Source organism: Strix aluco, chromosome 4 (genome assembly GCF_031877795.1).
Source record: "Strix aluco isolate bStrAlu1 chromosome 4, bStrAlu1.hap1, whole genome shotgun sequence".
NCBI classification, from domain to species: domain Eukaryota; kingdom Metazoa; phylum Chordata; class Aves; order Strigiformes; family Strigidae; genus Strix; species Strix aluco.
Window position 1 is genome coordinate 120,907,349 of NC_133934.1, and position 144,179 is coordinate 121,051,527.

Consider the following 144,179-nt stretch of genomic DNA (forward strand, 5'->3'; position numbering starts at 1 on the left):
AGGCCAGGGGGCTTTGAGCAACCTGGTCTAGTGGAAGGTGTCCCTGCCCATGGCAGGGGGGTTGGAACTAGATGATCTTTGAGGTCCCTTCCAACCCAAACCATTCTATGATTGTATGATAATAAGGCACTCAGCTTTGGCTGGGGCAGCAAGAAAAATGCACTCAAGATCCAACATAGCGAAGAAAATAAAACAGTAACTCCTCCAGTAAGACAAGACATTGGATGAGCTGAGAGCAGATACAAGAAGAGGCCATACCAAGCTCACTTAAGCACATTTTCTGACTTTGTTCCTTACCATGTAATCTTCATTCTGTAGTGGGGGATGAGGGAGGAGAGGAGGCTGTATTTCCAGGGCTGTGCTTGATATGTTCTCAAGTCAAAAAAGCTGTAAATGCTTCTGCTGTGTGTGGCCAGCGAAACTGATTCTTTCTGCCGCAACTTCTTGGATATTGTCATGTGTGTTGTGATGCTGTTTTACCTTTGATGAAAATATGGTTGTGTAGAACTTGGTATTTGCTTTTTCAAGGAGTCATTTGTCGCAAAGCAGAGTATCCCTGGGAATGCCTCCATGTGTGCCATACTGGGGAGATGGGGGAACTATTTGATGAAGGCTAGAAGCCAGGGCAGGTTTGTTCCCTCGCTGCCCTCCCCCACGCACAAAGTCTCCCCTAGGTCCTGTTTGATGCCCAGGGTGCTTACAGCCCCAGGAGAGGGGCTGCAAGCCCCTCCCATCATCCTGAGTCACTCCGCTAACGTGAGGAGGAGGAAGAGGAGGACACTTGGTTAATGCCAGTTTGTGCACCTGCAACAGAGTGACACTTTGCTCGTGGCGCTTTGTGGACTGCAGCAGCTGTGGGCAGCGTGGGACTGCTGCCTTGTTTAAGGCACAGGTGATTTTTATTGCTTCTCACGCAGTTTGTGTGGGCTCGGTAACACCAACCTGTCGCGGGAGAGAGAACAGTCTCTAGAGCACCTGCTTCTGCGGGAGCATCCGTCACCTTCTAGCCCGTGGGATCCCTCTGCCAAAGCCACAAGAAGACTAAAACACATCCCCCCCAGCCGCTGCCAGAGGCTTTTTTTTTCTTTTTCTTTTTAACGTGTGCCCACACGCCACCGAGGCAGAGTCCTTCGGGCATCTTCTCCCGGGTCCCGTTTCCGCGCAGGAGCAGCGGCCGCGGGGCGGAGGGAGGCGGCGGCTGGGAGGGCCGGGCCGGGGACGCTGTCCGTGGTGCTGAACCGCTGTCCGCGGTGCTGAACCGCCGCCCCCGGGTCCCCGTCTCCGGCAGCACAGAAGGGGGACCAGGCCTTGTGCCCCCCCACACACACAGCCTTGCGAGGGACTCCCCGGGTGCGTGTCCCCGCACCGAGGGAAAAGGTGGTTCTAACCAGGCAGGCAGAGCTTGGAAAAAGTACTCCTCACTCCCACCACCTGATTTCAAAACCATCTAACCAGACATTTAAAAGGATGCAGGGGTTTGTTTCATTGTGTTGGTGGGGGTTTTTTGCTCTTTTTCTACGGGCTGATGCTGCTCAAATCCATCTGGGCAGAGGTCACTGAAATAGTATTAGGACCACAGATCTATAGTGCAAGCAGGACACTGAGGTATCTGGGTAGGCTGTTTCACAGAGGAGATGATAGTAGCTAGGGCTGAGCATAAGAGGCATCTAAGCAAGCGAGTGAGGGTTAAACTGGCATGATTAGGGTGACAAGAAATTAAGCGGGAGACCATGGACTGCATACTGTCTCTCTTTATGACTTGCAAATTAGAATGGAAATTAAAAAGCTTGAACACAGAGATCCCCACGCCTCCTAGACACGGACAACTGAGCAAAAGATTGTCTGCAACTGTCTTTCATTAAGTGGTGTCAGGCTTTCCTTCCCCTGACCTTCACCAGTTGTTTACAGGAGGGCTTTCCATCTCCTCTTGGAGAGCAGGGTCACAAAGGGGCAAGGGACCAAGCCAGAGCAGGCCCGAGACCTGCTCTGACCCACCAAGCCCAGGCAGTGACAGGGGGCCCTTACACCAAGTTGTTTTACCCAGGCCTCCCCTCCAAGCCAGGTCATGACCTGGGGCTTGCTTAAGCCCCTGCTTTGCTTCGGATTTGTGAGATCCACTCTGTGGCCTGAATTGCCCCAAGTGCATGTGGGACATGGTCTTGGTGTGACAGGGAGCCCCATTACTGTGGTGGGAACTGAAAAGGGGTCCTGCAGGCTGGGCTGGACCCCCCAGGACCACAGGGTTGGCAAGGAAGCACTGGTGAAGTGAGCAGAGGGCAGAGCCCCAGTGTTGTGGGGAAGAGGCACCCACGTGCAGAGCTGGAAGGAGAGGTGTCTGGAGGCAGGACATTGTTGGCCAGCCTGGCTCATCTCGGGGACAGAGGGGAAATCTGCCTCGGGGGGTGAATTTGGCCCCTTTTCTCCATGTGTCCCCTCCGGCCCTTCTGGTGCAGACGCATCCTGGCTGCGGAGCCAAGGAGCTGGCGTCTTCCCTCTCACAGCCCTCAGGCTGCAGCTGGTGACCGGGAGAGGGCTGGGGGCTTCTCTGGGCGCTCCCCCGGACCCCAGGGGTGTCCCAGGCAGCCGGTCCGGCCCTGCAGCTTCCCCCGGGCACCCCCAGGTCTCTGGGGTGTCCGCATCCCCATCTTTGTGTGAACATGCGCGGGGGGAGGCGGTGTTTGCTTTTCACGCCAGTTTCGCCGATACGATCGTTATTTTCTCCACAGTCTGCAAGGGCTGAAGTTTCCCTTGATGGTCTCAACTGCCCGCCCCACAAATCAATTAAACCCAGCGCCGGCAACCGGGCCTGATCAAAATAAAGGAGAAGCCACACAGCAAACAAACAAACAAACAAACCCCAAACAAACAGGCGCCCCCGCGGCTCCCAGGGCGCCCCCCCGCTCCCCCCTCCTCTCCCGCGCAGCCCGGGGTGGGGAGTGCCCGGGAACGCCCCGAAACCTTCAGCGCCCCGCGGGGAAACCAGCTCCCCTTTACCCCGCCCCAGGGAGCGGGCCCGGGCCCCCCCGGAGACACCCCCCCCCCGGCTTCCCATCGCCGCTGCGCGCTGCCCCGCGGCCCCCGGGGGCTCCCGGGCAGGTCGGAGACGGGGCCGGAGAAAGCCGCCTCCCGGGGTGGAGGGGCGGGGGGGTGTCTCCGCCGGGTCCTGCCGAGCGGCGCCCGCGGGGCTTTCCCGTCCCCCGCTCCGAGGTTTGGGCTTGGGGCGCCCTCGGGGCCGGCTTTGAAAAGGGACGTGCCCGCCTCCCCTGGCCGCGCTCCCAGCCCGCTCCGCCATCTATCTCTTTAAAGAACCACTAATTTATCGTGTTTTCCTAATTATGTTTTATGTAGCTATTCATGAGCTATTTGGTGTTCCAGTGTCTAGGGCTATCCCTGCTCTGCTTTCCTTTCTCTCCCTCCCCCTATTCCCTCGCTTTGATGTCCTTTTGCATATTACACAAACAAGATCAAAAGCTGCTTTTACCACCTCCGCCCACCTCACGCAATATTTGTTACGGGAGAAAGTGTGTTTCGGGTCGAAACGCTGCCTTGTTAGAGAGAGCTACGACCTAGCTGAAACCTGGGAGGGGGGTGGCGGGGAGGGGGGACACGACACCAAGTACATGAACTTTAAAGTGAGCCCTATTACCGCGTTATTTAAAGGTCTGATTGTGTCAGGTATAATACTGAAGAAAAATGTTATGTCGGACAAAATGCTTATATTTTCCTGCGGTATTAATGAGAAGCTTGCCCTGGGCTATTTCCCCATCTCAGAGGGCAGCAGATGCAGAAAGTCCTTGGGGAGTAGATCTTTGAAATTTCATCAGCATTCATGGGTGACCTAGCCTTTTCAAGCACAATGATAGACATGATAAATCATCTTTACAACGAATTCTAATTATCCTTTATATGGCTGGGCTGCCTCTCGAAAACAGAAATCTAGCACTTTTCCATATTGCTTCCAGATTTCAGTGAGGCTGTCAAAAGTCCTGTACCGTCCTTCTTCCCCGCTGTGGACCGCATTGCGTGACATTAGCCCTAAACCTGTGAGTGTGCAGGAGGCAAACTATGCTATTAAGTTACACGCTTGCCTTGTATTGAACTAAATTTAATTCCTTTCCTCTCTTACCCAATGAAATTATGTGGCGTGGTGTAAGATAGGATTAGAAGTATATCATTATAGCAATTAATACTATAATGCCTCCATGATTAGTGTGCTACATTGAATTTCATGGATTTTTGCTCACTGTTGCCTAGATTTCCCTTGGGTCCTCTAGCCCAAACCATTGTATTCTTAGTAAATTAAATGTGAAATCACAGCAATATACTTAATAAATCCACTATCACCTGTACGCTTTATTAATAAAGGAGTCCAGTGCAACCTGTACGGCATCACCTTGCAGCCTGGGACGCACCCACTGGGAAGGCCTTTTCCCCCGAGGAGGTGGCAGCTGCCTGCTCTGTCCCCACTGTCCTGCCCAACTTTCTCTCTGCTTGCAGAGCAGGCTCAGAGGAGCCAAACTGTGGGAGCCCAGCACCACTTACCCCAGCACAGGGCATGGGGGGAGGGTGGATTTAGGCTTTTGTCTCACAGGGGGAACGTCTTACCCCGTGGTTACTTATGGAAGGGAATGCATTGCGATGCAGTAACCCCCCACTCTGCTTGGGGATTTGGATGAAATCCCCTGCCCCTTGCTGGCTCACCCCCCGTCCAGGGAATTTCAAGTTTTCCTCCCATCTCCCCTCAGGGAGGAGGGGGGATCTTTAAAGAGGAGCCTGTTTGAAGTGGCCCTGATGGAAATGGGGTTATTTCAGAGGTACAGTAATGACTGTCTGGTTATCTGCAGCCAGGGCTCTGTGGTGGGGAGATAAGATATTTATTAAGAGACCCATTTTAATGCTGGGGGATCGCTTTCAGAGGGCCCAAGAAAAATGGACTTTATCTAGTCTATTATTATGTACAGTCACCCCGTTGATGTTTTACTTTAGTTTAGACACCATGAATAAAAGCTAATAACTTTCCCTTCAGCTTGTTTATCGGCAAAACACCTGAGGGCAGTGGGGTGGGGAGATATTTGCTTTAATAGGGGTGATTGAAAAGAGACTTTCCAGGATTGGGGGTGGGGTTGGAGCTGCACAGGGACCCTCAGTGCCTTACATTCAGGGTGTCTTTTGGACTCAGACTTTCCTAGGATCCCTGCCAAGAGCCTGGGAAGAGGGGCAAACTGTGGTGGGGAAGAGAGACCTGGTGGGCTGGAGGTGACCTGGGGACAGGGAAGAGCTGGGCTCTCCTTGGGGCCAGACCAGGACGATGTGAGTGCTTAAACTTGGGTTGGGCTGAAGATGTGAGGGATGGGGACAGATGCCTCAGGCTGTCTCCAAAGTGGGCAGTAGGCCGGCCTGGCCTGGCCATGCCTGTCTCTGCCCTTGGATGTTTCCAAGTCTCTTTCCCCAATGCATGGGAAATAACATTTGATGCTTTGGGTTCTGGTGATGGGCATTGTTCTACCTCATGCTGAGCACCTGGGCTGTGGGCCTGTGTGGGACACTCTTTACCTGGACAGCTGATATCCATATCACCATTTTCCTTCTGCCCTCCCCTTCACCCTCTTCTTCCCACCCCTTTGGTAAAGTGGCACCTTCCAAGCACAGGGAACTTCCAGGTCAGGGGAATGTCCCACATGTAAAGGAGAGGGTGGTGGAAGACTTTGCAGGCATAGTGGTGCACAGCGAGGTGGGAGGCTGGGATAGGGTTGGTGTGGGGTGAGGGAATGAGTCTTTACAAAGCAACACAGGTGCTGAGTCCCTGCAGACTCCATTCCCAGGTGGGTTCAGGGACCAGCTCACACGTTGGCACATCTCTGGTCTGAGATGTCTACATCAGGAAGGGATGCAGTATGGAGCCAAACAAATCCTTTCACCTTTGCTGTAAGCATCTCACCATTCCTGTCCTCCTCCTCTTCCTCTCAGAGACTTAAGACCTCTCCTCTCCTCTCCTCTCCTCTCCTCTCCTCTCCTCTCCTCTCCTCTCCTCTCCTCTCCTCTCCTCTCCTCTCCTCTCCTCTCCTCTCCTCTCCTCTCCTCTCCTCTCCTCTCCTCTCCTCTCCTCTCCTCTCCTCTCCTCTCCTCTCCTCTCCTCTCCTCTCCTCTCCCCTCCTCTCCCCTCCTCTCCCCTTCCTTCCTTCCTTCCTTCCTTCCTTCCTTCCTTCCTTCCTTCCTTCCTTCCTTCCTTCCTTCCTTCCTTCCTTCCTTCCTTCCTTCCTTCCTTCCTTCCTTCCTTCCTTCCTTCCTTCCTTCCTTCCTCCCTTCCTTCCTTCCTCGCTCCCTCTCTTCCTCCCTCCCTCTCTTCCTCCCTCCCTCTCTTCCTTCCCTCTCTCCCTCAGCCCTGCTCAGGGCGCAGTTGCGGGTGGGATGGCCGGAACCGCTGCCCTGTCCCCCCCCGCCCTTTCCAGCAGCGCCCTGTGCCCATGGGGGGCGGCCGGCGCGGAGCCCGCGGGAGGGGCCGCGCTGTCCCGCGGGGCCCGACTAAACAGATTATCCAACTCGCTTTCACTGCAGGCGTTATGAGGCGGGATAATGCTTTTGTCGGGGGGAGAATTATTTGTTTAGCGGGAAAGTACACAGGAAGGGATCAGCGCGCTGCCCAGCGCTCCCTCCCTCGCTTTGCCGAGGAGCCCGATCCAGCCCGCCCGCCCCGACGGGCCGGGCCGCGCCTCGGCGGAGACCCCCGGTCCGAGAGCTCTGCCCCGGCCCCCAGGCTGGGACACGCGTGAGGACACGCGTACGGTGGAGGCAGCAGTGCCGCGGCGGAGGGGGGCGGCCGGGGAGGCAGCCTGCAGGGAGGGCTCCCCTCTCCCCGCCGCAGCCTCCGGGGACCTGTTTCTCGGCTCCCTCGATCAGGAGTAGCTCGCTGCCTCTTGCCGTCCTCACCCACTGCAAATAAAATTAAGCAAGGGGAAAAAAAAAAAAGGGGGAAGCTTTTCAGAGGAGTGAGAGGCCGGATCCCTTCCGGAAAGTGCTTCACTTCTGCTCCCTCAGGCTTTCAATTTTTTTCCCCTTCCCCCCCTTTTTTTTTTTCTTCCTCTTTTCTTTTTTTTTAATTTTTTTTTTTTTTTTTAATTTTTGCCCGTGTCTCTTTCCCCTCCTAAACTGACTTCACTGGCAGCTTTTCCCTCCTTGCGCTCACCCCGGAGGAGGAGGAGAAGGAGGAGGGAAAAAAAAAAAAAAAAACCAACCCAACACCAACCCAGCCACTAAACCCACCCAGCAGTGGATGGGGGGAGGCAGGAGGCTCGCAGGGCGGGCTCCTGGCCAGCGGGCGGTGGGAGCCCCCTCGCTCGGCGAGCTGATGGCCGGCGGCGGGGGAGCAGGGCGCTGCCGGCCCCGCGCACCCAGCGCAGCCGCGGCCCCGGCCGCGGTGCCGGCGGGGCGCTGAGAGGGGCCCGCACCCGCGCTCGCTTGTCAGGCAAGGTGCGCTGGAGGGGGGATAAAACGGGAGGGAGAGCGGCGGAGAGAGGCAGAGAGAGGCAGGGAGGCTGGTGGGTCTGCCCGGCTGCTGGCTACCTTCAGCCCGGCAGCGCGCATCCTGGCAGATGAAGGAGTAACTCACCCGCGCCTGGCTTTTTTCTTTTTTTTCCCTTCTTTTTTTAAGGGGTGGGAGGTGTTTGCTATTTTATCCCTTTTTTTTTTTTTTTTTTTTTTTTTTTTCCCCCCCTCTGTCTGTGTGTGTATACAAATACATCGCCTCCTCTCAGGGAGCCGGATATTTCCAACCCCAAACTATGGCTTTTCAAAAACCGCCCGATGCCTCCAACGCCACGAGGAAAAACCCCAGCCTGCTGGAGATTGGAGCCTTGTGCTTGGACTCTGAGATCATCTTCGGCTTCACCAGCCACCTCCTGCGGAGGAAAGCCAAGGTGAGGGGACCTCGCCCCGGCCCTGGGGGGCTGGGGGCCGGGAGGGGGCCGGGGGGGGCCGCTTGCCCGCCCTGCCCCGGGCCGGCTCATGGGAAGGGGGTGGCCAACTTGGCGGTGCGAAGTTGGCGGCGGCCGTGCCGGGGCGGGTTTCAGCACCACGAACAGTCCTGGCGGCTCCGCGGAGCGGTGCGCAGCCGCGCGCAACGGCGCAGGGGGGGACGGCGCTGCCCGGCCCGCTCCCGGGGCTCCCCCACAGGCACCGCGGGCGCCTTGTGTGCCCCCAGCTTCAAATGGGGAGTGGGGGCACCGCGTCGCGCTATTTCCAGGAGGGTTTCTGTAACTTAATAAGAAAAGGAGGCGGGGGTCAGCCCAGCAGCGCGGCTCAGCCCCACGCTGGCCGGGGAGCACATCCCTTGACCCCCACCCCCCCCGCCCCGTCCAGCCTGAGACTTGGAGCCGCAGGAGGGTTTTGCAGCCGTTATTCGGGCGCATGGAATTTCGGAGCAAGTTCCCGGAGACCTGCAGAGCCCCGAGCAGGCGAGGGAAGGAAGCCGGGGCGCACCGCCAGGGTGCAGGGGTCTGTGCCAGCCCCGCTTCCCCGCCCGCCCCTGAGAGGGGCACACGGCAGCCCCCGCGTCCTGCTTCTTCACCTCCCTACCCAAACTTTTCCCGGGCTCCAGGCGGGAGGTCCGGTCGGGGGGGCGGCGGCTTGTGCCCCCAGGGGCTCTGCCCGCGCTGCGGGGACGCACATGGCCCCAGCTCTCCCCATTATTTTTTTTTTTTGGGGGGGGGGGGGGGGGGGGCGCTTCAGACACGCGCTCGGGAGAACCAGGAAAGTTTAAGCGTCTGGGGCAGGTGCCTCTTGCGGGGGGTGGTTGGGGTTTTTTTGGTCCATATGTATGTTTTTCCCCACGCTTTGTGCTCGGCGCTGCTCCCGCCACCGCAGACCCCAGCCCACGGCTCCGTGCCACCAGCACCCACCCGCCCGGTGGCGGGGGAAGGAGACAAGAGTCCGCCTTCGGCATCGCCGGGGGGAGCCGCCGCCGCCGCTCCGCCGTGGGGTGCCGGGTCGCGCTGCGGCTCCGGCTCCGTCGCGGGTGGGACCGGGGGCTCCCGCGCGCGGCGGCGCCGGCAGGTGGCGCCCTGGTCACAGGGATGGCGGCGGCGGCCGCGCTGAGCCCGCGGGGCCGCTCCGCGGGGCCCGGGCACGTCCCGGCTCGGCCCCTGCCCACCGCCGCCCGCCCGGGCAGCCGCGGGGGGGGGAGTGATAGACAGCGGCGCGTACTCCCCTCTCCGGGGGGAAAAGAAAAAAAACCAACTAAAAAATAAGTGCTAAATATACGAGCCGGAGCAGCAGCCAAGTAGACAATTAGCCGCGAACGTTAATTTCTCCATCTGTCAGGTCAATTTTCGCATGTAGGAACATCCCATCGCGCCCGCCGAGCGGCTGGGGAGTCGGCCCCCGGGGGGGGCTGCGCCCCGCGGCACCGCGCATCTGCCCGCGGACGCCGCCGCCACCCCCCCGCCCCAGTCCCCCGCGCAGGAGAGCACCAGCGGCGGGGGCCGAGGGGGGGCAGCGGGCCCCTTGCCGGTCCCCCGACCCCCAGGCGCAGCTGCCCCGCACCCCCAGCGCCCGCGGCAGGGGCCGACGGCTGCGCGGCTTCTCTGCCCCCGCGCTTTGCCGCGGGACTGGCACCCCCAGCCCGGCCCTTTTATCCGCACTCCCGAGGAACTTGGGTGTGTTGGAGTGTCAAGGAGGCAACCGCGGGAGTGCCCACGCTTTAGTCACACCGTTTCGGAACTATCCCGTAGGGTCACTATGAAATGTCATCTTCCCCCACACCCCTAACCCTAAACCCCAGCCCCCCCTGGCCGAGGCTCCCCCCGCCCCGTTTACCCCACCCCACCCGCCCCCGCCCAGCCCCTCCTCCCCTGCCCTCCGAGCACTTTTCCAGCTTTTTTTTTCCGACGTGTTCCCGTGCTCCGGGTCCTTCCCCGTGCCGCCGTGGGGAGCTCACTCCGCCTCCCACTCCCAGCCCAAAACTTCACTCCCTCCTCAACATGGGAGGCAACATCACCTAGAGCGGCAGCCCGGACGGCGGGGAAGGGGCGAGAGCACTGTTGGCACCCCCCGACCCCCGCCCCGCCATGGGCGCCGCGGGCCGGCCTCGCCGCCGAGCACCGGCCCGTCCGCACTAGCGGAGCGGGGCGCGGGGCAGGGGCGCATCCCCCGCTATCATGATCGCGGCCGCCGGCAGGAAGGGTCCGGGACCGGGACCTGAGCCCCGAGCGCCGGGGGTAAGTTGTTACAACACTCCTCCCCGCGCTTGGGCTTTTTTTTTTTTTTTTTTTTTCCCTGTCTTTTTTTTTTTTTTCCTCTTTTTTTCCCCGCGAGGGGGGTGGGAGCCGCGTTGCCTCCGCGATCCTCCGCGCTGAGCTCTGCTCTCTCCGCAGGTGGCGGAGGGGAGCGCGGCGCGGGAGCTCTCCCCGCGGAAGAGGCCGGCGGCCGAGGAGCGCTGCGCCAGCCGCCCGCCGCCCGAGGGAGCGGGGGCCGCCGCGGGGGCCGAGCCGCGGCCGCTGGAGCGGGCGGCGGCCGGGGGCTGGTGCCGGAGCTGCCAGGCCCAGCTGGCCGAGCTGAGGAGGCAGGCGGCACGGCTGGCCGCCGGCGGCTGCCCGCCCAACGCCCCGCCGGTAAGTGCGCCCGTACAGCGCCGAGCACCTTCGGGCGGTCAGGGGAGACCGGGGAGGGGGGGGGAAGGGGGTTACGGGGGTGCGGGGGCCGCCGGAGCCTGGCCCCCAACCCGGCGGGGTCAGGTGTACATCCCCGCGGCTTTGGGAGGAGAGCAAAGCCGGCGATTTGCAACCGAGGAGGGTTCTTCAAAAGTTCCAAGATTTCCCGTCCTGGGCTTTATCAGAAAGCGAAACCGTGCGGCTGGACGCTCACCCTCTGTTACAGTCGCCGGCTGCGAGAAACAAGTTAAAAGAAATAACAGGGAGTTTGGCCAGCGGAGCGGGCGAGAGGCTGTGCGGTGCCGTCCGGGCCGCGCCCTCGGCGGAGCCGCTCCGAGAGCCCCGGTGCCAGAGCGGCCCCGTCCCGCTCCTCCCAGCCCTGGTGGCCCCGTGCCGGGGATGCCGGCTGGGTGCTGCGGCCGGGCTTTGCAGCACCTTCATCCCTCCTGCGAGAAGCTGCCGGTAGCAGCGGCTCAGCCCCTCCTTCCGAGGAGCCCATCAAATGCAGCTGAGAAGCACACGCTCGCGTTTGTGGCGCTGGAGGAAAGTTTGAGCGGGACGGTGTTGGTGGGCTTTCACCGTCTGGGTGCTGGAGTGACCCTCCTTGGCTGACGGGCTCATTCCTGGCCTCAGTGTCACTGGGGCAAGCCGGGACTGTGTCATTTGCTTCCAGTTTGTGCCTCATGATGTCCCTTCATATCTGGTAGGAATGGAGAAAGTGTGTGAGCGTGGTAGAGGTTTCCTTTAACACGTGTGCCCCTTTATTCCTGTGTATTGTAGTTGCCTGACCGTTTTTTCCTTTCCGTGTGTTTTCTGTATATCAGAGGTCTTGTCCCTTTTCCTTTAGTGAGGGCACGTGACACAAAGCTTTAAAAAGGTGATACAGGTGAAAAAATACATCTTGCCTAGACACCTGAAGAGATCCAGAGGATTAGCTGACGGGGCAAAATGCAACAGAAGACCCTGAGATTCTGTTCCAGGGCACACAAAACGCGTGTTGGGTTTTTGATAACACTTGGAAGTAACGTATTGTTTTCTAAACAATGCTTATCTGGATGTTTGCAAGAATGGGGGGGAGGGTCTGAAGAGGAAGCCAAACCCTACTGACCTTCATTTTCATTCAAAGAGTTCCTGTATGATCTACAGCATTCCCATTGAATCTAAATATAGTTTTGTTTGGAAGTGCATTGTGGAGCAGTGTCCGAATGCGCGGCAAGGTTTGTATTTCCAGGCCGGATCCAAAGCTCTTTGAAATCAACAGGAGTCTCTCTATTGACTTGCTAGGTTTGGAGCGGGCTCTTATTTCTGCAGTGTAAAAGGTCACGTATCTTACTGAATTCAGGACTGCTGGACCTTTTGTTTTCTGTATTGCTGCAAATCATGGAAAGAAGTTTAATTTGCCCTTGTGAAGTGCATGGGATAGGCTGCTTCACCGAGGAGCACATAAACCCCTGATCCATTGTTGGGGTGGGCCTCTGCTCTAAAGAATAGTGTCCTATCTGGGAGCGATCTCTGTCATGGGAAAATAAAAGCTGCCAGTGCAGGAGAATCGGGGGGTTTGGCCAGGTGTTTGGGTGAGGAGACCTGTGAGCAAAGGCCTGTTTGTGTGGTCTCCTTCCTGCAAGTCTCGGGGGACTTCCTTGATAAGCACTCGATGATGGGTAAATTAATCCCCCTTTTCTGCAGGGTTTCAAAGCATGCCTAGGAACGTAATAAAATAGTAGTCATCACAGTGTCAGAACCTCGACAGACCTGATCGCAGAGTAACAGATACCTGGAGTTTGCTTATTGAGTGCAGTAGAGTTAGATGTTTATTTTTTTTTGTTTTTTAAATAAATTTTCTAATGCTTGTGAGACCTCTAGCCTAATTGCAAGCTTCCCCCCCCCGCCCCCCCCCCCCCCCCCCAATCCTGGTGTAGTGAGCAGCTCCTCAGGAAGGAAGATGCAATAAACAGTCCTACTTACTGCCTTCTGAGTGTGAAGTAGGTTAGCGGGAGATAACAGTCAGGGGTTCAGCTACTCAGCTGCTGCGAATTGGCCTTGCAGTGGGAATCTGATGCAATATGCTGGCAGGTTGAGCGCTGTGTAATGTTTGTGCCAGAAAGGCAGCTTGCTTTTTTTTTTTTCCCCCTCCTTTCTTGTTTAATTGTATAACAAGACATCTGAAAAAGCATCTCCTCTCCATAAGAGTTTCATGCCCATACAATAAAAGTCCAAAGAGTTTCTTATAAGCTCTTCTAACGTACTGTCAAACTAAGCAACTACTGGATGAGTAAACACAGGAGGCTACTGCTTGGAGCATGCTGCTCTTAAAGGATTTACCTCCTTTGCCATAATAATTAAGGGATCTTTCAGCACAGATTCAGAAAGATTTCCACACCTGGTTGAAAAGCCTTTGGAAAGGTGGGTGGGTGCCTCAGAGATGAAAGAAGGGCTAGTTTCCTGCTGTTGATATCTTTCCTGATGAAAGAGAGGAGGTGTATTCTCATGCGTGGGGCAGCTGACAAGGGATTGAATTCACATTAGAATAAAAAGCCAACGTACTGTTTGCAGGGATAACAAATCTAATTGCTTGAGAGGGCTATGATTCATACAGTTTATGTGTTGCTGTCCTTTCAATTAGATGTATTTAAAATATATAAATAAAGTTTCGGTGCTCAGATGATGTGCATTGATTACAGAATACTCTCAGTTCTTTGCATCTCTTTAAAGTCCTCCAAATCTCTGTGGACAGATGATAAAAAGATACACCTCTCTGCTTATGTTAAAACTCTTTAACAGTTCTCCCAAGTACAAGATTTACTGCACTCCACACTGTCAATTCCCTTCTTTTTACCGCTGCTGCCTTTACAGTTTGCCACCACAGTGAGGCCTGTGTGTGAATCAAAATGTGATTTTCATCAAGCGTGGATGAAAACGAGCAAAATTTAATCTGAAATTATTCCAGATTATGAGTTTGGTATTGCAGTATCAGCATCAGTTGCTGAACTAGTGTTAAGAGGGGAAAAAAAATAAAAGGTGCCTTGGTTTATTCCTAATTAAAAGTTCTGCGTGTGCCTTGCAGGCCATGTCCCTGGGGAGCTGGTAATGGGATACAGGATCTCCTACAGCCAGGGCTCTGGCTGGGGTGGAGAGCAGGTTGTTGTGCCTGGAAGTTGCGGCTGTTGGCAGCTGTGGGGCAATCCACGGGAAATGGGTTGGTGGTCTCTGTCTCACTCCCAGTTGGCAAATAGCCTTGTCACAAAACCACCACAACAATTACCGCTAATTGGCATCACTGTTGGCAGTTTCACAGGAGAGGCTGAGGACTGAATGGGGATGTAGATTAAATTAGTAATAATAATACTTAGCACCTCAAATCTTCACAGTGCTTCACAAATGCTAATTAATTAATTTGCCTGATGCCTGTGTTCGGTAAACCCAAAGGCACTGTCATTTGTAAAGAGGTGTATGTTGTTTCTAAGGAGGTGTATGTCTCCGAAAGGAAGGGGACAGGCAGGGACTGTCCGACACGAGAGATGTGCTCCTGCAGCTGCGTCGCTGGAAGTAAAGTCTGCGCTCCCTCTAGGAGCCTCAAGGATATACAGCTACTGTAAAATGGTTTTAGCTAATCCCTTATGAGCAGAAGAAGAAAGCTCTCTTGGTATGAGGAACGTGCACACTAGTACAGCCACATCAACAGAAGGGTTTTATACTGGTATAAATATTTTGGTTATAGAAAAGTAGTAACTGTACCCAGTTATACTGTAATAAAAGATTATTTTAATCAGTACTGAAAGGAGGCCAAGACCAGAGGAAGTTCACTTTGGAAGTGATTAACTTTGAGAATTCTGTTTCTCCCAATCCAGGGATTTGTAGACCGTTTCACTTGTCCCCATCCACCGTCACCCCCGATCCCCCTGGTCTGAGTTTATATTGTACATACTGCCAATGCAGGCAAGTGTCAGAGGCAGCATTAAAGGGGGAAGAAACATGCATATTGTATTGTAGCTTAAGTTCAGCCAAGTTCTTGCTGTCCTAGTTTTTAAGAGCTTCTTTTCTTCCCTGTTTTTTTTTTTTTTTCCCCCTGTTGTGTTATCTGCGCTGCATGTTACGTGAGGCACACCACTGAACGGCTTCCAGGGAGTCTGAGGGACAAAGGAGCAAGTGTGGGCTCTTTATTGCTGGTGGGGTGGACAACGCTTTTTCTCTGATACTTAAAAAAAATGAATTCCCACTTGAACAGGTAAGCTGTGGTTGAGTACAAAGAGGCACACTGCCAGCCCTGGTCTGCAGAGAGTCTTGGTGACCAGGACAGGTCATGCCTTTGGTTGATAATGAACCATGAATCATTTGAGGGAGCTAAGCAAGTTCCAGCCCGCCATGTCCTTGGCAAGGCTCTGTGTTACACCAGCTAGAGTTGGAGGAAGCCCGACTTCTCTGGAAAAAAGGGGAGGATAGCAGTGGCTTTAGACACACTGCACTGACATGTCTCAGCTGTGCAGACACCACGCAGTGCTGCTGGATTGAACTCCCACCACACCCACTTCTGATCAAAGCAATGGTCTCTCGGTACACCTGTATGTGCTGCTGATTGCATCATCTGAAGGGGGGATGAGGAACGAAGTTTTGGAAAGGGCATGCTCTTTCCTGTGGGTTTCTCCTGCATGCTAAATAACTCCCCACACGTTGCCATGAGCAGCAAAGCTAAGGAAGGATGGTTCTGTAGGATGGATGCTTTGCTCACCTCCTTTGCTCTCCCCATCCCTCTGCATTAATCCCAGCTGTTCCCTCCTTGTCCTCAATGAGTCGATAAGAGGCAGCACCTTCTCTGCATCTGCAGCTGCTCACGTACAGTTTGGTTGACAGTAAGTTAGTACATGGACATCTGGCTTCTGCCAAATAATTAATAACAGGTAGGTCCTGCCCCACTTCACTCATGGCCAGTTTGTGGAAGTTGTAGGAACTTGCTCTGAGCCTCAATTTCACATCATTTGTCAGGTTCAAAAGCTGTTAAGGAGGGCTGGCAGCAAGGAGGGTGGAAAGAAGGGCAATAGAGCAGTTGTCATTGCTTTGGAAAACCAGGCCAAGAGGACAGGCATGGGATTGAGGACTGTGGTCCTGATGCATGAGGGCCAGGTATGCTTTGTTATTCCCACCTTGGCCACTCTGATGGTATCAGCAGGACTTGTAGAGAGGAGAACTTGTGTGATCCCTGGCTGGGGATACCTGCCCCCTCACTGTTGTGTGCTTTGGGAGCCTGTGCTGCCCACAGAGGAGCCTGGGAGAGGGCTCTGTGTCCTTAGCGTTTGCCTGCAGGCTTGTGCTTTCCTGAAAGCAAGGGTTCAGAGCATGTGGGGACTTCTCACAGCATTTGAGGTGCATGTGGAATAGGTCTGAGCTTTTAGAAGCAACCCCTGACTTTTTGTGGAGTTTTTCTTCTCATCCTGATTGTTTTCTATTGATGTGTCAGCCCTTTCTACTGAGCGGCATGGTCATCTGGAATTTGAGACTTCTGGTGAAGAGGAGGCTGAGTCTTGGATAAGTTTGGGGTTCTCTGTTCCTGAGGGGCTGTTTTTCTTTTTATGGGAGACCTTTCTGCAAGTGGGTTGATGTGGATAAGGGGAATTGAGTGGGAGAACTGTCTTTTACAGATTCCTCTCTAGAGGAATCCAGTTTTCAGGGCTCTTTATAAGCACTAAATGCACCTTAAAACATTCTATATTTAACATTTCAAAAATGCATAAGTGGAAAAGTAATGTCTTAGTTAATAAATATGAAACTACGGGGCATTTTTTTGAGATGCACATTTAATATTTAATTTTGTGAGAGAGACTCTTGCAGAGACTTGGCTGTGGAGTGCTTCAGGCTATGAGCTCAGATGTGGATTTCAGGTACGTGTGCAATCTAATAATGGGGTTAGTGACAACACCGTGTCAAATGTGTTGACATGAGCAGTTTCCTTGTTTCGGTCAGTGCAGTAGTCCGCATGCTATGTGATAGGCTGTGGAAACTGTTTGTAATGAGTTTGCTTTAGACATTTAGGATTTTCAAGCATGCCCTTTTAAAATACAGGTGAGCGGGATTATCTTGCAGTTCAGATGCCGGAGGCAAGAGACCTTCTCACTGGGGGATCTGAAGTGGAGGAGTGGGGATTGCGCAATTAGCTGAAGGTACTGCGATCTCCCGGGTAGATGAGGGTAATTAGTATTGCTCCTGCTCTTTCTCTAGCTAATGCCTTCAGCACCCTGCCCTATTAGGGGAAAACGGAGGACACATATAAACCATTTCAAAATCCCAGGGGGTGGAAAAGAGCATCTGCTCCTAACATCTGAGGTTACTTTGAACCTGTTGAAATATGTAGTAGCTGCTTTATTGTTTTTGCCAAGAGTTTCCACCTACAGTGATCCCAACCTCTGACTTGTTAACAGCAAGGTTGTAGGAGGCAGTAGTCATCCTCCTCTTCCCCGGCCCACAGCAGCTGATAGTGGCTGTTGCTCCGGACCTGGCACCGCAGGGTATTGAAGCAGGATGGCTGAAACCACCAAGAGATTTTTCTTTCCCAAGACCAGGATTGCCCACCATGTACACAGTCGCTGCCTGGGTCTCCTGGTGCTCAGGTACCCCACCATAACTGCACTCTGTGGGTCTGAATCCTTCATCCCACAGTGAGGATGCTGATACAGAGAAGAGCCAGTTAGTCCCTGGGTTTTCAGCTGACAGATGAACATTTTGTCGTGAAAAGTGAGCGGAGATTTTGCTTCACCCTGGCTAGAGGAGGAGAATCTATCTGGAAACATGTGCATGTTTTATGGAAGATTTTTCCATGACGATGCTGTTGCTTTTCTCAAAATTGGATTACCTTCAGGAACTAGATCTATTTGGATATCGCTCACACTGAGTATGGCAGGCAGCTGTCCATTTGGGAGTATTGAATCCTCTTTTTTTATTTTTTTATTTACTGAAGATCTATGGAATTTAATTTGTCTGGATTTGGCTCCCTGTCCTCTGACTTCAGACCTGCAGCACTAGAATAACTATTTTGTATTTATGTGTCCAGCATATCCCCAAATGGAAGGCATCTTTAGGAAGGTGGGAGTCTTGTCTGTCACTGGCTGTGCTCATGATCAGGAGCAGGCTGACTTCTTTTACAACTATCTGCTAATTTGGTATAGTCTTTCAGATGAGTGGCTTATAGGAGAAGACTTGGGCCTTACTTTCCAGAGAATCATGCCTCCTGCTGCCTTTGTTAACAGGAGGAATTGTGTCCCATTGCAGGGATGCAAGACATGAATTTAATCCCTAGACCTGTCACTAACTTTGTGAATTTGGGCAGGCTGCTTAATATCCACATGCTTAATTTCTCTTTTGTTCAGCAGAGAGAAAATGCTTCCATCTTTTGTCCATCCAGTAAAAACTTTTCTGCTTGTATGGCATTGAGCATCATCGACTACTGTTCTTAGCAGAGCTGACTGCTACTGTAATATGCATAATAAGGAAGAATATATAACAGAGGGACACAGAAAACAGCAGACTCTGTGACTTGGAACTGAACTTTCAGGTCAGGTGTCAGGGTGTGGTTTCTGGGGCTGGGGTCTCTGCAACAGCAGAAACAGCAAAGCCAGGGACTGCAGATAAACTGTGAAGACAGTAACAGACAGTCCTGAAAATCTGCCAGCTCACCAGGAGGGGAGTGGTGAGGCTGTGGAAGGGGACTGGAGGTGTTCAGGCAAAGGGGAGCTTGCTTAAGTAGCAGGTATCAGATCAGCTTGTGGAGCATGGATTAGAGCTGTGCTGATGCTATCTAAAAGGAGTTTATCTGCATAGTGCACTGTGCCTCCCTGTGATGAAACTAGAAAGCTGCTTTGTGGAAATGTGGTGTGGTCTTGTAAATTGGGAACTCTTCAGTGGCTTCAGTCCCTCGTACTGCTGTTGAAGTTTATGCCAAAGTGTGTTAATTATTAGTTTTTCATTAAAAATGCTTTATTTTTAAATGGAAAAAAGGCAAATTTTGTAGAAGAACCCAAGAACAAGGCTTCAAATGATTATTCCAAGCAAGGAGGGTGGTGGGGATATGCCACTTTGCAAGAGTAATGTATTCTTCTCTAGGATAAGTTAAACTGAACATGAACTTTTGGTGTGCAGTTCTTTGGACTGACTTCTTTGCTTTGAAGCTGCATGAGCTTTTAAGGCATAGCTGGCAGATGTTCCTTTTCATGTTGGAGAAAGAATGTTTAACTGGTATAAATATATCCACCTATTTTAGGCAGCATAATGCCATTGTTGCATGTTTGTTTTATCACTAGGAGTCTGACTGTTTTATGCATCACCCTAACATACAGTGAATCAGCGAAATCTCAGCACTTGCTCACAAAAAAAGGCTTAGCAGAGCACAATTATCCTTCTTTCTGAGTCAAGCTTTAAAATCAGTCTTTCATCAGCATTCCTGGAGTTTGGCAGGCTGCTCTGAGTTTCGGCTGGGGCCGGGCCGGCATTACCATACATCAATACCTGTGCAGAGTTGATTGGAATGCTGGACAGCTGTGGGAAAATGATCAATTTTCATTTAGCTTGTAGCAAATCTTCCCCTAACGTTTCTGAGGGATTTTACACTGCTCGATGAATGGGATGGGAAGTCTTCTGTACAAAAATGAAATGTGATACTTCTGGCTAGGCTGAGCATTGACTGGCTTTCAGCATTAACTGTGAAAGTAAAGCATTAGTCCTAGTTCTCACAGCATTCTAAAGATTACATTTAAATGTGTTTCCTGTTTTACCACAACATACAATTTGTTATAGCATAGTTTGTGTTGCTTTTGGTCTGTATATATCGATCAGTGCTGATTATACTGTAAATAAGCAGTGTTTGGCTTTGTGTTTTAAGTCATTTGGGAAGTTAGATGTACTCAGTTTGTATTGTACTCTTTTTATTGTGTGTTGTTCTCACTGTATTGTGTGCTGTAGCATGTGTTTACTCCTTCTGGCATTGTTGCTGTTCTCCTGGATTTCAGAGTACAGAAGTATGATTTGTCTGTAGCTTTATCAAGTAAAATTTTTTTGCAGGGGTTGCCTGCTGCTTTTGCATCTTATGTGGTTCCTGAGCAGTTCAGAGGTGGTGGCTGTGCCCAGGGTACATCACGCAGCCCTCAGCAGAGTGGTACTGCTGAGTGTTTTAGAGGAGATGAGCCTGCTGGGGTAGTTGAGGTCAATGGCAACATGCTGGATTGGTGATACACATCTGATTCCCATCACAAAACAGGGCGTCATCCCTGGACTGTGATGGGTCTCCTGGAACTCTCTGGGATGTGGCCATTTCAACAGCTGTTGGAAATATCATGCAAGTGGCTTGTACAATCAAGAAATCTGGATATCCTTTTTTCAGTTGCTTTACTACTTTTGGGTCATCTGCAGGGGCTGTTTGTACTGTTTGGTGTGGAGTGGTGAAAGCAATCCGCTCTTTCCTTGGTAGCTGTTGAGCTTCTTTCGGTGCCTGTGGACAAAACATGCCGGTGTTGTGTCAGACCCTCTCTTTAACAGCAAATTACCTAGTGTGGAGCATAAAACCAGCTGCTTGTATCTACTGCCCAACTGCAGCCAGGCTCTAGTGACCAATGGCACAGTTCCCAGAAGGGTTAAGAGACCAAGAGCCAAACCTTAAAATGTGCTCTGTGCTTCATCTGTGGAGTGCTTAGTAGGTGTTGGTGTGGGGGCAGCTCCAGAAGCCAAGACCACTGCCAGGCCTGTGTGACCAGTCACCAGCCCAAACTGGGAGCATCCTGCATGGCCTGTTCAGGCAAGTAAATGATTTCCAGCTGCACTAAATAGTCAGCAAAAGTTGGACAGATCTGGCCTCTGTTCAGCAGATGGAGCTTGGCTAATGATGCCAGAACACCTGATGTCCAAATGATGGAAGGAAGGGTAGGGAGATAGTTGAGTGAGCTAATCTCTTGTAAGTAGGGCAAGGAGGGTTTTGCTTTCCATGTGGTGAGTATGCTTAGGATAAGTGTGAAGACCATGCCAACTTCTGCCAGTATTGGACTATGTGCTGTGTTGACAGCAGCAGATGTGTTAGAGTTTTGGCCCAGATTTAGTAAAAGTGGTTGTTGAACTTAGGAAAAGGGAAGTTTGGCTGACTTGGGTATTATTTGAGAAACGTTAGCCATGTTGTGATAGCATGTCAGTTTTGTGTTGAATATGTGTACCTGTGCTTGTTTGTATAGGGACCCGGCTTCTCCCCTTGTGAGAATGAGTGCTCCAGTGACAGAGAGGAAACAGAGTTCAATCTTTGATGAAAACATCACATAATCCCCACGTGCATGCCCTAATGCTGGGTGTGTCATGAGGAAGAGAGGTGTTCCCATACCGCTGCCTGGCCCTGGGCCATCTGGTCTCAAGGAAACAGTCATTAGTGATGAGAAACAAATTTGCTCTACAAAATTTGGCCTTTGAAGGATGGAGGCGAGGTACAAGTGTCTTTGCCACTGTCATTACTGGGCAATGCTGGTGCTCCTTTTTGCTGGTGGGCGGAAGATGGAAGGGCTGGTTTGTCCTAGATACCAGCTTTAAAAGAAATTCTTTAGACTTAATATGAACTACAGGTGCTGCAGAGCTTTTGTAAGCTATCTTGAAAACTGTGCTGTGGGTGAAACACAGGCCAGGATTTGGCCTGTAACTATTTTGCCTGTAGCTTGTAATTAAATATAAAGTTAAACCCAGAATCTCTAGTTAAAATGTTCAGGTGTTAGTGTAGCTTGTATATCTGTGAATGCAAAACTGAGCTCTTTTGCTGTCTTTCTCTGAAGATTTTCTTGCGAAGAAAGGCAAGTACATTTGACATTCCTCCAACAAGCTCTCACAAGGGTAATTTTGTGTGGATGATTGAGTGGCATGGAAACACTGTAAGATATTGTCCTTCTGTGGGTTTTGTAAAGAGGAGATACAGCTGAAGTAATTTATAATATGCAGAGTCTCAGCAGTCTGCTGAGAGAGCTTCTTTCGGCAATTACCTGTAAGAATAAAGTAAAAAGCATTTATTATTGATATTCACATTCCACATATTGAGAAATATTTCTTCTGATATTGTTAATTTTTTATTTGTAGGCTCCAAAGGAGTGTAGAGTAAGACAAATGTGGTCAAGGAAGAAAAATATATGAGTTAATGTATTACGTTTACATATTTTTCGTTTGACGGATTTATGGTTTTTAATTACACCTTCATGTCTTGCATTGGGATCCCTGGGGGCCCTTTCTGAATTTCATGCTTATACTCTTAGAATTATGAGATGCTTTAACCTGCCACCTTGTGCAGTCTTACTGCTGCTTGACTGACCTCTGGTAAAGTTACTTTTTTTTTTGAGTTTAAAATTTGAGACCTCCACAAAGAGCTAAATGATTACAAAAATATTTGTGTGATTTGGAGAGTTTCTCAGCCTGCCATCTTGTTCCTGTGAAACACAGGTTGTGAATTGTTTTCTCTGAAGTTTGTATGGAAGGGCGGACTTTGTGCTCAGCATTTGCCAGTTGATCATGAGTAGCAACACCCTGGCCTCAGTTTATGGCCTTGCTGGCTCCCAGTGGGGTGTTTGGCAGTGGAAAGTAGTCGTGTCTTTGGTAATAACCCTTTGGGGAGCTATGACTGAGTTTAGGAAAGAGTATTTTCAGCAATATGGTGTCCTGAATCTGGCTGTACATCTCTCTACTTCTGTCTACAGTTACATATGGCACTGGATTTTCATTTCATAACATTTTGCATCGTGGTTCTTTTATTGACAGTGGAATCAAAAACCTGTGTTAACAGGTGGAAAATGAAGCCTGTTGGCACTGTGTAATTTCAATTGATTTACACCGGTGAAACAGAAGAGGAAGCCAGACTGAAGAACTGGGTCAATGTCTGTATTCCAAATCTGTCTCTCTGTGTAGGTATCATTACTTCTGCTTTTTTCCAGCACATCCGCTTCATTTTTCTGTTCAGTGGAAACAGAATTACCTGTATGTGGGGGTGGGGTGGGGGGGAAATAGTGCCAGGATCTGTTTGGTATAACTGAGATATAGCTTATTCAAGAGCCAAACAACCCAGGCTGATAATACTCAGAATTGCCAAAATAAATTTGCCTTGGGACTGACACTAAGCATGAATATTCAGCCACAACTTGAGCCCCTTTTCTCAGATTTGTGCTGTACATCCTTTTATTATTCTGGTCATGGCTGCTCCTGAGCACACGCAGTTCAAGAGCAAAATAGCTCTGATTTGTGCAGTTAGAATTTAGTTGGGTTTCAGCTTCTTGTTGTCAAGTCTTTTGATGACATGAAAGATATGTTATATGCAGGGCTGGCTTTTCTGACCCACTCTGAGTTCTTCTCCCCTGAGCTTTTTATTGCTGTGGGAGGGCTTGACTCTTGTAGGATTGGGTGCAATGAAAAGCGTGGAGTATATAGCTAAAGAACTGCAATGCAGAATAAACACTTGACCCTGGGAAGTGAGCACAAGTGAGAACACAAAGGCATTGTTCTTTGAGGTGATGCGTTGGAAGGTCTCTACTGTGTTTTCTTTTTTGTAGTTTCCATTTTAATTCCTCTTGCTAGCCCAGGTTCAATCTGATTTTTCTTTCTTCTTGCCACTGGAGCAACAGTCCCATTTGTCGGTGTTGGAAAGTAGTCCAGGGCATCCACTCTTACTAAAAGTGTAGAGCTTTCAAAGCTCTGCTTTCTTTGGAAGCGATGAAAGGTCTGGTACAGAAGTTTGTCTCACTAAGGATAATGGTACAGAAGCAGTTCACCTGCATCTAGAGGAGTGAGCTGAAAAATGGCTATGATTGTTCAACAAGAAAAAAATGTAGATCCACTGTGTGCAGAATCTGCTTCTTTCTGTACCTCGACAGGATTCCTTAAATCTGTGCAAGAGCAAAGAGTTAAGATAATCCTGATTTTACAGAGGAGTTAGCTAACCCAGGAGTCTTGTAGCTCAGTTAAGTACAATACAGGAGTGACATCAGTGAGAGATTAGAATAAGCTTTGTTATCTTCAAAGACTGTTTACTTAATGGTTGGGGAATCGCTGTGTTTGTAGGTAGAGGTAGGAAATGTCCTCAGGCAGGCAGGAGCTGATAGCATTAAACAGAGGAGTAGTGTTTCTACTCAACCATCCTTACATTGCTTGTGTGCTTCTCCCAGCCTGCTGGCTGTCTCTGCTTTTGTGTACACCACCAGTACCGAGGTCTTTAAGAGATTGCCAAGGTAATTTCAGATGTTAAGCACTTGAACCCAAGCAGTATCCTTATAGCTTTTGGGTTATTTCTTCCACGTCCTACTGACTTTGTCCCTATATAGGGTAATTATATGGACAGTTTGTAGCGTCTGGCTTGTTTTTTTGTTGTTTGCCTATAATTTTTTTCCAAATTCCTGTTAATTTTCAGGAGAGATGTGCTTACAGGGTAGCTTCTGAAAGCATAGCCTGAGTTAGCATGTCTATCTGTGGAGTGGTGGGGAGGGAAGGGAGAAGGGAACAGGGTCTGCTGCTTTTCAGTGCTGGGCTATCCATGGCCTGTCCTGTGGTGTGATGTGATGGGTATGGGGCACATGTCACCGTGCAGCATTGGCTGTGCTGGGAAGCACATTCTGTCAGGGGAACGAATCCTTCTAATAAATGTCCCTGTCTGACAGCCAAATGGTGTAACGACCTGAGGAATCAACTGCTATAAATCCTGGGGCAGTACTGCTTGTAGTCTTCTTACACGTATACAAGTTTTCTTTAAAAGATTGGTTCAAGGTGTTTTAAAAATCGCAGAGTTGAGTAGTGTTACCTACCCTTGGATATTTCAGCTATCGCTTGTAATCACATGGAAGACAGCATGTAGTTGGTTTGGGTTTTTAGAGGACTCTTGTGCAGTACTTGGATCTTTCCTGCAGAGTTCTTTTTGACAGCAGTGAAGTTACTTCTGATCTCCAGTAAAAAGGACAATTTGATTTGCAGATTGCTGTGTAAAAGCTGCTATAAACTTAATTTGGAGCCCACTGGGATACATGTCCTGCATGCAAGCATTTAGCTCTTTCTTCCTCGTTGGCATTTTTCTTTAAAAGACAAAGCAGAGATGCAGTGTTCCAGGCAGATACATTTTTGTTCCCAGCTGTTTTGAATGCTGATTTGATGTTAAGTCTTTGTTCAATCCAGACCTATGTCATTAATGACTCTGGAGTAAGTAGGTGTGCAGAACTGGAGGAAATCCTGTTTTATATGTTCCTATTCTAGGAGACTCTCAGAAAGACTAACAATAATGCTGCTTGGTGAGGTAATGGGTAAACATAGTAAGAAATAAAAACGTGCTTACTCCTTACTGAAGCAGAAAAATAGCTTATGAAGCATAATGTTGTCTTTGATACGTGTAGATAATCTGACCTGCTTCAGTCTGTGGATTAAGGCATTAACTGGGGCAGCTGAAACGGCTTCTCATAAAGAACCTGTCCCTCTGGTTGTAAAGGAGTTGTCAGCAAATGCTAATGAGAATTAAAAAGAAGTAGGAGCCCAGTCATAACCCAGCGAAGTCACTTGAAAGGCTTGCCTTGACTTCAGCAGTCAGTTAATTCCCACCTGAGGTGGAGGGTTGCTTTGTGCAGCTCAGCATTATCACAAGTCTGATGTGGGCACCAGTTCCAGTCAAGGGGGTGGGTGGTGCACAAGAAAGCTCTGGTGAAGCCTTGGGTTTGTACCTATCCTCTTCATGGTCCTTTCACTGTGGGAAAGACAAAATGGGTGCATTCCCCCAGCTTTTCCTTCCCTTTGTTGAATGAGTGAAGTTTAGGAGAAGTATTTTTTTTTCAAGAAGAACCAGTATTCTCATAGGTCAAATTACTTCATCAAGTTCTTGAGGAAATCAAGGCTGGGTTTAAGCTTTTGATCTTGGCCAGTAGATGGAGAGCAGGTAGAAAAATAGGATGAAATTTTGGGAAACTGTTTCTGGGGTTTTTTGGGTTGGTTTTTTGGTTTGTTTTTTTTTGAGAAGCAAATGTGAAATTGTGTGTTGGGTTTTTTTTTTGTTTTGTTTTTTCTTTTTCTTTTTTTTGTCCATCAGCCAGCTTCCATAGCAGCATGTGTGAATACAGTGAAACATCTCCACTGCAGTCTATTCGCACTGTCTGTGCTACAGGCTTCCCTGAGGACCTAGGGCAAGTCAGCTAGCATTACATTTTTAGATATACTTACCCCATTTAGCATATGCATTTTGCTTAGCATGCACTTACAGACTAGTGACTTGCATGCATATATAGCAGAGCACTCCTGTTGGTATTCCTTATATATGCACTGGTTTTTATGTGCACTAATCTGGTGTGTGTATACTTCAACTATATTTCTAATCTCTCTCTGCCTTCATGTTTTTGGCTGTGAAACAGCAGCGATCCCTTTTCTTTGAGTAAGCAGGCAGAGTCATACTTGTGACATTTTAAGACCACTTCGAAGATATAAACTTGTTTAAGTGCTTGTGATTTATCTTGTTTTGCTTTATTTGTTTCCTTAAATGTCAGCCACTCTGAACAGTTCCTTGGATTTTCCTTTTATTCAGGAAGTGTCAGCTGATGAGAAGGCAGCTGGTGTGCTGAAAGCATCATGCCCTTAAGAATTTGGTGTGTGATGTGTTTAGTTGGGGAGAAAGCCCAGTTGCCGTTTTGTTGGTTTTTTTCTTTTTCTGCTAAAAGTTGCTGTCTTGCCCTGTTGATTTAATGGAGAAAGAATGCTGCAACACATTTAGCTGTGCAATGCCTTTCAGGTAGTGAGAGATACCAGAGGAATGAGAGAGATCCCGTGTGCATAACTGGCTGGCACTTGGTTGACCTAAGCTGACGGGTCTATACATAGTTCTGATTCCTGCCCGCCAAAAGAGCATCTGATGCAGACAGCTGCTGGGTGTGTGACCCCTTTTGGTACTTGGGGCGTGCGTGGGCACGTGCCTTCCTACCTGTCTGGTGGGTGCGGCTACCTCCAACGCTTTCTGCTCTCCTGTGCTCTTGGAGAGGACAGCCCCACCAGGAGACCTCGTCCTAGGTGGAGGGAGCTTCTGGACCCCTCATGGCAGGAGGGAGCTGGGATACCTGTGCTTATGTGCTGCAGAGGAGCAGATGATCGTGGCTCCCTTATGCAAACAGTGCTTCTTGGTGGAGTATTTAAGGTAAGTGGGTGAAGGAGTGAACATGCATTGGACATCACAAGCTTGTAACTGCCTGGTGGAAAGTGCAAAGGGGAGATTGCTTGAAGCATCTCCCTCTCCTAGACCCCAATAACTGCGTTATTGGCCCCAAGATGATGTTGGAGGGAGGGAAACTATCTGTTAGCAGCTGCTTTCCAGAAACACTCGAGATCAGAGTCTAATAAGTATGTATCACGTCTAATGTATCTTGCTTGTTTCAGGTTATGTTGTGATGGCAGTCTTGATCATTATCTCATATTAATTTTCTAGAGCATGATGTATGTGGATACACCTACTGCGCTCAGAGATTTCACTGCAAGATTAGAGACATGTTTAGGAAATTAGTAATGAGAGAAAAACGTGTAATTAAAAATTATATCAGTTTGGAAGCTCATCCATCTTCAGCCAGCTTGCTGGAAGATAAAGGAGTCTTACACAATGCTTAGTGGTGGGAAAACGCATTTGGCTTTCTACATTTTAAACAGGAAGGAACTATTTAAATGACAGACTTACAATAGTAATTAGGGCATTTACTTGGGAATGCTGGATCACGTATTGTAGTTGCATAGTGTCGCAGTAACTCGGACTGTATAAAATTATGGCAGATCTCATTATATTTGTTTTCTTTTGATGATGCCTTCAGACAAATTAATTTTTAACTTATCTGGACCCTTTATAAAGTAATTGGGTCCTTGTACTGAAAATAGTGTTCATATTTTGAGGTAGTCAGATTTACATATGCTGAATATTGGCTGTAGTGTTATGAGGTTGTGTACTTAACAATTTATTTGTTTCCTGAGATATGCAATTTTATGTGAAATGTCTTAAATTCAGAGTCTGCAACAGAATTTCAGCTCTTCATCCCCAATGACCATTAGAAAATTGCCATATGCCTAAAAATGTGCTCAGCACAACTCCAATTGTTCAGACTGTGAATTTCCTCTCTTTTTATCATGGGATCCTTAGCTCAGAATAATTTTATTCTTTAGCAGTAGGAGAAACACCATTTGGTTGTATATGGTTCATTATAAAATGTGGTAACTTTTAAGCATTTCAAACAGTAAACATGCTTTATTTTAGTTTTTATGCCATTTTTCATGAACAGTTAACAGTGCCTTGTTGTCATTTTTGTCATGATGTGTCCATAAACTCAATTATCTTTCTCTCTGGTCCAACTTACAAGCACATAGAAAACCTAAGCAGATGTCAGAGCAATAACCAGGTGTACATTGTAGTACTTTGCAAAGTTTTAATTGCTGCAGGGATGTTTCCTAGTTAATGGATCTGTTTATTAAGTGCTTCTATCTGTTGTGTCTTGTTCAGGAGCATACCTTACATATGGTATTTTCAGGCTGAGCCTGGCTATTTTGTCTAGCAAGAGCCTCATAGTAACCCTGCAGAAGGATGTGCTTTTTCAGTTACGATGTCCATAGTGTAGTTAGCAAAACTGCTGAATTGCTTGTTGTGTAAGGTACCATGTAATTTGTGATTTTTGGTAAAATTATTAAGTGCTTTAGAGTTGTGAGTTTGACAGAGGGGTGCCTAGACCCAGCTGGGCCTATGGATGTGACCAATGTGTAAATATTTACTGTCATTGCCTCTGTAAGCACTATGGGGTAAGGCTGAGCATGGTCCATGAAAAATGGTCAGAGGGCTGGAGCATCTCTTCTGTGAAGAAAGGCTGAGAGAGTTAGGGTTGTTTGGCCTGGAGAAGAGAAGGCTCCAGGGAGACCTTACTGTGGCCTTTAAGTACTTAAAGGGCGCTTAAAGGCAGAGAGACTTTTTAACAAGGCCTGTGATAGGACAAGGGGTAGTGGTTTTAAATCAGAAGAGGGTAGATTTAGATTGGATATAAGGAAGAAATTCTTTATGACAAGGGTGGTGAGACACTAGAACAGGTTGCCCAGAGAAGCTGTGGCTGCCCCCTCCCTGGCAGTGTTCAAGGCCAGGTTGGACGGGGCTTTGGGCAACTTGATCTAGTGGAAGATGTCCCTGCTTATGGCAGGGGGGTTGGACCTAGATGATCTTTAAAGGTCCCTCCCAACCCAAACTATTCTATGGTCTTTGGGTGGCTGCTGATGGTGGGTGTTGGGTGTCCACCTGTTGAGAGATGCTGGCTGTTGTTATTTGGGAGGAGGGACTACGGGTGAGGAGAGCATGGCCAAAATGACTCACCAAAGACCAGCAATTCTTGATGGTGCTTGGAGTGGGGGGCTGTTAGGTTGGTGGCCAAGGGACCCCTTATATCTGGGAGGTGGAGGTCAGCAGCTGTGATGGAGCGTGTGGGCAGCTCCCTGGCATTCCCTATTATGCCTACACATGGAGAACTGGCCTTCCTGGAGAGCTGCGAGGCAAAGCATATTCACTCTTGGCAGCCACTTTGGAGTCTGTGCTGTTGTGTGTGAATGGGGAGATGTGGATGCCCCATACTCACTGCCCAGAAGCAGCTGCACATGGTTCATGCCACTGTGCAATACCCAGATTTGTACCCAGACCAGGCCATGAAGCCAGGACTGTGTTTTTTATGAGAGATATTATGTATTGATGAAACAATGAGAGAAAATCTTTTCCCAGGAATTAAATAATTGCTTCCTTGATGAAAGGACCCAACATCTGGCTCTTGTGTTTCATGTATTTTGTCATGTAGATGTAACTGTTTGCTTTGTTCCTGGCAGTAACGTTAACTTATTAATGTATGAAGCTGTTTCCAGGTCAGTGGGAAACTGCATATAAATCTTTATTACATGTACTTGATTGTCTTTAACTCTTTAGAAGATATAATTAGCATCCAGTAATCATATTGCAGTGCTGTTTCTGTGATTATGCTGGTGGTTAGTGTGCAGTGCAATTCTGGTTTTATAGACTGGAGCTAATGTTAGCTTGATTAAAATAAAGGATAAACATTGGCCCATGTTGTTGGCCAGTTAATTTTCTCACCTTTCTGCTGCCCAGTTTCATTGCCTTCTGCAGTTCTGAGATGTGACCACCTGCCACTGAGTGGCTTCTGATTAAAAAGCTGTGATTTTTAATACCTGGTGCTTCAGGTTGAAGTGGAGGCACTTGCAGTAATGGTGTCGGTGAGGCAAGAAGTGGATTGGGGCAGGGTCTTCAAGGACAGTGACTTGGCTGAAGTACTAATGCCTAGAAATGTTTTGATCCTATTGTAATGAATAGCTGCTGGTTCCTGTTGTTGTTTCTGTTTTGATTGAGTGCCCAGCTGGTGTATGGTGGAGATAGGATGTTGGGGCAGGGAAAGGAAGTAACTGTCAAAAGTGCATCTCCCTTAGGAAAGCAAGAATGTGGAGGCATGGTAGAATTGGGGTTTAAATAGCACTTATTTTTGCTTGGTTTTCAGAGTGCACTGACCGTATGCAATTTTCCACATGCTAGGTAATGGAAAGTTGGCCCCAGAGGAAGTCACTTTGTAAGTCAAGTTTGGTATTATAAAATCAATCACTGCTGGGTCACTAATTGGTGTGGAAGATAGGAATTTCCTATACAGTATGATAAGTTCATTGGTTTTCTGGCAGCATGTGCGCAGTGAGCTGTTTAGCCAACGATATTCTTTCCTGGTTGTGTTGTTAACTCAGGAAAAGCAGCGGGTCGCTTACAGCTACACCCAAATCCCTGGTTTGTTTCTGAGTAGTAAGGGGAGGGTGGGGGGAGTTTGATGTCATGTAGAATCTACATGCATTTTATGAAGTTTGTTTTCATCTCTTTGTGGCATAATAGTGAAGCTTGGCAGCCACATGGGAATCGTGAAGATTGATTGCTCTTGGTGTTAAGCATCTCACATCTCTGAGTTTATATCAACACAAGCCTTCTTCCAGCAGCAGCATCTGGCTCATTGGCAAGATCTGCGGACAGTTGTTCTGATCGCTCTGGAGATGCCTCTGGCTGTCATGTGGCTGCTGCCTTGGCTGTGCTGCTTTGTTATTCTAGCTGGGCCCATTTTCATTTATTTAATTTTTGGCTTACCTTTGATTCTGATGAATTGCTCCTGAGATTATGGCCTTGAATAAATCTTGCCTAACTTCCTCATGCAGGGATTTCCATGAGATGCTGATGTTAATTTATTTCAGTGACTATTTGCTGATTGGAGCTGGAGCAATAACATCCCAGTCTGTGCCTTCTGTGCAGGTTTTCCCTGTGAATCACAGCATCAGTCTTGTGAAGTAAAACACACATCTTTGAGCATATCCTGCATAATGGGTTTCTCTGAGACTAGAGCTGCAAGCGTAAATCAAATATTATTACCAATACACAGTCAGGGTCTGGGATGATGCTGAGAGTCCTGGAATCAACGACTTGGATTTCTCAAGTTGACCACTGGGAGTGGAGTTTCTGGCCCAGCTGATATAAACTGGCACTGGAGCAAAGAATAATGTGTGTCAGCTCTGGATTTATATCACCTCAAGTGCTGTCCCTGTCTGTTTGATTGTATGTTTTTTATTCATATACATTGTACTTTAAAAACATGATTCTTTCAGAAGTACTGTGGCTTTGGAAGACACGTGGGCTCAAATAAAAGTGAGTGTTTCTTAAAATAATGAAGCATCTATTTTCATTAAATAAGCCTATTGGGGTCACTGCTTCTTCTGGTTGAAATTAGCAGAGCTGTGATGTGCAGGAGGCCAGACAAGATGGTTATCTTCACTGGCCTTTAACTCTAATGATCTGTAGAACTGCTTCTGCACTGTCCACAATGGGAGCTGTTCAACGAGCTGTCGGATTTTATAAGGATGTTAGCAAAGCAAGGCATGATTACACACAGTTTTCTGGTTTTAAATGTGTATTTACATCTTTAATAATAAATACTAAGGCAACTTGGGTGGCATGTACATTTTTTTAGTCATTTACTGCAAATTTGACACATTATCTACCACAACAAAATTTTGTTTTAAAATGAAGGGGGAAGTTTGCACACCACGATGTAATTTAACTCATCACCTGACAGCTACAAATGTGCATTTAATGGTCATTTTATGGAGAGGCAGGTTGGTGAAAGAGTTCATTGCTGTTTTGAAGGTAGGAACAGGGATGCTTCAACTTAGAGGGGAAATACTGACTTTGCATTCAGTATGAATGTGGCTATGGATTTCTTTAGGGCCCAGGTCTCACTCTGAGGCTGTAATTTCTCTTTTTAAAACAACCCTTTCCTCCTCTGTTTTTGGCCTTCTCCAGCAGGTGATAAGGCAGCTTCTTTTCCAAGGTCCCAGAACACAAACTAAAATAAAAACATCCTTTTATGTAGTACCTTCAATTGAATTGAAACATAAATGTATCCTATGATGTTAGGCATTGTCTACATTTGTGGAATTTCTATAGAATCAATGTTAGACACTGTAAATGTTTAAAAACCCTGGAAGTGTGACTGGTAGGATGAGCTAGAGCCTTTCATCTCTTAGTTGCTGGTTTTAATAGGATCTGACTTGAAGGGTATTGAAAGTTGTTGCCAGGTATTTGATTGCTTCTCGGTCTCAGGAGATAAGGCTTTTTTGTGTGTGTGAGCAGCCTGAAAGAGTTTATAGAGGTATTTTCACCAGCCATCTGTGGGCATGTCTACATGTATGTGTGTTATAGGCAGATACAAGCTCACTTTGCCCATGTGTTTAATATGTTTATATCCCATGTCATAGCAGAGTTTATAAACCCTATTAACAGGGCTTTCAAGATGCTCTGAGCATGGGTGGAGTGGGTTTTTGTCTGCTTGTGGGCACAGCCACATTGATTTATGTTTGTAGAAGAGACCTTAGGCAAAGGGAGTTGCTCCTCTTTGATTACACCAGCCCTTTGGATGGGGAGCGGTTGCACAGCTTGCAGGTTTCACAGGACCACTGCAGGGCTTCTCACCATAAGGATTACAGGTGGGTATTCATCACAGGCCTGTAGGCCCACTCACACGAGTGTGATTTGCTGGGCTGACAAAGGCAATTCTTACTTGTTATTTAGGTTGTGCAGAAAATGTACAGTGCCTTTTGGTGCCCAGCCAGGTATTTTAAGGGTTTGAGGCTGGATACATGCTTTATTTTTCACAATGCAGTATAGCCATTGAAAGGCTTGTTACAAGATTGTATGATCAAAGGATAGCAGCTACCTTGCAAAAACTGGTGTTCTTATGGGAAACCAAAGTACTCTCATTCAAGGCAATTCATTGGTCTGATGTAGGACTATTAGAAATAAGTTGTTTTGTAGATAAGGATTATCTAATACTGTTCAGGTAATGGCTGTTGAAGACCAACAGAATCAACAAAACCAGCTACAAGGGTATCTTACTACTACTAATAATCTTGTTCTTGCTATGTTTCTACATAGTATCTTACTATGACACTGCTACTAGTTCATGGTCCATGATGTTGTGGTGTTACGTGCTGAAATTCTCATCTAAAGAAACTGTTGAAATAGGAGAAGTCTGTAGGTAAATTATAGCCATAGAACACACTGGGCTATTTTAAGTTTTCAGAAGCACTTTAAGTAACTAGTCCTTACTGTTTGTTCTGTGTATATATTTAGGATTTTGATATCTCTGTCCATCTATCATTTGCATGGGTATTTGGGAGAAACCATGCCTTTCTTTTGTGATTATTTGTTATTCCTGAAAACCTGATAGAAATGTCTCAGGGTCAGAGGAGTAACAGGTTTACTGAGAAAATTTTTCTGGAGATGCTGTGAAATGTGTTGATGACAGAGCCTCTAGAAGAATCAGGACAGATAGCCCTGCAGATAGCTATGGATTCATCTTTCTCATGCCATCCTGTTACAAACATTTCTGGTGTACCATCAGCAACCCTGAGATGTCTTAAATTTGTAATCTGGAATGGTAGTTGCATTCGTTCACAGTTCCTTTAAGTTGGATTTGCAATGAGGTTTTTTTTGAACCTTTGCAAGGAGATAGTCTAGTTACTGTAATGCAACTAGTACTCTCTGGTTGTTTTGTTTTTTTTTTTTTTTTTTTTTTTTTTCCCCCCAATTCTCATTTCTTAGATTTTACTCGATCTTGATTATTATGTTTATTTCCAGAATGTTATGGACAGATTGGAGTGGTTGGAATTACACCATCTGATTTAGGCATCTCATTTCGATTCCTAAAATTATTCCCTGACCCTGTAGGGAATGAAATGTAACAATTCTGTACTTTTCATCTGTAAGGGTAGATTGAAATTGAAATATATGTAGTATAGTTAATGATAAAGAATGTTTTGGGTGTCATGGTGATGGGCAGTATTTGGCAAAAGAAGAATTATTCAAGGTGATACAGAAGGTCACAACTAGGACAAGAGGCATGGAATTAATACAGGAATGATGCAAGTTGGAAAATTTGCTGTGAGCAAGATAGCGTAGGTTACTGAATTAGTCATCTAAGGAGAATAGTATTTTGAAGTCTATATGCTTTGTCTGTCTGTGGCACTTGAACCCAAGCAACAAGTCTGTCTACAAATGTGTTAGTCATCTTTCCAAAACTAGGATCATAAGAACATAGGGCTGGAAAAGGATCTCAGATCTTTAAAAAGTAGTCCCTTTTCCTCCACTGAAATGTGATCACCTCCCATGGTTGTTTCTCAGCTGCTCTTCAGAACCTGTCATGAATGACCGAAATTTCTCAACTTCATTCTGTAGCACTTGCCAGTATTCACTCACCTTTGATAGTTTTAAGGCATCTTTGCTGAAAAGTAGCATGATTTCTTTATTTTCTTTTTCCGGGTGGAGATGGAAAGTAATTGGTTACCAGTCTTTTTATAACTACTTTTTTGTGTCCTGGAGGACTCTGCTCAGTTTTCTCTCTTCTAAAACAAATAAGCCACTCTCCTTTGAACTTCCCACAACATTCTTGTTTTCTAAACTGCTTTTTGTCCTATAGACACTTCTCAAATGGTCTGCATCCATCTGCTGTTTATATGGCTGAGATTATAATTCACCCTAATGAGATTCCATAGGAGGATTATTTGATTCTTTGGGCAATGTCCCACACCTGCAGATGTCCCTTAGGATCTGCATATTTATCATTCTTTCTAATGCAAGATGGGGCGAGCAGAGTGAGGTCAATTACTTTTATGCACCAGCATCTTGACTGAAACCAAGGGACAATGATGGACCTTACTTCCAGCCAAGTCCAGAGGTACTGGAGGCACCAGGACACCACTTTCCAACATGTAGCTGATGGCAGATTTGTGAATTTACTTGCTGAAGTTCCTCTGCTGAAGAGTGGTATTAAAAAAGCACCCAAGAATCCATTTTAAAGAGCTGCTGTGGGTTGAACAGATTGGAGAGGGAGGTGGTGTCTCACACATGGGCCACCTAGTAGGCAAAGGAACTAGAGCAGACTTTTCAGGTAGTGTGTGGCCTGCTTGTGGCTGATGAGTTAGAAATACACTTCATCATTCTTTTTCTATTCATCCCTCCTTAGAGGGTTTTTTTTCCTTCTTTTTTTTCTTGATTAAGACCAAGCAAGGAGAACTAACCCACTGCGGTACTGCTTAAGTTCAGATGTAAACCCAAAATTTTTCAGCCAAGTTGTTTTTTGGTGAAGCGGTTAAACTGAGGCAGTGGTACTTTAATTAAGATGAAGAATAAGCGTAATCCACTTTGTTTCTGGAGACAGACTGCCTGGTGTGCTAACTGTGCACTATATGCAGCAATTTGTAGCTTGCAAGCGGAGTGCTCAATGGGCAGCCCTTCGGTTGTGAAAGCTAAATCATTTCTGTACTGTCCTCAAGTATTCATTTACCAAACAAATAATTGATAAAATGAGCAAGTAAAAGAGACACTAAGAGGGTGTGATCCAATGCCAAGCATTGGTTTTCATAGTTGATTTTAAATCTGCATTATGCTAATGATGTTAATTTGGAAAATGTGTCCACTCCCTAACTTCTGCCGCTGAGCGTTCTTTTAATTGGATTCAGATGGTTGGACTGAAACAGTTGTAGGGTTTGTATACAGCTGTCCTGAGTGCTCCAAGCATTTTTTTTCCTATCCAGTTTTTCTAAGCCAGAGTTGCTTTCACTGTGGCTGGTGTCCAGACGTTCTTGAACTCCCTCATTAAAGGTCTGTCTGATACAAATGGGCATGGTTCTACTGGGACAAATGCAGTTATGATCACTTAAACATGCTGAAGATCTCATCTGGGGCATGACTCCTCTCCCAGTCCATTGCGCTGTCTGCACTGGGTTGCTGTCTGCTCTGGCCAGAGTTCATCAGTGTGGGAGTCCATCTCACAAGGCTTACCATTGCAATTTGTCATTCTGACAACATGGGTTGTTACCTAAATAATTGTAATAGTGGAAACAGCCTTTTGTTTCCAATAAAATGATATTAAGAATTGATGTTTCTGAGGCATTTTGACAAGGCAGCATGTTTTCTGTGTAGTGGTGCTGTGTTGGGGGTCAGAGCTACCTTATTATCTGAGCAGCCTGATTGAACATAAACTGTATGTGGAGGAGGTAGCATTCAATGTGATAAAGGTATCAGAGAACATCGGTTTCCTGAGTAGTTCTAACACTTTTCATAAGTGCTCAGTTTGCTTTTAAGAGGAAACAGAAGTAGTGACTTTTTATGCAGTCTAATAGGCAGAGTTTCTATAATCTGATTTTACCGTGCTCATCCGAAATTTACTCTCTGGTTTCAGGGAAGAAATAATTAAGGATGGAAGGCTATTTATCTTCTAAATAAAAGTGTCTAATTTCTATCAAAAGTTTTTGTCTGAATTTATGAAAGGCAACTTTGTCTAAGTGGCTATTTCTGAAATAATCAAACAAAGGCTTTTCAGTATTGTGTGGTGATGGGTATGCTACTATTGCCCCAAACACTTGCTGCTGTTCCAAATGATAATATTTTGATGAAGCTTTAAAAAAAAAAAAAAAAGAAAGAAAAAAGACACAATGGGTGTTGGAAGACAGTGTTTTCATATGAACAAAATCAGTACAGAATTTGCATTGTGAAGTTACAGTAAGCCTCAGACCCAAGAGGGAAAATTAAAGGATTACTTAAAACCAACAATAAACATGCAAATTAAAAGTAATCATTTTAAAATGAAGTCATACACTATTAAAAATAAGCACAAAATTACATACTAGTATGGATGTGTAGTTTATAGAATACACCAAATGTTAAAATTGAATGAAATTAAGAAAAACATTTTCCAAAGGCAAGTAAAATATCTGCTTAATTAGATCGTAAAGAAAGGAGATTAAAAGTAATATTTTGTGATACAGTAATTACTGTTTTTCAGAAGTAGTCAGGTTCCTCTGTGTTGATCTAAATTTAACTGTGATAGCAGATCTCTTCGGGGTCTTTTGTTTTGTTTGTGTCTTTAATTATTTTAAATCGCAACCACTACCTTTATTTTGTTGTTTTCTTTGCAGTGAACACACTGCATGGCTGTTTGCTCCAATACTCTGCCAGCTCATGAACACAAATCTGGGAGATCAGCTCATACCCTCCGGTTTTGCGAGGTTAAAAGCCAAATCATTGTAGGGGACTATACAGCAAGATAACAGGAAAGGCGGCTGAAACCATTGGGAGGTGGGTTGAGGTGCTGATGGGAGCCTGAGATGTAAATAAACCAGATTGCTCTCATTTCCTCTTTCCACTGTATTATGCATTCCAATAGCACTATTCATCTTTATGACAGACACCTATTGCTTTAACTTTACTGCGGGCCACTGAAGTACATTAAAGTGGGCAGGAAATGGAAATAAATAGAGTTCAGTGAAGGCTGCAGAATAACTAAACACACTGCAGTCATTTTTAGTGTGGGGTCATGTGTTTTTTAGCAGATTTATCGTATTGCTTGACTTTTGTGAGAAAGATGGGCACTGTTTAAAGGAGATGCAGTATACTTATAAAATAAGTAAGAAAATGCTTGGATACTTTTTTCAAACTCTTTGGGATGCCAAAGATGAAAAGAAATTGGGTTGAGTGTCAGCTGGGTAGAGTCAGTGGGATACATCTGTGTGCAGTACTTGAGGTTGTGGTTAGAAACAGAATAATGGGATTGGAGATTTGAAGAAATCCGGCTAGCGGACAGCATGGGAGGAAGATCACAGTCCATTGACTTGAATTAATCTTCCACCTAAAGGTAGTGAGACATTCAGGTAGAGAGACTGCCTGGAATTTGGCCTTAAAAATATATCTTATTTGTTTTTTAATGCATGCGCATTTTGCTCACTTTGGAAATGTGGATTGCCCTCCTGTTTATTCAGAGGGCTGTTTTCAAGGACAGCAAAGTTACACTGTGAGTTACAGATACCCTTAACCCTCAGGAGATGGGACTTGTGGTGAATTCTGTTTTTGTGAAAGCTTTGTGTGTTTGTTTTTCCTTGATTGTTTATATTCTGATAAGGTTAGGTCAGTAAATGAATGAATTCACAACATAAGTTACTTGAGGACTTACAGCTCATGTTTTCACTCCCTTGAGATAGTCAGCTACTTGGAAACTTTTCTTTTTAAAAAAACCCCAAAATTAACCATTAGGACTGTTTTTTTCCTTGATTACGCTGAGCAGACTCTGGTTTTGCTGAGTATAGAGTTCTCTTTTTCTTCTCTTTTTCTGACAGTGACTGCTATATAGTTGAAAGGCAAGCATCAGCCTTCAAAGTATTTGTCAATATAGAAGATATTAGTGGATATTTCACAATGTCATGTAAGATAAAAACTAATTTGTAAGCAGCACGGCAGAAATCTGGAAAGACAATTAAGACAAAAAATCATTAACATTGATTCTTTTGCACTGGGAAAGTACATTCCTTTCTCCCAAAGCATCCTTTAAAAATGTTGTTTACCTAGGTCTATATTTAAGTATATATTTCAGTGTGACATTCACTGATTCCTCTTATTTCTTTTTAATTATCTTTATATCAAGAATTTAATTTAATTCAGAATACTGCTCCAGATATACTTGCATTGCAGAAACTATTGGCCAGGCAGAATTGCAGGTAATTACTGAGGATGGTGTTGGCAATTTGACTTTTCATCATTTGTTCGTCATCGTTTGTTCGCACTCTGTGGATAGTTCCTCGCTGAAAGGATTAGGTTACAGATGGGTGGGTGTTCAGGGACTTCTTAAGTGAGAATCCAGATGCTTTTCTGCATCCTCTCCTCTTGCTTAGTTTGAGAGTCACAAGTCAGTAGCTGCAGGTAAGATTTAAAGCTCGTATCTTTGTTTCTCTTTTGCATGGAAAATTTCTCTGTTACTCCTTGTTAACTAAACAAATGGTATAACTGCAAACTTTAAATATTTGGGACGTTACAGATTGAGCTAAAATTTCAAAAGAATCTTATTTTTTAAGTGCAATATCACTGACAGACTGCTTCAGGTTTTCAAAAGGGTTCAGCACCAGCAAGGTCATTTGATGTTGCATGCTTTTGAAAACTTCGCTATGATTTTGGTGCCTAAGCTGTAGAGGGGCTTTTCAGAGCTGTTGGCCTTTGGCCACATCCCAGTTGCTTTGAGTATGTAGTTTCAAGGGCAATGGTCTCAGGGTGTAGTATTTTACAGTTGTGAGATGTGGGTTTTGTTTGTGTGCCCCCCATGCAGCACATCAGTGTTACCTGCATAGCTGAAACCCTGTTTGATCCTCGCTGGATTTCATGGGGAGGTAGCAGCCGTTGAGGTATACCTCAGAGAGGGAAGCGTGAATTCAAATGACTGTTTCTTTCTTTCTGTTATATGTTGCTCCTTGTGTTTTCAAATCTGAGCTCATTTTCCTTACTCTTGGTTTCAGAGAGAAAGCCTGAAGGCAAACTCCAGGCTAAATGCAGCTGGTGTTGAACTAAATGGGTGTTTTGCGGTCTGTTCTAGCAGGACCACAATCCTGGTTTTCCATGTTTACCACCCTGACCGGCTGAGCTTGGAAGGACTTGCAGACCATGTCCGTGTGCTCTTCCTCGCGTGGGCAGTTTGCACGTGTGTGTCTAATCTCCCAGCAGCAGTTTGCAGTCTTGCTTGTGTCTGTAAGAACCACTTGCTAAAAAGCACTGGTAAATTCAGGCATTTCAGAAAATTCTTGCTCATATAAGTAAATGTAATTATCTCGTGCACTGACACTGGGGGCTGCTGGGCTCCCCAGTGCAGTTGTCCGTAGTGGGACAACTTTTTACCCTTCTAACAGTCTGCACTGTTTAAATATCTCAAATTCATATGCAAAAGTTAACAAGCTGTGCCTGAAATTAGGGTTTTGGTTTATGTATCAGGAGGGGAAGATACGAATGTTACAGCATCACAGTATTTTGCTTATCCTGCTTGTTCAGAAGGTAAGAACAGCATTTGGAAAGTAGGTATGACAAAGACAGCATAGTTTATTTATGCTGTGCAGGAATAAAGGAGTCATCTCCTTTGTAGCACAGCAGCCGAAATTGGTTTTGGAGCACCGTTTGGAATAGAGGCTTGTATGTTGTACATTTAATTTTTGTGCCAATCCCCCCAGCGACTTACACCCCCCCTTTGTCTGGCTTGCCTCTCTGCCGGCAGAGCTGTAACAAGGATGGCTTTAAGTGCTTCCCCTGCTCCCACGTGTGAGTCTTAACACATTTGGTCACTCAAGTTTTATTTCTTCCCTCTGTAAAACATGAGAGTGTAACTTCCACCCCAGCCTTGTTAGGGCGCGAGCTGCCGAAGCAGGGGCTCCCTGCGACCAGGCATTGTCACCGGGTAGTAAAAACCTCTTTAATGGGGCTGGCTTAACTTTTAAGTTACGGTTAATGTTTTTAACAGTAACTTGTGTTTCCTCTGCCTTTCACACCCAACCATTAGCCAGGTGTTTTTGTTGCACAGAGTGGAAAAATAAAAGTAATCTAACTGTACAGCTGGGCCCTCAGTGAGGTGCTGGAGGATCATGGCCACAGATGCAAACTGGGGATCACAGAGGCTGGATGAGTGGGTTAAAAGGATCCTTGTAAATGCTTGGCAAAATACAAATACTGGAAATGAGATGCCTTTTTTTTTTTTTAACTATAAATAAATTAGAAGGTTTAAATTTGGCGTACTGTGTGCTTATATGGTTTGCTCTGTATAATTTTCTAAATAAATAATTATTTTTTTTTGCTTTGTGTTCCTCCCTTTAATATGGCATCCACTGGATTTCCTTGTAACTGCAAGACAGGCCTGACTCTGATCTGCCTGACACTGTAAACTGTGTTTATGGAGCTAGAATTGGGGTCATTAATTTTCTTTACATCAAAAGAAGTCGTTTCTTTTAAATGAGAAGCCTGTTTCACCTAGTAATTCGCTTTAATTGCTTATTTGAAACTTTTGACATTTGATAGCAATTTAAACATTGCCAGATGAGGCTCACGCAGTTGGGACCTGCAGGTGCTTCCTTGTGTGCCCAACTTAGATCAAAGGAGCGAGCCCAGGGATGTGCCTGGCTGCGGACAGGGCACCCGGTGCTGGAAGGTGCTGTTTTCTGGGGCTGTTTGAATAGATGCTGTGTGTCAGCCTCTGCAAGAATTTGCTCAGAGGGCTCTCCCTTGGAAAGGTTTCTGTGGAGCACTGTGCTGTTTGTTTTTCTTGGGAGACAGACTGCGTGGCCTTTGTTTTGCCTGAGGCTTGATAGTGCTTGCAGCACTCAGTCGTTATGTTTTTTGAGTCTAACCAATAGCACTTTCTGCTGAAGGGTTAGAAAAAAGTTTCTAAAATATTAATTACTCTTTTTTCTGGACTAATAATATCTGTTAATTTAGTATTATCATCTTCTGGGAGGTTTGGAGGGAAAGAATTTTCTTGCTCATGAGGGTAAGCAAATGGTGCAACTTCAAAGGGATTTTTACCAGGATCTAAACCTCAATAAAGAGACAAAAATGAAACAGTGTCTTTCACTTGATTTTGTAAACTGGTTCACCAATGTGAATGCAATTTATTGTTCAGTCAGCAGCAGGACTAGCTTTCCTTAGCCTGAGAAGAATTTTTTAAGTCAGTAAATAAACAATAATTTAGATTATTGCAGAAAGAGCAACTTCTGTTTATGGCTTTTGGCTGCAGAATGATGAGATGCTAGATATACTCACAATGGTTTCTATCAACACTCTACTGTGTCCTGTGAGATAGATTAAAAACTATTGCAGGAGTAGTCTGGCAGCTGAAATTGAGATAAATTCTGTGCTGCTGCTGCAGAAGTTAGGCAGTGTTTTAGGACTTTCTGAATTCAGAGCAAAGGGAAATAGCACAGTTGAAAGAGAATGAGCAAAGCCAAAGTACCAGTGCCAAGACTTCTTAAAAGAGTTTTATTGATGTGTGTTGTAATTAAAACCAGAATTAGTTTTCTAATAGGACATTCATTTCCTAGAGAGCAATTGCAGCTTGGCATAAACTAATGCATTTTTAAAAATGAGTACTGATCTGGGGATACCCCCAGCATATGTTGGATGGCTGACTTACTAGCTTTGTGTGCCCTCATTATTAACAAGCAAATTAAATATTTTCACTTAAAATAATTATACAAATAAACCTTTGGCTGTGCTGTGATTTCATTAAAACCTTAATTGTTTAGAGAGCTCGACGAGTGTGTGAAGTTAGGTCCGTTTTACTGCATGGCAGTAGTCTTGATAGGAGATTTACAACAGGGCTGGATTTAATCTCCTGACTAATCTTTACAGTAGCAGGCTTGGGATGGGAAGGCGTTTGTGTGTTTCAGGAGATAGGTAACTCTATCTCCGAACTGGAAACACAGAGCTGGGTTTTAAAATGTCTGGGCAGCCTTAAAATGAACTAGCAAGGGGAAGGGGGGGGAAATTGCTCTGTGGAAACAAAATAGGTGTTGCTTTTAAATCAGCTTCTTAGTGTGCACATTGTCACACCTTCGCACATGGCTGTAGGCCCAAATCTATTTCTCATCAAAGCAACTGTAGCGTAAGGGAATATTGTGACCATCTGGGTTGCAAAGATCAGAAATAACGGTCCTTGCTAGCAGAGGAGCCAGCTGTGGGCAGCACCATGTAAACTGCTTTTTATGCCACTTGATTAATCGTTTCTGAGGGTGAGGACAACAAAACGTTTACCAGGTCATACACTAATTTTTTAAAATACTTTAAAGTCTAATTTTCCTGGGTTTAAGGTGGCGGTATGCCTTTGAAACACATTATGATATTTGTAGGTTCAGCATTTCAACTAACATTGTTCCTGAGCATGGGAAACACAGGCACGTTAGATGTCTCCAAAGGAGAGTTAATTAGAAGAATGAGTAGTTATTGAGTACACCACAGTTCCACTGTTTAATTCTGATAATAATTTTCATGCTGGGTCTAATACAAATGAATTCACTTATGGTTTATTAATCCGCTGTGACCTGCAAGTCTTTTAGGGTGTTCAGGGGGAAAAAAGGCTGAGAGTTACCAGACTAGATTTAAAGTACTTCCATGGGAGGAGAGCAAATCACAGAGAACTTTTGTCTTTTTCTTTCTTTTCTATCTTTCTGCATTATTTTAACTCAGTATGGTTTTTCTGCCTTTCTCCACTTCTCTAGGACCCACGATTATCAGCTTTAATTTTTGACAAGCTTCAAGTGCCTGACTATTTACAGAAAAACAGGAATGAAGGAGAGAGCAGATGTGAAACTTGTGCCACTCACTTGAATCAGCTGAAGCAGGAAGCCATTCAGATGATGCACACCCTCAATCAAACCAGCTACCCAGAAATGCCCGACCTCGCACCCAGCGCCGGGGCAGTGACCAGCATGGTACCCAGGATGGTCACTGTCTCTTCCCAGAGAGACCTGCCGCTCATTGCTGGGCAGGTGGGCAGGCAGCCCGGGAAGTCGCCAAATCTCTTCTCTGGTGCAGAGAGGAAGAAGGGACTTGGATGGTCCCAAGGCACGAGCAGTTTTCCGAACTCCAGCGTTCAAGTCACGGTGGCCCCCAGTGGTCTCAGCGGCGCCCTGAGCTCGGTCACCATCCAAGCTCAGCAGTACCTCGAGGGCATGTGGAGTATTTCCAGGGTGAACAGCTTCCTCCCTCAGGCTTGTCTAGTAAGTAGCAATAATTCAGTTTTGTTTACATGTGTGTGGATATACAGAGCGATAAAGATAAAAATTGAGATGTATACATATTTATCTTAGAGGGGATCAGCTGATGGTATTCTAAACCATGTTTCAAGAGCTGAAGAGCTGAAAAAGAGCTTTGAACGATGTTCTGTCAGATGTCACAAGGAATTTGCTTTCTTATCTCACATGGTGAGATACTTTCCTGAAATGTTTTTGCATCTGTTTTAGCTTCATGTATGCAGGTGATGTTATTTGGCTGTCACATACTTGGTGACCCCTTTAGAAAAACATGAAAGGCCAAGTTTGTCACATATGAAACTCTGGGAGCTTCATGGGATTGTATCAAAGATGAATTTAACACTCAAGTGTAGCGCTGAACTTCTAAGGCTGTGTTCAGTTCAGCAAATGCTGTTGATAGACTGTGATGGAGAACATTAATCTTCAGGTTAGATGTGCCACAAAAGTTTGCTGCAAAGGAGGGTGTTCAGAAGGTTGCGTCAGAGCCACATGCCTGTAAATGTCATTGCACTTGGATTTTAAGCATTGATGTTGATTTCCTGTATGGTGTGTATATTTTAAGAACTCTTGTGGGAAATGAAAAAGCTTTATAGAGGTGCATGTTACCTTTAAATGCACGTTCATTACAGACTTGTGACTATCTGTGGAACCTAAGAGGGAGGATATAGTGTCTGGTTTTGACTAAGATTTATTCCTAAACCATTTTCACATGGTAGTGGACAAGGGGAGTGGGAGTAATGATGAAATGTGTACAAGTAGAAGTCATGGTTTTCACATAAAGGTGTTGTTAGCAGATCTTGCAAGACCGGGTAAGTTGGTGGTAGACAGCTTTAAATTTAACATAATGCCTTATGTGCTGTTGTATATAAACACTACCTAATATTGCTTGGTAGCTTCAACTGGTTGAGCTCCAAGATCATCAGAGATAAATATTTAAGAGTGCTGCCATGTAACGTTACTTTTACAGGGTGGCTGTTGTGTTTCCTTCCAGAAAAGGCTTGGAGATGTAATTCCTCCCTCCCATACTTCTCTTTCATATGGAGATTTGTGAATGCACATGCATCCCCCCTTTGAGGTACCCCCATTTAAATCCAGTGAATCTCCACTGATGTCAGATTGCTCTCTGATAATTTTACATTGAGAAAAGGGAAAAAAATCGCCCATTCAGCTCTTCATGGTTTATGAGGAGCTGCTGCTATGAGTGCTTCTCTCTAAAATGCTGCTCAATGTGTTAAGGATCAATTTGGCCAACGTAAGGCATATGATGTTGCCTTTTAATTATTTTTTAAATTCTGTCATCTGTAATGATGACAGAATTTTTAAATTCTGTCTTCTGTAAATATCACAGAAATGTAGAAAAAAAATTGGAAAGCTACTGGATTAAGAAGCCTGCAGTCTCTGAAAGCAGAAGCATTTGCATTTCTCTGCTCATTCCTTGTCTGCCCTTATTCTTGTCTTAAATAATTCACTAACAGCCAGCTCCAGATTTCTTCCTGCTTAACCATGCCGACTGATAGATGTGGTTTTCCCTAACCACTGCATTATTCTAAGATAAAACAGAGTTGCCTCATTTAACCCCTGTGAAGGAAAAATGTGTATAATGCAACAGAGCTTAAGTGTGATCTAGAAATGTGCAAAGAAACTCAGTACTGTGGAAAACAGTGACCTTTAATGAAAGGACAAACACTGCTAGACTGTGAGTGTTGGAGGCTGCTTGGGTGTCATCCAGTCATCTGCACGGACAGTTTAGATTTAGAAGCACTGTTTGGAAAGACAAGCTAAGCTTCAGTTGTTTTCTCTCTCTTTTTAAAATTATTTTAAAATTCTTTTATTCATTTAAGCCAGATGTAGTTACTGAAGACTGTGTTGTGCATCTCTTCCCAGATTGTGCTTTTTGTGTCTGTCTGAATTCTCTTACTGCCTTTTTTGTTATTAAGAGCCTTGTATCTGATGAAGCTATTTGGGTAGGTAAGGCAGAAAGTGCTTCCCCTATGCTTTTCCCCTGAGGAATCACAGGTGTTGAAGGAAATAGGATTGGAGGGATTTCAGGAATCAGCTAGTGCAGCCCTTGCCTGGAACAGCATCCACTGCAGGACATTCTTGTCCAGTGGTCATATCACCTCATCTTATAATTTTGCAGAGATGGGGATTCCCTGACTTACGTTGATTGTCAAGTCTGAACTTCCTTTCCTATTAGAAAAGTTTACTTGATTTATTTAATTTTTTTAAACCCTGGTTAGAGAGGTGATTTTGGCTATTCTTTCCTGAGGTTGGAGACGGGGTTTAGGTTTAAGATTAACCCAGGAGAGAGCTGTGGATATGCATACTTTTAGAGATGTCTGTCTTTAGTAACCTTTCCCATCTTCTTGTGGGGCAAAGCTGGTCTGGCTAGAGGAATTCTGGAGCAAGAAAAAGAATTGCAGTAGAAAGGACAACATTGAATATACTGTTTATTCTGTGTAATGTGACTGCATCTTGGAGGCTTCAGCCCCCATTTAGGCAAGATACTGCACAAATGCAGAAGAAAAAGATGGCCCCTTTCCTGGCGAGTTTACACTCTCAGTTGTGATACGAGTCATTTTGACCACTCTGTAAGTACACCTGTTTCACTGGGAATCTGTACTTTTGCCTCGTTTTCTTACCAAAGCGGAGTTCTTGAAACAAGTGCCGAACTCCCTGGTAGGAAACTATTACCCAAGCACTTCACATCTCAGTGGTTTAACTCAGTGCTGCATATGAAGTGAGCATGATTCATTTTCTAAAGATAGGAAGACGGACACAGATAAAGTCTGGGGTTTGTCTCAACTATTTTTAGCTGCCAAAAAGATGGGTGTTTATTCTGAGCTAATTAGCGAGGCTTCCTTTGTAGTTGTGGGAGAGCAACGGCAACTCCAAGAGGTACTTTGTCCTTCTCATCTTGGATGTCTGTCTAGGCTCACCTTGTCCACCAAAGGTGCCTGTGGCTTTCTGCTGGTGCTGGTGGAGCCCAGGTGGGTGATGCAGGGCAAACCCTTGCATGGGCAGCCAATGTGGGGTGCTGTGTGCCCAGCGCCTTGTGGGCATGAAAATACACCCCAGGGTATGGCTGCCAAACCTCAGGAGACCTTGTACCTACAAACATTTTTCCAGGATCCATATTTTTTATTTATGGTTAGTTTTAATAGTGGCAGCAGTGGAATTGTCTGTGGAGAGAAAAAAAAATGATTTCTGCTCTCTTCTCATCTCCTGTCCCAAACTCGCATGCATTACCTTGTAATGTCACTTATGGTTGCGAAAACACTTCTGGGCTGAATGTTGGGGGTCAGAAGTGCAGAACATCGTAAATTTTTAATATATGTTTGGAGTTCAAGTGTGAAAATCCATTATATAGATTATAAATTTTTTGAACAGGAATGTGTCTTTGAAGCATAGTGTGGGTGCTGCTCAAGCCAAAATAATAACTATGGGCTTCAGGAGCTGTGAAGAGGAACAGTAATTAAGGATCTGGAGGAAGGTCCAGAAAGGGGAAGACTAGGTTTGCAACCAAGGTGCAAAAGGTGAAGATGTAATCAGCTGCTTTACCCAAGTGGCCTGTTGAGAAAAATTACAAAAAATAATCACCAGTAGCAGTGATAAGTAGTCTGACCTGACAGCAAGTACTGTGGAGGGGAGGGAGCTGGTATAACTCTGGGTAAAACAGCTGATTTGTAGTGGACGACTGACAACTATAATTAATAAATAGCTTTATATTGATGTTTTTAATTCTAGACCTGACAAGTGAATATAAGTTTGCTACTCAAATGAAAAAACATGTCAGCAGTGCTCAGCATTGCTACTCAATTTAATACAGAAGCAGAGGAGCAAGGGGAGTTTAGGCTTCCTAGATGTGTTGGAACCTGTCTGAGAGGTAGAACATTAAAACCACTGAAAATACCTTGTACACCTGTTGGAAGTATCTGCATGTATTGTGTATTGTGGAAAAAAGAGGTTTTACTGTATGCTTTCAATTGACTGTGTTATTAGTATGCATTGTTATATACTGCATAAAAGTGGTAAAGTAGCCATGCCATGTGCTATAAAGACGTCGTAGTGAAATAGAGCTTGTTTTGCAAATTGCTTTTTCTTTCATCTTATGCAAAATGAAATCTTTGCCACACTGTATTTCTAATTTGAATATATACAGTTGGTACTGGCTATAAGGCAAAATATTGTGGCTCCTTGAATCTTTACCAGTTTCCAGGTTGCTTTAAAAATGTATTAAAAAATGCACCGTTAGGAAATTGGAAAAGTTGGAACACTGGAAAACTGAACGTGACTTAAGTAAAACTTCTAAAGCATGTGTATATAAAATTGTAAATTTATCAAAAGTCCAATGTATGTCCCTGAGAGTATTCACAAATTTAAAGTTGGGTATAAGTTTATGGCTTGGTGCAGTGAGGCTCAGAGAGGGAGGGTTCACCCACAGCATGTGTAAATGGGTACATATACTCCATATACTCTGAAGTTAAAGGAGTTATGTTTGTTTGTTTTATGTGGAAAGTCTGAGTTATTTCACAATTGAAGCTTTCCTGTAGTTCCTAGGAATAAGACTTCTGTTCACCCTAATCTAAACCAGATGAATTCATCTGAGGGTGGTAGTTCAGCCTCTACTGACTTCCCTTAAATCCTCTTTGTTTATAGCAAGGATGACTTACGTTTTGCTTAGAAGATGCAGTAAGAAGCTGGCTGTGGAAACCAGAAGAATGACAAGATTTACTTTCCAGCATTTACTTTTTTGCTCTGATAAATGTCATACCAAGTGGATATTTAAATTAATGTTTTTAATCCTTCTTGATAGCTTTCTCAGTGACCTTTTATGAATACAACGCATGAAATATATTTTGCAACGAAACAATTAAAATATAGTGCTTTGACCATGAATCTTGTCTGTGAGACATCTGGATGACTTTGAGCTTTGGGACATTTCTCAGGCTCCACATATAACATCTTGATTCTGCAGAAGTCAGTAGCAAACCCCAGACAGGTGGTGGGGCCAGGGCTGCGTAGAGGCTTTTGTGTTTTCCCTTAGCTTTAGTGCTGTTGGTTACTACTCTTGTAGAGGAAGTACATCAAGGAAAGGGGGTGGGAAAAAAAAAAATCTTCAAAGTTAGTGTTGGTCACTCTCCATAACAAGTCTGAACAGCAGAAGGAAACCTTTTGATCCAAGTTACTAAATGCTTTCTCACACTAACCTAATTTATAGCCCCGATGGAAAAGACCTTTCCTGAGACTTGCATCTCAGCTGGGCAGTAATGCCTTGAATTGCACTTTGCTGCCTTAGCAAATGCAGAGGAAGGGTGTGATGTGGGAGGAGGACGCTGCTACTGGCGCCATGCCTTCAGAGTCATCAAGACCCTGCCCCAGCAGCCAGGAAGCAGACCAGTTTAGAAAGCATGGGTTGGAAATTCAGCCTTAAACATGCAGATGAAAACGCAGCCCTCCATTTTGTGTCGTTGCTAAGGTCTTCGTGCTCTCTTTTTCTAGATAGCCCCCAGTGTAGGATGCTGAAGGTGAAAATGAGGTTTACTTTTTAATGTATTCCCAGGTATCAGAGTGATTTAGGAAAAATGTTAAGAGTTGGTGGAAAGTGTATTGGCTGCAAGATGGAAATGAGTGTTTTCTTAGATGAGGGTATGGATTGTGTCTCTCTTTATTGTGTATTTGACACTTCTGCCATAGAATTAGTTTTACAGTTGTGGGACAGGGTAACTATTTGCAGGACTCAGACCCTCTTGTGGCTCAAATTACCACCTGAAAACAGTTCTTTTGATCCTTCACCCCTCTAGGCTAAGCAGTTGTTGTTACAGCTCTCACAGGGAAACAAGTCCATACTCGCCTTTGTTGACAATTGAAGTCAACAAGCAATAATAAAGAATGTTGGCCCAGACTTCACCTGTACTCATCAGAGGTAGATTTAAGACAAACAGACTTTAGAGATTATGTGCAAATTATAATCCACTTGATTTACCTTTGGCCCACAGGTCATTCTCTCATCCAGCAAGTGTATCATAAGCTACACTAAGATAAAAAATACCCTCTTTTTTTTACCCCAAATATTTAAATTTTCTACTCTTGCCATTGAACTAGTTTCTTAGGGATGGCCTTTTCTGTTCACTTAGTTCCTCCCAGCTTCTTTTGCTTCCTGCTGATCCTTTTATACTGTGCATGTGCTTCACTATGAATTCTCCAGTGAACTGATCGCTAATCAACACATCCCATGCCACCTTAACATTAGAAATCTCATTACAAGGAAGACTCATACTTTTTGGCTGGGTTTTAGAAGTATCATCCAACATTTGAGAGAGATTCTATTTATCTTATGTAGAAGTGCTTTTATGAGGCTACCGTTGCTCTGCACTGGCTACCTTGGTTGTTAAGGGTGGGCTGCAGCTGAATAATGCCCTTTGGTTTCAGAGGTTAATGCAGCAGAGAAACCAGATAAATTCAGGCTGAGCTCAGGCCTTAGTCATGTGCAGGCTGGTGGAGAGAAAGTCTTTTGCAGTGGTCACTGTATATCACATAAAGGAACTGATTTGCAAAGCTGGATGCAGGTGTGGATTGCCCAGTTGTCATGCTAGTGTAAAATAGGATTGAACATCATACATTTTCTGGAAAGTGCTTTGAATTTAACATTTGTTCCATAGGTTGTGTACTGGAATGATGGGATGTTGAGGTCGTGGGCCTCCAGGTAGTCAAGCTGTGCACAGTGAGCGTTGCTGAAAGCATCTCCTGTTTTATTGTGGCATGAGCGGCTGAGCATGTGGCAAATACTGATGCTCTTTGTTACTTGCAACTGAAATGCCCTGGATGGTAGCTTCTGAAAGGAGGTTTAAAAACCATTAATAGAAAATGTATCTATTTTTCTGTTTCAGCACTTGGGAGAGAATTTATGATGTATAGATAGAGTTCATAGATGTTTCAAGCATTTCATATGTGTGTGTTTAATGGAATGGATTGCCACTTTACCGAACATAGCATCAAATCAGCTCTGTTAATTGAAAAAGATTTTTCACATTATTGCTAATGATGTGACACAGTTTTGTTAGAGATGATGCATAAAATAGTGCTACTTGAAATGACATTAATGTATGCATTTAAATTCCTTTTTTCCCATTTATGTGCATTATTGATTTTATTTCATTGTTGAGGAGATAATGGATTTATAATTAGAATACAGTCACCATAATCAATGATGAGATTATTAGACTTATAAATAGAACTTTAAAACTACGATGAGATAATTTCCCAGTGTAACAAAGGATCAATAATTAGAGGTTTGCTTTGAATCTGAAAGTAGTACTTGTAAGATTCAAGCGTGAAACAATTCTAGGGAAGTGAGTCCTTATAAATTATTATACAAACTGATGTTGTGGTTAGGCATTTTCCAATACTATTATTATTATTATTACCAATTCCTATTATTATTATTACTTCTGTTTGGTGCCCAAATGCTTCTGAGTTAATTCCTCTTGGTTTGCATAAATGCCACTATCTCAGAACTGGATGAGTTTGTTCTTTTCTAATACCTAAGTTGAAGGAAGCATTTGAAAGGTCCTGTAGGCAGGAGTCCTTTGCTGTTGTTTTGGTTGTTGGGCAAAGATAATGGATCTGCCATTCAGAACCTCCCCCTTCTGCTTCTCAAAAGTGATGGTGGTAAACTTGGGCAAGGCAGCCAGCTGTTGTAGTGGGGGAGATGGCAGTGGAAGGATGAAGAGGGGGAGAGCGACCCTTGTGATGCCTGGCTTGGGAAGGATCTGGGTTTAGTTGGTTCATGCAGAGTAGCTGTATAGACATCCCCTTGAGTCTCACCAACCTCTCCTGATGGCTCTGAAGTACTCATGGGGGCCTATGGGAATAGAGCAATCTCCTGTTACTAATTAAGCTAAGAAAGACTCTAGTGAAAAGTTTGTATGGGAATGATAAGAACATTAGAAATATCCTACTGGGTCTCAGCTGCAGCCCCCCTAAGCCCAGGGCTGTGTCCAGCAGTGGAGCTGGAAACGGTGTTTAGGGAGAGCTGTGGAGCCCGGCTGCTTTTTGCAGCCTGCTCATACTCCCAGAATGCACAATGGGGAAGTCTCAGGGACACATCCCTGTCTGTTCCCTTTAATATCTGTTTATGGACATACTGTCCAGGAATTTATCTAATCCCTGTCTGACTCTGCTGTCATTCTCTGCCTCCATAGCTTCCTGTGTCAGCAGGTTCCATGAATTCAATGTCCCAGTGTGAAGAAGTACTCACTTTCTTTCAGTTTATCGACCACTTCCATGACTTTGTAAACCTCAGTCAGGCCCCCTCAGCCTTCCCCTCTCCAGACAAGAGTCCCAACCTCTTTCATCTTTCCTCCTGAGGCAGCTGCTCCACCTTCTTGACTGTTTACTTACTTGTCTCTGTCATTTTGCTTACTCCACTACCCCTGTCTTGAGATGCAGGACTAGGACTGCACCTGGTACTCAATATGTGGACGCTTTCCTTGTTCTTTGTGCCCTGCCTTGTGATGTCCAAAATTTGTTTGGTGGTTTTTTGGGTTTTTTTTTTTGGTTGCTGCTACATCTTGATTTCAGAGGAACTGTCAACGACCCTTTGATCTTCCAAGTTGTAGCTGCAAGTTTTGAGTTCAGCATTGTTTAGGAGGCATTTAGGTTATTTTCCCCTAAATACATGGTCTTATCTATGTCAAATCTCACCTGACACTTCTTTGCCCACTCACATTTGGGAAGTTCTTCTGGAGTTCCTCATTACTGTCATGACATTTGGCTACTTGAAAGAGCTTTGGAACATCTACAGGCTTGCAGATTTCACTCTAGTCATGGTGAATCATGACTGTCTGTGCATCTGGGTTACATGGTTCCCACATGGGGAACAAACAGCAGGTCAGCAGGAAACAGCCACAAGAAAAAAAGAGCAGCATTTGCACAGCTCTATCCCTAATTTGGGACCCTGGTGTCCTTCAACGACGATTGCATAGTCAGAGCTGTCCCTGTGTTTGCAAACTTGATGCTGCTTCATGAGCTTGCCTGTAATTGAATCTTGTCTAGATTTGGGTGTACAGCCCAGTTTTCCCTTCAGATAATGAGGGCTTGTACCTCTTCAAGTAAGATACTAGTCAGTGGGTGCCTTGCATGTGGTAGCTGTCAGGCAGATTGATCCCAAGGGATGTTCTTTTTAAAGCAGTTACATCTCATATATAAGAGTTCAAGCATGATTGAAATAGAAATTAGGTACGACAGTCTCCGTCCACCTTTGCCTTTATTTGCTGACATTATATGTCAATCATTGTAACAATATAATGATTATAATAAAATTGTAAGACCTGTAATTCTTGGGAACATGGTTATTCCGTTTTGCTGAAAGGAGAGTAATTAAGGCACAGTGAGATTTTGGTTGAGTTGCTTAAAGTCATTGAGAAATTTTGTGGAGTCAGGAAGGTGATACAAGTTATCCTGATTCAAAGCTCTGTATGTGTCCTGTGTTTTGTTGCTGTTAGAGACGCATCTGGCCTGTGGAAGTCAGTCCTAATGGAAAAGCATTTGTCTTCTTGTAGGAAACCCAATCCTAAACTGACAGAAATTTGCATTATTATGAGCTTGTTAATGAATTCCTTCGCTTGCTCCTATAAGCCTCTGACAAAAAGCATGGATTCAACTGTATATTTGCCCACTTGAATAAACAGTTCATTTTAAATTTTGACCACAACAGTAAATTAAAACACCCTGGGCAGTACACAGCTATATTTTTTTGGCTTTGGAGGCTGTAACTATTGTAATACATGTCAGCAGGGAGGCCTCTGGGCAACACTTTCTGCTGCTTGCCTGGAGGCATTAGAAGAAGCAGTTCCTCTAGCCTGGCTGTTTTAAATCCACTGCATGTGAAAAGTCCCAGTTTGAGAATGTTTATGTGCAGCAGGATCTGTGTCATTCTCAATAGCCCTTTTTCATGTCCTCCTGACTTTCCAAGTGGTGAGTTTACATGTGCAGATAGGAGGGTGAAGTTTGTGTGACTGGACAGATAGCTGTGAAGAAGGAAAAAAGGAGCATTGTGTGCTGCCTGTTTGGTACTGGTGTCCTGAGTGCTGAAATGGCAAGTAATTGGTCTATCACTGCCTGGTGGCACTTTTGTGCTACCAGAGCCCTGGCTGCAGAGACCTTCCAGCTTGAGAACATGGGCAGGCTGAAGGAAGGAATGAATGGGAGTTTGTAGATGATGGAGGCCTGGCCAAGACCTGCCCAAAACTTTAATAAATTTCTCAGGGACCAAGAAGCATGATTTAGGAGAGATCTGGGTCAGACTGAGATCAAGAGCCCCTGCTCAGAGGGGAACAGGCTGCTGCTTCTCCATCCTTGTATTCCCAAGGACACCAGCACTGGATGCAGCTGGGTGCATGTGCCCAGGAGTTGAAGGATGAGATCCTTTCTGTGCATGAAGCACAGACTGCTAGTGATTTTTGGTGGTGAAGATCCAAACCCTTAACCTGTTTTAGTAATTCATATATTAATCCAAAAAGCAAGGCCCCTGAGGTTGTATTTGGATCTCCTATATTATTTTCCAAGTCTGTGACAGCAGATGGGCCCTCCTATTTCTATTTAATTCTACTTCTCTGGTTTTTCTCCTTCTGTCTCATCTTCAGAGATCAATGATAAGCCAGGCACTAGCAACTCTTGTAGCTGAAAACCTGTTTTTGGGGAAGGGATATTATGCTCTGCCTTTGATTTACACTGAACACGAGATGCATATAAAAGTCTGAAACTACAGGTTTAGGCATTCTTGTTACCACATCGCAGCTGCAGGTTATAAAATGACTACAATAGTGTATTGTAGTTATAAAATGCCCTAGTTATTTTATAATGAGTCCTGGCAGAAACATTGTCAAATGGCAGTAAAAAGTTTATCCAGAACACGTTTCACTTCAACCTGGCATATGCTACACTGTTAACTTTACGTAATGCCAGGCAGTCAGGAGGAGACATTTCACATAGAAGACGTATGCAGGACTTACCCACACTTACAGGAAAGAAGGGTTTATAGTGTGAGCATTATCCAGATAGAGATTTACGTCACATTTGTTCCACTTAGTGGTAGTAGGTCATAAGAGTCTTAGCATGAATCATTTAGGGGGAAAATTATTGTTTCATCATATACAAACAGTAGATTTAATATATTGCAAAATCATTAGATCAAGCAGTTTTTACAATTTAATTGGCTGTGACGTTCTAGTCTGAAAGGAGAAAATGGTAAATTAAAGCAAATACTCAAAATGCTGTATGTCTGCCTGCTAGTCAGAAAGGGGTAAGAACAACTTGGGAAAAAAAAAAGTCACAGTACGGACTCAGGCTTTATCTTGCTAGAGGTTCACCTGCAATTCACTGTTGAAGACCTGTTGAATGCTTTCATTATGGGACCAATTTTTTGAAATAAGACAAATTGTATTGAGTTCTGACTCTGATTACACAGATGTGTGTCAGACTCGTTGACGCTTTTGTAATTTTCTCCATTCCCTCTTCTGTGAATCTGTTCTTGATACTTACATTTAGAGATCATATCTGATTACTTTTTTTTTTGCAGCTCTATCCAACCTTCTGGTTTTCTTTTACCATGGCATTACTATCCTGGGATTAATCTATTTTTCTCTAGATTTTTATATTCCCATGTTTTTCTTGCCAGTTGCCAGACGCATATCTTGCGCGTGTTACAGAGACGAAGTGGCAGCACCTAGCTTGGCTTTTTTGGATCCCTGGACAAAGGTCAATGTCCAGAGAGTGGAAATATTCAGGAAATTGGAAACATTATGGCTTAGTTTTTGGCTTTGTACTTCAAACTTGTAAAGAGCTTGTTAGTGTTGTAATTGTCCTTCAGTTGGTAATGGCCTGACAGTGTACTGTGTACCTGGAAATTTAATCTATCGCCAACTTTTCTACAGTGTAATTTTTGACTAGTCTGACTTGTTTAAACCTGGGCAGATGTTTCCTGCCATCTGGTCACGGCAGGGAACCTGTGTGCTGGGAGTTGGGGATGGGGCAGGGGATGCCCCTGCTCTGCCCAGCACACCTCCACAGCCCGAGGATGTCAGGTGGCCTCTGTCTCTTCCTGCCCTGTCCCACAGCCTTTGGCCATTTTAACTGGGAAGAACTTATGCTGTCATTGCTTGTTGCAGCCCTGCCGACCTCAGCTGCATGTTTGGATGCTGCCAGCCAAAACGCAGCATATCTAGCTCTGCTCCCATCTCCTCAGGACAGGTGATGGGACCCAGTACCAAAATCCTCCTGTCCATGATGCAGGCACTGATATGAAGCACTGAGACACTGGTCCTTCCTGTACGTGCAAAACGCCTGGTGTGACATTTTCAAGTGTTGTCCTTGCTGTGCTCTTACTGGTACCGGTTTTCATGTGCCTTCGGAGAGAGTAGAGGGAAGGGGTCCTATAGAGCAGTTTTGGAAATCCTTCCTTTGAGCATTGGCTGGTTTCCAAAGGGTAAATGGCTTTTGTCTGGCAAACTTTTTCTTAGAAAATTAAAACAAACATTAATCTCTGGATGGGGAGGCCTATGACACTTTAAATATTCAGTGCAGTCAGTAACACTTTATAGTGACAAAGTTGTGATTTCTGCATTTGATCGTGAGTGATTTATGAAAATTTAGTAGACAGTGAAGCACAGTTCCCTTCAGCTGCAGATCGGAGTTTTCTCTCTGTGCAGACTTGTGTGCACAAGTCATGCAAATTTGCTCCCATTCATCTAGAGAACTGTATTTTCCACATGCAGTCCCCAGAAGAGCATGGGTTGAGAAGAGGCAGACTCAGAAAGTAATTCCTGCATTGAGTTTAAAAACAGAGCCCCTTTATCTTATTCATACCCCTTCAGAAGGTGTAAGGGGCAACCGTGGTGTGACAGAGGAGTACCCAGGATGGTTCCATGACTTGTCTTTAGTTTTCCTGCTTCAGGACAAATGACTCAGACCTGACAAATTTCCTCATCTGAGTCCTCCTCATCAGCTGAGAGACATAGTGTCTCAGGGAGAGCTGAACATGGTTGTGCTGGGAAATTGTGTACTTTGGACGGTGCAAGTAGTTTTTGAAATGAATCCTAAACTTGGAAGAACTTGTTTTGTGCCTTTTCAGCTTCTCATCGTGCAGCAAAACTGATGTTACCTCTGTTTTAAGAATACTGATTGGGTAATTTAAGACTTAATGAAAAAGATACAGGTTGTCTTCTGCACTAGTCTTCAGATGATTTTATCTTGCATGTCTTACTTCACTTTTTCCCCCTTTACAAGAATCAATGCCTTCTCCTTGGTTTCCCCTCATTCTCCTTTCATGCATGCACAGAACTGAGAATAAAAAACTTCCAAATTTACCCAGAAATTACAGTTCGAGTTTTCAAAAGTGTCTAATGTCGGAATAGCAATTTACAGACATCCAACTTGGATATGTTGGTTTGGAAAGTATATTAATCATCTGATATCTGAAATACCGGGTTTGATTTGGATATTTCAAGTTAGATGCCTGATATATCCACAGTCTCTTAGAAATGTGAGCTTCTAAGTTCTCATAGAAGTAAAAGAGTGGTGAAAAAAGAATGTATGTTATACATTGCTCATATTTTTGTTAAGTGTGAATAGCTTTTACAGGAACTGATCTCTTAACAGATTCCAGTCAGTTCTTAGAAATGTTACACTTTGCTGTAAAATTAAGTGAAGTTTCATGCTAACTCTATATATTTCAAATTTAGCATTAAATTATGCCATCATTTAGATTATGCATTAGCTAAAGTATGATTGGTTAGAAAGACATTGCTGCTTCTGTCTTCTTTTTTCAAAATTTTGCTTAAACAGGATTTTCTTTGTTTCATAGTCCTGTTGTCTGATACAGCCCCTGTTGAAAGTGAATGGAAAAATATGTTTTGGGAATTTATTTTGGCCCTGTAATTTTTAATCTGAGACAACAGCTCACATGACAGAGGGGTTATGTTTGTCCTCCCGGCAGAATGTATGGGAGTATTCAAACACAAGTGTTAGCCTGCCAGTGGTGCTGGTTGGGTTTCCTTCTCTTGCTGACCATCATGCCACCAGCCACTGTGCATGGCAGCACCCTGATATGCCAGTTTGTAAGCCCCACGTACCAGCTCCAGAGTTTCTGGTGTAGATTTCTTAATCCGTAAATTGCTAAATCTGTAGTAAACTCCACTTATTATTAGCACTTTGTGTCAGTTCATGAAACTCAGAAGTTCAGATGTTACATTGGATTTTTCCCAGTCTACATATTTTTCCCCATGCCATATAATTACTGTGACTGGTATAGATCAAGACAACACATTTGTTGCCTCAATTCATTAGTGATCAAGTACCTGCTTTATTGACTACCTCAACGTCCTCATTACTCCATCACTTAGTTTTAAGCAATTAACCACATGAGGGGATTTGACCTTTTTCCAAGCACCTCTGTTCCTGGCTGTCATTGCCAGTAGATAGTGGATGGGATAGATAAACTCGCTTTTTTAAGCATGTGTTCCTGCCATACCACTTCTTTGTGCCAGTCTTGATCTCTGGCAGTGCTTGGTCTCTGCCTTTCCGCCTGCATTGCTAAGAAATCTGATCTCTTGAGACTTCTGTATTACAAAGTGAAGGGTTTTGCAGAAGGTTATTCAAAGTTTCTAGTTAGGCTTCTAGCGCAAGTAGCTTCACTAGGATTAAGTTAATCTGTGTGAATGTTGTTCTGTGCCTCAGCCTCAGATCTCTTAGGTGAGCTCTATAAAAGTACTTTTTTGTGTAGCAGTCTATGGTAAAGCATTAGTCAGCCACTCCATAATACTGATAATAGTATTAATCTTTAAAGAGCAGACCTTCAAAAGAGCTGGGTGCACTTTCTTCTTGTTGACTTTGCTGGGAACTGGGAATTCAGCACTCAACCTATGGGAATGAGTCCAGATGAAATTCCAGACGGCCTTTCATGCACCAGCTGAGTACTACTTGGTTGGCAGAGTTTTCTTTTACCTGGTACCTAATAACTGGGTTGTGTAAGTTCTCATGAGAAAAACTCTGTTTAGGTTGTAAGTGTATGAGAAAATTGAGGGTGTGTATGTAACTGGGAAGGCCCTATTACCATGTCTGCATATCTATAGCTGTGAAACATGATATATGGCAGCACAAAATTTAAAATTTGGTGTCATCCCAGGAAGTACTTAATTACATTTGTGCTTCATTACAAGGCTGTCTCCTTTTCTGGAATTTATTTTAGCTAATTAGTTGGAAATGTCAAAGTAGTATTTCAAAAGACAGAAACATCATATATTATCATACATGAAGCAATTAACTCTTTTGACAAATATTTATTGTGGTGTCATCTTTAATTAAATCTTCCGTACTCCTAGACATAGAGCAGGTTCTTCTGAAAAGGAGGTCTTCCCAGCACTGTCAATGAACATTTGACTGATGGGACTTAATTGAACTTGGTACTGAAAGAGTTGGTGGCCTAAACATGAAGATATCGACATGACACAATTTCACAATACAGATGTCTGATATTTGGCAAAATGCCCAAATAATCACCACCCTCGAAACTCTGTCTCTCATACTGCAGATGCATTATGCTGGGGAAGATGCATCTCCAGTCACTCCTGTTCTTCCACTGGAACAGTTTGCAGGAGAAAAAGATGCCGTGCACTTGTGCTACTAAGATGAATAATGCTGAAAAACAGGGCTGTATATATGTTTTAAAAAATCAATTTTTTTTTATTTAGTTCTTGGGGTTATTCATGTGGAAACATGTTACAAATGTGACTGGTTAGTTCCTCTTAAACAGATAGGTCTTGTAGATGATGTGCCACTGAGAAATAATTCCTGACAGTTATAACTGAACCAAATAAACAGTTCTGCCAGCTCCCAAATAACACTGTAAAACAAAAAGGTTCTGCTTATCGTTTTCCATTTCTTCATGCCTGTCAAACTATTTAACTGTGCATTACCCATCACAAAGGGTCTCCATGTTTTTCTGCTCATCTGCCGTGGTCATGGTAAAACCCTTCTCTGTTGCAGGACCTACTGTGGAACACTTGTTCAGCTGTATCGCTCCTCAGCCGCTGCTGATCTGCACCTTCACCCTTGCAAAGACACTCTTTGGAAGTGCTGCACAAGATTTCTCCCTGTCATGGCCATTCAGCAAGTGTATTAACTTGTACATATGTCTTTATTTTTTCAGGCAGAAACAACACCAGAAAGTGGCCGAGATGGTCCCAATGTTCAGATCAGCTCAGGGCAGAACAACTCCGACCCCACGGGAGCAGGTGGCTCAGCAGCCTGCCAGAGCATGGTTGCTCCAGCCGGGGTCTCGGCAGGTACCTCAGCTGCAGCTTCGTTCTTCATAAGGTAGTTTTTCACCTTCCTGGTTTCTGTAACTGCTCACGGGACTTCAAACAATTGAGGAATGCTGTTGAGTCTTTGGCATGGGTAGAAGGTGTAGCGTGTGGTACTGGTTGCTGAGAGGTGGAGCTGGTCACCTGGTCATGACTGTGGCTTTCCACTGCCACTGGGGAGCAGGGATGTGATGGTGACACCCTGTTTGTCTTTCTGGAGACCTAAGCAGGCACATCCGTTGACCAAAACCCGAGAAAATGTGTGTTGGTCTTTTTCTAGCCCTTAATGGCCATTTCCACCTGTATCAAGTGTGTTATTCTGTAGGCTTCTTGGAGCAGAAGCTGAAGTAACAAGGTTTTTTCACTCAGATCCAAATTAAAAAAAGTTAGAATTTTTTTCAGTAGCATGGCCTGTGTGTGCAAATAAGTTTTTCCATAGTTGGTAGCAACTGTTGAAACCATTTAAGACATTCTTTTTTTAGTGGTAGCCCAGAACAATCTTTTTTCGTTTTTCCATTCTTGGGTCTTATAACAAAAATGATATCTTAGTTTTGTTTGTAAAATGTTTATTTTAATTAGCAATGTTGATTAAATGCAATAAGCTGTCAAGCAGATGGTATTTGAAACAACAAAATTCAGGGCTTTGTACTTGCATTCCAAACTCCTTTTTTAATTCAGAACTGAACATGTTTTGAGACAATATTGAAAAACGTATGTCTGTGAACGGCATTAAAGTCAGATTTATGTACTGAGTGAGGATCCTTCGTATCATGTAATCATGATGGTAATTGTATTGTTTCCTTTTCCTTGATCTTTAAAATGTTTTGCACTGTTAAATAAATGATGTTTACTATAAGTTACAATCTGACTTCAGAAGGAACTCAACTTCCCAAGTCCTGTTTTTCAGAAGAACATAGTACAGTGAGTCTTAAGCATTCTATGCCTACATATAACAGTCTGTCTGTACACAAGGGGTTGGGAAATGACTGCCTCAAGCGTGGTGTGTGTAAGTTAGTGTTTTGTCTCTGTGCTAAGTGCTGCAGGTTTAAAGTCAACACAGAGAAATGGTTGCCTACAGAAGTTGATTTGTTTCATTTTAAGATAGGTGTCTGAAGTCAGTGGGAGTGGAGAGGAAAGGTAAGGGGTAAAGCTCAGACATCTATTTTCTTGTTTAGTTACCTAAATAAGGACAGATAAATCCTTTCAAAAGTACCTAGACTGGACAGCAGCACAGCTTCCATCACTGTATTTCATATTGTGGGTATGAACAATGTGATTGAGCTTAATCTACTCCGGATTTATTTCAGTGTGAATCTGCATGTCATAAACAAATGTAAAGACTGTCACTTGCACTGGGGAATCCAGAAAATAAAACAGCCTCCTTGGAATTGACAGAAAGAAATCAGTGCCTAATAATCTGAAATAAGACCCAAAATCTTTTCTCACAGTGATGCTTCTGTCACGGGTCAGCAAAACTCAGTTGTGGTTTTACTGTAAAGTGACAGATCCTTACTAATGATTGTCATTGGTTTGATTCAAAGATTCTTGAAGTCAGCAGCAAGACTGCAAATGACATCATTGTACATTGGATCAGGCCCTAATTGCTGCTCATGAGTCTGTCTTTGCCTTGAGTGAATCAGAGTTTTATAGCTTTAGCAGCTATGTGCTAGCTAAAACATTTTAAAACCCATTAGTACATTGCTTATTCCCTACCCATGTTTCCTCTGTTCAAAATTGATTCTTTTCAATTTTTTAACCGAAGAACAGGATGGTTAGAATTTTTTTTGCACAAAACACTTCTGTTTCTTTTTTTGTGGTTGTTGGAGAGAGAGAGAGAGAAACTTAAGTGAGAAATATATTTTTCCTTTACGAGTTATCAGTTATCTGAATTAGTTTTGTAGCATTTTCATGATCTTTCATCACACTGCTGATTAATGTATTTCAGCATTCATTTCTCAGTATTCCAGAGCCCGTCTAAGAATCTTGGGTTCCCTAAAAGCAAGCATTCAAGAAACAAGTTCGGTTATGACTGTGATTAAAAACATAAATTGAAATGCAGAAAAGCTCACAAAGGCTGGGGTAGAGAGATCCATTATTGATCCCTAGCAGTCATAAATATGTTGAGCAGGTCCTCAGGTGGGTATCGTTTCGTAGTCCTGGCCAGGCTGCTTTACCACCATCAGCATTAACCTCAGGAGAGGTTCCCTCTCCCACTGCTCCTTCTATTCTGACTTCTCCTGCCATTGGGACCTTATAGATCAAAGTTTCCATGCTGAGTCTTCTTCCTGCCCTTGAGTTGTGCAGTCCTCAGCAGGAGGGGAGAGGAAGAGGAGGAAATCTTCAAGGATGAGTGAGAGACAGCTGCTGGCAGAAACTGGGGTGGAAGTGGCTTATCCAGGGACCACAAATATTGGGATATCATGTTTTGGCTGGTTTTGTTCAGTACTGATGGAATATCAGGCTTCTTTGTTCCAGCCTTTCCAGTCCCATCTCCTCTTTCCCTTTGCACCATCCAGCCTTGAGCATGTTGAGGAAGAAGGTCATCTCTGCCTTGAATCCTTTGCAGCAGCATCCACATCTCTGTCCTTTGTCTCTCTGTTCAGCTAATCCTCTTTCAGCAAGCACCTAGAGATGAAAAAGGAGTCATGGCACTAGTGTTACGCTGTAGTCCTAGTTCATTGCTGATTCTTTCCCTAGTGTATTTCTCTCCTCAGCCACTTAAATTCTGAACTTCATAGCAGGGCCAGTATGTTACTTGCGTTATGCAGAGCCTGGCACATTTTGTTCCTTGTTCTCTACTGAAATAAATGCAATTAATATATTAATAATCACACACACACACATATATATATATTTTTCAAATCATTGCCCTCTCTTTGACCAAATCTAGTGAGTACCTCCATCTTTTTACAAGAGCCCTTTTGTAAAAGGGGCTATGGTTGGGACTTTAGCTTGGGAAAAGGGTAGTTTTGTCGTAGAAATAAAGTAGCTAGGCAAAAATATGCATGTATGTTAACATTCAGTGTATTGGGGTGCAGGGTTAGTTTGGAAGACAAAAACCTTCATAGGGTGCTTGTGGAAACTGCATCTGTGATTTCCTTAGCAGCAACAACACTAGATACAGATTTTTTTCATGTACGCATAAAGGATTCCAGTCTTGCTCTTCCTGAAACAGCATTAACTGTGTTCATACAGGTCCTAGCACAATTAGCTTTTGGGCTGTGGCATGGTTTCCTGGCAGCAAATAAATGTCTTTTTCACATTAAAACTAGAGTCTCTATTTGGTGAAATAACACCCTTTGACTCTTGCTTGTGGGCTGTCTTGTGACTGGGAAGGGAGGAGGTCTGCACAGGTTTTGGTTGGCTGCGTTTGTTTTTACTCCAGTTTGTTCTTCAATGAGAGTCAGCTTTGTGTTTGTAAGGTCACAAACTAAAAAGACCATCCAGACAGTTCACATCCTCACCTGGAAAATAATAGCTAAGAGCTGCAGCAAAATGTTTACTTGGTGATAAGAGGTACCCATGGTTAAAATGAGTGTCTTTAAGATAGTCTTTGCAATGAATGCATTGATTTTTTTAAGCATATGTGCAGCCCAAATCTACATATTCATCCGAAGCTCTTTCTCATTTGAATGTCATATTTAATTTCTTCAAGCTTAATTATGTTCTTCTTTTCAAAAAAAAAAAAAAAAAAAGAAGTATTCATTACCTAGAAATGCAGAGTGTCTAGCATGGAAGTGCTAAGTATTCAAAATCAAAGCCAAATATTAGAGCCAGCAGACAGAAGCGTATTAAGAAATTAAATCAGTTTTAAGCTTTTTTTCCTCACTCTGATCTGTTATAGAAGGAGGAAGGCTTTGATTAACATCTGACTTTGTCACACAAGCAAATTGCCAGACATTACTCAATGGTCGTGTTACCAAAGGACCAGAGGATATAGCAGAAAATGTAGCTTCTCAGTAGGTTACTGGCAGAATAAGAAAGCCAGAGCAAAAAGAGCAGCTCATAGTCATGGATGGCTGTGAAGAGGCTCTCAGTTTACCCTTACAATGCAGGAGAAATTTCATCTTGCATTCTTCAGATTTAAGAAGAATGCAGCTGGGCTTTGTCCCTTGGTGTGGCATGAGCCATGCCTTGTGTAGTGCTCCACACTTTATACTTGTTTCCAGGATTTTTTTTGGTATAAGGAACCTGAACAAACTTTATATTACTAAGAGAAAATATGTGAGATGGTTGTAGGACCCTTCTGTGGGCTGTGCTTCCAACTAAGTAAATATTGGCATATTGTGACATGCTGTGGTATAAAGCTGTAATAATCTGTTGGGGTTTTTGTCACCTGGACACCTGGGAAAGTGGTGTTTCCAAGAACAGGCAGGAGAAGGGCAGAGAGGAGGAGAAGGGACATGCACTTGGGAAGAGGTTAATGGGCTATCTGCCAAAAATACCCCACCACTCTCTTGGGAGGCTAATCAAGGCCCCTGAGAAATGGAAGCCATCACCATTCAAGTGCCTTTTCTGCCTGTTGGTGGCTGGTGACAGTGGTGGCAGCACTGCCTGTGCTGCTGGGTGGAGGTACAGTGTTTGGGGGAGAGCATGGCTGTCTGGCCTTGGTGCACAAGGGTGAGCTGGAAGGAAGGTTTGAGCAGTGACAGGGCAGCTAGGAAGAATCAAAGCTGTTTAGAAGAAAATATCTTTTCAAACTGGTTTGGTCACAGGGTTGCACTTGCTGCTGTGGGACTGCTGCCTTTGAAGCAGGGAAATAAATAGCTGTATAGTTGCAGCTACTTTTCCTTGCATCCGCCTGCTTTTGTTTGATGGATTAGTCTTCCAAACAGCACTCACTAGTTTTCAGGTTTCTAAATTATTTGCTGGGCTTTGCTAGATTAAAACCATTTAAGTTAATAAACTGGAGAATCACAGTGGTGAATCACACCCATTATCTTTCCGCTCTCGTCATATTCCTGCATGTTTGGGAAAGCTGTGTCAATTTAGACATGATATAAAACATTACACATGATATGCTTTTTACAAGCAGCTTTTCTTAACAAGATGTAACATACGATCTCTGAGTAATGTAATAGAACATCTTAAGAGTTAAAATAAGCATAGTTGTCTTTTTCTAGATTCAGGATATTCCATCATATTTTAATGCCTGTGAGTTGTGGATTAAAGAATCTAATTATTCACTAATGAGCAGTAATGGTACATATAAACTAAGGGTCACTATCCTATTACAGGCACCTGATGGTTCACTGATAAGCATTTGGTCATTAGATTGACCATAAAATATAGTCAATAATTGAGGTTACTCATAGAGCAGACACCTTATCAGCTTTAGGCATGGTGGGACAGCTTGTCAGTACTTTGTGTACTGATTGTGCTGTGACTGAGCATATGATTAGGGTATTGAAGCAGTCTGTATCTAATGAAACTGCAGGAAAGGCATAGCAATATTAGCACAACCACTAAATGACTAATGTGTTTTTGTTCCAAGCCTCAGACACTTCAATTAGTTCCAATAAACTCTGATCTAGTGTAGCGGTAAGCAGGAGAATTCAGATATTTTGTCTACAAGCTTTCATTACGCTAGTCAAAATTTGTAACGTTTTGGGGACAGATGAAATCTGTGTGGCTTTGAATGAAAAATGATGGAAATAATAAAGGCTGTCATTACCATTTTTACTTCATTTTTTTCAGTTTCATTTTTGCATTTTTTAGATTTAGAATACTTTCTGAGACAGTGCCTAGTGCCTGATTTAAAAGATGAAGCTGACAGCAGCAAATTAGATGTCTACATGTTCTGTTTTAAGGTCCGTTCACGCAGTTCATGTAGGCTTGTGCATATAGATCTAAACTTAGAATGTGTTCCTTAGCATTTTGTACCATATGGAACATTAGTCAAATAGTCTAGTTCTTGAAGGCTTTTGTAGAGATATTGATTTTACTGTGCTTCAAACTGGTGCTGAGAAAATAACCTCAGAACCTATTCTTTTATGATTTTTTTTTTTCCATGAGGATGCATTAACTTTCATAAATTATTTAATATGGTGAAGGATGCAAAATGCCTTTTGTCTTTCTGAACTGCTGTTCAGGCTTCTGTGATGCGACCTTGGAAAGTAACCATAGAAACATGTTAAAAGCATCAACTGAAAATCAGTAGTTCGGTTTGACAGTGATGCAAATTCTGTGAAAGAAGATTATGATGTATTAGGAACACTTGAGGCATATATTACCGCTAACCTGTTAAACCTGATTATTCCATGACTATCAGTACTTTCAGAATTTTTAATGCAGGGGAAAAAAAGCACAAAAAAATGAAACGTACATTTTTTTTAAGTTGCCATGTTTAAGATGTTTTTAGCTAAATCACTTCAGCCTATCATTCTCTGTCCTGTTAAAAGCAAGAATTATATTTCTGCTAAGCTGCTAATAGAGTTCACCAGTTCTCTGTATTTAATAGCTGTAAACTTTTGCCCTGTACCCTGCTGGGATGCACTGGTATCCTGGCTTTGTGCAGAGCTGGCACAATTTAAATCTCTTTGACAGATAAAGTGGATAACTGGGTTATGAATAAGTAGTAGTTCACCAAAAGGTGAAGAAAATGTGTGACTCATTGGATCCTGAGTTAGACCTTTTTGTGCTGACCCATGGTAGTTAAGCTAGTCTGTGAGGTTGAAACAGAAGTGCTTGCTATAGTTGCAGGTAAGTGTAGTAAATTCTTAGTGAATGATGGGTCAAGGGAAGAAGCGGAGTCACTTGTTAAAGCTTCCTCATTAAGCATAACCCATGCCCAAGAAACTCTGTGTTGAGGTGATGTGGGAAAATTAAACTTGAATTAATTACCTAGGAAAGTGGGGTACCAGCTCTTCCTGATTAAGGCTGCCTTGCTGGCAGATATATCCAAAAGCCATGCATGGTTTGTCCCTACTTTTCAGTGTCATAGCAGTATCACAGGAGCTGTGGGGCTATTCAGGGACGTGATGGCTCGCTGGCATTAACGCAGCTCAACAGCTGCTCCGTGCATCAACCTTTCTTCATTAAATGCCCCGCAATGCCCCACTTTCTCTTGCTACCATTTGGTCACTGTTGGAAGCTGGTCAAGAAGGGTGGCTGAGCAATCTGTGGCTTGGGGGAGAGCTACAGATGTGTAGAAGAAGTGGAGCATCCCGCTGTTTCATGGGGAGCCAGATATATAATTAGCCTTTTCCCCTTAATGAATCCCTCCTTTGAAGCTAGTGGGCTGGAGCAGCCTGGTGCCTGCAGTGTCTTCCCCACTGCATGGTGCTGGAGAGGGGGATGGCTTCCCAGCCCCCTTTCTTCTCTGCATGGAGCCAGGGAGAGCAAGAAATGGAGATGGAGCGGTTCCCACCAAAGGGCTTGCCTCGACTTGCCGGTGCCATGCAGCGGCTGCTGGAATGTGGTTGCTAACTGTCCCCAGAGAGTAAATATGACCTGCGTGTGGCACAGCACTAAGTGGGGACAGGAGACAGGGCAGGGTGTGTAGCATTGTGCAGTATCTTGTATCATCTTAGGGCAGCTTAAGCTTTCCTAGTTGCTGTGGCAGCATAATACTGCCTATAATTAAGGACAAACAAAACAGTGTATGCTTTAGGTATATCCTATTTCGTGTTAGCCTGTAAGAAGGATAAATTAGAAGATAAGCCTGAATTTAGTAGGCTTTGTTCTTGGAAACAGAAATGGCTCTCAGGGCAGCATGTTTAAGAGCAGAACATCATTACTGGTATCATTGCTAATACTGCATCATGCATTTACACAGTGCTTTATCAGCATATGGTAAGCCAGGCTCCCTGCTAGGAAGAGCTCATCCATGATGACTGTGAGACTGACAGGGCAAACAGAGATGAAACACAGAGCTGTAGTTAAGCAAAGGGAGGAGGTAAAGAAATTGGAGTAGCTAAGAGAGGGAAGGTAGAGTTTTGGACATCAGCACTGCTGAAAGCATGAAAAATGTCCCGAAGGCCAATAGATCTGTGATCAAGATATGTCTATTTAATTAGAGGGGGGAGGCATTGAATGATCAGCCAAGGTGGAGAGCCCATGGTGAGGATTTGAGAGAGCCTCAAAGGGAATTGGCTGAGAAAGTGGTGGTGACCAGATGAAGCAGCATTGGGCATCTAGGAGTGACTGCCTTGGAAGACGAAACTCCCGTGTATAGAGGATTAGGGATCATGGTATGAACCAAGGAGAGATTGTGCAACGCATCAGTGTCAGGGAGATGTTTGGAAGGACAACCCTCACCTGGACAGCACAGGCCACAGGGGTTGTGTGGGAACAGCTTGGGATGTGCTGGAGGTGGCAAAATGAAGAAAAGAGGGAGCCTGGTGCCAACCAGATTAGCAGGAAATGTGAAAAAGAGGAGACAGGGAAAGAGGGGAAAAAATGGATCTAGTGATGAGGGGAGGTCATGGTGAAGTTGGGATTTTGGAGAGGATGTTCTAGGTCTTTACTCCAGCTTCACAGCAAAAGCAGAATTGCTTGCCGTGCTTCCTGCTGACCAGATACCTTAAAGATCTTTATCATGTGAGGCCGCCTCTAGGGAGGGCTGATTTTTGTCAGCCCTGAGTGCCTTGATGCATGATAATACAGGAGGTTCTGGAGCACCAGAGGCAGCCCCCCAGGAGACGTGGTGACTTTTCCAGCTGCTCTAGGCGGTTCAGTGGGGACCGCTGTTGCAGCAGTTGGGGCTTGGATTAGCTCTATATTCTGAGACATTCATGATGCCCAAGAGGAAGAACAAAGCAGAACAATTAAAAAAAAATGTGCTCACAGATATGTCAGAGGGGAGAATCTCTGTGCCTTCAGAGCCACCCAAGTTTGAACCTATTTGCGGGCGTAAATGGTGGTCAGTGGAAGGGATTTTAAACTAGGGGGAAAAGTCTGAAGTATTCATGGATGAGTTTGACTGGAGTCATGTATATTTCTTCTTTGTCCTTGCTCTGATCTTCTGCTTTCCTGAACCTGATATTTTCTCCCTTAATTTAAGATTTTTGATATGACCCTTTCTATATTTTCTTGTTCATCCGTAGCTAAATGCACCTGATTATTCTGTTTTCCTGAATATATGGAATCTTGCTGTTGTCTAGCTATTAGAGTCTCTTTTTTCCTTGGCTTCTTCCATTCTTTCTGCCCTTCCTAGCTTGTCAAGAGGAGCACTCCTCTGGCTCCCCCCACCCCAGCCCTCCCAGTCTGCCTGCTTTTTTGGTTCCCGGTCTCCTGAACACCATTGCTTGCTCTGACTCTGTTAATTGGGGCTCCTCAGCTCAGCAGCAGTGGCAGCTGTGCTGGTGGATTTGCTGCAGTGGGAACAGAGCATTCTGTAGGTAAAATGATAACAGTGACTTTCCTGGGGGATTGTAATTTGACAGTTTGCACCTGTTTTGCAACTTTATTAGTGACTTTCAGACTCTTCCAATAATGTATTTAACTATTTTAATACTTCATTAAAACAGATAGACTTAGCAGGCAAAATAGTAAAATCAGACTGATAGTTAATTGAATATTTAGTTCTCATGGCTGACTTACAGTCACTCTAACAGTTTACGGTGTACAGGATATGGTTTGCAGGGCAGATGGACTTTGAAGTGACACTGTCTCTATTCTGAGCTAGACTGGTTTGCTTGCTTGTGCTCATGGCAAAATTAGACATCCCACATTATCATTTATAACAAAAATGAAATGTTGAGCTAATATAATGCACCAGCACTATAGCTGCAGTGCTTGATCAGCTGCAAGAGTACTCTGAAGGTACTTTTAAATTCTCTGTGAAATAGCTGTGAATTTTGGCCTTCTAAAACTTCCCTCATTCTTCCTGCTGGAGGATGGAAGCTGTTTCTTTTGGCAGGACATTTCAAATTGCTTAGCCAGTGCCTCACTCAGCATCAGTTAGTGCTGCTTTACCGGTCATCACAGAGTGACGCTCTTGGGGTTTCTGTCTTTTTTTGTTGGGCTTTTCGTGTCTTCAGTGGTGGAGCTCACTTATTAAGAAGCACTGCCCTATGGAGTTTTAACTGAGAGGAAATGACTCAGTGGAAGTTAATAAGCATAAAATGAATCTAATCTAATCGTTATTAGTGAAGCTAGTTGGAGTCCGGGGCAAGTTTCGGAATATTCTTTGATAATGTGTCTTGAGCAGGTCTTCAGGAGTTGCTTATTTCTGCTGAAATTTGAAGTTATCATCTTTGGGTCAGAAATAGTCAAATCTCTCTGTCTGCAGTGATGGAAGAACATGCATCTCACATTTTCCTGCTAAGTGCTATTTTAAATAGTGCTGCAATTTCAGCCTATTATACCTCTGAGAAGTATCATTTCAGAACTGATGTCAGTTAAATATATCACAGGAACACTGGGTTTTAAGAAGCCCCTGTGTCCCTCCCCTGTTTAAAAATACTCATTGTGTGGGCATATGACTTCTGTACTTGGGTGATTTCCACTGCATCATTTAATGCTGTCAGTGACCATTTAACTCGTTAACAGTAGGAATAAGTAAATGCCCTCCTGAGATGTTATTTGCTTGGCAGTATAGGTGTCAAGCCTTTAACTAAGCATCTGAAATAAAACCCAGCTGAAGCAGGAATGGATCCTCTGTGGATTTTCTAGATGTGCACCAAAATGTAGAACTGAGGAAGCTGGAGGTGATGAGAAAGGTATGTCTGTTGGGGATGGTGTGTTTGGGGCAAAGGAAGGTAACCTGAAAACCTAGCCCAAAGCTTTTATGGTAAAGGAGGCTTTACAGTCACAGATGCTAACTTGTACTCAGGCTGCTCTATGTGATCAGGAATATCAAAATACTGATTTTCCCCCTCATTCAGTCCTTCTTTCTTCTGTCTGGTATTTGTCTGAATCCAGTGCTTCAGATGAACCCTTCTTGGCCATGTCCTGTATTTTATCTCTAATCCTTTCCACTCGCAAACATGCCTGTGTCTTCCCTGGAGCAGCCTGAATGAGCAGAATGCTTTTGCTTTTCATACCAGATTGGTTTTGATGAGTAGCATGGAGTGTAATATCCTTTGTAACAAAAATAATTTAGTGCTTGGTAAGTCATTTTGATACTGGCTTCTTTCTGTATACCAGGAGCTGATATTACAGGGCAAAATTTTAAGTGATCTATTTAAGTAATTACCTTAATAATGAAGGGCTAGTTAGCACCATTGCTTCTGTTTCATTAGTTTGTAGTTTTAAAAATGTCTTTATTACTTTTTCTTGATAGAATACAAATGAGACCAGAACTTTATTTTGCTCAACCCAACTGTTTCATGAGTCTGTGTCTTGCTGGCAAATAAGTCCAATTATTTTGCCTATGGAGCGTGCTTAGATTGATGTGGTTCTGCCTGCTTTAGCTCAGTTAGTTCATGAAACAGAGTGAGGCATTCAGGTAGCTGTATTTTCAATATGTGGCTATCTATGCAGTGTGCAGTCCGGGAACTGACATATTTCTATATTAGGTGTTGACAGTCTTGCTTACATAAATATTAACCTACACAGGTTTTCAGCAGTTTGTCATATGGTACAATTGTAAACAGCGAGTATAGAAGTACAGCAATATGTTCATCTACTCTTGCTTTGTTTAACATCATTAATGAACAGAGCTGGAAATGGTATGTGGTAGACTGCAGTGACTAGCTCTTATTTTGGTGTATATATATAAAAAAGTCAGTTCCTGAACCCTGGTTCTGGTTGCTGAAGCAATGTTCTTTGGCCAGAAAAGTGTTTTGAATCTGCAAGGTGAAGGGAATATGGAGCTGACATCACTCATGACAATTTTGTAGCAGCAGCCTCAGAAACTGCTGGTTTGGGAGAGCAGAAAAAATGGTTGGAGTGTAACAGTCAGTGCTTGTGAAGATCTGCCCTTTGGTGTTTCTTAAACCTGGGGAAAAAATACAGGGAAGAGCTGTGAAAACTCCTTGGATTCCTGTATACAAATTGCTTGAATGCTTGAAGATGGACTTGGTTGGTTGCTTGTGTTTAAATAATAATGTGTAGCTAGAGGAGGAATCAGCTCTTGGGTCTGTATACCATGAGCAAGTGTTTCTGATGTCAGGGGTACTCTGTAGGTTTGTTTTAACTTGTCATCTTCCAGAGGCCTTTTTGAGTTTACCCCAAAGTGGCTTTGCTTGGTCTTTCTGTATGGTGCCTGAATTGAGGTGAATCTTGATTATTGCTCACTGATGCATGAAGCCTTGATTCCATACTTTATGAAGATGTGAATAGAGTAGGAGGAGAGCCAACAAGGATGGTCAGAAATCAAGGAAACTTGATGTGTGAGGAAAGGTTGGAAGGATCAGGACTTTTTAACTTGTGGAAGAGAAGACTGGGGTGTGGTAGTGGTCTTCCTGCAGGTAACAGCTGCTGTAGGAGAAGGAAATAAGCTCCTCTGCATGTCTGCTGGGAAGGTGGAGGGAAAATAAGGAACATAAATTCCAGCAAGTCAGATTTATGAGAGACATGAGGTGTGAATTTTCTAACAGTAAGACTAGTTAAAAACTGGAATTGATTGCCTCGAGAGGCTGTGAACTTGCTTTCACTGGAGATTTCTGAGAACAAGTTGGACAAATATATATTGGAATGAATGTATTAGGTAAGTTCATCCTACCATGGAGTATTGGGAAAGTGTAGATAACCTCTTAAAATCCCTTTTGGACCCGTCTTCTCTGATCAGCTGTGAGCAGATGATGTTCCTAGTATGTCAACATAGCTGATTTTTACTTCTGCCTTGCTGATTTTAATAAGAGATAGTAAGAGAAAATTAAGAGGTCACTCAAAGTGAGAGGCTGAAATTCAAGCCTGAATTGCAAGATTATGCTATGTGCAAGAGGCAAGGCATGAACTTAATCTCATACTGGGGATACTGTCTCTCATAATGTTGTCTTGGTAATATCCCCATAATATTAGATGTGGTTTGACATTTTGTTTCAGAATAATGGTTTTCTACTGAAACTTTATTACCATCACCTGTTATAAAAATGCTATTGTTTGAGGCTGTGTATTGTGGTCCAGAGGAACTAATTATTTATTGAGGAAGTTGAACCACTGGAATAAGTAACATTAATTGTTTGTTCTTCCTGGCAGTGCTTCTCAATAGCATTGCTGGAACAGCTAAGCAAACAAAGGTTTGATGCTGTACTTGTGTAATGGCAGTAATGTGAGGAAAGGTTTTATATCCTCCTGAAGCTATGTATGTATCACATGAACCTAGTAAGCTTGTTCTAGGGGGTAGAACAGACCATAACCTCAAAATTTAACATATACTTTGAGTGACTCCTTGGACAAAATTTATGGTAGAAATACAGACAGTACCTTTCCTTTCCAAACCTTCATGACAGATTTAGACATTCCCTTTTTTCTCTTTAAAAATGTCTCTTTCTGGACCAGATTTTATTTTCCAAATAGAATGCTGTTAGTGGAAATGGATAGCTTGTTTATTTTTAAGTTTGCCTGGGCTTTTGGATAGCAACTGCACTGTTTCATTGTGCTACCTCTCTAATTTTAGAACCACAAATCAAACAGTAATAGCAATAATAAAAGTAATAATGCCAACCAAGTTTATTCTGTGAGTTGCGGAAGGCTCAGGATGGATTGCTGGAGGGTGTATTGTAGGACATCCGTCTATTTGTTGTCTGTATTGACGAGTAATTAAGGAAACAATAACTGGAACTGCAGATACAATGACAGACTGTGACTTTCCCACTGCTTCCTTTGGAGCTGGTTTGCAGTGGGAAAAGTTTGGGGTTATGTGACAGAGGAGTGATGCCTGGTTGGGCTGGGAACTGGGAAAGTTTGGAAAAGTCTTGCTTTAGAGTAAATTGATTCCTAACGTAAACCTGCATCCAGAATCCTGCAAGCTTTGCAGAGGGTTCAGAATCAGGATAAAAATTGCTCTCATGATGTCTGTCAAGGTCAAACAAAATTCAAAACAAAAAGGAGTAAGTGTACTCTCGAATAAACGCCAAAGTTCAGGTTATTTAAGGCTTGGACTGTGCGCTTTTTTGGCCTTGACCCTTTCAGTGAAGCCCTTAAGCATTCTCACAATATGAATAATGACAGTGATCACTGAAAGATAAGGCTGGCTAATAAGACTAAAACTGTTAATATGTAATGAGTCATGCTGAAATGAATGTGCAGAAGTTTTCTTTTATTATTTTTGTCAGTGAAGCTTAATAATGGGAAGCAGGACTCCCAGTTCTATTTCTGACTTGTGATGGTTTGTCTGTAGACCCATCGTGTCAGTTAAATCCTCTGTATCTATCTCAGTTGACCCATTTCTAGTATCTGTACCAGAGTATATTTCACATCACTGTTCCTTCTGAAGCTTAATAAACTCCATAAAGTGTTAAGAAAAAACTCTATACTTTTTCATAGTTATAAAAGTTTCAAATCTACTTTTCTTTTCCATGGAGAAATTATGCCCAGAAGGAACACTGTTTAAGGATTTAAATTGTGCTGTTTAGTTTCACAGCCGTAATGTGCAGAATGGGTGCACTGAATGTAAGCTAGAAGCAGCTTTCTGTACATCAGAATACCTGAAAAGTCATGTTAACTACATAGGCAGAATTTAAAATAAAAAATTGTATGGGTTTTTTAATAGGCAGGCTTTGTAGCTACTGTTGTTGCACAGTCTTATTCCCTAGGTGCTGAGCATTATGTAATTGATCTGTCCATGGTTTTCCTCACTGGTCTCATCCATGCATGGCAGAAAACCTAGTAATCTGTAAATTGTGTGGAGGAAAGAGCAGATTAGAGACTGTCCCTTGTCATTTGGTATTTGAGTGCCCCTGCATGTGCCATATATTAGTTTTATTTTCTACTGTGACACCTAGCTATGAGAAAAGAACTCTCCAGAGCATCTTAAAAGACATCTTCTATTAAAGATGGAAAGAGTTAAGCAAAACGCAGACAGTAAATCTCACAGCTGGAGGTAAAAATAATATACATGGGTGTCTCTCATGCTTTAATTGGAACAGAGGTATAAGAGTGTGGAGTTTAGTTCCCCTTGCAAGAATGTTTTGTAGAAGAGTGCTTGGTGGAGGTTGAATGGGGAAAACAAAGGTAGGTGAAAATCTGTGTCAAAGCTGTGACAAAATGTGTGGAAAATGCCCGGAAAAACAAATGATGCTAATGCTTAAATTTTGCATAGTATTCCCTACAGGTCATAATTTTCCCTGTGAGGAGACAAGTTGATACTGGAGAAGGTCAGACAGCCCACTGTGATGCTGAAGATGGATGTGAGGGCCTCCTGTGTAAGATTAAATTTAAAAAAAAGAAGTAAATCAGGAAATAGGCATGGCACCCAATTAAGCTCCTACAGAAAGTGATCTGGTGTGAGCCTGACTTCTGACTTTCTGGTGCTAGGTAAAAAGGGCCCAGTTCGAGAGATTTGCCTTCCTTGTCTTCATGGGAAAAATTCCCCCTGAGAAGAGGAATGCTGGGGAAGAAAAGAAGTGGAAACTTAGGTGTAAATTCGGTAATGGGTTGTTGGATAAGGACTGCAGAAAATACAGCACTTTGGAGTGTCTCAGAAGTGGCTCACTGTAGATACATGCTCTCATGAATTTTACTGAAATAAGGAGTTTTGTGAAGTTGGATTTTTTTAAATGTAGTTGGGCTCGTGCAAACCACCTTAGCCTATATATTGGCCTAATGACTGCTTCACTGGGATGCTACCAAGTATACTGTTGCTGCCGCAAGAAGCGTAAGGATTGATGAGTCCTTGTGTGATTGATCACACCTTGTGTGGTGCTCTTTGTCTGGACCAGTCCAGGAGCCCAAGCAAAGCATATGCATGCTGCTGTCCAACTGGCTTTTGTAGTAGTTAAAGAACTGGCTGTGCTTTTTATAGGAGCTGAGGATGACAGTTAAATTCATATTCAGAGTCTACAGTTTCATAGTGATTAGTTTTGCCTAAATTGCCCTATTCTTTCCATTAGATCCTAACTTTTCCTTTTTAGAAAAAAACCCAAAACAACAAACAAAACCAAACCCAACAAGCTGTTTGATACTGCTGGTACAAGATGTCCATGATGTTCCAACTCCAGAAACAACCTCATTTTAATGTTGGGCAAAGTAATTCTTGCATTCAAACACAGAGAGGTTGTAATTAAGCTTTGTGCACTGCTACCTGAATAGAGATGCTCTTTAAATGTGAACCATATACATCATTATTAGTGCAGTTGGCCTGTTGCCCATCAAAGCACTGATTATTTTCTGTAACAGCTACTCCAGTTCCTCTGCTTTTTCAGTTTCCTGTTATCTCACAGGACATCAGCAGTCCCCTTGCCAAATTTCTTAGTAAAATCATGGCACTCCAGACTCATAGGAAGAGGATTTATCAGCACTATAGCAGTTAATTGCTTTAGCTAGCATATGGCACTGTCCTTTGAACAGTGAAGATGCAGAAAGTGTGTGAATACTGTTGGAAGTAAATCACTTTGAAAGTTGTTCTGTCTCGGTGAGGAAGATAAGACAACTAGTAATGTATTTGGTATCTTAGATATGCTTTTTGAAATGGTCCAAAACTGTGTTACTCAGCTATTTTAAGAGATGCTATACTTTTAAAAGGCTGAATTTTCTGTTTATTTGTTTACATACTTTGCTTAGCTTGGCCTTTTGGGGTGCATTTATTCCTTGAGTGTTAGTGCTTAGATAGTTGCTTGAATACATAATTCCTGAGTAAATTTGTCCTTTGTATCTTATTCTCTTTCACATATGTTTCTCAGAGGAGTTCCTTCAGCCAGATCTATTGAAGGAATAACTATTTCATCAGGATTTAAAGTATATCTTGATTGCACTTTGAAGACATTCTCTTGAGGAGTTTTTATCATTTCAACAAGGGATCATAGCATGTAAACAAGGAAATAAACATTATCTTTCATATTAATCAACAAGATGATTAAATAATAACCACAATTTTTAATTGGTACTTGGAGATAGAGGGTAATGACTGTCTTGAGTTCCACAATGACAGTACCAACAGGTAGAGACTCTTTTCTGCACAATAAAGCTGCATATAATTTAGGAGGCATTACGGTTTTAATGTGCAGCTGCAACCATAGTGAAGTTGTGCAACTGTTTGCCTGGTGTCCTATTTCAGGCATATGTTTATATTCTGAATGAAGTATTAGCAAGGGGATTTGAGATTTAGGCAGTTAAATCAGTTCTCATTGCCACCAAACCCCTGAGGTTCTGTATAAACCCATGCTTGCAGTGTTTTGCTTCGCTGTGGGATCCAGTTCCTGCTGGTTTCAGGATGCAGCAGGAGTCAAAAGCTGCTTCTTTCCTCAGGAGCAAAGGTCCAACTTGTGCCTCACAAGACAGTGGCTTCTGGCTCCCTCTGAGTTTGGAACTAGAGCCTTATTTTTTCATCACATGAGTCTTTGTCTTCCTAAATGCTGCAGCATTTGTAGAGGGAGAAGGAAGCACATAGGGAGTCTGCATCTCTAGAAGTTGATGAAGTAAAAAGATCCAGGAGTTTAACACACAAGTATGGGAATATAGGGTGTAGGACTGGGAATTTTGGAGATCTGTATTGAGAGTCCTCCCCCTTGTACTGACTGGCTGTCTAATCTTGACCCAAGTGAGTAATTTTGCTCCTCAGACACAACCAGTTCTTTGTACTGTAATTCATTCGAAGCCAGTGGTGCTGCTGGAAGAAACTGTGCAGCCCTCCTGCTCTCAGTGTTCATTTTTGCTTCTAACCTACCATAAATATAAGCAAAGGAGGAGTTTCCTTCTCTGATCAGCTTACTAAACTGACTCAGCCTGAGGCTGCCTGATGACTAGGTTTGTGGCAAGGTTAGGGGTCTAGATTTACCCTGAATTAAGTATGACAGCAAAGCGCTGCCTTAGTTTCTCCATATGTCTGTTGCTTATAATACTTTATAGATGCTAGTGCCAGTTTGATCTTGCTGAAAAATACTTGGAGATCCTGGGCTGAAAAGCATGATGAAAATGTAAACTAGCCATTGTATAAAGAGACTTTTTGTCATCATATTTGTAAATTAACTTGTCCAAAGTGACAAGCCTTTATATTGCAAGCATGGACCATAATAGTGATTTGTCCCCATAAGACCTGTTGGCATCAGTAGCACAGTCTCAGGTTGCCCACAGATGCTGGCAGTGTAACGCTTTGCATTTTTGCTGGCTTAACAGCCATTCAAAGTAATGCTAAAAGATAGCATGTTGGATGCTTTTACAATACATATCTGAGGGTGGGCTATCTACTGACAGTCTTGGGGTCAGATAGCACATGTCTTATTCAGATGGCAAAGCTCTCCTTGGCTTTGACAGAGCTGATATTTCACCCTCACTGCCACCCCCAGTTGCCCAGCGTGTGCTCACTAACACAGGTATTTGTTCTACTTAACTCTGCAGGGTGATTTTTTTTTTTCCTATGTGGGTTTTGATGCAGACCGGAGTTTCTGGTTTTGTTTCTTGCTATATTGTTTGGTGTTGCTGGTGGGGAATAGAAGAAAAAGTGATTATGTTCCTATTCTTATACACAAGGAAGAATGTTACAGTTTTAATTGTACCTTTTAATTTTTCCTTCTTCATCTTTTATGTTTTGAAATTCTGCATTTCAAAAGCAGGATCATTATCATTCAGAACATTAAAGCATGTCTTTTTAATAGCTTTCCCTTTTAATGTGAAAGAATGGAATTGAGGAGGAAAAACCAATCTGTCTTGAAGGAAATTCTCTGTTATCTAAGGATTTTCAGTGCAGCCAACAAGAGAGGATCTTGAGCGCAGCTGACTTGGAGTGTTATCCTGTGCCTTGAGTAACTTGTAGGGTACAAAGAACCACTTTCATAATGTTATCACCAGCAAAGTCCATCTGGTCCTGCCAGTGACAAGGGGATTATTTTAGCTTTTATTACGTCAGTGAGATTTTAGCATTTTAGGATTCAGCTGTCAAGCTGTTGGGAGGAAGAGAGGAGAGTTAGATTATAATTGAAACTCTGTTGGGGGAGAAATTAACTGAATATTTTGCCAGTAATTTTTCTACCCATATTTCCTTCTATTAGTCTCCTGATGGTTTGTCCTTATGAAATCGGATTAGAACACAATGACTTGATTTGTTAAGCAGGTACTGATGACAATGAGCATCTGTTTGTCTGGTCTAGATTCCCATTAACACCTAGTAACATTGTCCTTTCTTGCTATTACTTTTATACAGAGCAGCACAGAAGCTTAACCTGTCTTCGAAGAGAAAGAAATACCATCCGCCCCTGCCACACACACACGACTTCTCTATTTATGCTACTAACTTTAGTGGCATCCTGCAGCTCTGTCCTCCCCCAGCACCACCATGCCTTCTGAGAGCTGTGTCTAAAATCAAGGACAACCCTGGCATTGGAAAGGTAACTTTGGATTTCAATTTTTAAAAATAGTTTTCTAGATGAATTTTAACAGGGCTGGAAGATTTCAGCCCAGAACAGGGTTGGATAGGCTCAAGGGAAGGGTCTTGGGATAAAAAGATAGCCACATCCATTTGAATGTGCCTGAGAGCTGTTATCTCATGTTGATTTTGGAAAGAGTTGGCAGGCTCAGAGCAAATTCAGTGCTAGAGTGTCAGCTTTCTTGAAGCTGGTTAACATCATTGACAACAACATTGCAAAGGTTGTTTTGTCCTTCCCTCTATTAAAGTAAGAGACAAAATTTCCTTTGACATCATTGGTCCAAAACCAATACAGGCCTCACATACAGGCTTCACCTTTGGCAGAACTAGTGTCTGTGTTGCCAGAAAGGCTCAGCGATTGATGCTGGTGCTGTCTGTCTGCTGAGGCTTCACGTGTCATTGTAAATCAGAAGTGTGGAAATGAAGTAGCAGGGGAGAAATAGATGTCTCTCCAGCTTAGGAAATACAGTAGCTTTCAAATTGTAGAATTTGTGCTAATTTTATTTAAAATTAATTAAAATACAACCCAATTATTTAGAGCTTTATTCATATTTATAACTGTTTAATCACCCACACAGCAGAGTCTGAATGCTTATTTACGTAGGTTACAAGAGATAAGCGTTTGAAGGTAGAATTGAAATATGTAATGTGCACAGGAGAGCTAAAATATGCACCTTGAGTAACCATACAGATCAGCATTAACATGAAGATATTGTCAGTCTGAATACCTATAGCTGACACTGTTGCTCACAGAGAATACTTTGTATTTCTTAAGTCAGTGAGTTTGTGCTAAATAGAAAACAAAGGAATAATCGGGGCTATTTTAAGCAGGTGGAAACTCACAGATAAAAAGGTGTTTTCTTCTGTTTTTCCAGTGTATTAGAAAAGAGGATGTAGTATTAAATGATAGAATACTGCAAACCTGGCACAGCACTTTAGAGATTCCCAGGTGGAGGAGGGTGTGCTAAGGAACACCCTTTCTATGTGTGTGTTTTACCAGAGCCCATTTGTTGTGCCTGCCTCTTCTCTGTGAGGCTTAGCACTTGGCAGTGGCACCAGGAATAATGGGGAGTGTGGCATTTCTGAGGCTCTTTGCCTTAGGAAGACCTTTAAAGCATGCTTGTATCTCCTTGTTTCTCCACCTCAGTAAAACTGTCTTTGCACCTCACGACACTTGTGTGCCTGCAGCTATGTGTAGCCAAGAGACTTCAGCCTTTTTCCTGTGCTTTGAAGGTGGCTGGTGGAGCTTACCAGCGTGACTCGTGCCTTGTGGAAAACTCTGGCTTATCTGGTGTCATCAAACAGATCAATAAAATCTAATAAAGATCAAATGCATAATCCCAGATGGCAGAAGAGTATATGAGTAGGGGTCATGTGGTCTCCCTACTTTCTTCATTAGTGAGCACAGCAAAGGGCTTTCAAAGGGAAGAGCTCTACCAGAATGCCAGGGAGCATGGCAGGACCTTGAGCAACTATGCTGCTCAGCTCTGTGAGCTTCTCCTCCAACACAGGATATACGTGTAGCATGCTGGCAACGTGGGTGGTATTTCTCTCCTGCCTGGCACACTACACCAAGAATTTCCAGACTTTATGGGTCAACAAGCTGCTGTTGACCCTCAAATATCTCTGTTGTTTGCCTCTCAGCTGGAAACATTATTGAAGGTACTGTTTGTTTGGGCCCAGGGTTCCAGCTGTGTCCTTCTCACCGCATACTTGTTGACCACAGTTTGGAAGAATCCTGTGCTGTGCTGGAGAGGCTAAGAGCTCTCTGCTAATTGAATCAGCCCTTTAGTTCTTGGGTTAAGATCTAGACCATCCAAATGGTGATGGGGTGTGACAGTTATTAGTTTTAATGCTTCACAAAAAATAGAGTAACTAGGTATTGTCTCTGATCCACAGTTTAAAATATGCAATGCCTATTAAATGTCTCAACCCATTCTTCTTTTGCTAGTTTATAAATTTCAGTGTTTGCCCATAAAAAATCCCTCCAGCAATATAGCTTTTTGTAAAAATGATGAGTCAGCACAAATGAAATCTAATATATCCTAATTCTTATAATTTGCAGTCAAAGGAAAAGTGTCAGTCCTATATAGGTGTTCTTCTGGTACTAAACACACATAATTTCACCTTCTTTGTGCAATGTCCAGTAGCTTTTGATAGCTTTTAGCCCACTGTGCAGTATAATTTCCTCTTCAGCAGCTTCTGCTGATCCAGATTTAGTCAGCTAGTATCTCATTATGAGGATGATGGGAATAAAGTAATTACCTTTCTTCCTCACTGCTTTAAGTATCATAGCAATTGAGAGAACAATCAGCAAACACTGGCAGATGTGCTGTGGTCCTCTGTTAACTTCAGTCCCTTCTCTTCTAACACCTTTTTACTCCTTTTTACACTCCTGGTTATCTTTTTCCTTGGCTTTTTCTTGCAGCCCGTCCAATAATAAGTATGAGATACACATAGGGGGCAGAATCAGTGATGGATTCTGGAGTCACTTTTTCCTACCGCAGCATCTGTGGCTGTTGCTCTCCTTGGTTTGTGTGATTGCCCCCAGGTCAGCGGTGTCCCTCACCCTATTATTACTGTATGGTTACAGTGGGTTAAGCAGCTGCTGGGGCAGCCTTTTCCTTCCTCACCTCCCACTTGCTGCTGTCTTGTCTTTCATGGCTAGTTATGATATGGAGAACTGGTTCCTTGCTGGTTTCTGCTGTACAGGTAAGAATGTAGCAGTGCTGATGGGCTGCCTAATTCCCACCTAACTTCACCTTACTAAGCTGAGAATGACCCATTGAGGACCAGCCCTTATTCTTCTCAAGGGGGTGATTTCTTTGAGCACAGATAGCTTGACAAGTTTTAATTCCCTTCTTGTTAAATGGTTTATTTCAGAGCAGAACAGGATACCATAGAGAAACATGCCTTTTCTTACTGTGAAGGGGCTGAAGAGATAAAATTTAAGGAGAAGAGTATAAGTTGTGTGAGAATGAAAAATAGAGTAACAAACTGGAAACCTGTGAAGTGCCCAAGATACTTCAATGGGAGCAATGTGACTCCCTTTATGAAAAGCTGAAGAGGTGACTATGTCAACTGTGTGGAAATACCATTTATTGTGAGTAAGGCCTGAATACTACAACGACTAATTATTATGTGTAATGACACACTGTAGGTAGTCCCATTTATTTTGTAAATTTGCTGAAAGCTTAGGGCAAAGTACATCTTGAAACACTTACAATGACCACTATGATTGGCTTTCTGTATTTCCACTGCAATGGTAATTCTTAAAATTTTTCCCCCCACTGATGCTCAAGGTTGTCTTTTATCTGGTATTCAATACATTATAAGAGACACAGGAACAGAATGTGGAAAATGTGATGTCACTTTGTGGCCAAAAGGCAAAAAGGGCTCCAGGGGGAATCTAGAAGTATAGTATCGTAAGGCTGACTTTCGGACTAGGCAATCAGGCAAAGTGGTTGAAACAATAATAAAGATAGAAAGGGATTAATGTGATATAGTAGGGATCAGTTGATGAACCTTTTACAGGTGGAACACATACGTTAGCATTCTGTGGAAGAGTTAGTGAGCATTTGATTAGGGTTGGTCGGGTTGGTAGAGTGTATTCGAATCTTGAAAAAGCTTTTGACAAATGTCCTGACCTAGGTTTCTGAAAAAAACCAGAAGCTGTTGTGTATTCCCTAGGGGTTTAATAACTGGTAGGAAACAAGAGGGCAGATTTCACACTGGAGCAAAGGTATCCATGGTGTCATATGGAGGTCCATGATGTTTGATGTCTTCCTAAATAGCTTGGATGAGGTGGTGAAGCTGCATATTCAGAGCAGCCAAAGCTAAAACTGACTGTGAAGACTTGGAAAAAGGTGCTATGACACTGAAGTTACTGGGTGGATAAAGAGGCAGATGAACTTTCATGTTGATTAACACAAGGTAATGTACATAAGAAAAGGAGCTCTAACTATGCGTGCACAAACGATAAGAGGTAAGGAAATCAGGCATGACCGTAACCCATTTTACCAGCCATCAGGGAAGTTACAGCATTAGGTTTGTTATCATAAGTCTGAGCTTCTAAAGAAATACTTTATTGACTGTTCAGGAGGCAAGAAGATTAAGCACCTTTAGTTTTACAGAGCCTCTAACAGTATGTGATATAAACACATGTTCCTCTTCAGGCTTATAATGCTTAAATAAGTCACTCATTGATGGTTTTTTCTTTACCGTCCTTCTTCCTTGAGGTAATATCTTTAAAGAAGTTTAATAGAGGATGGTAATAACTGAAGAAATGTAAAGATTTCCCCTCCTCCCCCATGTATTTATCTCTAAATTACCTTCTTAGAGGGGAGCTATTGCTGTGTCTGAGCGAGGAAAGGGCTGGATGCTAAGACCTCAGCATGCAGAAGCAGCAGCGTGTGTTTTGCTGCTGTTTTGGTACAGACCTGGACCCCAGTAAGCCTAAGCCTTTGGAAAAAAGACCTTACCAAATAAATTAACATTGGTACCTGGAATTTTACCTTCCTTATTTGATATGCACTTTCAAAGCTGCCCTACCATGACTGTTGGCTTATCCTGCCAAAGAAACTCCCTTTGGCCAAAGCACCAATTCAGTGGAGGGCTTCCCCATGCATTAAGTTCTTTTCATTGGTTTCAAAGTTAAACACATGAATAAGAGTTATTCTGAACTGGGTGAAGGGACAGTTCAATCTAAGGAAGTGACTGAATTGAGCATAGGCAGCATCAGGACTATCTTGGGTGTTTCTGTGATGTGTAGAATTGGACAGGTCCTGTCACTGGTTGTGGGGCCTTGTCTTGAACTTGTGAGCTTGGTGGACAGGGAAGGCAAGAGGCTTGAATTCTGGCTTTTCTTAAGCTGCATGACTATAGCAAAGGCAGCAAATGTGCATTGTGAGAACTGCTGGAGGAGGCGGGAATGTGAAGATTGTGATGGCCAGTTCTTGCACTTGAACTCTGTTATTGATTATTTGAGCCCAAGATCTAAATTGTTCTTGATCCCACATCATCATCTCCATGCATATCATACAGTGCTGCTGTGGTGAAATTGCTATATGGATTGTATAGCTGAATATATTTGTTGTTAGAGACTTACTTTTGCTTAATTTTCTTTACTAAGAGTGCCAGATGTTACACACTCTCACAGGTGCTTGCAGAGTTTGTCAATATTCAGGAATACCAAGCAAGGAAAAGTTTTTTAAAAAATAAATTTAGAACTGTAGGTCTGCCTGGGACCAGTGTTTCATATAATTGACAATAATCAAACTCTCATGCACAAAGGAAAATACCACTACCAATGTAAACTGGATACTGAAAGGAAGTTTGCTCACTACTGATAAATGTTATGTAGCAAATTTCATACCTTTCTCTTGAATGTGCCAAAAACATCAGAGTCCTAATCATTTAGCTGAATCCTACTTAAAAGGCAATGATCCAGTACAGTATGATTCTTGTAACTGAATCATTTTTGTGGTCTCTCTGGGTGTTATTAAATTTAATGTCAGAATAGTAGGAAAGACGTCTGAAAGCCATTTAATATTGTCACTGGAAAGAAGTTAGATTATGCTCAATTTCTGACATTAATGTGCTACTTAAGATAATTTATCATATTGTGGTATTAAAAAAGACATCCTTTTTACAGTGGCTGTGTGTAGCATTCTAATTTGCTATTTTTCTTTAGCATGGTAGGAAGCCTTTTTAATGTTAAATGTTTTTTCTGGGGTTCTATTCAGCTCATTCTTCATAATACTGCATCACTTACAACAGCAGCTTTAAGTGCTTGTCTCTTCCAAGGATCCTGTCAATTTTTTATGTTAGAATGACAGAATCCTCCTATGTGAGACAATTGAAGTGGAGCATTTAAAGAGAACCTGAATTGTCAGACATGTTTCTTGGACAGGTATATACATACTGGTCTCCATTTATGTGTTTTAGCCATTTACTTTCATTTATGCTTTACCAAGCCATAGCTGAGGTACTGCTAATATGATTTACTGATCTTGCAGGGTTTTCTTAAGTGTGCTGTATGTCCCATTCACTGGTTCTTACGATGGTTTGATGACGGATAACAAATAGGTACTTAATTTTGTCATCTTTATTGCTGCTTGTTTCCTAATGACTAGAGTGTTATTTCTGATATAAATCATGTATCATACTAAGTACTCTTCTATCAATGTATGTAGTTCTGTATCACCCAAGGTACATGCATCCCTGCCGAAATGCCTTGAACTGCTTAAACAAAAACGTGGAAAAATTAGATAAAAAATACATAAATTCTTCTACTTTGTTTTCACCTTTAAAAATGAAATAGTTTTGTTCATGTCTTCTGGGAGTAGAGAATCAATTCTTCTTTAATAGAGTACAATACAGAAGTGATTTTTTTTTTTTTTTTTTTTTTTTTAGGTTTTCCCAGGGGAGCTAGATGGCCCATGCTAGCATGGCAATTTTGCATATAAATTTGCCATCCATTGGTAGTGGCAGTATATGAAAGGCTTGTAAGAACTACCCACAGTAAACCAATTTAGCAAGGGTTATATATCTGTCAGTTACAATTAAATCCATGAAAAATATTGGCTCTGAACTAGGACTTTTGTAATTTGATTTACACTGTAGTTGAAAAATAAGTGATTTCATTGGAAAATGGTCTTTATTCAACTGAATGTGAATTCTTTCTAATTTCTTGCTGAGAAATCTTAATTCAGAATGGTGGATGTCTAAACATAGTTACTTAATTAACCTGCTGTTATATGCCATTTTGTGGACAAAATTAACTTCCTGGCTGCACGATGCCTGTCAAGGATGTGCGTTTCCAGGGAATATTTAGTGTCCGTTCAAATTTGATATAATGACATTTATTGCTAAAGACCAAATTGCTTGTTCATTTAGGGATTATGATACTGCTGTAACACAGAATATGACCAGCATTTTTAGAATGAATTCCAGTATTGTGCCAGCACTTTCTCAAAATACAGACAGATAAAGGCAGAGTTTATTTTATTAAAAAAGGCTTGAGCACATGTATTCTAAAATTTTACATGCTTTTTAATTAATCCCTTCTATTTTTTCCTTCTCGTTCTGTCTAATTTGAAACTTGACAACTATATAATATCAAATGCTAACAAAGCATCCCTATAAGCGCATGAACACTGCACATCCACTGATTTCAAAGAAGGTACCATATGTTACAGTTATGCCAGGGCTAACATACTTGGCTGGGTCAGGGTCTTAATTTCCTCAGCATCCAAAATGCCATGGAGTTAGTCATTACTTAGTGAATTAGTGGAGTCTTTTCTGTCTACATGTCTTCCCCAAATTAAACTGTGTAGAGTATTTGGCACCCTTCACTCCACTGAAAGATGAATGACCAACTTTCTGAGATAGATAGATGTGTGTGTATATATATATATATATATAGTAATTTTTGTATTCATTATCTAAAGCATGTAGTAGAGGTCCATGATAGTCTTAGGAACAGAATTCAAATATCTGATTCTTTAAGTGTGTGATGGTCCTTCCCCTTTCTCTGGTCTCAGAGTTGATAGCCTTTCCATCTCTTTTGATTAAGGTGTAATAATCAATGTGAGACCTGACTGTCTCAGTCTCCTGACTGTTTCTGTCTAAAATTGTGTAGGATTGTGTCATTCTCTCTGTTATCACTAGCTCTTTTCTCTACAAATTCAGACTTGGACGTGATTTCTTCTGGGACCATGCATGCCTCACTGGTCTTGGAGTTTTGTGTTCATTGACGTGTGGCTTTGCTGTAGCTGCATTCAGTTCAGCATATCCAAAATGTATGGGCTGTATTAGACAAAACTGCTAGCTTATCTCTGGCCATCAGTCTCACATTCATGTCTTGCTGTCAGAGAGTTGCTTTGAAATTTGGATTTCGCAGCTTTTACTTTTCCAGACTTGCTTTCTGGCACTGACATATGCTTGATGTTCTGCGCTATCTTGCCCAGTCCTGAAGCTAACCCATTATTTTGGTTGCTGTGACTTCCTTGTCTTGTTCTTCTCAACCCTAGCTGGTTCAGTACGTGGGGGGAAGTCTGGAAATCACGAGTCCGCACAAAGAGGGCATGTGGGGCCAGCACTACTGGAGAAAGTCACAGCATGGGAACAGCAACTGCCACATGGAAATGGGGCAGAAGGTCTCTCTTTGTGACTCTTAGGTGTGAAAAGGGGTGGACAGTAGCAATGGAGGAGGAGGGCTGCAAGAGGAGGAAGGGCTGGTACCAGCCAGGATGTACATCCCTCAGTTTCTGAGATTTTTCAGTGTTTAGGTCAGAATTGTTAAATATGCATCTAGATTTTACTTTCATAAGAGTCAAAGATATCAAGGACTAGAGGTCTGGCTCAGGGCTCCAACAAATTACTGATACTTGAGTGTACTATATGGATCTGTGGTTCTCTAGCGGTCTCATCAGATGTTTCTAAACCTGTATGGGGTTTTGCCCCGGAGTTCTTCACATAGCCATTGTCCTCCACACAGACTACTTTTTCCCCTCTCATGGTGTTCAGAAATCTGCCTTTCCGCAGTTTGTCTCCCTTAAAATTCTTTATGTGGGCATAAAACTGTGATATGATTTTTGTTTTTATGCTTTGGCATCCATCCACTGGGTTTGCCCTTAAAAGCTGGAGCAAATTAATTCTAGCTTGCAGATGTTTGCTTTTGTAGCCTCTCCTTTCCCTGACTTCCACTATAGGCTGACATATAAAAAATTTCTATGAATCTCTCTCCCAGCCTTGCCAGTTAAGGTTAAAATTGTTGTCCTGGGTGGGTGGACCTCTGACCTTATGCCACCTGTTTCTAGGGCTTTTACAAATTATTTGCTCGTTTATTTATTTTAAAATTCTTTATCTTTTAATGGCATATCCAGGGTGTATATGCCATCTTGTTTTCCCAAACACCTTTGATTTTAATAGGGTTTCCTTCAGCAATTCCTGCTGACCTCCTGGTTCCTGCAGAAACATGAATTTGGAAAGTTCAGCAGAGTCTTAACCCCCAGTGTACAAAACTCACCAGATTAGAGTCAGTTAATTTAATGAGATACTTCAGTGGTTTGCATGATTTAGGCTGTCTTCAGGAACTGAAAAGAATGTTAATAATGTGCAAGTATTGTGATGTTTGTGTATCTTTTATTTTTATTTGCAGAAATTGAACTCAAATACAAACCTATCCTCATTTTCTATCCACATCCTCATTAAAATGGAGCCTCTATCCAATATTCAATGTCTGTATGAATGTCTTATGTACAAATCCTTATATCCTTGATAACTTGCACTGATAGTTTTTTTTCTTACTCTGTATCTTTCTGTGACATTAAAGAAGAAATACACAAAAAGGGAAAAAAAAGGAGTTACGAAAAGTCCCTGGTTCTAGCAGGAAGGGTCACCCCCATCACAGGATGGATGTGCCATCTCAGCTCTCTTTAAAGAAGTCTAAAATTGGTCAGGGCAGAGATGCCCTGAGCTTGAGGTGACTTTTCTGGAATTGCTGTATTTGTGTTTTCTTTCCTTTTTTGTGTTTTTTTTCTCCCCCCCCCCCCCCCCCCCATTGCTATTCCTTTTAGCTCTCTCTTTCCCCCCCAGACCTGTTCTTATTCTTTCAGACCTGTCTTATTCTTCCTTTTCTTCATTCATTCTCCTCTAAATACCTTATCTTGTGTTTCTTTGCTTTGTGCAAGTGTTACTAGTGGCTGGTACTGCTGCAGTTGGAACTGACCACCAGAAATCTGGCCATAGTGTTGAATAACTGCCACAGAGGGTGTGATCCTGAGTGGGCCTGAAATTAATGTTATTGCACTTAATTCTAGTAATTCATTTTCATAAGCAAATAAAAGCATTAGAGTGCAGTGCAGATATTGCTGCTTTGCTCCCTAGTTACAGGCCAAAGTTACTTAAAGATTTACAGGTTCCTGTGTTTTCTTGAATCCTCCCCTCACTGCAGGCCCTTGTATCTGGATGATTTCCTGCACTGCACATTGCTCTCTCTACAGGTGAGCATGCCTTTTGTATGAGAACTAGATAAAGAGACCCAGGGAAGATGCAATTAAGTAGATCCTTAAGGCAGGAACCATGCTGGCTCTGTAGTATGCTCCTTTTCTGCAGTGCTCATCCCCGAAGAGTACTGGGATGAACTTCAGAGCTGAGAATATAAACCTGTCACTTCAGATTGGTCCCGAAACACGGGAGGGCAAGAAGTATAAAAAGAATAAATAGTATAATACCAAACCTTTCTTTTATGTACTTCGAAGTGTGTGCATGCAACTGGGATCTGCCTGCACTTAGTTTTTGCTGTTATGAAGGGATATATTTGAGTAATCTTTGTCCTTGTTGGTACTTTCATGAGCATTTCCGCTTCATTTCCAAGTGAATTTAGAGTCTGGCTCAGCATCATGAATGATTGTGACACATTTTAACGCTACAATTTTTGGTAGACATCCCTTATAGATCTATTTAGCAGTCAGAGAAACTAAATTTGAAATCAGTGGGTTTCTACTATGCAAACCAGCTTTTATACACAAAAAAATAAGAGGGACTCCCTCAAACTGCTTTTCTCTTCCCCCTCCCCTTTGTCTTGAAAGCTCACTTCTACTGTAAAAATGAAGATGACCCTTGAGGCCTGTTAAGTTGGGATCTGATCCATTATAAGAAGCTATTTTAGTATCTTCTTGCTTCAGAGAGGTGGTCTCAAAAAGCTGATTTGACACAGAAGGTTTTTCTGGGGGTAAAGCCATCTTTGTGTTAGGGGAGCAATGCTTTGATGGAGGTAACTTGCTGTTTAGGTCAGGAGCAAACCAATTTTCCTCTTATCCAAGCTCTGGCTGCTATAATCTAATAATAGGTGGAAGAGAGAACAGAAAGGACTGTTTAGAGAAGTGCTTTGAAAACAGCATATATTCTAAAATTCATTTTAATCAAGTGACCCTGAAGTGGGCATTTGTACTTACATATATATTTATGTTTTGTTTTTTTTTTTTCCCCGAGGGAGGTTATTTTTCTGAGCACCTTGGTAACATGTCAAGGTTGAGCTAGCAGGCTAATACACAAAGCTGGCTTCATGGAGCTTTTATGGGGAAACAGCCTTGAGCGTGTCACCTCTGGTGCACTTTGCTTTTGAAGCAGCTGTTTCATTTATTCTAAGGTTTGCTTATTTTCTGGAAGTGTATTTTCATATTCATATCATTATGAAAGGGGAAAGAAAAGAAAGTGTTGAAATCAGGGGACTGCTTGAGTCAATAGGTGGAAGAATTTGCTGCTACTTTGGTGGAGCCTCCTGCAGTGTTTACTGGAAGGGTCGGTTGTTTCTTAACCTCTTTGTTTGGAAAAATTGTTGGGGAAAAGCTTTTATAGCCGCTTTGTGGAAAATATTTTCTGTGAGGATGCTTGAGTAATTGTGCAGGGATGCCTGTGTGCAGCTTAGCCCCTATAGAAAGGAGGAGCTGAAAAAAAGAAACAGTTGAGGACCTAAATGAAATCTTCAAATTACTCACCCTCCTCAGTTGATAAAGGCAGGGACAGTTCAGCATGGTGTTTACTGCTGCACCCACCCATCTGCTGTGGATCATCCTGGCTTGGGCACTACTTTTCAGTGTGTATGCCATCGCCTTTGCATCTTGTCTGGTATGAAGGGCAATCCTAGAGGCTGGCTCAGCCTGATCAGGTCTATGTCTGTTACCTGCATTTCCCATGTTGTGCTTTGCTGAAGTAGTTTTTCAGCTTTGGTTCTTTCTTTGCCATTATTTCTCTGGTTACAGGAGTGATGGGGAAGCGCATTTCAGAGTACTTTTTTTTTTTTTTTTTGTAAAGACACAAAGAATGTGTCAGTGAAGTAAGTGCACACCATTTTAATGACATAATGTTCTTGGAACATAGTAACCAGAAGTCAAATGGTTCTAGCAGATTTAAGGTAAAATTTAGCTATAAAAAGTTACTGAAAAGGAGGATCATTCATTATCAGAGATGCATGCTTTCCAACCTAGCTTCCCTATGCAACATCCAGCTCGGGACTAAAAGTGGGCCCAACTCATAGAATTATAGGATCATTTAGGTTGGAAAGGACCTCTAAGATCAAGTCCAGTCATTAACCTAGCACTGCCAAGTCCACCTAACCATGTCCCTAAGCACCACATCTACATGTTTTATAAATACCACGATGGTGACTCCACATCCCTGGGCAGCCTGTTCCAATGCTTGACACCCCATTTGGTGAAGAAATTTTTCCTAATTTCCAATCTAAACCTCCCCTGGTGCAACTTGAGGCCATTTCCTCTTGTCCTACTGCTTGTTACTCGGGAGAAGAGACCGACACCCACCTCACTACAATCTCCTTTCAGGTAGTTGTAGAGAGCGATAATGTCTCCCCTGAACTTCCTTTTCTCCAGGCTAAACAACCCCAGTTCCCTCAGCTGCTCTTCACAAGACTTGTGCTCTAGACCCTTCACCAGCTTTGTTGTCCTTCTTTGGACATGCTCCAGCACCTCAATGTCTGTCTTGTAGTGAGGGGCCCAAAACTGAACACAGTATTTGAGATAAGGCCTCACCACCTCCACACCTCATGGAGTGCCAACTCATCAGCCAGCAACTGCATGCTCTGTGTTTGGAGGCTTCACCTGGCAGATTTGCAGCAGAGAGGTTGCTATCTGTCACTCCCCTTCCAAATCAGGTGCAAGTGCTGTAAAAGGAGTGGGTGTTTTGATGATCAGTAGTTGCATTGCAGAAGGTGAAGCTCTTGATGGGTGCTCTGGAGAATACGAATGTAAATTGTTCCAGCTGTGCTGGCTGTGGTATATTACAGGCATGGAGGCTCTTCACCCAGTGAAACTAGGTGGTTAACACTGGTGTTGTGAAAGTTGTCTGGTGGTTGGATAAGGAGATATATACTATTGTTCAACTTGTTGAAACATTTCATACTGGCCATGAAAAGTCACTCTGGCTGAGCATTGCTTTTCTCTTAAGTTTGATCTGCTGGGCAGTGCAGAGTTGAAGTTGCACCTGTAATAGTCATTTACTTCAGTGCAAGGTGTATAAAACATGCTGGTTCTGACGTGGGAACATTTCACAAGGAAAAACGGTCATAAGTGGGTGTGAGGCAGTATTTCACAGTTTTTCAAAGTAAAAGTATGCTTTTGAGGAAGCTTAAAAGAAGCAGGTGCGCAGCCTTTGCTGAACTTTCATGAGACCCGATCACTTGGCTCCCATAAGCTGCTTTGGAAATCACAGCCAACATGTCTGAGCTCTCTAAAAATGCTATCTTAAAATGCCATGTGTAGGAAATCAGCATTTGCAATGCTGGAATAGAAATGTACTTTGTGAGTGGTTTCTTTTCAGGCTTTTTGACCTTTTAATGTTTTTTTTTTCTTTCCTTCTTTCCCATTAAATCTGCAACTAACCACCAAAGAGCCTAGCAATGATAGCATAAAGGCCTCTGTCTGGGAAAGCTGTAAGAGAAGCACCTTTTTATTAGAAGAATGTGAACAAGGAATTGAAAATTTCTAGATTTAGTTCAGTTTGAATGCACTAGCTGTCTGAGCCTTGTGTTATTCAGACTGATTTTCAGAGTGGGTAGGTTTGTGTTTGCGGTCACATTGAGTACTCGAAAGGTAGGAGACTAGAGTTGCCTTTTCTTTAGGTATGGTATTACATCTATAGTAGATTATACCTGTAGATCAGACATTTATAAATTGAAATGGTAAAACTGGAACAGAGTCAGATGAAGGGACAAAGTGCACCTTTAAAAGCTAGTTCAGTGAAGACCCCAGGGTGGAAACCAGGCTGGAAAATCTGGCTCTGGTTTTGTCCCACGGTTGTTCTGACACACCTAAACATTACAAATGAATGTGTCATGGGAAGGGGAGTGGGTTTGGGAGGAATGCTTTGCATGCGTTTATCTGTAGCTGGGAACTCAAGTTGTTGCTTTCTTCTGAATTCTTGTAGGTGAAAGTGATGGTAAGGATTTGTCCCTCTCAAGGAGCACATGAAACATCCGAATCCATGTCCTTCCTGAAGGTAGACCCGCGAAAAAAGCAAATCACGTTTTATGATCCAGCGGCAAGCGGGCCTTCCAATGCAGGTCACAGAAGAGGTGTTGTTGCTGTCCCAAAGATGTTTGCCTTTGATGCGGTTTTCCCCCAGGATGCTTCACAGGTACTGGGGTCACTTGCATAAACCTCCTGAGTCTTCTCATGGCTGCTGCATTTGATTGCCTGAAGAGTTCTTTCTGTTTCTGGGCAATTTTATTTGAATGAGTTGCCTTAATGCCTGGAAAAAACATGGTAATTAATAGACAAGTGGGTAAATTCTTACATTTCAGTTTAGTCGAGATGTAGAATTAAGGAATAATAGCTGTGGAGATGGATTTGCCGACTAAATTATCTTCCTGCATTTTCTCTTGTTAGAGACAGACACACAGCCAATTTGAAATTCACTTTTCCATCCAGTTAGGTTTTAACCCATTTGATGTCACTGAAATAAAGTCCTTACACACTGCTTTCAATGGGAAATGAACATGTGCTTAACGTTAAACTAAATGCTGTTGTTAAGAGAAGAGATACAGCTCACCCCATGGGAATGCTATATTGAAGCAGTTAGGGAGCTTTTCTATTTTCCTAGCCTTTTCCAGTTTGTTTACGCTGTATTTTTGACTGATTATTTTATCTTGATGGTTGTGCTGATGGTGGTGCATGCCTTTCTTTTGACCTGCAAAAGGGGGTATTTATACAGTAGTAGCCCCAGACCTGAAATCTGATACACAGGCAGGATGGCTGGTATTTGAGAGGGTTGTGGGCTGCAGTATATTCGGTGAGATTGTCCTCATGAACACCTGGAATTTTCTTCTGGTAAAAGTCTTTGGTTTAGAAAAAAAATCTTACAATAGCTTTAAAAAGAAGAACAAATTCAGCAGCATATGAAGAACTACTCCAAGTTTGAACTGCTGAAAAAAATTAGGGTGAAAAATACACCACAAAACATTCAAGGTGAAAATGGTATATTAATGTTGAGAAAACATGCCAAGATCTAGTTCAGAATCCCACCCTCAGATCTTCTCCTAGGATTTTGTTTAATTTTTTGGTCCCCAAGCTAGAGATATGAAAGTATCTATTAGGTCCAAGTTCTAACCAAGCACTAAAGATGGAAAATAACGTGCTACACACATCAGTGCCTAAAGTAATGGTAACCTCATCAGGAGGCTGTTTTTAAGATCCTGCATAAGCTCAACTGGTGTCTTTGTGCAGAAATATGCAACAGTAATCTCAATGTTAGTGCAGACCTGGAAGGGGCTTTTTCTTGTGTTGCCAGCCCTGCTGCAAGGTGGCTGGCTACAGCCTGCTTCTCTGCTGGTTTTTCCTCCTGTCCTTCAGGTTGTTGACCTCTGGTTTGCACTAGGCTCTGTCAGGTCCTTGTGGTGGATCTGTTGGGTGGCCTGTTTGTGGTGTTCTGGTTGACACTGGCCAGTGCAGCCACTTCTGTGTAGGCATTGTTGCTCGAGGCAAGCTTGCTGCCATGCACCTGCAAACAGAGCCTTCTCATTTCACTGTAGTTACATATTTACACCAACCCTCTCCCCTGCCCCCAGTTGCCATACTTAATAGATCATCTTATTGTGTATTTGAAACCTTTGCTGATGTGGATAAACTGGTTTTAGTACACTGAAATATTTTAGCAAGTTCTCTTTATTGATGATGATGTTTCTCCTGGAAGAGGAAAATGTGATACTATAAAATCTTATTCAGGGATCTTAATGCATTTTCTCCAGTGTGAATGTCTGCCTAATTCCTGTGAGCACTCTTGAGTAGTTTAATTTCAGTGGAGTTGCTACTATTGCTGAATAGCCTTGGCTAAGCTATTATACCAGCAGGAAGCCTGGTTGGATAGCATTCAGTTTGCTACATTAGTCATAGAATCAATATTCCAAGACAATTGGTTTAATAGAATTGAAAACTATTTTAGGCTGTAGTAGCATATTTTATTATTTTTTAAGATAGCATAGTTACTAAAATAATAGGACTGATGCCATAAAAATGGGGAGAATATTGTGCCTCAAAAATATTGAGTCATTCATTTCATTACAGAAGAATAGTGAAAACCACAGCAGTATATGCTCTTTTATTTATTTGTCTCCAATCTTTCTTTCAGGCTGAGGTATGCTCTGGAACAGTAGCAGAAGTAATCCAGTCTGTTGTGAATGGTGCAGATGGTTGCATATTTTGCTTTGGTCATGTCAAGCTTGGTGAGCTCCCAAATTCGTTACAGTTAATTACTATGTCAGTCTGGTAATTACATGCTGTCAGCTCCTGGAACAATAAACCTGGAGTATATGAATAGATTAGAATTTCTTTTTAATTAGCTTTGCAAACTTATCATGGTTTATTTCTACACTGGGATTGTAAGTTTTAATTTGAAAAGGTAAAATGTAACATCAGATTAGCTTACTCAAGAGCAAGTTTATGTATGTGCATTGTGATGAAAATCAAAAGATCAGAGATGTTTTTAACGTTAATTTGCCATGGGTCTGAGTTACAAAAATTGCAAGACTAATTGAATAAATAGTAACAGATTAATAATGAAATACCTCACATTTTTGCATCTGTTCTTTCCCATTATCTGTGCAGCACATGGCATTGCATGTAATGTACAGTGGTGGTATGAAGAGACACTGTCTTGTACAAGAAAGGTGAATTAATTCATGTTTGTCTTTTCATTCTAGGAAAATCTTTTACCATGATTGGGAAAGATAACTCCACACAAAGCCTTGGTATCATCCCCTGTGCAATTTCTTGGCTCTTCAAATTAATCAATGAACGTAAAGAAAAAACTGGGACTCGTTTCTCTATTAGAGTATCTGCTGTGGAGATCAGTGGCAAAGATGAAAACCTTAAGGATTTGTTAGCTGAAGTAGCCACTGGCAGCCTTCAGGATGGCCAGTCTCCCGGGGTTTATCTGAGAGAAGATCCAATATGTGGAACCCAGGTATAATGGATATCACAACATAGATTTTTCTGAGCCTGACTTTCTTCTGCTTTTTATTTCCTTTTATCTGCCAACAATTATGACAACTTTTAAGACAGTAAAAAAAAATTATTGCTTTTAATTTATAAGCCCTTCTCCCATGGTGTACATATTTGTTTCTTTTAGTGCCCTAGAGATTTAGCCAGTTCAGCAAAAAATAATAAAAACCAAATGCCCCTGTGCTAATTAGTCATTTTCTTTTTTATATTCAAGCTTCAAAACCAAAGTGAGCTAAGGGCCCCGACAGCAGAGAAAGCTGCCTTTTTCCTTGATGCTGCAATTGCTGCCAGAAGTACCAGCAAACCTGAATGTGAGGAAGAAGATAGGAGGAATTCACATATGCTCTTTACTCTTCACATATACCAGTATCGCATGGAGAAGAGTGGCAAAGGAGGAAGTATGAATCTTCTTACCATATTGTTTATTTTTAAATGACGTGGTTTTGGGTTAGTTTAAACAATAATTTGCAATAAACTTAAAAAGAAAAAATGAAGAAAAACCTCAAGCCAGTCAAGTCACCTTTAACTTTGTTAGTTGTGGCTAATATCTGGTTTTCTTACTATTAATATTTAATTTGGTCATCATCCCATGGTGTATTCATTATTTTCCTCATCTGAATACACTTTGCATACCAAGTTTGGCTTGAGTCCATGCAAGAACGTGATGTACAACTGTTTTTCCTTTTTTTGTTTTAGTGTCTGGAGGACGCAGCCGTTTGCATCTCATTGATCTAGGGAGCTGTGAAAAAGTGCTGAGCAAGAGCCGAGATGGAGGAGGCTCTCTGTGTCTGTCTCTCTCTGCTCTGGGCAATGTAATTTTGGCCTTAATTAATGGTGCTAAGCATGTGCCATATAAGTAAGTGAACTATTGTCTGCATTATCTTAAATTTGTGGCTGGTGTTACTTTAGAAATGAATTGCATCAACAGTTTATTCTTTACCCAAGATGTAGTTAAAGGAAGTTCTCTCAGGGAGGAGTCTGTCTTCTTCTAAGGTCACTTCTATATTATAGATACATACATCTATTAATCTACCTGTCTATGTGTATACATGTACATACACACAACTTTTTAAATGTCACATAGTAACATGAAATTCTTAATTACATGGCCAAAAATTACACGCATATTGGTATATACTTAAGTTGGGTGAAATGTTGGGGAGGGTTTGATGAAAAAAGCAGGGGAAAATGGCCGAAATGTTTTCTTTCCTTCTATCTCCTCTTTGTTCCCTGGGTTTGGAATTTAGACTGATCTCAGCCAGCTGGACATTAGTGAACAATTTCATCAAAATTTCACTTATTTTTCCAAATTTAAAAATTATATTGAAATTTCAGAAAATACTAGAGAGTTTATCAGGTATGGTCATCAAAGGTTGTTATTTCTGTATGCCTTTTTGAATGATACATCTTTTAATTTAAAAAAAAAAAAAGACCACCATGTCGCACTCTTGTTTAGCAGAAGTGAACATTTAGGTGTGTTCCTTTATGGTGTGTATTTGACAATAATATTATGTCAAACACACCTGTGGGAGCCCAGCTTAAAAATAACAGCCACATTGTAAACACCTTTACCAGAACTTGGCCTTCAGTCCTTAAATTTAATTGCTGCTGGTCTTCGTGCATTATAACTTTGTGCCGTTGTTATCAATCATGTCATTTCACATATTTATCTAGTGCTGCATCTCAAACAGGTGTTCTTTCCTTCTGTACTAGGCAGAAAGATAATCTCCTCAGGCTAGTTGCTAGGTTTGTGGATGGAGTAGAGGATGGATTGGTTAGAATAGGGAAGGGCAGATCCTCAACTTTGTCACCTGCCATGGTTTAGTGAGCAGATATGACAGTAGCTCCCACATGTTGGGCCAGCTTAGGGGCACCATAGGAAGCAGCCTCTGGGGAGCCCTGAGCTGACATGTCTCAGAGACCAGTGGAGGACAAAATGTCACCTGTCCTGTCAGCTTTGCTGTCTATGGCAGAGGACTTGTATCACCAGGAAAGCCTTCAGAGAGAAATTCTGCTTCCTATTTGCTATGTTAGAGCAGAGCACAGCAGGCAGAATGGAAACTAGATTAGCTGGGGTGGCACTGATAGTATATTCCTGATATCTGACATTGTTATATTTGTTTAGAGATTTCTTATCGTTTCTGTTGACTTAATTTTTCCTTATTATTGAAATCGTTTGCATAGAGCTCACAGAGCTTAGCTATCCAGGTGCTAAGTCTGCTCAGCTGAAAATACAGCACTCGTCAGCTTTTTGGGTAATATGAGCTGAAGCTGAAATAACTAACTACTTATCAATCAATTGTTTCACAATTGTCTAAGTAACAAGTAAAATGACTTGTCATACTGCAAATACACAGTCAGATAAATAATTAAAATACCAGTATCTCTGTCTGTGTACATTTAGACACATTTTAAGTGTGGTCAAATAATAGGAGCATATTTCTTATCTACATGTACCATACATGCATATATCCTATCAGAGTAAAAGCACAGCTTGTGGTATAAAAATCTGCAAAAAAAGATTGTGATTTCTTTAAACCATCCTAGTGTTCTCATTTGTTACCCAGGGACAACAAGTTGACAATGTTGTTGAGGGAGTCACTTGGGAACATCAACTGCAGAACTACTATGATTGCACATATTTCTGACTCCCCAGCCAATTATGCAGAAACTCTCACCACCATTCAGCTTGCATCGCGAATTCACCGAATGAGAAAGAAGAAATCCAAGGTTGGTTCACAAACAAGCAGAAATTAATTCATTTGAAAATGAGTTTTCCTAACCTCTCGGTGGGGGAACATGGGATTTCTCGGCGGTAAGAAGTAATACAAAATGCATAAAAGCTCAGGAGAGGAACTGACAAATGACTTGGCACTGAGCCATCATCCCGCCCCCAATCCTTAATCCTGAAATTCCCCTCTTTTTGTTCCAAACATGTATTCTTTCTTTACTTATATGTGGAACTATCTCAAAAGCTCCTATTTGTATTAATTAAAAACCATTAAGGAAGGAACAGAAAACTGTTGAGGAGAAAGATGATGCATAATATTTAATGGAAATGATCTGAAGAGGTGTGATTGTTATATTACTCCTAATACAGTAAAATATGTGTAGCATGACCTTGTTATTTTAATTCACACTAACATTTTTCCAATAGATGTAGTTGTGATAGTACATACAAAGCACAGTATATAGCAAACCTGACCTTTTAATCAATTATATGTACATATATATACTTATATATCAATTAATATTAATAACTTTCCCCTTATTGATCATTTGCAGTATGCATCAAGCTCATCTGGAGGAGAGAGTTCATGTGAAGAAGGGTATGTCCGAAGACCGCCCCATTTGCGACCGTTCCACCCACGAACTGTTGCCCTTGACCCTGACCTTCCTGTCCTCAGTATATCAAGTGATCCTGATTATTCCTCCAGCAGTGAACAGTCTTGTGATACTGTCATCTATGTTGGTCCCAATGGTGCAGCTTTGTCTGACAGGGAATTGACAGATAATGAAGGTCCTCCAGAGTTTGTTCCCATAATCCCATCCCTAAACAAGAAGAGAAGTAAAGACAATTCTGCTATTGGTAGGAGTTCTGACAAGGACCATTTTAAATGCAACACTTTTGCTGAACTGCAAGAAAGGTTAGAGTGCATTGATGGAAGTGAGGAACCCATCAGATTTGCTTGTGGAGAGACCTCTGTTGTGTCCAATTGTAGTCCAGTCCCTGGAGGTACAGAAAATACACAGTCTAAGCTGATAAAGGAAAAAATATCTTCTCCTTCTGGAGGATTTAAGAAACCAATTCCACAAGAAACTGCATCTCCCAAAAAAGGACATAACCTTTCTTTCCAGGCTGTTGCACCAAGGGGTGGCAACGGCAATTGCCATGAAAAGAGCACACCTCACTTGAAAACAGAGCTGCAGAGCAGAGCTGACAACAAAATAATAGACTCAATACTGGAGGGAGAGAGAGACACAATCACTGATTCCCTGCAGTCCTCAAGGTGTAGCCCTTCAAGGAATCCAGAGCAGAATAAGGTCACAGCTGAATGTGTCCTTAAGGAAAAGTCCTTGTATGTGAAGAGACCCTTGCCAAGCCCAGCACCTCCACCTCCGCAGCAGAAAGAGCACGTACCGACCTCCAAGGCTGAGAATTTGGAGCTGGACAATAGCAATGCAGTTCGGACTCCTCCTGTGGGAATGAGCAAGCAGATAGGAAACAAACCTGAGCAAAACCCCATAGGAAGCACGTTCCTGGTTGGTAGCAATGCCCAGAATCAGTCAGGTGCGATAGAGGTACACAGCTTCAGGTCAGCATTCAGAGGGAAGTGTTTTGATCGGGATATACTAACCACCACAGTGACTTTGCAGCAGCCTGTTGAGCTGAATGGAGAAGATGAGCTTGTTTTCACTGTGGTGGAAGAACTATCCATCAGTGGGATTATGGATAATGGAAGACCTTCCAGTATCATTAGCTTTAACAGCGACTGCTCCCTTCAGGCCCTTGCATCAGGTTCGAGGCCGGTCAGTATTATCAGCAGCATAAATGATGAGTTTGATGCTTATACCTCACAGGAGACTTCTACTGGTGTAAATATTGATATTGTCGTGCCCTTTGCTAAGGATCCCTTTACCAGCAGCAGACGGTCCTCCATCAGTTCGTGGCTTAGTGAAGTCAGCATCTGTACGATCGAAAGTGATGGAGCCCAGTCTAGTGACAGTTTCGTCGCACAGTCATCTTACAGCTGTAATAAGTCTGAGGAACCCTTCAACTTGGATTCATCCCATTTATCTGTCCCCCTGAAAAGCGCTCTGAATGACAGTGGATTTTGCTTCTCTGAACTGGAGAGTGAGAGCTTGAGTTCCAGCAAGCTGTCCTCAGGCCTCAGCAAAAGCCCTCAAACCTCTGAAACTACCAAAGCATCTCAGATAAAAAGTGCTTTTTGTGTCACTGATCAACCCATAAAAATAAAATTTAGTAATTCTCGTGATACACCGGTGATAGAAACAATACATTCTAGTCTTCCTAGGAAAACAAAAACTACCTCGTCTCCAATCCACAATAATACTGTGCTCAGCTATAAAGAGCTGCAGAATCCACACGGTATATTTGAAGATCCCTGGCTGTTGCGTACCGATTATCAGTTGGAAGCAAAACCTGCAGACTCACTTCTGTCTCCAAAATCTCATGCATTTGGTACTGAGAAGCAGCCAGGAAAAGCTGCCCAGTATTTTGGTGCAGTATCCAGGCCAACAAAGTCACAGACTATGCTTGCCTGTTCCCAGAGGGTTGTGGATGGTTGTGAAATGGCCTGCAAATCCTCCAGCGGAGCTACAAAGAAGTCAGAAGTTGCGATGAAGATGCCACAGCTGAAGAGAGGAGCCACCACACTGGGAGTGATGCCAGTGTCGCATGCTAACAGTACTTTGTCAGAGGCAGTGACCCGAGGGAATTCAGATGCTCCCTTGGCCACTGGCAGCTTGAAATCATCACTGGGAAAGAAGAGCGCACCACAGAAGTCGACCATGTTGCCCAGGCCAGGTGGGCCAACACCTCCAACACCTCCTGTACGCAAATCAAGCCTGGAGCAGAAACCTGTTGGTCTGGGTAATGGTGGAGGAAAAGCCTCTGGCCTGGACTTTGCCAGAGCTGCCATGCCAAAGGCTGAAGATGAAGTAGATTTGCGGCTGAAAGTTGGGTCTTACTTCAGTGAGAGTGCCAGCAGCAAAATGAACCTGAAGGGCGACCACTCTTTGCCCAAGATGACATCCAGCTTAAAGGTGAAGGCATCAAAGAGTGAAGCCGTGCACCGTTACGGGAGCCACATGTCCCTGGAGAGGTGTGACAGCCTGACATCAGTTGGATCCAAAGGAAGCATGGCGAGGGAGAATGGGAGTGCCAGCAACAGCCGGGCAGCGCGCTCTGTCCCCAGGCTGGGGGTCCCCCCTGTTGCCTCTGGTGTGGGTTTACCACCACACTTCACTGCCCCTGCACCCGGTAAAAACAACCAGGCTAAACCCACAGCTAATCAGAAGGTGCAAGCGAATGGGAATAAAAACCGTGGCCTCTCTGCCAGTGGGTCAAAATCTCTCAGTTCCTCTGTGAAGTCCCTGGCGCAGCCTGCAGGGAAGGGCTCTGGCATGGCCCCTGGCGGGAAGGCGGCCCCCCGCTCTGTGCAGCCCGTCAGCAGCAAACCTGGCCGAGGCACCATCATGGGGACCAAACAGGCCATGAGGGCGGCCAACAGCCGCGTGAACGAGCTGGTGTCAGGCGGCTCTGCCAAGGTGGGCCACTTCAGAGGCTCCACAGACTCCGACAGCGGCAACGACAGCGGCATTAACCTCAGCGACGAGAAGTCGCAAATCCCGGTGCTGCCGTCTCCATACAGCAAGATAACGGCTCCGCGGCGGCCTCAGCGGTACAGCAGTGGGCACGGAAGTGACAACAGCAGCGTCCTAAGCGGGGAGCTGCCACCGGCCATGGGGCGCACGGCTCTGTTTTACCACAGCGGGGGCAGCAGCGGCTACGAGAGCATGATTCGGGACAGCGAGGCCACCGGCAGTGCCTCCTCAGCGCATGACTCCATGAGCGAAAGCGGGATGTCCTCACCAGGCAGGATGAGGAGCCTCAAGTCCCCCAAGAAACGATCAACAGGTAAGAAATGAACGGGAAGGCGGCTAAGTGTCCACTGGTGCTCCACTGTGTCCCTGAGGATGAGGGGTTTTCATGGTGTCTCTGGCAAAGAGGGAGAGGATGTTTGGGGGAAACTCAAAGTGGGGAGGTAGACTGCCTGCATGCGCTTGCGTGTGCACACGTATCACTGTGACAGCATCTACTTGTCATTTATTTCACTTCAAAGCTGCAGGTGTGACACAGGTGCTGCAGTGGAGAGGGCAGGAGAGGTGCTGGGTGCCCCGGGGCGCCGGCAGCCTCCCTGTGAGGGAGGAGACAGCAGATGGCTGCCGGCAGACTGGGAGACGTTCCTTCCTCTCTCAGCAGGGTCGGCAGTGAGTGCGGCACCAGGGTGGCCCAAAATGGGAGGGTGTTACAGGTGGGTTGGAAAGAGTGAGGATGCTGGGTGGGTGCTGATGAGTTTTTGTGAGAATTGAGTGAGTGTCAGGGAAGACTGGTGGGAGAAGGGCAGTGAGGAGAGGAGGAGCTCTGCTGCCAGGTGTCTGTGAAGGAATTTCAGTGAGATGGGCTGGGACTGTAGTTTGGAAACCAGGGAATAGGCCTGGAGGGGAGAAGAGTGTTTGTGAATTAACAAAGATTGCTGAATGTGCCTTAGATTACCTAAAGGTAAACCTTAGTTTAGAGGCAGAGCGGTAGGGTGTGTACATAAGATGTAGCAACTCTTACATTAATGCTACCAGCTAATTGCAAAATTATTGTATTGCACTGTAATAGTGTTTTTATAAAGAAATTTAAGAGTGTACATGTGGATACTATAAGCAATAGGAAACCAACTGGGGGAGTTGCTCAGAAGAGGCGTCTCTGGCTCATGTACTGCGCCAAGGCAGACATGTCTGACCATGCCATGCAAAGGTGGGCGTATGAGAACCAGCTCCCCTTTCCTGCTCTCTGGTGCCTTACCTTTTTGCTTTCACAGGTGGTGCTCATGTAAGTGCTGACAGTTGTAGGTAGCTTCAAAATCACACTCATATGACTGCTGTTATGGTATTCATTTTTACAGCTCTAGCTTGAAGTCCTGTAGTATTGTAAAGAATTGGTGGCAATGGGTGCCATGTATCTAATGACCAGCAGTCTCATTCAGCAACTTAAGCACACTGACTGTTGGAAATGTAGTAGGAACTAATATCAGCAATGCGCTCAATCTGAACTTTTGGTTGGAAAGTGGTAATTGTTGTAATCCCTGTAGACACCCATGATGCTTGATTCTGGCAGTAAAACCAAATGAGTTAAACTGACCTAGATCTCATGGTGCTTTCTGGTCAAAGCAACTGAGTTGCTTCAGCAGGTGATAAATCATTTCAGAAACTTAGTGCAACATATGCTGCAGTTCTCCTTCCATAGCATATCAACCTCTTAAACTTTTCCTATAAATCAATATTAACAGCTGTATAAGTTGCACACATATTGAGAAGGCATTACGCACTGATGGATTTGTATTTGGTTTTGCTCCAGGAAATGCTTATAAGGTCTTTAAAAATGACAAACTATTTCTTTTTCCAATTGAAATTGCTCTATATCAGTAAATTATGTATTACTTTTTTGGAGTGCTGTAGAGTTTGAGACAATAATGTGTTTTATACATGAAATGGAGTTTTCTAGGAAGTTCATGAAACACTTCTTACAAGAAATATTTGGTGCAGACCCATTATTGGCCTAAAATATATTGTAACCTTTGCAAAGTGTTAGAGATTCTTGGAGTAGCTTACGTTGCTCCAAGCTGTTGGAGTCATGCAGTCTCTGGATTTAAGGACACATCGTACTCCCATTTATGTCATTGGAAACCTTATCCCCTTATCCTTTAACTTCATCCTTGGAGAAATTAACTTGACCCTGGCTGGTACAGTAGAAGGATATGAAGTTTGTCTGCTTAGTATATGTGTTTGACTGATCAGTTCAGTGTCCTCTTCAGAGGGATCCTGCTGTCAACAAAGTGGTTACATGATCAAAGTTACAGTGGGTGATTTCAGCAGGCAGGAGTATAGTGGTGATTCAGGCTAAATGAATCAGGATTGTGAGAATCGTGAACAGGTGTTGTAGAAGTAGAATCAGATCTTCCCCTTTCCAGAACATTCTCGTTGTGAGTGTTCTTGTTACTTAGAAATTAGCAAGGATGCAAATAATAATTAGGGATGTTTTTCTTAAGAATATGTGAAGCAGGTTACTCTTCAGGTATCTATGGAGGTGTGTTGCTTTGGAGTACCTGCTGGGATTTTGTCTCCATTTCATGTTGAAGTTTGTGGCAGGGCTTACCTGACAGCCTTAACTTGCACTCTGTAGAGGTCTCAGCCCAGGAGTTACTTTGGCAGCGCTGTCCTCTGAGCAGCACTGTCTCGTCTGTTTGATGTGCTCCATTTTGTAAGACCAGAAGGAATAAGACTCCTTACCTCTGAGCTGGTTTTCAATAAGAGGAGGAAATCAGGCATAAATTTATTGTCACTATTCACCCAAAAGCTGCTTATACTTACTGCCACCATGTGATATTTCAGCTTGTTTCTGGTGGCTTTCAGCCCTCCTATTTACCTAGGGATTGGACTGCAGCCTTGTTAAAATTGCCTGACCAGCTCTATGCATGTACTCATCCTTGACACATGTAGTGTAAAGGTCAGTCTTTTAGAGAATGAAGAGAGACTTTATAATCGCAAAAAATGCTGGACACCAGAGTGCCAACTCTTGTATACAAAAGTACCAGCATTTTTGAAGGACACAAGTCTCTGCTTCATGGAACTTGATTCCTAGCAGATGCATCAAGGTGGCAGTATGCTGTTTGTTCATAAATCTGGGAGCCCTCCTGTTGAGGAATTGGTGAGTTTTGTGATTCTGAGTGCTGGTGCAAATGGGTGGTGATAGGCCTAGACATTAGAGGTGGCTCAGGTTGCAGCTGGGTTGGTTGCTGCCTTCTTACTGCCTCCCAATCCCACAAAGTCATTGGAAACTGCTGGTATTTAACACCTTAAAGCATTAGTAGTACTTCTGGGGGGAACTGTTTGCAAAGAGGTAATACAATGAGAGGGATCTTAGATAGCCTTGCTTAGCTTTAACTGGAGGAGCAGGAGATTTCCAGATTCGTCTTCCATTATCAGTATTGGTTTGAAATGACTCACTATCTCATTGCCATTGTACGGTAATAAATACCATTGTAGCCCACCAAAGAAAAATTAATCCAGGCAAAATATTTTTGCAAGGAGAGAATAAAGAACTGATACTCAGACATCTGCTTTGGGAGAGGAACTGCTGTCACTCCCATCCGTGAACCAAGTGAAACATACTTTGTCAAGACAGTAACTCAATTAGCAGCCTGGGGGTATTTTACTAAAATGAAAAGATCAAGAAAAGCATTTCTTCTTAAGTACCCTGAGAACCTAGACCTTTCTTTAATTCACTGCAGTATGTTCTGCAGTCTGCTAGTCTCTTAGAGTCTGAGGAACACTTGTCTTCTGTATTTTAGGCCTCCAGCGTCGTAGACTGATTCCTGCTCCGTTGCCAGATGCTGCCTCCCTAGGAAGAAAACCCAGCGTCACTGGCCAATGGGTTGATCTGCCACCTTTGCCAGGCACTTTAAAAGAGCCATTTGAAATTAAAGTTTATGAGATTGATGATGTGGAACGATTACAGCGACACAGACAAGAGGAAACTGAGGTCAGCACATATTTTACAACAACTGTAGACAACTTAAATTACAGTATACAGGCAGAGTCCTTGCTTGAATGCCAGAATGGTGTTCAGGAAATTGATTGCAATTAAAGCACTATAATTATTAATTTTACAATTCATATGTTGGGGTACCCTTAACACAGAAAATGAAAATGATTACTGTCTAAAATTAATTGTGTCTAACATGACTGATGGTGTAAATGGAAGTTACCAGTGAATACATTATGAGAAGACTTTATGCCTGGATGATGAAACCTGAGAGGCTTCCTCAACTATAGGGTCATTAACTCTTTATGTAAATGACAGGATTCTATTAAATCAGGGCTACACTGATTTTAATTTAGTTGTAATTGGCAAAAAATTCAGCTAATTCTATTTTGGAGACCAGATTTCTATATTCTTCTGATGCCTTTTTCCCATTTCTTTCATAATAGCCTTTCCAGGATGTTGAGAAGGTAGGAATGCTTTTAAGAAAATAAGAATTCATATGTTTTAGGATTAAATATAGCTCTAACCTTATTATTAGACTGTGTTTATAATTTGCACTGCTGGAAAAAAAATTGCTCTACAAACAGTACTAATTTCAGAATGTATTGAGAGAGATGTTTGCTAATTCAGAGAAGTGCAACAAATGCTCAAGTGAAGTAGCATGCTGTTCCTCTAGTTAAGAAGCCATTAATGTAAACTTCAAATAAAAAAAACCCAACCCCAAACCAAAAAAACCCACCAACCCCATAACCGAACAAAACAATGCACCTGCTAACTCTTACAAATAATGAGCTGGGAGCAATATGTGTCAAATTGTTGGAGGTCAGCTTGTAACAGGCAAATTCATGAAATGGCCTTTCTGTGTCTTAAAAGGGTCTGATGTATTTCCATACCAAGCTGAAGATACTAGAAAGGCGCCAGCAGCGAATCAGAGAAGTAAAGGCAAAGCATGAATTTTTGAAGGAAGAGTTGGAAGAGACAAAGGGCAGGCTGATGATGGATCCAAATAAGTGGAAAGAAGACTGTAAGTATTTTGTGAAAACAGCAGTATGATCAGCATGTAACAAGTTTTCAGCATGTGAGCAGTCCCACTGAAAAAGTTAAGCACTTGTTAAGATGTTTTGCTGAATTGAGCCCTAAAATGCTCTGTGTCTCCGTTCATGTTTCTGTGATAGGGGATTTGTTCACTGCCAAGTAGTACCAGAAATGAATAAAAAACCCCCTCCGAAACAACCAGAAGAGAGTGTCAAAACAATGCAGAGACTCACTGTGATGCTTGTTAATGTTAAATATGTATATAACCTTTTATTATCCTCCTCTCCAAAGAAGGAAAAAATGTTTCTATATCCATGTTACAGCTGGGGAACTGAGGCATGCGATTTGTTCACAGACTGAGTGCTGTGCTATAGTGGAGCCTCAAGGTAGAGTTTTGCATCTGCTGAACAAAGCGAAAAAAATTTCTTAGTTCAAGAGAAATAAAATTGTACTCTACATTATTGGCTCCCTTGTGCCAATGTTTTGCTATGAGCTGTTTCTCTTACTCACTGATTTTTTTTTTTTGTCTGGCAGTTGAAGTGGATCCTGATCTCGATAAGGAGTCACAGGAGTACCTGGAGGCACTGGAACAAGTGACAGAGGAACTGGAGCAGTGTGTTAATCTGTGCAAGTCACATATCATGATAGTGACGTGTTTTGATATTGGAATAACAGATGCGCAAGATGGAGTAAGGGAAGTGGAGGTTTGAAGAGAGGTTTTTTAGGGGACTGAAGGAAGTGAAGCTGGATCGTCTGACATGAAGAAGTAAAGAGATAAAGTAGCTGGGAAGTGAAGGAGGAACGGTGAAGATTAAGAAGCAACAATGAATGTTGTGAGAGAAGGAAACAGCTGAGGAATGGGAATGTTCATAAATCATTTGGTGCCTCAATGTGACTTGAACTGTACAAAGATAAAAGTAGGATCAAGTATTTCTTCTGCCAGAGGGAAGCAAAGAAATTTAGTACAAACCAAGATGTTAATTGACAAACAAGCGTACAATGGAAGTGCCTTTACAGTTCATTTGGTTTTCATTTTTGTATTTGGTGCTAGAATTAAAGCCAGCAAACCTAAGCAGACCACAAAATGTATTCCTATGAAATATTTTATACTGTATAGTGTATTTATGACTATATGTAAAAAACAAACAACATTGTAGCAAAAGCAATAAGTAAATTATGTTTTCATACCTGAACTTGCCTTCTTGTTTCATAGAAAAGCTGTTTTATGTAGCAGAATTAAAATTGTATTATAATTTTCTTGGTTAGGGTTCAAGATATTTTTATGAACATTTATCTATTGAAAAGGTGTTTTATGGCATTTTGAGATGATTGTTTTACCTTCAGGTTTTGTATTATTACTTTTTCAGATCAAAATAAATGTTTGTTTTCCATTTTATATATACATATATAGATATATATTAACTGCTTACCTACTTCCGTGGTTACTAACCTCACTTTTCACAGACCTTGTCTTTCTGGAGTCGTAAACTTAATGTGAGGAAGTCTACAAAGGGCACTGTGGTTTGTTTTGGTTTTCTTTTTTCCTCTGTGACTGCAGGAATTGAGAATTATGTTTATTACCAAAACCATAAAACAAACAAAAAAAAAAGGAACAAAAAGTTTTTGTAAATGTTAAGTTAGGTCCATATTTTTATATAGTTTTGACTATAAATATAGCATTTGCATTTTGAACTTTTAAGACAAATAGTATATCTTTTTACAGTTTTTCTAAGGAAGGCAAACCCTCAGGATCAAGTTTATACATGCTGCATGAGATTTTGTGCTTTTTTGAAGGAGGCCACTTAAGTGTGGGAACTATTGATAAATTGTTGCCAAACAAATACTTTTGAAAAGGTTTAATAGTGTATGTAATACCACATTTCATAATGAATCATATTTTCTAATCATCTTCCTTTTTATGGTTTTTTCAAATCCTTTGTACAAATATGTATTATAACAGCTTGCTTCAGTTTTTATCTGTGAATAAAAGATACATCTATTGTTATGATTGCTTCTTGCTATGTTCATGATTTTAATGTTTGGAAGAGGGAGGGTGGCCTGTGGTATACTGTATTAAGTGTAATATTATATTATCCCTTGCCCAAGAGAGATAACTGGGAGCAGAGTTTTGACATTAGTCATCACAAACCAATCAGGAATGAGAGACAAGACACCAAGGGGTAAAATAAATAGCGATGATAATACTTATATTCTCTTAGTACTTCATAGTTTACAGAACAAAGACCTGCGGCTCACATACTTGTTTTCCCTGATGAGATAAAGCAATTAAAAATGGGTCTAAAAATGCAAGAAAATTTTAGCAACTGGAATCAAGCCCTAAGCCCTGTAGGTCCATCATAGCAAACAACTACATTCATTTCTCTCTGACACTGCTATGTTTGCTCTCTGGTTAGACAGTAGCTGAACCTGGTCCTCTCATCTCCCACTGATGCTGGCTGGAGTAACTCCAGGCAGATTTAATGTAAAGCTAGTGCTTCTAATGACACCATCTTGAGTATTTTCCAGCTATTTGGCCAAATGGCCTTTAATGTGTGAAATTTTTCCCTCCCTCTTGATCTCCCATTATGTAGCCCTAACAGCATGGCATCCAAGCACTGAGTTCTCTTACTGTCACAAGAGGCCTGTGAGAGGGGGTAAATGCTTTCCCCCTCATTCTGCAGCTGGAGAGGTGGGAGAGTGAGAGCAAGAGTTTGATGCTTAAATATCTTTGTGACTTTGCATAAGTTACTAAGGATACCCTGCTCTTACCTACTTCTCTGTGATTTATCCCTGGACAAGGTTGCACCATATCTGTTTACTGACATTTGACACTGCGTTGGGTTGTGTGCAGGGGAATGTGGCATCTAGAATTTCTAGAGGATCCCCTTGCTGATATCCTTGAATACCAGATATATTTATTAAGCTGTAAATTCCTGCTATATTTACTTGTGTGCAGAAAGTCACAGTTCTTCCAAAGATGGAATCAAAACCATGCAGTGATTCAATACATTGTGGTTTGTTTTGTTTTTTTTTTTTTCAGAGCAAGGATCAGATAAATAAATACAATGAAAATAAAAAAGACAGCAGCATGCTGAGGGACAAGTATTTCTTAGCCAAAGGGAAAACCTCTAAATGAGAGGGCCGAAGGAGAATACGTTCATGGGGAGCTCTGCACTGTGGTGTTAGGTTTTGTCCTCTGGAGATGCACATCTTGGTGGTGCTGCTGCAAGGTGAGTTGACCTGTGGTAGCCTCTGAGCACTGCCAGTGCTGGGCTCATAGTTTCTTCTAGGTAGCCTGTAACCCCCTCTTGAGTGAACACAGGAGTTTTTTTCTTTTATTTGCCAGCCACTTCATCCTCTCCTCAGAGGTCTTCATTGTTTCTCCTGCACTCTGGCAATATTATAGTCCTCTGAAATAAAAATCAAGCCACTAGTCATCCATTCCAACTGTTAGAAACCTGACAATTTGTTTAAATATTCTGCTATATAGTGTTTCCTGATCAAGTCCACATCCTTTGAAACTTTCTCCTTAATTTCTAACTAAGGTTATGTTTGCCACAGAGTAGCAAAAGAGACATTTCAGGGCTGCTTAGTTCCATGTCAACATGGTAATAGCATGCACATTAAATGCATTTAGCCTCTGGCTTGGTGACACAAAATAAACCTGAGATGCAAAATAAGGTGAGGCGCTGACAGATGAAATAGCAGACTTTTCCCTATGCACATGCATAGTTGTGGAGAGTAAATTATCTTTCATATCTCAAGACCTTAGAGCCTGTAATATTCCTTTCTTTTTATTTACTTTTGCAGTTGTGTCCAGTTAAAATTTATACAAATACATGCTTAGTTTACGATTCAAGCCTATTTTGCAAAAGGCTTAATTATATAAGGTTACAAATGATAATTGCAAAATTAAGCTGGATGCTTTATTTCGTTAATTTCCTATTGAGATTTCATGATTTAAAATAGCCATTAAATTGCACACTTAAAGATGTGATCTTGTTGAGTTTGTTACAGTATCAAATAAAACCTTAGAAACCCACTGGTGTTGGAGAACTGCCTGAGTTACTTTTGGCAGGGCTAATTCGGACTAGAATTCTTTCTCCCTTGGTTGCAGATCTTCCCATGAAATCCCTCACCTCCTCCTTGCTGAGGCAACCCTTTCTAGATCCCTTGATGGCCCAATTTACCAAGCAGCTCATATCATGCTTATTTCCTGGCAACAGTATTGACAACTACTGTTTTTTTAAGTCAATGCAATTGTGACTCTAAATAACACCTAAAGATTAAATTTCAGGAAGTGAGACATCAATTCCCTTTTCCTCAAACCCCACCTCTTGTCAGGTTTCACTAACCAGGAGGCCAGAGGTGAGCTTGCCTGCATGTGAGGGGCAGGGAGAGGAGAGGTCCCCACCACCTCAGTTGCATGGTCAGGCATCTTCCAGGAAGAGATGAAGTATGGACTGGAAAAGAAATTAAGTGAGAAATCAAGACTCTTATCTGGTGCCAGGGGCTCAGGAAAATGAGGAAAATCTGCATTGTGGACATGGCCTCCCAGCTTACTTTTGCATTTTCCCATCATGGGACCATGGCAATAGTCCAATATATAAAACTACTCCTGGGAGGTGGGATTTCAGCTCACTTGTCAGAATTTGCAAGTTGGATGGATGAGTTGGAGGAGTCAGTAGCCACTCCTGTAAGCTGTGCTGTTGCTAACCATGTACTAAACAGTCTACATCTATGGGGACATTGCTACATTGCTAGGAAGTGTTTGGAAATGCAGTTATTACATAGATTCCCTATGGAGAAGTCAGATGGTGTGTAGGTAAAAACTCATTTAATGTATGTGTAAAACCTTTTACAGTGCTTCTGGTATAACCAATTCCAGCTAAGGCATTTCTAAGACACTCTAACTGCAGTATTGAAACATCAGTACTAAAAGAGAATGCAATAGAAATATGAGATTATTTGTTCTTTTCTCAGCATGCATAAAGTGTTTCATTTATTTCTATTTCAAGGTACCCATGTATTCTGTTTCTAGTTATAAATTCACGTTTTCCAGTCGCTTGCATTTTATTTTTAAAGTTATGTGTGGAACATAACTCCACAGGCAGCTGTTCTATATTGTGGCTATAGGCAGGCTTTAAGGCAAAAATGTTAGCTATAGGATGATCTCTGTATCAGATGTCCAAGCTGGTAGAAGTGGACACAAATAAAAAATGGTGCCGTATTTGGGCCCCAATTCACTAGAGCACTTAGGCACCTGTTTAAGCAAGCAAGTAAATCTGGTTTGTATCCAGCAAAACACTCCAATTTTGGCTTATATCCCATTGACTTGGGTTTTTTTGCTCCAGGGCTTCAGATGGTGTAAATTGTTTTAGCAGTGGTTCAGTGGAGCTACGCTGACTTTCACCAGATGAAGATCCTGCTGAAAATATTTTACTTATCAGTGGTATTTAGGAGAAAGGAAAGAATAATTCTGTCGATGTGCAATGATATCACAAGTGCAAATTAAAAAGGAGAAACTGCCTCCCAGGCTGCTCCCGTATAGCGTCTCATGGCTTCATGCAGAATTTGACTTGCAGAAATCTGTTTGTGGAATACATAGAATAAGACATAACTCTTGACAGTGTAGATGTTCAGAGAGATTTATTATCAGACCTGCAGGGGAACTGCCTGATGATGGGGTGTGTTTGGCATGACAGTAACCTTACAACAGCTTACATAGAAGCCCATTACTTCACTGACTGTTTCCCTTCCCAAGACTCTCCCCTCAAGCTGGAGGGGAACAGCAGGAACATGGTGGCAAAAGGAGGGGAATTTTTCAAAGCAACCCCCACAGGGACTCCAGGTGATGCACACTTCCTCAGTGGCCTGGTTTTACCTTTTTTATATGTCTTTTGCTTCTGGCTGTTGCATTCAGCTTGAGACAGGTCATTCCTGGGTATATTCCTGTGGCTCCCAGATGAGAAGGAAGGGCAACTGTCATTTGGCTACATCTTACTGGGGGATCGACAATAAAGAGGCGCTCTTACAGTAGATACAAATAACATTTCTGCCTTCACTGCATCAGCAGCATAATTCACTTGCTGTATTTTTATATTAATATATTATATAGAGATTAGGACCTTATTCAAATCTTGGTGGTAAGGAGGTCTCTCTGAGACAGCTTTTGTTTCACTGATTTGTCTTCCAAGCAGACAGCCTAGGTCCTGATGTGAGCCAGTGCAGCTTCATTCTGCAAAGGTTTGCTTCATTTATTTCTTTAATGGAAACATTTCTGTGGGAGCTTCCTATCAGGTCTGGCAAAGGAAGGCAGCAGCACACACTGTGCAGTCCAGTCTCCCTGGGACAGCTGAAAGAGCTTGTCCCAACTTTTGAAAGACTTGTTTTTTGAGTTTTGCTATTGACTTCAGTAGGAGAAGAACATGGTTTTTAGTTAACTCCTGGCATTGGTGGTATTACAGCAGTATTATGTGGCCAGCAAAGCCTTCAGTCCCAGGGTAGTGAAAAAGCAGGTTCATGCCTGCTTGTTATCTGGCTCTCCTACCCGAGGTCAGCGGATTGCCTTAGATTCTGCCCTTCAGAGTGTCAGGGACCTAATCAGGGCTGCAGAGCTCCTGACACAGCTCACGTGACTGTATTTAAAGCACATTTTAATTGATCTGACCTTGTATGGGAAATACCTTTGGAGTCCTAATGTGCTGCTCTCTGGGAGGCAGGCGTGGTGCTCCAGGGCACAGGCAGTAGAGAAATAAGCAGACGTTTTAGAGTTTGGCATTTGACTGGAAAAAGTGACTTTTAAATATTGGCTCACCAAGACCTTTCCTTGTGTCTTTAACAGTGACCCTCCATTTGTCAGCACCTGGCACAGATATACTTACAAATGCCACTTGTTTTGAAGGGTGCCACTCATTTTGTTGTACATTACCATTTAAATGAGTTACATTTGTACCTAAAGGCTTCAAGTCTCATGGGGCTAAGTGCTATACAAACACAATTTTTTAGCCTAAATAGACAGGGTGTTAGCAGGAAGGACAAAGTGGACTACTGTGTTTCCCTCCAAATTGAGCGTGTAGCAGTTCTTAAAAATATGTCTCTCACAATGTCCTTTGCTGAGTACAGAGCAAAACCTTCAGCCACAGCAGCTGAAACACTGCAGACAGGCTCCGATGGGATGCCATTTTCAAACTGCTCAGTTTTCAAAGACATGTTATTTACTTGTATGACAGGAAATGAGGGAAAGCAAAGCTTTCAAAAAGCTTTCAAAAGCTTCAGCTTTTGGGGAGAGAAACAGAAGAAGGAAAATGTAATAATGTATACAAATACATCCATAATGGAAGAAAATGCCAGTGCCCGGACTGTGTTCCTCTTTGCTAAAGCCATGCATTCTGGACAGGCACAAAGGGGTGGACAAGAATGAGGGCAGCCATGTGCTGCTCCCCCTCCCATTTATATCCCAGTCACATTTCTGCTCAGTCTCCTACCAAACAAATAATTTGCAAACCCCTTTGATGTAGCTTTGTTGTAGCAATTTTATAAAACACTTTTGCAAATGCAAGATTTCCCTGTTTTCTCCTTTTCCCAGTTCTTAGTGGTCTGTAGGGCATTGTCTATTCTTCTTGCTGTTGCCTCTTTGGATGCTTCACTTGGTCTCTGATTTGTTCTTTAATATCTAAAGTATCTCCACCTTTTCTTCCATCTCTTCTTTACTAATATTCTGACTCTAAATGCAGTTTGCCATTAGGTGTCGTGTAATGGGAGCTGGCTCCTGCCAGGAGAGGATACAATATAAGAAGAGAAGGGTTGGTAAAGGAAAGCTGCCTGTTAGAAAAACTGGGAATGGGGTTCACGTCTAGGACTCAAACACACAGCTGTGTTGGGGCCAGTGAGGTTATGTTTAGAATTCGACCAGCGGTACCGATATGCACAACAGAGACATTTATTAGTCATCTTCATATATACTAGGTCAGAATTTCTTCTGCCTGAAGTTCACTGAGCTATGCCTGTATTTGCAATGCATTTGAGAACTGTTCAGTTTTGTGTCATATTTTCATTACACTGTTGAGTATATACATCAAGCCATGACAATTACTAAATCCATGTTCAAAAGACAGAACTTCACACTGCTGGGATTTTTTAAGATTACTTTTTAGGCAACTACTGAAATAATGCCTATGCACCACATATCCATACTCCAAAGAGCTCCAGCAAGACAGCTACCATTTGCATGGGACTTCTCTATAAAATATCCAGAAGGCTGCTGAGGGTAGTGTTGAATGTGGAAACCAACTATTTTTCTTGGTTTACACGTTCAGAGTTTATTAAGCTACTGTTTGGAAAAAACCAAAATGCAGTGGATCAGCAAGCTAAGGTCTGGTATATTCTTGGGCTGCCCTGGAGCTCTCTTCAAAGGTCCTGTAACTTTGGAAAAAAATTCCCTTCTCCAGACTGGATGTTGAAGTTACTTGAGGGGGTTGTCCTTGATAGACAGCCGACCCAACAGAAACCAAGCTCTGAAATAGCATCAAAACATTAAAATTCAATCACACATCTCATTTACTTTTGCTTAAAATCAGAAACTAGGGAAGTTATTCTGATTAACTCTGTCAGGAAGGATTTACAGATGTACTGACGACACACAGACTGGGTTGCCACAGGGACTAAAGATCCCTTTTCAGGCGTGTAAATTGTAAATGCAGGTTTGAAATCTTCATAAAATTTACCCCTCCATGGTGCTGATGGTATGGATGTGATATTTGAGTCACTGATGTTACAAGATCAGTTAATATAATAGATAGGTCTGTATATGTTGGGAATACGGCCAGGAATTTTGGCTCCGTATGCACCAGGCATGCTGCTGTGCAGTCCTTGCCCTCCAAGGCCTTTCCCCATTAGCAGTGTTAATAATCAGGCTGGAAACGAGCACAGCAGTCTGACAGCACCATATGCAAACTAACTGGGAACCTTTGGAAATGCCAGCGCCCTGCCTTCCCTTCTCTGGCAAAAGCCTCTCTCTGCCCCTTGCATATATGCAGCTAGTTAATAATTTTCCAGCTGACGGTAACTGAGAAGACGTAGGGCTGCTCCCAGCACTCTAGGATACATGCAAGTTGTTACATGCATTTCAAGTGGTTTCCACTGTGTTGCTATTTACACAGAGCTCCCGATACTTTGCAAGGGGTGATTTAACTGTAATCTCCCACAGCAACAAGCTGCACAGGCAGTAGTTCTGCTATTTGTATATAAGTTTAAAATGTGGCAATACTTCAACACAGTCAGCGTGGCTTTGTGTTTACAAATGTGTTGCATCAGCCTTGCCTTTGTTGTGCTATCATCTTATCAGAGTGAATGACTGATGTGTTTTGCCAGTCTACAGCGTGTTGGCACACACTCTTCTAAGGGACCTGTTGCTGCTCTTCATTTCTGGAGTGCACACTTGTAGGCTGGGGAGAGGGTCAGTGCATGACTGAGCAGCTCCACTGGTTGACAGAAGTATCTGTGGCAACCAGACTATAATTCAAGTTCTCCTGCTATTTTCCAGTCTTTGAAAAGTCCCGGGTCTAGTTTTAGCAATGTCACAAATGTCACTGCCAGCATGGCAGGGCCCTGTGGGCCACTTGGAACCTGTCCTGTCCTTGGAACTTTGTCCTTATTGCACTGCAGTTGCTGTTTCTTGTACCTTAAGTTTTAAACCACTTATTGTCAAGATGGGAGTTTTGTTAGCATTTACATGCATCAGATAACAATCACTCCTATTGCCCAGGGGGGTGTGAGACTGATGAAGAAATAACATATCACTGTGTATTTGGAACAAAGAGTGAAAAGGCTGTAGTCTTTTTCTGTAGCTCTTCTGCACACAGAGAGGGGAGCGGTGACCATGTGGAAGGACTTAACTTTGTACTGTAGCCAGCTTAAGTGACGACTTGACAGCCCTGGCAGTGTGCTTGTGACTCACCACACCTAGCAATCCAACAACAGCTGGAGATTTGCTCTGTATAAAGACAAATTGCTCTTTTTATTTGCCGTATGTTGATTTTTGCCTTTTCTAAGATGCATGATGAACTAAGGACAGCGGTAAAATGTTTCATACCTTAGCAAACAGGTTTTTTTTCCTCATTTTGTCCAAACTTGAACTTCTCCAGAAGCCTTTGAACAGAAACACAGTTTGCTTTTTATATTGGGTGTTTCAGACATGTTCTGACTGCATAATAAAATGACAATAGGGAAACTGCAGAACAACTAGAACAGAAGAGAACCTGCTGCTATTAGTAACTATCTCTGAGTTTATTGTTCTCCCTTAGACCAGTACCAGTCCCCTCCACACCAGTAACAGACTATATTAATGCAAGAGAGCTTTGCCCCGTGGTTCGCACTTCAGGCTGTGCATGGTATCTGGCTGGAGAAGCAGAGAAGCATGGTTTCTTATAGACTTATGAACACCTCCCCTCCATCCCCTCCCACTAAAGTCAAGCTCCTGACATGATCCCAGCGACAGCCCCAGCAGACAAAAGGCAGCATGTGCTGTGGCTAGTGCAGTGACTCGCGTGCCGGCTGCCTGGCCAATTGCTGCCACGGGGGCTGCATGATGCCTGACTTGTGTCCGCCCTTCCCTTGGTGGAGGAGTTAATTTCCTCTATCTCGCTGCCAGTTTTCATGAAACCCTGTGGGAATGTAATTATCACTGAGCTTTCTGCCCTTGGTCAGATTTGTTTGATGTTGGCCAACCCTCCTCCCAGTTACTGGGGAAAAGGGGGAGAGTGGTGAGATGTACAGTGCTATTGAATAAAAATAGCTCAGCAGTTAGAGGAGTTACTATGTGCAGTATGAATCTAAATAATTTGCTTTCAAAGCTGAGCATAGTATTAAAACAGAAAAATATGCAATGAAGCTACACACTCCTGAGTGATTTAGTGACTTCTAGTCCTAAACCTGAAGTCATCTCCTGTAATGAGATACATCTGAAATAGGGTTTTTCTTAGTAAATAATGCCTTTCTCTGCTTCTGGGAATGAATTCTAAGTAGTTGAGAAGAGGGGATATCAGTGCAGCTGGTCGATCTGTGTTCAGTGGGGTTAGAAAAGCTGAAAATAACTGTCCTGGAATTTGCTTACGAGGATTTGTTACAGCTCCAGATTCTGGTTACAGATCACATCAGTGCATCTTTACCTGAGAGTACACTTAGGTAAATTTCGTTTGTTTAAACTTACATCAGTATTGATGAAAAGAGGATTTGGTCCTTAGGCCTTCGTTCAGGAAAGCACCTGTGTTTAGAAAGGATGCTTACACACTGGCTTAGCTCACTGCCATGCTTCAGAAAGCACTTTTCTAATTTACAGGCTTCGTGTGCATTATTGAATGGAAGCGAATTAACTGGAGGTGAAAACAATTCTAACACATTTCTTCAGCTGCTGGCAATACATGTAACTCCATTGTCTTTAATAACAAGTGCTAATTTTACACCTGTTAAGGACTTGATAAAGAGCAGCATTGGCAGTACTGTGCCTTCTGGGGTAGATAATGAGACATTTTGTGTCTCTGAGTCCTGGCTTTCTCACTTGCTTGCGCTGGCTGGAGCGTTATGAGGGTTTTTATCTGCTGCCAAGTCTCCTATATTATTATTCTGCCTCTCCCATGCTAGTAATAGCCATATGGGTGACTCTTTTGGGAACATGCAAGGATTGTATTCTGACTTGCACCCCCGTGTAAATGGTTTGAATGGCTTTCTTGACCTGTGTGATCAGTCCTGATATGAGGAGAACATTTGAAAATAGTCTTGGCTTATGCGTACCTTTGTCTCTAGAAATGAGGGCAGTCGTGTCTCAGCTTTGGAGGGGTTCTACAGAGAATTTTTTGAAGTCACTAATTGTACAGGCAATCTGTTGTGGGGGGGAGGACTGAAAAATGGCAGGTATTGTCTTAAGTGTGCATAATCCATTTTTTTTGGTGAATGTGGCCTTTAATCACCAGTCTTGCAAAGTGAGGCATCTGTTTCTGAATTTAAGTAGCTGAGACTAATCAGACTAATTCAAGCCTTTCTGCAACAGGCTTAATTGATCAACCTAATATCTTTGCAAAAAAAGAGAATAATTGTTAATTTGTGTTATTCTTTACAGTAAGGAAGATAATGAGTCTTTTAATCACCTTACATGGTAATCTTGAAAGTTGATGTAGAAATTTGTTTACAAAATACACCTGTTCTCATTTGTTGCTACTTCAAAGCCTGTACTGTGCTTAAAGGGAGAAAAAGTGCTGATGTGTGTATTTCCTACCACAGTTCTCTTATTCTCATAACAGTGCAAAAAGTTATGTTAGTTTGAAATACAACTTAGCCTGAAGTGGATGTGAATTCTTCCAACGTAAATTGTCAGCCCGAACTGAAGCCTTTAGTCTGAGAAGAGGTTTTTGGTTGAGCTTTTTCTCATGTTTTTATGGCATGACAAAATACTTCATTTTCAGAGCTGAGCACCCTGCTGTGAAGAGAAATTGTTAGTATATGTATTTAGGTGCACAGTGCCTAGCACTCAGTATATTTTGCAAACATTGAAGCAAGCTATTATTAGAAGAGTGCTACTGAGGGTAAACTGAGGAAGAAAAAGGCACCCAAGTCAGCGAGCCTAGTAGGGACTCGGCTATTTGTTCCTTTTGGAAAATACACCACATCCCAGAGCTACCAGTCTAATATTGCCTGGACCTGCCCAAACATCTTGAATCAAATGCAGAAATGTTATTTACAGGACAGAAATGTGCTTCTGAGTAAAGGATACTCATCTCTGTAAAACTAGTGAATCTGAATTCTGCTTAACTTGCCTCAGGTAGGAATTCACTGATATTTTTACAATTGGATATTGTCACATTCCTGGGAAAAGCTGATGTGGACTAAATGATTCATTTCATTATATGCTCAGACACACATTCGGGTAGAAAACTGCAGTAGCAACAAAATTGCATTGCTTTGCTTTGTGAACTTGTTAAAATAAGGTGTTTTATTTGCTGGTGTTGAAAGCTAGAACAAGTCTTCCTTATAGCTTCAGATAAACCCTGACATTTCACACAGGCCTTAACCCTGGGCAGATTATTAACCCTTGAGTGAAGTTACCCTTGACTTTAGTCTAATATGTAGTGAAAGTTATTCATATACCTAAGCCTTTATCTTAATTATCATTTGCCTGCTGCATTAGGGCACAGCTTAATGTGCCAAGGCCAAAAAACCTCTTAATTTCTATTCTTCAAGTGCCTATTGGACCAGACCTTTTTCTTAAAAGATAGAGAACAGCCCTCCTTCTACTGTTCTTGTGATGGTACCATAAGAAGAGAGGAAACTATAGTATTGAACATAGTAATGAAATAATGCCTGTTGTTTTATAAGGCTGTAGTGGAAAATAACCAGGGAAAATGGCAAGAGTAAGCCAGTGGCATTACACAAAGTCAGAAAACACATGGCAACTTCCAATGCACTTTATTTCACTTAGTTAATATTTTGCAGAGTGTTTGCATGTGTAGTGCTGATCAGTACTAAGATCTAGTCCAGCTAAGCCTTTTACCAGGTAAATAAACCAACATCCTCCAAATAACATTTAAGCATAGGTAGTCATCTTGACTTAATCTATCATGAACATTTATTACAAATATTCTCATCCTTTCTCCTCCTATCTTTCACAAAGACAGCACCAAAAGGTTTATAGGATGTATTTGGGATATTTCTTAACCCCTGGAGGACATTATAGCATAAATAATTTTACTAGATGATATTACTTGAACACTTCCTTTGTACTTGTTCTTTCCTATCATGTAACCAGGATAGCACCTTGCTATCATCACTGCAGTGGTGGAATGAGATATCTTGGTATGGCAGATGTTATCTCAGCCACAGCCCAAGATAAATTTCATCATTTAAAAAAAATTAAATACTGGGACAGTCTTGGACAAAGCTGTGGTGCTTTCATGTGGTTTGCTGTTCTATTGATGGTGGTGTTGGAAGTCTGTTATAACATAATACTGGGAGGAATTGTTACTATCAAGTTTTTGATCTATAAGCAAGTAGTGATCCAGTTCTGTGTAATATCTTTATCAATGATCTGGATGTGGGGATCAAGTGAACCCTCAGTAAGTTTGCAGATGACACCAAGCTGGGTTGGAGTGTTGATCTGCTTGAGGGTAGGCAGGCTCTACAGAGAGATTGGGCTGAGGCCAATTGTATGAGTTTCAACAGGGCTCAGTGCTGGGTCCTGCACTTGGGTCACAACAACCCCACACAACGCTACAGGCTTGGGGCAGAGTGGCTGGAAAGCTGACCACTGGAAAAGAACCAGGGGATGTTGGTTGACAGCCGGCTGAATATGAGCCAGCAGTGTGCCCAGGTGGCCAAGAAGGCCAATGGCATCCTGGCTTGTATCAGGAATAGTGTGGCCAGCAGGACTAGGGAAGTGATTGTTCACCCGTACTTGGCACTGGTGAGGCTGCACCTTGAATACGGTGTGAAATGTTTGTAGCATTCTGTTACTGGAACTGACATAGTAGGAGGCTGTTTGGGCACTCAGCTGTTTGGTAAGTTTAAGCAGAGGGCTCCTTATGAGCTGAGAATCTCAGAGGGGCTTTTCTGAAAAACACAGGACCTGGGCAACTGGTTAGTTGTTGGCTTTTGTTTGCACATGCAGTGGCAGAAAGTTAAGGAAGCTGCTGTGAAGATGGAAGAAACAGAAAGAGCATTTGAGGGGAGGAAGTGGGAAAAGCAGACTTGTATTTTGTAGCAGAGTAATTGCCTGCTGCTGTTTGTTCCTCTGGTGCTTTCATGGCAGGAGATGGGGAGTGTCTTTTGTAACTACACAGGATTGTACCAAAAATGTTCTGACAAGTAATGGGTTTGCAATGATAGCAACTAACAGGAGCACTGTCTGTCTTGTTATTTGGTTGCAGTCTCTACCATGATTGATTTTTACTGGAGTGTGGGTATGAACAGGACTTTTAAATATGTGGGAAGGCCCTTTCCACCCTCAGACGGTCCGACACTACCATCCTTCCTGCAGAGGAGGCAAGATCATTGTATTTTCCTCAACTCAGCAGTCTGCAAGAGTGTGAGGTAAGAAACTTTTTTCATGCCAAATAAATTATGATGTGTGTTTTGAAAGTCAGCTCTAACTACATTTGCCATTTCCTATCTACCTTCCGGTGTGACGCCACTTGCTTCAAAGTAACAGCTTTTGTGACGCAGGAAGTATGAGATTGTCTAGCAAGAGCATGTAATATAGTTGTCATCCTACTTTAATACTTGTTTAATAATCTCTCAAGGCCCAGTTGTGATCTTGGACTCAGAGCTGCCAAGATTGGAATAATCTTGATGTTTGAGAATAGAAGCAGTTTTATACTTAAAGTTCTTGTCCTGTTGGGATTTTTGCAATCTCGCTTAAAGTGATTTAAGGTTGCTGTGTGTGTCTAGAAGAGGTGAGCTTAAATTTAAAACAAAGTTAAGCTTTTACATTGGTAAAAATAAAGCCTTTGGTAAAAAACTGGGCTTGCACGGTTGATTCAGCCTTATACATCTGAAAACACCTGAAATCATGTAACTTAACATATACAGCAAGGATATTGTGTTTACTCTGTATCCTGTATTGTGGAGGGATGTTATTTTCTTAAGGGTTTTCCTCTCCTGCTCCCCACTCCAAGTTCAGGTCTTCTATCCTAATCAGGCCTAAACAGATTTAGAAGTAACATTTCACACCCTGTGCTACTGAATTCCTTTTTGAGGAAGCTCTAATCTAGGTATTGCTTCATAAACCTAGTACTGTCTGTAAGAGCTAAGGTTCATGAGGTGTTTTTCTTGCATATACTTTTGCTCACATGTCATAAATTTAAATCCCGGCATTTAGGGTGTTGCAAAATCTGTATACCTGCATGGTTGTTTAAAACACACTGCATAATGCATGCACTTTTGTCCATATCTTATTATTTCCCTTGCTGGTTAAAGCTGTTCCCTGTGCTGCAAGTTCAGATCTTTAAAGGTTAGAGTAGTGCATGTGTGCTTAAAGCCAAGATTGCTTCTTTTGCATTCTATCCAGGTTAATCCATTTCAACCAAATGTGTTAGCCCAGGCATTTGGGATCCTTCCCATATACAGCCTCAATAGATTCTGCAAACACCTTTTTGTAGGGATCATCATAGAGGATTGTTTGGTTAAGGGCTAAATGAAAATGAAGACATCCTTAAGACAGTTTTAGACACTACTTATGTTGGAATAGTTCTGTTGCTGAAAAGCTTTGAGAGCAGTTAGACCACCCGGGGAAGAATTGGGATTTGGGGACACCCAATTATGTCTCTTTCAACATAGATACTTCTTCAGATTTCCCATTATGGGAGAAATGTAGATTCTTAGGCTGTATCCTTAGCAGAGATAAAGTAGTATGGTTTTACTGAAGTCAGAGTGACACTGCCTCTACAGGATCTGTCTTTAAGCTTTAAGTCTTTTTCATCACTTTGCAGAGCAAAACAGGTGTGCTTTCCTCTAAAAGATACGGTGTTCTCTGTGGAGCTTCAGTGATGAGCAAAGAGAAATCTTTCCGTTTAAATAACTATAATTTATATTGATGATAATATGCTGAATTCTATAACCACTTCCATCTCTCAGAAGGTTCTTAATACATCCTTGAGTTTTGGGACAATGTTTCATCTGGATGTAGTAGATGGATGTAGATGTCATGGGGTCTTTAATTTTCACTCCTTAGATTCATTCTCCCTCTTTCTGATTAATTTCTCTATGGGGTGTCTGCCTTTTACATCATGGCAAATGGAGTGCCGGGGGGAGGGAGATGTAATGTTTTATTAGCAGCCTCTGTTTAATGTAACTGTGCTAGTCTTGTGAACTAAATATGCTATCAAATGTAATTCCCCTGAGATGAACAGACTTACTGGTACTGGGAGAGTTGTAGAAGAACATATACAGGCTATAGAGGAAAGCTTGAAAATCCAACTCTTTTCAGTACCTTTTTTCTAAGCCTGACCCAGGGGTCTTTTCTGTTAATCTTAAATTTTGTTTTCTTGTAGAGAAGGAAAGATATTTCAATGTATAGTATGTATTTGACAGCTGATAGAATGAAAAGGTTGAAGCTAATGTGTGATATGAGTTGTACTGCAGTGGCCCTGGGAACGTATCAAAGAAAGGTTGAAATCAATGTAGTATAGTAGCAGCCCATACGTACAAGGTGTGTTCTTAAGTGAGTCTTTGAATAAGTCTATTGAAGCACAGAACTGAAGGAATTATGAAGTCAAAGCTAACAGCACTCCATTATGTCTCTGCTTTCACATCTTTAATTCCATAAGACAGATCCATATTGCTGCTTCTGTAAACTGCAGGTTACAGTTTTTCCCCAGTTAGTGTGAGATCGGGTGGTGGCACTGGTGCTGAAGCACACAGAAATGAATACTTATCCTATAGCTTCTCTCCTTTTCACTGGGAGAGGTTAGCTGAGTCCCATGAACATTTACAAGTTTTCCTGTGAAGTATTCTGTTTTCACTTGTGTGTCTGGATGACTCAGCTGCCATGAAACAGAAGCTGCACAATCACAAAGGATCATAGTGTAGTCTATATGGCACTGATAGGCATGAGCAGTAAGCTGTGATGTGAAGTTACAGTGCACTAGCATGAACTTGCCCACATTCTTGGCCTCCAAGACTGCCTTCATGTGAAGTCGTTTTATACTTTGAAACAAAAGGTGGAACAAGATGCCTTGTGTAATGTGTATCTGCACTGGGGGTGGTGTGTAACCTCCTTGGATTAACCTGTGCTTTAGCTACTATTGTCTAAGACTAAGCAGTTGGCAGTTTAAAGAGGAGTCATTCCTCCCTTCTTTCATATGGAAAACAACATTGCTGCACAAGCAGTACTAGCTCATGCTGTGTGTGGCTGGGTTACTTTGACACTTTCTGTCCTTATCTAAGGAGTCCCAGATCTTGCTCCTGTCTAATTAGTTTCACCCACTTGTACTATGGATGAACCTGGAGATATCTGGAAGCATGCCAGCCACAAGACAAAAGGTGTATGGGAAAGAAGTGACTTCAGATCTCCCAAGTATCAATCTGGTGCTTAGTTATTAAGCATCCTTCCTTTTCATTACTATAAAACACACTTTGAATCTGCCACAGCCTATTTAAGACACTTGGCTTCTCAATCTCTGTGTACTTCTGCAATGTATGGTACAGTAAATATAGCTAACTGGAATATTATGAAGCTTATGGTGATTAGTAAGCCTCCTGATTCTTGAATGGCATTTTGCTGGGAGTATTCCAGGCACTCTGTAGAAGAACTACTCTATGCAGAGGTAGAGACATCTGTGGTCACTGACACTTTCACTACTTGCTTTTTGCCATGTATCTGTTTTTCATCCTTGGAATTTTTGTCTGCATTCAGTGTCTCAAACTTTAAAGCAAAAAGCCAGGAAAAAGTTCTCAGGAAGAGGTGTTCTTGCTTCTCACATGTTGAGATTTCTTTCTCAGTGGATACTAGTGCTTCTTAGCCCCTTGCATATTCATCCAAGTCTTCACAGAACCCACTTCTGATTTATTGTTGCTATTCCTTCTGGAAAGGCAGAGGGAGCTTCTGTCCTCTTGGTGCTTGATTTCTAGTACCTTTAGAGTTGAGTTTAAGCAATGAGTGCACCTTCTCCTGCAGTCAAACTGCTGTGCTGTTGTCTTGGGGGAGGAATTAATTGATCTTCTCCAATACCTTTACCTGTAACAACACCCGTGCAGGAAATACACATGTCCCTGTGATCCAGTTGCTGTGATTGAAGAACAGCTACTCCTGCAGCACACTTAAGATTGATATAGAGGTATCATCTCTAGTCAACTCTGAATCATGGTCCAAGTGACTGGATCCTGTTTACAGTGCCATGGATTGGAACAAGCTTTGGCACAAATTTGGACAGAATTCTGGAGTCATACTTTTTAACTGTGTGCTTTGCAAACCACTTCCTGACACCCTGATCAGGGATTCCTTGTTCCATGTGGGAATGTCCACCCAGTTTGGGGGAATTTGGCTCTTCTTCCACATCCATCCTTGAAGCCACAAGCTACTGGACTACTTTATTTCCTTGTTGTGACAGTGTAAGGGACCATAAGTCACCAGGCTCAAGCAGTGGGGACTTGCAGTGGTGACCTGTTTGAGTAGGCCATGAACTGCTCCATACTGGTCACCATGGCTGCCATGAGGCAGCTGGAAACAAATGGCAACGCATCATGGGTCACAACCTCAGCCAGTTAGAGCACATTGCATCCCTGCCTAAACATATTTAAACAAGAAATATTTCTTAACAAAGAAACTGCTTGTGCCACCTAGACTTCCTGTACTGCCCATCACGTCACTGGGGTAATTTTAACTGAGTGTAACGCATTGAAAATAAGGCAAGTTGAGACTGTGGAATGGGCCCAATAAATGTTTTATGTGACAAAAAACCCCAAACAAAACCAACCCCTTCCCCAAAAAACCCCCAAACCAAAAAACACCCACCACATTGTTTGTGTATCTGTGTCCTTTTTCTCAATGCCCAAATTAGTGATCCAAAATATGTGTTATTTAGTAACAAATGAAGTAAAATTTCCTGACTTGAGAGTGTTTTTATGACAGGCAGAAAGGTTAAAACTGGTAAACTTATTTTAAAAGCATGCTCCCAGATCACAAGCCTCTGAAAATGAGTGTTGGGTGCTTAGAGGAGCTTTATGAGCATGCTTTTGTTAAATAGCTGCTCTGATCTTGCTTATTCAGTCTTTAAATTAATGTGTAAAAGATGCCCATAAGCAACCAGCAGCTGAATTGACTGTGATTAGATGGATTATTACTATTACTCAGCCCAACAAGTTGCTATATGTTTTGTGTACTCAAGCAAATTTTGCTGTGCAGGCAAGTGGAATGATATGCACATAGGCTAACATAAAATCCCTCAAAATATCCCAGGATTAGATAAACAGACTTATGGAGTTGCAATAGGAATGAATTGCCCGTGTTTCTAAATTAGAGGCTTTCTGGCATTTACATATACAAATAGCTTCTATCTCAAAATACTCTGTTTCAAACAAGCATTGACTCAGTTGCTCCTTTTCTTTCCATGCTAGGAAATAGGAGCCAATTTATCAGAGCATCAAACTGATTAAGAAGAGATTATCTGCTGTAGGGGCTCATTTAAAGAGGTCTGGGGATTCCACTAGATTGCTGTGTTTGGTTGAATTCATTTCACACAGTAAAAATCCAATCTCTTGGCTTTAAAATTCTTTAATTCTTTCTCTTGGTGTGAAATAATGAGGAAGTTTTGTTGTTTTGAAGCCATGCAAAATGCAGAGGGTTGTAAAGATCCCTGGTGATAAAGTAGTCCCGGAGGGTCTGCATCATGTGATGAAAAGACTTTGCAATGTGGACCATGAGCCAGGTCTCATAACCCAACACTCCTTCCTGTGGTTGACTGATTTGGGCTCTGAGCTCACGCTCTCCTTAGGAAAGATTGAGTGCTGTTGCTGCTGGACTGAGCTGAAGCACGCTTTGCCTGCTTTAAACAGTTACCCAAAAGGATGGCTACTGGGTTACAGCAGCAAGCCTTTCTTACTTCTGTCATTCCTGGAGAGCTGTGAGCTCAAGTTGAGGTAGGAGTTGAACACTTTGAAGACGGCAGGTAAACCTGTCTTTGGAAAAGGGTCTGGACCTGTGGATCGGTCAGCTGAGATACAGCAATTGTATTACCACTCAGGGAATCAGCGTTAAGACTGGAATAAGAGGGGAACTAGGAGGCCCTGTGGTCCTCTGCTCCCTCAGATCTCCTGAGGACTTCATGTCCGGTTCCTTTCCAGACCTAGGGTTAGGATCACAGCTCTAGATCTTAGTCTGCTCTACAGAATGTGTTTTAATATCTGACCAAGATTTTAGATAACAATTTATCATTCGTTTTCTAGGAGGAAATAGATAATTGATGCCCTTACTGCAAGACTAGAAATTGCCATTAAGACAAATCCTTATTTCATATTTTCCAGGTGTTCTTTGGGGAAACTCTATATGGCAGGAAATTCAAGCCATGAGTCAGTTACAACATGAACAGTATTATTTCAATCAAGGGACCTTCTTCTGAAATAAACTATAAAAATACAAGCGAATACTTTATTTCCTCTAAGCTGTTGTTCAGGAAAGCACTTAATCATTTTAAGGCTCACTGACTGCAATGTAACTTACACATATGTTTATGTGCTTTATTGACTAGAGGTATATTCCCGGTGAGAGGCAAGCACTCATTGACTATCCGCATTGTTCCACAGTTCTCCTATCTGGCCCAGATTTGTGTTTGCTACTACAATTCAGTAACTTTTCATATTTTTTAACTGGTGTTATGTTGGAGCCTGGTGTGCTGCTGCTCTGACTGCTGGGTTTGGGCAAGAGAAGGAAACTATAGTAACCAATGCAGCAGCACTTTCCCTAATCTTCCTGGATCTGGGAGAATGTATTTGCTGATGTCCAGGTGATAGCTGGGGATCAAGAAGGCATAAATTATGTGAAAACATGATAGCAATACACTGAAATGCCCTGATATTTTTTTTTGTACAACTTTATAGTGAGACTGGATCATGTTGTTATTAAAATAGCATCTGCTGAACAGGTAGGGGACAGCACCAGCATAATGTTGATTTTGTCCTTTCACAGTGATTTCTGAACAACAGTTTACAGAGGAAATAAAACATTCTCTTGTATTTTTATAGTTCTGTAAATACCCTCCAGAGTTGTTTGTTTTCACATTATGCTGTGCTTGGAAAGACCCTTGTGGCTGAGGCCTCCCTGGGCTATTGTGAGCAACCCCAACTACATGTTTATAATCAAAATAGAGCAGGCAGAGAAATGGTGGGAGATGACAGACATATGGAATGACATATCCAGGGTGACAGGTCATCTCTGCCTCTTCTTCCAGCCATGGGCTCAGGCCTTCCTGCATACACTCATGTGCCTCCTGCACAGGCTCTTTCCTGCATATTTCAAATGCACATTCCACTGCATGCTGCATAAATGTGAAACCAAAGTCTAGACAAAAACATCAAACTTGTTGGCCCTGAAGAGTGTGGCAAGTGGACAGTGGGACTTTCTTGCTTCATTTTTTTCCTTTAACAACCTATTATGGTTTGCCATGTTGATAAAGATACTGAGCCAAAATAGCCAAAAGAAATGGCGCTTATGCAGCCTGAAGAATACTCACTCACTGGGTAAAACCTAAGTGGGTCTAATGTCTAAGTTAATCTTCAATCATTTGCTTAAAGCTTGCAGATCAATGTATTTTAATTATAGTGTATGCTATCAGTCACATGTAAAAACAAACTTCCTTTTTAAAAGATTAATTTACTTAATTTGCAAAAACCATACGCTTCTTAATGTAAGGAATTTTGATTTTTTTCTGAGAGCTCTTTGAATGTTCATTGAAGTAAGATTTCCATTTATATTATATTAGAGTTGACAGAAGGGGGAAAAATGAATAGCCATCTGCTAATCAGTTTATTTCTCATAATGAAAACAAATCTGCAATTTCCCTAATCTGAAGGGCATAGAGCACTAACTTTGCAGGGAGCCAGTTACTGGCTGTCCGGGGAGCCTGCTTTCATCTTGCAGAAAATAACTGTTTGTGGAAGACCTTGATTGTGAAATGCTGCTGCTAAACTCACCATGACTGTTCTGCCTGAAGTCAAAAGTAGCCCTTGGTAGATGCTGCAAAGCTCAAGGCCTATAAAACAGTTATCAGTTAATACCGTCAGATGCATAAGGCTCTGTACCCATGTCCCAAGCCTGTTCTTGTTCAAAAGCCATGCAGTTCTTGGTGTACCTAATCCAATAAACCCTGCTGAAAAGTAGTGTACAGCACACTTAAGGGGTGTGGTAATGCGAATATGGAGTTTCTGGAAATGGGGGCAGGCTACAAGAGCCTCAGTTTCTGGGTCTAAGATAAGAAAAATTGTAGGTTAGTTCCCTCTTCCACTGCAACTTGTCTAATGCTGCAGAAAGTATGTACTATAAGCTAGGAGCTGTGCCAGGTGATATCTGAGTGTGAAAGTAAGCTCTTGCAAATACTCCTCTATTTAGAGCAATGTGAAGTGGATGTTGTCCCTGAACCTAGTGCCTTGTAGCATGCTAGTAGCAAAACTTGCTTCAAAATTAAGGTTGTGATATGGTTTGGAGAAGAAAGTTGATCTGAACAGACAGCATGTGTCACTGACAGATCCTGTATGCAATTAATCTCTCTGCACAAGCAAAAACCAAAAACTATGTTCTTTTAACCTCATGGTAGAATGGCTCATATTCCTAAAAATCTGTCTGTATGAGGGTGCTAGTGAGGGAGATGAAAATAAATGTTTGAAAGTAATCCTTACTGATGTCTAACTCAGTTAATGAAGCTGGTGTTGAAAGATTTCAGTGTTGCTGTTAGGCAAATAAAAAATGTCAGCTTTAAGATGCCTGTGGGCTGTGTTAGACTGGCCAGCATCCTGATGCAAGGAAGGTTTCCAATCTGCAAGCACTGGTGTGAGGGGGGGGGGGGGGGGGGAATATTTCCTTGCCAACATGTTGGTAGAGGGAATAATTTTCCTTGCCAGCATCCTGGAGCAAGGATTTTTTTTTCTGTGCTAACTCTTGCAAAAACTATTTCAGCATGTAAAATGTGCATGCTGAACAGTGACAGTCCTGACCTTTTTTTATTGCTGCTGCTGCTCTCCCCAGGCAGAAGCAAGCGCAGTAGCTGGCAAGGTATTCTCAGATGAATCAGTTCAGAAGCTGCGGCTTAGATCCTGAAGAGCAGCTGTAAAACTTAGTCTATATGGAACTGGTGCTTGTGAGATCTTTGTTGGTCCAGGGTTGACTTCCAAGCTTCACACAGGCTCAAGCAGATGGAAGGGAGTGGGGCCCAGGAGCCCACAGAGAGCTTGGAGAGGGGAGGACTGTGGCAGCTGGGAGGGAGGTAAGATGAGACAACTCTCTCCATAAAGTTTTGGGTGCAGAAGCTATGTGCTACTGTTGAATTGTATGTTAGGTTGCTTGCTGCTTTTCAATCTTTCTGCTGTGGGTATAAATCAGCAATCCCAGTTTTCTGTCAATTTAACACGATGACAGTGATCATCCCAACAAATAAATGCCTAGGTGATGAATACTGAGGAATGAAAAGTAAAACCCTTACAAGCAGACTGGTGCCCTGTTTTTTTTCCCTGCCACTCTGGCAGAAAGCAGGTCTGTGAAGCAGGGACGGTAACTCATGTCAGAGTTGGTAGTGCATCATGGTTTAGTGCATCATAGTTTAGTGCATCAAGCCTGTGTGAGATTAGGAGTGCCAGTTGGACTGTGTCTGCTGTGAGACTGTGGATGAGACTTGTCTTTTGACACAAATGGAGAAAATAACTGTCAAATTGGAATAGAAATATGAAAGCTCATTTCTGTGTTGAAAGCTTTTGGAGAGCTGCAGCTTTGTGACATGCCTCCTTCCCTGTTTTCCCCAGTTTTTGGGCTGCAGTGGTGTTTCCTACATGGGAATCTGCAGTGAGAAAGCAAGAAAACACATTTGTCACTATGAGCACACAGGTGTTCTCAGGCACTTGTTAAAGAAAATTTGTAGTTAAGTGGAAAGCTGTGGGCTTGGGAGAAAAATTTTACAAGCTATGGCTTTTGAGTATGGAACATCAAAGAAAGTGCTGAGTCCATGGAAGGATATGGGATTTAGCGACCTTGTTAGAAAGATGGTAGCATATTTTCCTATGTGACTTCTTCACATTGACATGGAGATTACATGCACTGATCAACAATGACATGACCTTAAAATCACAGAGCATTTATGTGTATATGTGGCTTTTCAGATGTTTGTTTCCTTTTGAAGTAACTTCTCAGATTCTTCAACTTCTCTAGAAAAAAAATAATTCTTCATTCATGGTAAACATCAACTGCTTTACATTTGGAAGGGTGTAGACGAGTATTTGAATGTTAATGTAGATCATCCTTTTAAACATGCTAAGGTTTGTTCAACCTCTCAGCGTCAGGTTATTTTTATGTGTACCCTCTGCTTTAAGTACTATATAAGCAGAAAAATGAGCTTTGTGTCAGTTCATACAGGAACAAAACTGGCTAGGACATCCTGAACTAAAATAGTGTGACGTACCATGGCTTCATGCTTTGGCCTGTCTGGGCTGGAGCGCTTTCCATTCTTTCTTCTTTAATACTTAATTTTAAGGCTTCTCTCATGGCTGCTTTCAATGTAACATGAATGCAGCCACTCTCATGATCCCTGTCAACTCCTCAGGGATTTCTCTCCCTTTCCTGTATTTTAGGAAAGAGTTGATGAAGGAACTATCATAGACAAGAGATTCCCTGTTAAGTATTTTTTTTGGAGTGAAGTTAATCAGATTGTCTCTAAACAGCTCTGAATTTTAGAGATAAATTTCTGAAGAACTTGAAATGCTTGGCTTTTCCCCTCAGTGAATGAACCAAGTGCTAGATTCATGTGCAATCTAAGTTTGTCTGTAGCTTTTGATTTCAACTGCTCAGCTGATGCCTGGTGCTGGTATCCTATTTTCCTATAATCTACAACATATGGATACTCATGTATCTGTATTTCACCATGAAGCTCACAAGTAAGGACACAGACAGGGGTCCAGTAAACCTTTCCACAGAGAAACAGACCAATTATTACTGGCTGAGAAGTGACCCATGTAGATTATATGAATAGACATGAATTCAAAGTTCTGCATGCAATTCTGGCTCTAACACATGCTCCGTATACCTGTGCTTAGTGATTTTTTTTTTAAGGTTTATTCTGGCCTAGTTTTATCAACACTGTTTAGGCTGGTAAGTGAAGTTTTGGAGGTCTTTGAATTGCAGCTCCAAGAGAGTTCATTTTCACACCAATTAAGATCTGGTAATGTCTTTAGCTAGTAAAAAGGAACCTTATAAGAAGAGGAGTGCATCAGTTTAATGTTCATATGGTAATTACCTATTTTGGGGTGACATTTAATAGACTGAAGTTCACTGCTGTTCATTTTATCCTTTTGTGTGGAGATTGCTGGAAAAGAACATGTACTTAACATTTTGGGATGTGACAAAGAAGGAGAAAATTATACCTCTTGGTTATACTCTTTTGATCTTGTATTTTTACCAAGGTAAAAAATGTAGTATACGTCAGATGCTAGCTACAAAGTATATCTAAACAATTTTGGTTTGGACTTGCAGAAAAATTGGTCATTCAGATTGCAGAAATGTTTATTCTGTGGAGGAGAAATTTCCGGCACCTATCAGTCCTTTCTTTGAATATTTGTGGGTATTTAGACTAAGCAGCTACTTTGCAGCAGCCAGTAACTCAGCCGAGTGTGGTGATACCAGAAGTAGAGCAGAGATATTCAGTCTACGTTAAGTCCCATTATACCTGGATTTTCAGAAAAGTTAAAGGATTTGTGACTTGTTTTATTTTACTGTTTCATATGAAAACAATATCAACACATCCGTGATTTTTAAATGGAAATAATTAAGATGTGCCCAAAGAATTATAATGGAGGTAAAAGCCTCAGCTTTAAGCAGTGAAAACTAAGACCAGTGAGATTTGCCTGCATTTTTTTCACCCCTCTTCATTTTAGCATTTGAGAGTGGACAGGAAGTGGATGTTAATAACAACAAACCCTAAGGTTTCTGGCACCTTGGGAGGATATTGGGTGTATGAGACAGACTAAATGTGTCTCTCAGGGCTTCATGGGGAGCTAGCAGTAGGGAGGGGAGTTACATGCAGCCTTACTCCCATACTATGAGTCTGTCTATTGTAAAATGAAGGTGTAGATATACTGGAGAAAAGTGAACCCATTGTGTCTTCAAGTTAGACTAACATATGTAAAACTTGAGAAGACTTTTCTCCAAATTTTTTTACTACCTCTGAAAATCTTCTCATGAGGCAGGTAGGTCTCCACTTTGAAAAAGCAAGAAATTATGCCTGAGGAAATATAAATAACAAAAGGCGAGGGGAAAATGGGCAAAGAAAGGTCTTGCTGATAACAATGGAGCTGGAGAGGCACGGTTAACAATTCCCCTTTTCAGACACCCTGCAGAATAGCAGGAAGCTCTTCAGGGAGGCTTTCTTGTATTCCTGAGAGAAATGAAGGGCTGTTTCCTTCAAAAAAAGCTATAACTTGTTCTTCCTCTAATATTATGGGATAGTTTGGTTTGAGACAATTTGAGCTCTTGTCCTGATTTTTTTTCATTATAAAAAAACTACATTTAACACATCTGTTACAGTAACATCCAGGAAGAACTTTCTTCCAGACTCAGAAGACTTTATTACCTAAAGAGCAGTAATACAAAGTACGCAACAGCCATTTCAGCTGAAAGGGACATTAACTGTTTGTCAAACAGAAATATGCCACATTCTCATCTCTAAACAAATTACTGTACCGGAAGGGGAAGATCAGACTCTTTCCCCCTCCCTCAGATGGGGAATTTTGTTGTTAAAATGTTTCCTCAGTGTCTTGGAATGTCAGAAATCAAAGGTCATAAAGGTAGAAGGTTTATTTATTTTTGCCTGCTGCTCTAATTAAAGGGTCAGAAGCAACTGGAGAGTCTCAGTTCCCTTTGGTTCTCAGTAAGGCTCTACAATTTTAGGGGTGGAGAGAAGGGAGAATAAAATAGCCATGTCCTTCTGACTGCTGATCTTTTAAAGTCTTTGATCACTACCTGCTTGGTTTTTATCTGCTTTGCAAGAGGAAGGAGCCATGCACACCTAAATTAAATAAATGCATCTAAATAACCATGCATCTGATTTAGAGAGGACAGGAAGGAGTGCTGCTGCTGATATGAGTTGCAGAAAGAACCAAGTAACAGTCTTAGCTCATAATTTCCTGTCTGCTGTTGCTTTAATGCTTAAGTTGTTTTTAATATTATTCAAATGTATGTATGGTTTTAAATTTCTCTGTTCTTGTTTTTCTATTTAAAAATGTATTGAAGAAATATAAACTCAGTAGGTGTTTAAGTTGGTGAGTATAACTCCAACTGCCCTCTGGGCTCTGCAGGGAAGTGGTTGAATCTCAGGAGCCAAAGGGGGTGTTTACGGACAAGAAGAAGGTATATGCTTTGTACCAATGCACCTGGTGTGCGATGTCATGGTCTTAGGGTGTCATTATAGGCTGATATGCTAGAGGAATCTTGGCGTTGTCCTGGTATGCTACAGCATCATGACTACCCTCCTTTCATTGCACTGAGTTCTCAGTAATTTGTGTCTTATGATGGAGGCTGTGCCAATGTGTAGATATGCACATATTTATGTACAGATAAGCAAGACTATATGCAGTAGGTAATTGATTTACCTTGCTCCTGCTGTTAATTTGCAGCACTCATTGCCACAAGCACTGAAGCTAAGGGCTTAGAGTCCTGAAATAATTATACTGTCATGGTTAAATCTATTGTGTATGGGTTGAGGTTAGGGGAAAACCAAGACTTTTCTCACTTGGTTAATGGTGATGGTCTACTTGCTGGCTGCCAAGTTTGGCTATTTTGTTATCCTGTTTTGTACTTGCTGTATGCACCTGGGTGAATTGCCTGAAATGAAGGGTAGAGTGGGAGTTAATACTTGAAGATTTGCTTCCTAATCACATCTTTAGAGCACCAGGTGAAAGCATGTTATTTGACTGCAGAAATGGTAACATGGACTGTGTTTTTCAGTGGAGTCAGCTCTCTCCCTCTTACAAGGAAGCACTGGTGTTTTCAGCTTTTCAGCTTTCATCTTGAATCTTAATATCTGATGTTAATCTGAAAGCCCTATCACCTTATTTCAAGTTAATACCTAAGATTCCTGCTTTAGTTTTTTGGTAAGAAGTTTGAAAAAGTGGTTCAACCACTCAAAAAAACAATTCCAAACTCATGTGAACAGTGATGGCATTACTGCTTCCTGATTGTTGGAAACATGATTCATAAGGTCTGTTTGTTTGAAGGTGGATAACATTATACTTACTGTACAAGCTGCAGAAGACCTGGCTTTTGCAGCCTTTGTTTAATTTGTGAAGATTGTCTTATTTTGATTTTTTAAAAAAAGATTTAAAATAATTAGCTATTTCATGTGATTTGTCTGCTTCTTATTTATAGCGAAATTGTTTTTGAATAGTCTGAGCACAAAATTATACCTTAAAATTAAGGTCTTCACATTTATTACCACTGTCAAAACTCCAAAACCGTTATTTGAAAAAAAAAAAAAGTAGAGGAAAAAGTGTATCATCTCTGAGCTAAAGGGAAACTTTAATGGTGGACTGAAGGCCAGAAAACAGGCTCATGTAACGAAGACCATTACAGTAGGAAATGGTGATCAATGATGTTTTACAATACACAACAAATATTTACAGCCAGGCTGGTGACTAGGATCAGCCTCCTTCAGACATTAGAAATTTATCTTTTCTGCTCTAGAGGAACCATTTTAGACAAAATTGCTCAGAGGCAGTGACTGCAGCACCATGGAAGCAAATGGAATGCAATCAGTCCATGACTAGGTAACAGAGGTTGGCATTGTATCATCTCGCCCATTATTTTAATTTGTGTAGAAGTCATAAAACATGCTGGGAGTCCCAAATAGCAGTGCTGACAAACATGAGCTTCACATGTGGTGTGGGGGAATGTATGTTGCTATAAGTGGCATATTACAGAGGGTAAATGGAAGTTCTCTCATAAACAGTTTTTCTAAACCTTCTTAAATGCCAATCTTCCATCCTTTTAATTAAAACAACCTGGCATTTATGGCTGTGTGTAATCAAGGAATGGAAGATTTTATAACACCTTTTTATCCCCTGACATGTGGTGAGGGAAAATATCAGCCTGTCTTTATCCATGTGCATCATCTGTCAGAGGGCAAAGTTTGTCCAGTTTTCCTATGCACGTAGCTTTTCACTGCTTGTAGTTCCTGTGGACATCCACATTGCCCATCTGTATCTGCTTCTGAAGTCAACCTAATCATACGTTGTTAGGTGATGAGTACTAATTTACTGGCCTGTGTATAATAAAACAACTGTGCATGCATTGTAATGGCATATTTAGCTGAGTGGTCTTGCTTGTTTTGTTGTGCTTCTGCTGTTGCCACTAGTTTCAGGATGCTATTACAATATACATTAGCCAGTACATGAATCATGCCTGTTCCCAGACCCCTATCTCTACTGCCAGCCTTTCTGTAGGATGACAAGTTGTGGTGCTTTATGCATGATTAGTAACTATAAATATCTCTCATTCTTATTTAACTTCTACTCTAAAATTGTTCTTCCTCAATTTGTTGCTGCGCCTTAGCTGTACACCTTAATCCCCACCTCTTCTCACCTATGTTTTATGTGCACATTTATGATCTTTGCAAATGATCAACTATAGCTCCACTAAAATGTTAGAGACTCGGTGCTACTTGCACTCAAGGATTTGCAAGCTGAAAAATGGAATTCTATCTTTTGATCTTTGGGCCAGTAGAGGTTTTAAATGTCCCAGAGGTGACATGTTGAGTCTCTAGGGATAAAGTTGGCCCAATACTGATTGTACATACCCAGTGCTGATTATGAATGAACTGTTAACAGGTCTGCTTTCTGATTAAAACAAGAATGAAATGTAAATGGGAGGAAAAAGAAGGCTGGTTAAAAGTGTAACAGGTAAAATTTGATCTTGGTAACTTGTAGAGTAGATTTTAACCTATACCCTTAGCTGAGTGATCTGGGACACTTTTGTTCCTTATGGGTTAAGGATAAAGCTGCTGATGCTGGGATTCAAAGCAGAAGGTTTAATTTAAATTTTGCAGAATTTCATGCTGATGCATTAGTAAAAGTGCATTGCTGCTTACTTTTTGTATAAGTGAAAGAATGTCTATAAATCTTCATTTGACTCTAAATGCAGGTTTTATTTTAATAATTTTTAGGAATATGTCAGAAAGGTAGATACTCTAGACCTCCACTATCATCCAATTTTTCTTTACCAGATTGACTGAAGAGCTATCTGATTTCCCTTTGGGCTGGGACTGACAAATGTAGATGCCTGCTTGAAATTTCACTAGTTGCTGCTGCACAGGAGCTTCCCATGTTTGTTGTAGTCAGAGGCTCTTAAAAAAGACATGGTTCTGCACAAAGGTGCATTTTAATGGAGAAATAGAAAAACATTAAAATACCAATAACCCTGCTAAGGGTGCTGTTCCCAAAATTCCTCTCAAAACAAAACCAACCTATGGATCCTGTAGGGATACATCCCCTAAAATTTTTTTCAGAGGTGTAGATGAGGAAATTCAACTAATTGTCTTATGTGATGTTTCCTTTATGAACCCCTAATGTCAAGTGAGGAAAAAATAACTCTGTGGCCTAATGGCTCCTCTTCATATTCCTTGATGAGTTCCAAAATGGAGCTGATATTTAGAAAATGCCTAATTGTATATCTAAGGAAGTATCCTCAACAGACAATGCACTGGGTAAAGGTGGAATTATGATTATTTGGTTTTACTCTTGATGTAGGATCAGAGGTTAAAAGAGTTTAAAATATTTTATAGCACCCTGGGCAGAAATTTTCTTTGGCATTTGTCAGAAAACAACCCTTTGTAAGCTATGTGCTGGAACACAAACTTGCCTGTCATGTATGTTGACTGGAATTTCTGATGTATACTGGAAAAAGTATATGAAAGTGCTGGAAGGAATGTCCTGTGAGGAGCAGCTAAGGACTTCGGGTGGAGAAAAGGAGGCTGAGGGGCAACCTCATTGCCCTCTACAGCTTCCTGAGGAGAGGAAGTGGAGAGGGAGATGCTGATCTCTTCTCCCTGGGATCCAGTGACCGGATGCATAGGAATGGTTCAAAGCTACACCAGGGGAGGTTTAGACTGGACATTAGGAAGCATTTATTTACCAAGGGTGGTCAAACACTGGAACAGGCTTCCTAGAGAGGTGGTTGATGCTGCAAGCCTGTCAGTGTTTAAGAGGCATTTGGACAATGCCTTTAATAACATGCTTTATTTTGTGGTCAGGCAGTTGGACTAGATGATCATTGTAGGTCCCTTCCAACTGCAAATGTTCTGGTCTATTCTGGTCTGGTCTATTCTAAAAGAATTTCTCTTTAAGGGGAAATTGCAGCATTGATCTTACCTAGTTATCCATGTTCAGGCTAGCATGGAATTCTAGGTGCACTGTAAGGTTAATTGTATCTGTTTGCATAGCTGTAAGAATAGCTGTAAGAATATACTATTAAACCAATTGAATAAATTTTTGTTCCCATTTAGGAGTTCTGTATGGCTTATGTATCAAGCTCCATTTGAGTTGAATATGTAGGGGGAGTTTGATATTGCAAAAGCAGTTTTCTTGGGATGCTCACTTTTTTCCTTGCAAATATGAATTTAATTTTTGTCTCTGTATAAGACTAATGTTTTGGAATGGCTTCTTCTTTCAGGGACTACTGTTTGGTCCTATGCAAAATGTCATTAAGGGCTGAAGTACAATTTAAACCCTTAGATAAAGGTCCTAATGAGTTTAGTGAACTGGGGCTCTTATCCTTAGAAGACAAACAGAGAACACAAACTTTGTCAAGATCTTTCAGCCTCTACCTCATCTGGACACATCACTAGCTATAGACAAGTTATAACTGGACTCTCCATATGACAGGAACTCCACCCATTGTATCTCTTGGTGGAGCAACCATGTCCAAAGGCAAATCTGTTCAGAGCATGCTCACATTCAAGGCTTCCAGGAGGCCATAAAGCTTTGGGGTCTTTAAATCTGGGTCTCTAGGCATTAGTCTTATGAATTCAGATAAGATGAACTCAGATAGGTTTAATGCATTATTTTCCCCTCTGCATGACAGCTATGTTCAGGGGCAGTGTTAAAAGGACAGGATTGCTGGTCATTGCTAGGGCTGAAAGTCTTGTAAAGGAACTGCATTTCTGTGAAGCAATATACCGTTCTCAGGTAATGGAATGAACCATTACCATCTTACACAGTTTAATTACAAATGGTTTGGTTGCTTGTAGAGGTATCAGCTGAAGGAATCCAAGAGTCGTCACTGCGGTTTACATAGGGTTGTAAGTGAATACACCACATAAATGCTTTTGTCTGGCTTTAGATATAAGTGACTTTTCTTGCTGAGTCTTGAAGACCTTCTGCTGAGATCTGTAAACTCCCATACTGGGAAAATCATCTCTGTTTTGTCAAGGCTTTTTAAATTAGAGGTTTCTGATTTCAGCACACATGCTTCTGTTTGGTCTTGAAATTACACAATGGTATTTTACTTTCTTTGGGCTTGAATTCTTGCCCATTTATTCTTGCACAAAACCAAGAGAATGTAGTATTAAAATACAGTCAGTTCCTCAGCTGGCATAAATCAGTGTAGTTCCACTGGCTGCCCTAATTTAAATCGAAATTTGATCAAATAATTTCAAATAGGGTTGCAGAATGAATTAAGTCTATTTAAAAAAATCCTTAGGTGCCTAAAACCCAAGACTAATTTTCCAGTAGAAGGGCATCAGCTGCTACCTTGTGCGTTCACAACCTCATATTAGCTGCTTATGGCTCAGTAACTGATATTGGCTGTGAAGCAGACACTTGGCTGGTCCTTTGGCCAGCAGAGAAGAAATGTTGGCTGCTGGCGCTCTTAAAAGAGCAGAGCTATAAAATGAGGAAATAATAAAACACGATGATTAGGTTAGGGTCACAAAATATTGTAAATAGGAGCATATTGGCCTTTCTGCTGTTTTTAAAGCTCTTTGTATGTTGGCTAGCCAGCTTCCTGGATGTCTGTTGCCTTAACTGTTTGGCTGTCTAAAGGTGATGTATAAGGGGGAAAAAATAAACTGTTGGTGACCTTATATGTATACTAAGGCCTGAAACAACTGTTTTTTTGAAAATGTTTCCTTTCAGACCTTTATTTTATTTTAGCAATGAAGTTTCCTCTGTCCAGCTCTCACCCCTAGAAGTCTTGGTAGCATATAGGATAGTACAGGAGAATTGCTGTGACCAGTACTTGTATTAACATGTTTAGACTGGGATTTTTAACCCACATATTTTTGTACAGCTTCTGGTTTATCTGAGAATTACAGGTGCCTCAGAAAAGCAAATATCAAATAATAGTGTACCTTGTTAGAAGCTGCCGTGCCAGGAAATGTGAGCAATTGCCAGGAGTGATTCACAGCCACAACTTGGTGTTTACATGTGAGCTTTTTGCTTCACAGGAGTAAGCTGGCTTGGCTTTTTTAAAGCCCTGAGCAGTCAGAAAATATGGGATTCAGCAGGATTTCTGTTGCCAATGACTTTGAATATGAGATCATGTATAAACACTGAGGGGTGTGGAGTGTGAGGGGCAAGCAAGAATAAGTGTAAAACTGCAAGTCTGGCCCATTGCACTGTATGTCATGTGTATATGGTTTTCAAAGGAAGGTTGAATTGGAGTGCGTATGGCTCTAATGCTGAGTCTTATATGAATTACCTTGTACTATGGGAAGGATTTGATTTCAAGCAAAAGCTTGGAAGTGTTTTCTACTGCTATCTTCTCTGCCTCAAAGCTCATTATCATGGATTCCACATTCATTCTTGTAGACTCTTCCTGAGATTTACAAGCTGGTCTTTTGTCATTTTGGGGGGAGATGGGGGAAGGGGAGTGGAAAACAATTATTTTTTGTCTTTCCTTTTTTCTGCTGGATGCAAACACTAGGATAATTATGGGAGGGTACAGGCACATCCAGAAATGTTTGGTACATTTGACCAGGAAGACTAAGCTGCTTTTGAGCTTGGTGCTCAACACCAGTCAGTACCTATCCAGGTGAAGTGGGGAGAGAGGGGTAAAAATCTTTCTGTGGACACAGATTGAAGGAACACACTGTGTGAAACCTCATTAGCCTGTTACTGGGACACAATATCTTTACAAGCCATGAGATGCTCTTTTGCCGATTCCCACCTAGGAATGTCCACCTGTATGAAATTCCACCAGGTCTGTGGCCTGACAGATGGTCCTAACTAATGAAAAGAGTCCTTTTAATTAGTCCGTCTAAAGACATTTATTCACACTGGTGGGTGCTCCCAATAAAGTTTCAGTGACTAGGATCTGTGTTGCTGGCTTCCAGCAGTCACCATCTGTTTGGTGGCAGAAACTGGCTGTGGTATCACTGCATGTATTTCCCACTCCAGTGGGCTGGAAACAGGTTTAAAGCATGGGGAAGGAGGGGGAAAAGGTCTCCTGGTTACTGCCTACAGCAGTTTGAAAGATGTGGTATCCCTGCTTCCAGACCTAGGATTACAATAGCTTATCCTGATATCTCTAGCAGCAGTTTTGGAAAGCAGCTTTAGAAATCATACACATTTCCTCTGGCAGCAGTTTTTTAATATTTGAGAATACCTTCAGTATATTTGCTAAGGCTCTTTCTTAGGCTGTTGGCCTATTTCTTAATTGAATATTGAAAATCCCTCTATTTTTAATGACTTAGAAAATAATCTAAAATAATTAGAATTAGATATGTCATGTCAGTAATGCTTATTCTGGGAGTACAGGAGTCTGCATGCTAAAGAAACCTCACCGGCTGCATATTAAAGGGGACTGCTTAATGGCAACATTCAATTAAAAATTAGGAGGGATGATAGGGAGTTGGAGCAGTACAATAGAAGATTTGCAAGGCTTTATCGCCCATGACTAGTTTTATTTATGTCCTCTGCATACTGACAAACTAATTCAGTTAAGGGGATAATTAAACTAGGGGGAAATTACAAAATTTCCTGGAGAAGAAACACAGGCTAGTGGTGAGACAGGAATTGTGGGAATTTAGCATCCTTCAGGATAATTCTGACTATAAGTGGTGTTTACATATTCAACCTGTTTACAGCCCTTCCCTGGACTCCTCCCAGATCTTCCTCACTCCCAAACCCTACCCAAACTCTAACTTTATTTTTCTTCAAGCTTTAATTTCAGGTCCATTTTTAATGAAAGCTTTTTGCAGGAAAAGGACAGAAGAACTATTAGATCTTGTAGTTTTTAATAAAGACTTCCTGATAAGGTTTGATCTGACAGAGTCAGATGTCTGAACTGTTGAGAGACCTTCCAAATCATTGTGCCTGTCACCTTCCTCCTCCAAGTAAATATTATTTATTTTCTGGTTTCTATGTTTGCATTTTCATGTCCTTAAGCTTTTGCTGAAATGCTTTTTTTATGTAAAAACTAAGGCACTGATGCCAAAAACATTTCTCTAGAAAGTAATCCTTAAAAAATTGTCCCCAAAGTCATGAAACATACTAAAATAACAAGATTTG

At 42.4% G+C, this 144,179-nt stretch overlaps 1 protein-coding gene across 3 annotated transcripts; it reads left to right on the forward strand.

Moving 5' to 3' along the window:
- The first annotated feature begins 7,629 nt into the window (after nt 1-7,629).
- On the forward strand, nt 7,630-109,950 carry KIF26A (kinesin family member 26A). 3 transcript variants are annotated; one of them, XM_074825263.1, is made up of 16 exons: nt 7,630-7,913; nt 10,368-10,604; nt 43,251-43,751; nt 59,992-60,158; nt 79,332-79,515; nt 93,501-93,710; nt 95,700-95,793; nt 96,271-96,533; nt 96,786-96,969; nt 97,268-97,427; nt 99,139-99,301; nt 99,857-103,232; nt 106,717-106,907; nt 107,357-107,377; nt 107,784-107,934; nt 108,480-109,950. In XM_074825263.1, the coding sequence occupies exons 1-16, from the start codon at nt 7,779-7,781 to the stop codon at nt 108,653-108,655; spliced, it is 6,213 nt and encodes a 2,070-aa protein (XP_074681364.1). In that variant the 5' UTR covers nt 7,630-7,778; the 3' UTR covers nt 108,656-109,950. The 3 variants fall into 3 exon arrangements, with proteins under 3 accessions (XP_074681364.1, XP_074681362.1, XP_074681363.1); XM_074825261.1 differs by lacking the exons at nt 7,630-7,913; nt 10,368-10,604; nt 107,357-107,377 and having other exon boundaries at nt 43,386-43,751; XM_074825262.1 differs by lacking the exons at nt 7,630-7,913; nt 10,368-10,604; nt 43,251-43,751; nt 59,992-60,158; nt 79,332-79,515 and adding an exon at nt 82,589-82,656.
- Nucleotides 109,951-144,179: the final 34,229 nt, after the last annotated feature.

Bases quoted from the DNA above. Each gene is read 5' to 3' on its own strand.
- KIF26A (XM_074825263.1), top strand. From the start codon at position 7,779: ATGGCTTTTCAAAAACCGCCCGATGCCTCCAACGCCACGAGGAAAAAC. The intron at 79,516-93,500 runs GTAACTTTGGAT...GAATTCTTGTAG, and splicing joins ACAACCCTGGCATTGGAAAG to GTGAAAGTGATGGTAAGGAT. The intron at 95,794-96,270 runs GTGAGCTCCCAA...TTTTCATTCTAG, and splicing joins CTTTGGTCATGTCAAGCTTG to GAAAATCTTTTACCATGATT.